General features: G+C 62.4%; 3 protein-coding genes across 4 annotated transcripts in view; 2 read left to right on the top strand and 1 right to left on the bottom strand.

The window, feature by feature from the left end:
- Nucleotides 1-8013, top strand: part of SULT4A1 (sulfotransferase family 4A member 1) — a 10921-nt gene extending 2908 nt beyond the window's left edge. Inside the window, exons 2-8 of one of the 2 annotated variants that reach the window (XR_008630726.1) lie at nt 801-931; nt 1422-1502; nt 1649-1775; nt 4694-4788; nt 5813-5951; nt 6469-6589; nt 7638-8013. Coding sequence is in view for 1 of the 2 variants with exons in the window: in XM_055142583.1 (XP_054998558.1) it covers nt 801-931; nt 1422-1502; nt 1649-1775; nt 4694-4788; nt 5813-5951; nt 7638-7750 (686 nt within the window). In the remaining variant the exon portion in view is untranslated. The remainder of the gene's footprint in view (nt 1-800; nt 932-1421; nt 1503-1648; nt 1776-4693; nt 4789-5812; nt 5952-6468; nt 6590-7637) is intronic. The other variant, XM_055142583.1, reaches the window with a different exon arrangement.
- Nucleotides 8014-16510: 8497 nt separating this feature from the next.
- On the top strand, nt 16511-107599 carry EFCAB6 (EF-hand calcium binding domain 6). Its single transcript, XM_055144017.1, has 32 exons — nt 16511-16617; nt 24153-24247; nt 26726-26868; nt 27224-27435; nt 29841-29929; nt 32341-32407; nt 42339-42475; nt 45781-45893; nt 49657-49778; nt 56013-56161; nt 66179-66289; nt 67811-67901; nt 69209-69376; nt 70049-70111; nt 70192-70352; nt 70536-70640; nt 71665-71821; nt 74144-74246; nt 74389-74519; nt 75444-75676; nt 81337-81433; nt 82205-82323; nt 85467-85664; nt 86458-86616; nt 91214-91400; nt 94321-94512; nt 99580-99807; nt 103430-103645; nt 104596-104758; nt 106349-106533; nt 107066-107215; nt 107287-107599. The coding sequence occupies exons 2-32, from the start codon at nt 24189-24191 to the stop codon at nt 107407-107409; spliced, it is 4431 nt and encodes a 1476-aa protein (XP_054999992.1). The 5' UTR covers nt 16511-16617; nt 24153-24188; the 3' UTR covers nt 107410-107599.
- Nucleotides 107600-108680: 1081 nt separating this feature from the next.
- On the bottom strand, nt 108681-133786 carry MPPED1 (metallophosphoesterase domain containing 1). Its single transcript, XM_004610564.2, has 6 exons — nt 133473-133786; nt 130082-130263; nt 116853-117078; nt 111359-111474; nt 110894-111007; nt 108681-110547 (listed from the first exon to the last, which is right to left on the bottom strand). Exons 1-6 carry the CDS (start codon nt 133694-133696, stop codon nt 110429-110431), a joined length of 981 nt encoding a protein of 326 aa, XP_004610621.1. The 5' UTR covers nt 133697-133786; the 3' UTR covers nt 108681-110428.
- Nucleotides 133787-136339: the final 2553 nt, after the last annotated feature.

Genomic DNA, 136339 nt, shown 5'->3' with positions numbered 1-136339 from the left:
TGTGGGTGCGCAGCTGGGCTGGGGTGTCCTGTGGCAGTGTCCGGGCAGCCTGGAGTTAGGGCCTGGGGTCTCAGTGGGTGGTACTCCCAGGGCAGTGCTCCGAAGCGCGTGGTGAGGGTCCAGGCCTGCGCGTCTCCTGCATGTGTGAACCCCCCAACCCCAGCCCCTGGGCGGGCCAAGCAGGGGGCCTGGAAGGGAGTGGGGGTCAGCCCCGTGTGCCCGCCCAGGGCGTGGGTGTAGCCCAGCTGCAGGGTCCCGCCCCCTCCCACCCCGCTGCTTGCAGCTTCCCCTGGGCCATGGCGTTGGCAGGATTGTTCTAACCCGGTCTCCACCGGGGCATAACCTCAGCCTGCAGGGGAGCTTTCTTATGTGAGTCTACCCTGGCTCGAGTTTTCAGCAGCGTCCATACGGCCAGGTTCCTTCTGGCGTGAGTCTACACTGGCAGCAGTGTTCCAGCAGGGTCTACACGGCCAGGTTCCTTCTGGCATGAGTCTACACTGGCAGCAGTGTTTCAGCAGGGTCTACACGGCCAGGTTCCTCTGGCATGTGTCTGCATGGGGTTCTAGCAGGGTCTACATGGCCAGGTTCCTTCTGGTGCGTCTACACTGGCAGCAGTGTTCTAGCAGGGTCTACACGGCCATGTTCCTTCTGGTGCGTCTACACTGTGTTCCAGCATAGTGTACAGGGCCAGGTGCGTGGGTCTGCTGGTGGCCAGGCGCTGGCGTGTGCCGGGGCGGGCGTGGTCGCTGTGGCCCCTGGCCCCCGGCCCGACCCTGGCACCTGAGCCCGGCCGTCCGCAGGCACGAGCCTGCTGCAGGAGGTGGTGTACCTGGTCAGCCAGGGCGCGGACCCCGACGAGATCGGCCTCATGAACATCGACGAGCAGCTCCCGGTGCTCGAGTACCCGCAGCCCGGCCTGGACATCCTCAAGGTGGGCGGGGGCGGGCGGGGGGCTCGGGGCGGGGACACGGGGGGGGGCTCAGGGTTGGGGAGACTCAGGGTGCAAGGACTCGAGGGGGGGACCCTTGGGGGATGGGGGGCCCGGGTGGGCACTCGGGGTCCGGGGGAGCGGGCAGGGGGGACGGGCCTGCGCCCACGGGGGCAGCCCAGGGCCTCGGGTGGACCGGGGGGTCTGTGCTGTCAGAAGTACAGACTCGCCCCCGGTCCCGTGCTCTCGGGGTGCCCCCACCCCTGCCCCAGCCCCACAGGGCCCAGCGCCGGCCTTGGGGGACGGGGAGGGACGTGTCCAGGGGCTGGTCCACAGCTGGGGGTCGTTCCCGCAGAGGCGGGGGGGCAGAGGTGGTGTGTGCCCACTGCCGTGCCCCCCCCCGCCCTGGCAGGGCCCAGGGGGCCGAGTGGGCTGTAGGAATGGTCAGGCTCCCCAAGGGCCCCTGGCCCTGATGCCCGGCTCTGACCCACAGGAGCTGACGTCCCCGCGGCTCATCAAGAGCCACCTCCCCTACCGCTTCCTGCCCTCCGACCTACACGACGGTGACTCCAAGGTGACCCCCGACCCCCCCCCTGCACACCCCCCCTTGCACCCCTGCCTGCCCGCTGCCGGCTCCCAGCCCTGCCAGGTCCCCCCCACGTGGGCGGGGGCGTGGGGGCAGCCGCGGGCGGGGGCGCACGCTCACGGCCGTGCCCGCAGGTCATCTACATGGCCCGCAACCCCAAGGACCTGGTAGTGTCCTACTACCAGTTCCACCGCTCCCTGCGCACCATGAGCTACCGCGGCACCTTCCAGGAGTTCTGCCGGCGCTTCATGAACGACAAGCGTGAGTGTGACAGCCCTGGGCGCTGGACAGGGGGTGGCCGTTGTCCCGGGAGCTGGACGGCGGGGTCGCCATGGGCCCTGGAGCTGGACAGGGGGTGGCGGGGCAGTGGGGTGGGGGAGGGTCCCCTGTAGCCCGTCGGAGCTGGGGGCACTGGTGGGACCTGAGGTTGGGGCCCGCTGCAGCCCCGAGGGTCCCCCCTGGCTGCAGAGGCTCGAGGGCGGAGGCAGTTTTGCAGCTGGAGGCCCCTCGGGGCCTGGCCAGGTGCAGCCCTGAAACACAGGGGCAGCAGCGTCCTCGTCCCGCCCGGGGGCCACTCGGAGTGCAGGGACAGCAGGCACTTGGCCTGGCCCTGGTGCTGCCCCCGGGGAGAGTGGGCGGGACTCCGGCTGACGGCTGGGCCCCGCCTTGGTGCTCCTCTGTCCGCATCAGAGGAGACGGTTCTGGGAATGGCACCCCCCGCTTTGCCTTGGGGGTGGGCTTGGGGGTCTCCGCCTGCAGAAGGTCATCCCAGTCTAGTGCCCAGGGCAGCCTCGGGCCTCTGTGGGCTTCCTCCCTGCAGGGCTGAGGCCTCCCAGGGGTGGGCTGTGGGGGTTGTGGGGGTGGAGGTGGGGGTGAGGGGGTATGGGTGTGGAGGTGTGAAGAGTGGGGTGTAGGGGTGGGGTGTGGAGGTGGGGGTGAGGGGGTGTGGGTGTGGAGGTGTGGAGGGTGGGGTGTAGGGGTGGGGGCTGGAGGTGGGGGTGTGGGGGTGTGGGGGTGGAGGTGTGGAGGGTGGGGTGTAGGGGTGGGGGTGGAGGTGGGGGTGTGGGGGTGTGGGGGTGGAGGTGTGGAGGGTGGGGTGTAGGGGTGGGGGTGGAGGTGGGGGTGAGGGGGTGTGAGTGTGGAGGTTTGGAGGGTGGGGTGTAAGGGTCGGGGTGGAGGTGGGGGTGAGGGGGTGTGGGTGTGGAGGGTGGGGTGTAGGGGTGGAGGTGGGGGTGAGGGGGTGGAGGTGTGGAGGTGTGGAGGGTGGGGTGTGGGGGTGGAGGTATATAGGGTGGGGTGTAGGGGTGGGGTGTGGAGGTGTGGAGGGTGGGGTGTGGGCTGTAAGGGTGAGATGTGTGTTTGAGGGGGTGTAAGGGCTGAGGGTGTGGAGGTGCGGGGTGTAGGGCGGGTGTGGGGTGTAGGGGTGGGGGGTGGGGGGTGGGGGGTGTAGGCTCTCTGGGCCCTTAGCTCTAAGGCAGGCTGCAGCCGCCTGCTGTCTGTCCAGGCACTGACCGGCACAGCCTCTGGTCCAGCCGCAGTGACTGGACAGGAGTGGTCACCTCCACCCTGGCCTGTGGGAGGTGGAGGGCTGGGGCACGGCCCTGGCGACCCTGCCCGGAATCTCCCCCTCCCAGTCTCTGCCAGTCGGTTGGTGGGAGGGGGCGGGAGAGAACAGCGGCCAGCGGTCAGTGTTGTGTCGCCCCCTGCTGGCCGGCCGTGAGGCTGCCTGGTGCCTGCTTACCGCCTCTTAGACTAGGGGTGGGGGGTGGGGGGCGCAGGCGGGACAGACCCTGCGGGGCCAGTGCTGACCCTGCCCGCCCACACGCCTGCCCTCTCTGTGCCCAGCTGTCCAGCTGGGGCCCCTGCCTCGCGGCCAGGAAGCTCGCCCAGGCAGTGACCCGCCATGCCCCGTCCCTTCCGCCACGCAGGGCAGCCGGCTGGGATCCCAGCTCCCGCTGAGGCTCGGGGAGAGGCATCTGGGTGGGGACAGCGCTGGCCGCGGGCACTGCCCCGTGTCCGCCCAGCACGGTCTCCTGGGAGCCGCGTCACCCTCACCCCGCACCCCTCACCCCGTCTCATGCTCTTCCGGGAAAACACTCGTTTTCAGTGTGATTGGGTCTGCACACATGCACACACGTGCACACACTCATGCATACACATGCACACATATGTGCACACACAAGAATGTCACGGGTCAGAAGAGCGGTGAAGCTGGGAGCGATGCTCTTACACCTTGGTTAGTGCCACAGGGAGAGAACAGGGGCTGGGGCGGGCGACAGCACGGGTGGGACAGCGCTTGTCTAGTGTGTGGCATCCTGGGTTCAATCCCGGGCCCCTGTATGGTTCCCTGAGCACTGCCAGGAGGAAGCCCCGAGCACAGAGCAAGGAGTCAGCCCCAAGCACAGTGCCAGGAGTCAGCCCTGAGCACAGAGTCAGGAGTGAGCCCCGAGCACAGAGCCGGGAGTGAGCCCTGAGCACAGAGCGAGGAGTGAGCTCTGAGCACAGAGCCAGGAGTCAGCCCTGAGCACAGAGTCAGGAGTGAGCCCTAAGCACAGAGCCGGGAGTGAGCCCCGAGCACAGAGCCAGGAGTCAACCCTGAGCACAGAGCTGGGAGTGAGCCCCGAGCACAAAGCCGGGAGTCAACCCTGAGCACAGAGCCGGGAGTGAGCCCTGAGCACAGAGCCACGAGTCAGCCCCAAGCACAGAGCTGGGAGTGTGCCCTGAGCACCGCCAGGTGTGACTCAAACAACAACAAAACAAGGGGCTGAGGTGGGCGGATCCCGGGGTCAGGCTCCGCATGTGGGGGCAGTGGGAAGCATTCTGGAAGCTTCCACGGGAAGTTTTCATTTTCTCCTGGGGGAGGGCTCTCAGCAGTGCGCCGGGCCCAGGGCCCCGGCCAGCGCCTCTCAGCCCGCGGGGCGGGTGGTTCAGAGCGAGGGTCCGAGATCGGGGTGCGGCCTGGGGCCCCCCGGCATCCCGGGAGCTCGGACTCCAGGGCCGACCCTGCGGCGCCCCCGGCCCGTCTCCTGTCCCGGCGGGCGCGGGGCTGCAAGCGTCGCCGCCTGGGCCCGGGTTCGGGGCTGAGCCCAGATGCAGGTCCTGCTCGGGGGGCTGCTGCAGGGAGGAGGCCGGGTGGGCGCCCCCACGCTCACGCCCTGGCCATCCCCGTGTCCCCGCAGTGGGCTACGGGTCCTGGTTTGAGCACGTGCAGGAGTTCTGGGAGCACCGCACCGACTCCAACGTGCTGTTTCTCAAGTACGAAGACATGCACCGGGTGAGAGCCGCCCCGCCCCGCCCCACCCCTGCCCTGCCCTGCCCTGCCCCGCCCCGCCCCTGCCTCGCCCCGCCCCTGCCTCGCCCCTGCCCCGCCCCTGACTCGCCCCTGACTCGCCCCCTGCCCCTGCCCTGCGGTTACCGCCCCACCCTGCCTCGCCCCTGCCCTTCAGCTACCGCCCCACCCCTGCGGCTACCGCCCCGCCCACGCAGCTGTGGCGCTAACTCCAACCCCCGCCACCCCCCACGTGCAGTGCACTCCCAGCGCGGCTCCACCCCTGGGCCCTGGTCTCTCAGAGGCGGGTTTGCCACCTAGACCCTCTTTCCCTGTCACCGGACCCAAACGCCGGGGACCGCTCAGGGCTGTGGGCAGCACCCCCGTGCACACGCGTACACACGCACGTGCATCCAGGTGCACACATGTGCACACACCCATGTGCATCCATGCATACACCCAGAGCACCCACATGCAGATACATTCACGCACTCACACCCATATCCACGTGTGCTCCTACACACTCAGGTATGCACATATGCATCTGTGTGCACACCCACCCAGGCCCACACCCACACGCGCACACGTGTGCATGCGTACACGGGTCCACACCCATACACGCACACGTGTGCATGCTCACACAGGCCCACACCCACACGCGCATACATGTGTATGTTCACACGGGCCCACACCCACAGGTGCATACTCGCGTGCATACGCCCTGTACACAACCCCCTTACACGCGTGCCCCTGCTCACGCGTCTCTGGGCCTGTATGGGAATGGTGCCTGATGTGGCCTCCAGGGGGCGCCGTCGCCCCGAGCCAGAGCAGCTCCTCCTGCTTGTGCCGAGGGCAGGCCAGGGGGCTTCGCGGGGACCCCAGGGGCTTTTACTGGTACCCACCCACTGACCTTGATTTCAGCCCACGGCGCTGCAGGGAGGGCTGCCTGCTCCCTGCCCGCCCCCCGCCCCGCCCCCGTGAGGACAGCCGCACCCTGACGCCCCCGCCCCGCCCCTGCTCTCGCCCCCAGGACCTGGTCACCATGGTGGAGCAGCTGGCGCGGTTCCTGGGGGTGGCGTGTGACAAGGCGCAGCTGGAGTCGCTGATCGAGCACTGCCACCAGCTGGTGGACCAGTGCTGCAACGCCGAGGCCCTGCCCGTGGGCCGGGGTACGCTCTCCAGCCCGCGCGGGCACCCTGGCCCGGGCCGCGCCTCTTAGGGACGTGCAGGGGTGGCCCCACCCCAGACCCCGGGCTGCTCTGGGGTTCCGAGCACCTCGCAGCGGGCCCCGGTGTGCCCTCGTCCTGGTGCTTCCTGGACTGCAGCTGCTCGCTGGGGGGAGGGACGGTGCCCACCCGAGCCAGCACCCCTGGCTGAAGGTTTGGAGCTTTCTCTGGAGGGGAGGGTGGCTCGGAGGGGAGGGCTGGGTCCCCCCCCTTCCCCCCCGCAGGGCCAGGCAGACCAGGATACGGCCCCAGCCCCGCCACCCGCCCCCGACGCCTCATTTAACGTTGATTTGCTCTTTTTCAGTTTTGCTTTGCCGTGTTTTGTTGCCCATGGCCGCGCCTCCTCCCACACCCCTCCGCGCTCGGGGCCGGGGTGCCCGTCGCGCCTCCCGATGTCTCTGCCCGCCATTGTCACCTCGGTTTGGCTTTATTTCCGTTCTCCGGTTTTGTTTTCTTTTAGCACATTGCCTCTTTGCTCGGAAGACCTGCTTGCGTGCGTGGGGCGCGGGTGGCGGCCGTGGGGCCTAGCTCTGCCCCGGCGCAGCCTCAGTGGCACTGCCCTCCCCCCAGCCCGCCCGCAGGTGGGTGACCCTCTGCCAGCGCTCGGCCGCCCCGGCCCAGCCAGATAACCATGAGACCCGACCGAGGCGTCGGATGGCCTGGAGCAGGGGGGGGTGTCTCGGGGTCTCGAGTGGCCAGTGTCTGGTGTCAGGGACATCCACGTGGGCCCCCCATTGTCCCAGCAGCTTCCAGATGGTCCCCTCGTCATGGGGGCGGGGCAGCGACGAGGCTCCCCCTTAGCCCCACCGCGGGGTCCCCACATGGCTTCAGCGAGCTGTCGTCTGGGGTGGGGCTCCCCAGGCAGTGGTGGGACCACGCAGAGGTGCTGGGGAGACGTGCTCCCGGGCAGGAGTTGGGATCCCCACTCCCACCATCTCTTCCTGGCCGCCCTGTCCTCCCCCAGACCCACCGACAGCCGTGTGCATGAGTGGGGGCAGGGATCATGCCTGGTGGGGTGGGCACCAGAGGGCAGGGCCCAGCACTGGGTGCCGAGGGGGACGGGGGTCTCAGGCAGGAGCGCCCCCACTCTCTGACAGGCCTTAAAAATCCCCCCGAGGGGTCCGGGGACCCAGTGCTGCTTGTTAGAAAGAAGGCCGTGGTCTGGTAGAGGCCAGCTCCCGCTTTCAAGTTCCCCAGAAGTAAATGACGCTGCGGGGAGACACTGGGCCGTGAGCGAGTGGGGGGGTGTGCCGCCCCCCCAGGTCTTCATCCTGCAGGTTGGGGTGCCGGGGACCCAGCACGGACACAGGGCAGGACACAGCCCGCAAGCCTCAGCTCCCCACCCCGTATGCTGCTCCCCAGCCCTCACCCCCAGTAGACAGGACAGGGACACCAGGCCAGCCAGACTGGGACTGGCGTCTTGGGGTCCCCTTGGTTCTGGTGCGGGGTTCTTCCTGTGGGCGTGGCCTCACGTTCAGGGGCGGGGCTTGTGTCTCTGGGGGCGGAGTTCTGTCTGTGGGCGTGGCCTCACACTCGGGGCGGGGGTTGTGTTTGGGGTGGGGCTCTACCCATGGGCGGGGTTTGTGCCGAGGGGCGGGGCCTGCTCAGGTCCAGCATCGTCTGTTGCAGGCCGCGTGGGGCTGTGGAAGGACATCTTCACCGTGTCCATGAACGAGAAGTTCGACCTGGTGTACAAGCAGAAGATGGGCAAGTGCGACGTCGCCTTCGACTTCTGCTTGTAGGCGCCGCCTCGCCCCTGCATGCCCGCCCATGCTCCGCTCGCCCCCGTGTCCTGTGCGCACCTGTCACTGTGGACACGCTGGCCACTGCCCCGGGTCGCAGGAGGGCCCGGGAGGCGGCGGCGGCCCCCAGCTCTGCTCCCCAGCGGGTGCGGGTGACCCGTGCGCGTGTCTGTGCCCACCGCGAACGCCCGTCTCAGCCCCTCGGCACTGCTGGGACCTCAGCGCTTTGCACCGGAAACCTGAATAAATGTCCGTCAACCAAACGCAAACTCGCGCTCCTTTCCCAGGCGGGCCCAGGGCGCGCAGGGGGGACCCCGCTAGGCAGGGCGCGCAGGGGGGCTCCTGGGGTGCAGGGCGCGCAGGAGGGACCCCGCTGAGCAGGGTGCGCAGGAGGGACCCCACTGGGCAGGGCGCGCAGGGGGGCTCCTGGGGTGCAGGGTGTGCAGGGGGGACTCCTAGGTTGCAGGGTAAGCAGGGGGACTCCTTGGGTGCAGGGGTCTGCTGGGGTGCAGGGTGCTCATGGGGTACCCGGCGGGGCCTGGGCACGCAGAGGGAACCTAGCGGGCGCAGAGCTGGCAGGGGGACAAAGAGAGAGGCAGGTGGGAGGAGGGTGGGGAACGCGCCACTCAGGTCTGACCCTGCGCTGCGCCCTCGAGGGTAGCTGGGAGGCACCCGACCCCATTCAGCGGCAGCTGGGCAGGCTAGTGACTCGTGCCGAGGGCGGCAGACGAGAGCGGGACGTGGGTGCCCCACAAGGCGCGCGTCTTGGGAAGGCGCCCGTCACGCAGCTGGCCCGCCCTCGCCCGCCTCGGTGCCCACAGCGCCGCGTCCTCCACCAATCTCTGCCTCGCGGCGCCCCCGGGTGCTGTCTGGCACCAGATGTCTGCGCTGCTGTCCCGGAATCTGTCCGTGGCTGATGTAGGGAGTCGGTGCGCTATTAAAAGCCGTCTTGGCGGACGCAAATGTGTTAAAAGAAAAAAGTACCACACCCAAAGATGCACTTTCTTCTCCTTGAGAGTGGGCGCCCCAAGACCCTGTGCCAGGCCGTGCCTCGGGTGGGGTGTGGGGAGGCAGCTGGAGAGGAAACATCTGCAGCACCCCCCCCCCCCATTTTCCTTAGAAAATGTGAGTCGGTTGGCAATTTATAGGGATAAAATTCTGTACAGCGGGGGGTGGGGGGGTGGGGGGTAGGGGCTGGGGGCCTCCCCGCTCTGCCTGGGAACCAGGGCTGTTTGATCGGGTGCCCTAGGAAGAGGGGGAGCGCAGACCACCACCCACCTCCCCGCCTGTGCTCACCAGTGGTCCCCCCACTTAACAGGGTCACAGCCACTGAGTTTTCAGTCCCTGCATTTTGCTCAGAAGACCCCGATATCTCCCGCCCCGGTCTCTCCACTGCTGGTGGGCAGCATGGTGGATTTGGCGCCTTTACACACACACACACACACACACACACACACACACACACACACACACACTTCCCAAGGCCAACTCCTTCCACCTTCCTTGGTGGAGAAGTGAGCTGGGAAAAACTGGACAGAGGTGCTTCCCTGGGACAGTGCACAGAACTCTGCCAGTAACTGTACCACAGTGCTTAAGATTGAACAATTTTAAAAAGATAGGAAAATTAAAAAAATATATGTGTCCGGGCTATACCTGGCTGTGTTTAGGGTTCACTCCTGGCTTTGTGCTCAGGGCTGATTCCTGGCTCTGCTCAGGTCTCCTGGCTCTGTGCTCATGGTCACTCCTGGCTCTGTGCTCAGGGTCCCTCCAGGCTCTGTGCTCAAGGCTGACTCCTGACTCTGTGCTCAGGGCTCACTTTTTATTTTTTTTTTCTTTTTGGGTCACACCCGGCGATGCACAGGGGTTACTCCTGGCTCATGCACTCAGGAATCACTCCTGGCGGTGCTCGGGGGACCATATGGGATGCTGGGAATCGAACCCGGGTCGACCGTGTGCAAGGCAAACGCCCTACCCACTGTGCTATTGCTTCAGCCCCTCAGGGCTCACTTTTGACTGTGCTCAGGGCTGACTCCTAGCTCTGTGCTCAGGGCTTACTCCTGGCTCTGTGCTCAGGGATGACTCCTGGCTCTGTGCTCAGGGATGACTCCTGGCAGGGTTGGGACTATATGGGTTGCTCTGGATCAAACCTGGATTGTCTGCTTGGTTGCATGCAAGGCAAGTGCCGTGCCTGCTAAACTGTCTCACCGGCCCCCAAATTCAAAAAGTTTTAAGGGATGGGCAGTGAAATACTAAGGTGCCTCCCCCCCCCACACACACACTGCCGGCCTCCTGGGCTCTGCCGCCGCCCACTTGGCTGTCTTGTCCCTTCCCCAGCACTGGGGGGCGCTGGGCTCCCGGGAAGCACCATCAGACTATTTCTCTGGCCACCAGCTTCTTGCAAACTTGGGGGCAGAAGGCATAATTCTGTTGGCAGTTCCCCGGCTCTCAGGGGCGCTAGGACGGGATGAGTGATGGGGCGTCCCCATTGCCGGCGGATCTTGAGAGGGAGTTTTTCCGTGAGGAGTGACCCCCCAGGAGAGGGTGCTGACGTCCTTGGCTTAAATGAGAAGCGGCGCTTTCTGAGCTTTCTTTCTGAGGGGTCCGGTCCCCGGTCCCTGGCAGCCTGAGCAGGGCCTGTTTCTCCCCAGGAAAGCGCGCTCCTGTCAGGTAATCAACACATGCTTGTTACCTAACTAAAGGCAAATTAAATGCTAAGCTGCGCTAATTACCAGCTGCTTCCATAGCGGAGGAGAATTGCTCAGGATTGCTGGCTTTGCTGGTGGCCAGGTGGAAGATGAGACTGTCTGATGTAAGTGCTCCTTCCTCCATTGTTCTGAGCGCTGCAATCTGGGCCCACTGAGCGGGTGGGGGGCAGGCTCGATCCTTAAAGTTCCAAACGCCCACCCTGCACTCGGCTGCCCGCACGCGGGTGCACCCCGGCGGGCACTACTGTCTTGTGCGTATGGTTGGCATCCAGGAGACCACGACATCCCCTCCAAAAAATTTAGAAAAAGAAATTATAAACCATTTAGGAGGTCGGAGTGAGAGTTAACAATTTAGGGGCACTTGTCTCGCACGTGGCTGACTTGGGTTTGATCCCCAGCATCCCCTATGGTCCCCTGAGCCCTACCAGGAGTGATCCCTAAGCACCACTGGGTGTGACCTAGGCACCCCATTGTAATAAAATAATAAAATGATGGGGCCGGAGCGATAGCACAGCGGGTAGGGCGTTTGCCTTGCAAGTGGCGGACCCGGGTTCGATCCCCGGCATCCTATATGGTCTCCCAAGCACCGCCAGGAGTAATTCCTGAGTGCAAAGCCAAAAGTAACCCCTGTGCATCGCTGGGTGTGACCCAAAAAGCAAAAAAATAAAAAATAAAAATAAATAAAATGAACAATTTAATTTTACTTTTTTTTTTGCTTTTTGGGTCACACCCGGCGATGCACAGGGGTTACTCCAGGCTCATGCACTCAGGAATTATTCCTGGCGGTGCTGGGGGGACCCTGTGGGATGCTGGGAATCGAACCTGGGTCCGCCGCATGCAAGGCAAACACCCTTCCCGCTCGCTGTGCTATCGCTCTGCCCGGGCACTTCACATCTTGGGGTTAATCGGCGCCTGCTGTGGGGGCTTCCGCGGCGGGTGGGGGGGCCCCCCGCGCTGCGTTTATTATCGCATCGTGGAGGAGCCTGACATCATCGCGCGCGGCTTGCAACGAGGTTCCTCCCAGGAGTGGCCGCTGGGGGGCGCGCGCCGCCCTCCGTCCCTGCAGCCTGCGGGACCACAGCATTAGAGCAGCCGGGACCCTCTTCTCTCGCTGGAAGCGCTTCCGATTTCCACACCCAAAGCAGAGCGCTGCAGCGCGGGGTGGGGGTGCGACGTGAAGTGTGGCACCGGCTGTGGAAAAAAGGCTTGGGGGCCCGCTCCAAGTCTTGTCCTTAGAATGACCACAGCATTGGACAGTTCTGTCCCTCCCACCGGTCCAGCCCCACCTCCAGCAGCTGCGACCCCCATCCTGGGAAAGGTGTCAGTCCGATCGCCCTAGTTCCTGCCCCTCATCCGGCTCTGGAATCTTGGGGGGAGCCTTGCTGATGCGGGGGTGACCGCCCCTCCACATCCCACGGTGGCAATCTGGTTCTAAGGACCGGACTCGCCCTGTCAGCTTTGGCCAGCTGAGCCTTTTTTTCCTTTTTTTTTGCTTTTTGGGTCACACCTGGTGATGCTCAGGGGTTACTCCTGGCTCTGCACTCAGGAATTACTTCTGGCGGTGCTCAGGGAACCACATGGGATGCTGGAATTCGAACCTGGGTCGTCTGCGTGCAAGGCAAACGCCCTCCCCGCTGTGCTATTGCTCCAGCCCCAGCAGCTGGGCCCTTTTGCCGAGTCCAGGGGCAGGTGTGCGGGTGCTTCAGCTCCCTAGGTGGGGCAGAGGGGATGCCACCAGACCCTGGCAGATGGGATCCTGAAGATGAGCTCAGGAAGAGACCTGGGGGCGCTGGGGGCCCTGCGGGGGCTCCTGGGGCTGGTCAGGACCTTGGAGAGCTGATGGCATCAATGGCCCAGGGGAGGGCTGGAAGCTGCTATGAACCCTGATGCCCAAGGGTTGCCCAGAGGGACGCTGGCCCGTGGGTGCTTCCGGGAGCAGACGGAAACCCCATGAGAGTCTTTTAGCTCTGAGGAGTGGTGGTCGGGGCTGCTGGCTCTTCGGGGGGGCCGAGAGGCAGGGTGGGTAGAGCCCCCCCTTCTGCTCCAGATCACCGGGGAGTGGGGAGGCGGCGGGTGGGCACGTGCAGGGGGGAGGTGGGCTGGAGAGGCGCAGAGAGACGGAAACGAGGAGGGAGTTTTTCTTTATAGATGGGAGACGCCAGAGCATGCTGGGAGCGGAAGGGAGGGAGGGGGAGAGAGGGAGAGAGGGGGAGGGGAGGAAGGCGAGAGGGGGGTGGGTGGGGGATCGTTCCCTGGCTGTTCTGAGACGCAATAAACCACCTCAGCCTTTTTTTTTTTTTTTTTTTTTTACCTCAGGATCTATTTACACCTGAAACTTTGAGACTGTCAGTGGCTGGAGAACGAAGTCGGTTGTGGAGCATCTGGAAGTTGGGTTCTCTGGGGGCAGCCACCAACCACCAGCGTTTTCCCTGCCCCACCTGCAGGGAAACGGTGCAAAGGTTTCTAATTAGTAAAGAGCTCAACAAACACCAGCAACAAGGCCTGTGCGCGGGGCGAGTGCGTGGGGCTCTGCCCCGGACACCGGCCGTGCAGAGAGGCCTGGACCCGGGGCAGTGTCTTTACTGGCTTGTGTTGGGGTCTCTGGGGCCCCCTATGTATGGTGTGGCCCCCCGAGGGCCTCCAGCACCAGAGCCCTGGCACTGGAATGAAGTTATCCTGCCTAGGGTGGCCTGACCCCCTACCCCAAGACACAGACACAGATAGAGACACAAACACACAGACACACAGACAAACAGATAGACAGACAGACAGACAGACAGACAGATACACACACACACACAGAGTTTCTGCTCTTTTTCCAAGTCCCACAGCTTGGGGTCTCCGTGCCTTTACTTCCCTCCTGTTGATCTGTGCGGGCAGTATTCTAGTGTTTGTTTTGAGATCACACCAGGTGTGCTGGGGCTTAACTCCTGATTCTGCTGCCAGGAATCACTCCTGGTGGTGGTGGTGGTGGTGGGGGCTGTATGTGGTGCTGTTAAGTCCAGGATTCTGGGTTCCCAAGCGGCGAGACGGACAGAAACACTGACTCGATAATGCAAAAGCAGAAGAGGTTTATTCCAGTAGACTGGGGTCAATTATCTCACCCCCAGAGTGGTCTCTTGATAGACCCTGACTTCAGGCAGCAAGCAGTTTATACAGGGTTTGATTACATAAGCCGTACGTGCCTTATTGTTTCAAAAAAGAATCTTAGGGGCTGGAGCGATAGCACAGCGGGTAGGGCGTTTGCCTTGCACGCGGCCGATCCGGGTTCGAATCCCAGCATCCCAGGAGTAATTCCTGAGTGCAGAGCCAGGAGTAACCCCTGTGCATTGCCATGTGTGACCCAAAAAGGAAAAAAAAAAAAGGATCTTAGTTACCAAACAGAGGTGTGTTGGCAAGTGTCCAGGGTAACAGTGGTTAGGCAACAGTTAAACACTAATTTCCAGTATCAGTACCCATTTTATGATTACATAGACTTCTCTTTCTTCTAGGGTTAACAAAAAGCAATTTCTGGGGCATGTGAGAATTAATGGAGCCACTTGCTGAGCCCGGGAACTTTCCCAGGTGGGCTCAGGTGGGCTGTTTCATTGCTGGGAGACTGAATCTGTTCCAGTTCCAGGAACTGAACCTGAGGCCCGCCTGGTTTTTCTCATTTCTGCCGCCTGTCATGGCGTCAGTTTCGCCCTTACAGCGACAGAGATCGAACCCAGGCCTGCTGCGTGCTGACAGGTCGGTGACCTCGGCCAACACAGAGACAAGTGAAGGAAGTAGAAGTTTATTGGGGGCCGCTCCCGGGGGTACTCTATGAACCTCGGGGGAGGCTGGGGTAGAGCCACGGCCTAGGAGAAACTGGTTTGGATTTGTAAGTTGTTTTGGGCGGGAAAAGGGAAGCAAGACTAGCGGAATCCATGCACTTGGTCCGGCTCCTGTGACCCACAGGGGCCGGATGGTGAGGAGACGGGAAGCAGCCTGGTGGCCTCCTGGCGCCGGGTGGGCCTTAAGTCCTGTCTCCCGTGCTGGGGGCACGGTGATGTTTGGTTCCAGGAACGTTGCTGTCTAGTAAGCCGGTCTTCATCAGTCCCGGTCGCCATTTTGTCCGAGCAAAACTCACACAAGCAAGGCACTGCCTTACACCTGGACTATCTTTCTGTCCCTGAACGTCAAGCAATAATATTCGGGGTGTGTGTGTGCATGAGTGTATGTGCGAGTGTGTGCGTGTGCACACAGTTGTGTGCATGTGCGCGTATGTGACTGTGGATGTATGCATGTGTGCATGTGTTTGCATGTGCATGTGTACAGGTGTGTAAAACACAAAAATAAAAAGAAAGGCGAGCGCGGTGAGGCAGGTGAAGGAACGGAACGGAGCCAAGATGGTTGGTCTCACTTGCAGTTTATTCCAATCTTCCCTCTATACACTCTCCTCTGGAATTCTCCTCCTGCTTCTTTCTCCCCCATCCTACTTCATTCTCTCTCTCTCTCTCTCTCTGCCTCTCTCCTGGCTCTCGGTCTCTCTCTCGATCTGTGGCTCTGGCCCCCGTGGATCTGGCCCCTGTGGATCTGGCCCCCCAACCCACTCTTACAGCCTAGTTAAATCTCCACAGCATGAGGGGGTTGGGGCATACACATAGGTGTGGTCAGCAATAGGGTAAGGTTCTTTTCCCTGAGGGGATGCTTCTCCTAGGACTTAATTCTCTTTCAGCAGGAGGATCCACCCAAGGGCAGAGTCCCATGAATGTGTTTCTCTTCTCCTCAGCCAGCAAACATATAAGAATTCATAATATTAATCATTTTGTATGGACACAATAAGAGATGCATTAAAGCTTATAGAATTGCTCTCCTGGGGCCATCTCAATCTCAGACTACAGTGCTCAGGCCAGAACAGTCTTTCCTATTCCCTAGCAGGGTCCCAGTTTCATAATTACCATTGGATCATGACAGCATTTGTCTATGACCAAGCTCTTAACTTATAGTTAAGAATTAGGCACTTTGGCCAGGCCCATCTCGATGCCAAGGTAGCACATAACTCACCACTTGCCCTGGATCCTTCCTGTCCCACGTCGGGGACCCTACTTTGGGGTGCTAGGAACTGAGGGCAACTGAGGCTTAAGTGGAGAAAGCAGATGCCCGGGAGGGGATAATATTCAAGGCCAATTAAGTCCCAAGTTACAAAAACATAATATTGTCTTTTTGTGTCTATACAAAAAAGACATAGCTTTAAAGTAAATTATTCAAAAGGCATAAAGAGGAGAGAAAGGCAATGTTATAATATTCAGTGTCCTAGGAAGTTCTGACCTTACCAATTAACAGAGTTTGATTAGAGAAAGAGCAGATAAACTGGTAGAAGTGGTTACAGATAAACAAAGGAATGGGAGTGACTCGGGAGCACTTTGATGGGTGTGACTGATAAACCTAAGCTCCTAGTGGCAAGGGGGAAAGGACAAACCAATGATATCCAACATACAGGCGTGTGTGTGCATGCATGCATGTGTCCATATATGTGTGCAGGCGTGTGTATATGCATATGTACGCGCGTGCATGTGTGTGTGTGTGGGGGGGGGGTTCTCCTCTGGAGCATGGCTGTCGTCATCATCGCCACCCAGAGGGCCGGCTCATTAGGTGCCGTCCAGCCGGGAGGTCGGCGGGTCCGTCTCGGGTGGCTGAAACCATCCACCGTGCGGCGCTGGGCCGAGCATGCGGGTGGCCGCGGCACGTGGAGGGGCCCCGGGTCCATTTCTCCTTTCGCGCTGACAACAGGCCCTGAGCGTGTGATGGGAACAGCCAAACTGTTCCTCAAAGCAGAAGCCCGGCGGTCCCGGCCGTGCGTCTGGAGACGGTGTCCAGGCCGCGGGGAACGTGGCCAGCAGCCCTCGCGGTCTTCTCCGCGGTGGTTCCCGCGCTCCGCGGACGGCACTTCCGGTGGGAGCGAGCTGTGCGGGGCGGGGCCGCCAGAAAGGCCACGCCCCGGCCCTCGGCTTCCCCGGAGAGCCAATCACAGCTGGTCTTCTTGCCACGTGCGGAGGCCCGTCCTCCAATCAGCGGGCGCCGCCGTCGCGCGGGCAACAGCGTCCGGGAGATGCGCGGAGGCTGGGCTCCGCGTCGCAGCGGCCGGCGGCCTGCGCGCAGCTGTGGCCACTCGGGGCGGAGCAGCAAGGCGGGGCGCGGGTAAGGGCGGCCGCGTGGCGGCCCCGCGCCTTGGGCCGGGCCGGGCTGGGGCGCCTCGGGCGCCGGGCCGCCCGGTGGACAGGACGGCCCGCGGGGGGCCCGGTCAGTGGGGGTGCCGCGCCCCGCCCCGTGAGGGCCTCCGCAGACGCCCCCGAGGCGCCCCGCGCCTCCCCCCCGACCCTGGTGCCTCGGCGTCGGGGGCGGCCACGCCGCACCTCAGGGCGGTCCCCGGCTCGGCGTCACGCTGATCATGCCCAGAGGGCCGCCCTTCGAGAACATTCCTCGCCTTTCCAGAACATTCCTCGCCCTCCGGAGGCCTGCCCAGTCTGGGTCTGGGGACTTGGAAGCACAGGTCCACGACGCCGCGTGACCTCGGGCGGGTGGGCGCCCGCGGCGGGGTCCAGGGCGCGCCCCCCAGAGTCTCTCCAGCCCTCGCTTTCGCCTGGCTCGGGAAGCGCCTCTGTTCTCTGAGGGTCTGTGGAGGCGGCGCCTGACGCGCCGTGGGAAGCGTTTTTCCTGCTGGGGGGGCGCGTCACGGACTGTGCGACTCCCTCTCTGTAAAACTTCATTCATTTTTGGCTTTTTGGGGTCACACCCGGCCGATGTTCAGGGGTCACTCCTGGCTCTGCACTCGGGAGTCACCCCTGGTGGTGCTCAGGGGACCCTCTGGGATGCTGGGACTCGAACCCGCGTCGACCGCGTGCAAGGCAAACGCCCTCCCCGCTGTCCCCTATTTATGTTTCATTGTCTCGCCGTGAGATACACAGTTGCAAGGCTGCTCAGGACTGGGTTTGAGGCATACCGAGTTCCAACACCCGCCCCTCCAGTGTGCATCACCCCTCCCCCCCGCCAGTGTCCCCAGTTTCCCTCTCGCCAGCCCCCCAACCCTACCCAAGCTGTCTCTATAGCAGGCGCTTCTCTGTCTCTCTGTCTCTGTCTGTCTCTCTCCTTCAGGGCCTCACGGTTTGCAATACATATACACCTCCTCTCTTGAACGTTTTCTCAATCCCACCAACACTGACTAAACCAAATTCTGGAGATTGGAGCAGGAATCCGGCAGGACCCCCGGAGACCTGTGGATCCCCCCACCCCACCCCCTCCCGCAGAGGGCTAAATTCACTACTGGACCCCTTTTCCTTCTCGCACTGATCACGGGCTCGGGGCATGTTTGTAGGCAGACACGAGACCTTTCCCCTCCCTCTGCAGCCGCCCGCCTTTTCCCCATGCCCAGAGACCTCTCCCGCACCCGTGCTGGCCTTCCTGCAGCCGGCTGGCCCGTGGGCATATGACCTGCGGCAGGAGGATGCCCCGTGGTCTGGTGTCCACCCCAAGCAGCTTGTGACTGGGAGGCCACCTGCTGCTGACGAGACAGCAGCTGTAGGAGAGCCCGAGAAGTGTGTGTCCCGGACAGCGGCTGGGATGACGAAGGTTGCTGAGAACTGAGTGGTGTGTGTGTGTGTGTGTGTGTGTGTGTAGGAGAGCCCGACAGGTGTGTGCCTGGGACAGCGGCTGGGATGACGAGGGTTGCTGAGAACTGAGTGGTGTGTGTGTGTGTGTGTGTGTGTGTGTGTGTGTGTGTGTGTGTAGGAGAGCCCGACAGGTGTGTGCCTGGGACAGCGGCTGGGATGACGAGGGTTGCTGAGAACTGGGCGGCGTGTGTGTGTGTGTGTGTGTGTGTGTGTGTGTGTGTGTAGGAGAGCCCAATAGGTGTGTGCCTGGGACAGCGGCTGGGATGATGAGGGTTGCTGAGAACTGGGCGTGTGTGTGTGTTTGGGTGTGTGTATGTGTGTGTGTGTGTGTGAGATTTTCCCGAACTTGCTGAGAATTGGGCGGTGTGTGTGTGTTTGTGTGATTTTCCCGAACCTGCCCGTGGAGGCAAAACAGTAAAATCGATGAGCTGTGAAGGGTCCTGCTCTCTGTAACACGTGGACGCCTGTGTGCACCGCCGGTGGCTCACACTGGCCTGTGGCTTAGTGAGCAAACTGCCGCGCTGCCGATGAGCACCCAGTCGCGTCAGTGATCTGTCGGACCCTCTTGGCATTTAGCGCTGCGTTTCCGCTCCCGCCTTTGGTCCCGGCGTCATGACTTAGAAGCCTGTTGACAGCAGAGTATCTGGTGCGCAGTACGCTAGCTGCACACCTGCCACCAGTGTCCCAGCCCTTCTCCAACCTCAGGGTCCCCTCCCACCACCGACACCTCAGCCAGTGGCATTTTTAGTTCTGGGGACAGCTCTCGGGACTGCCGCCACAGTTGTTTTACTTCCATGATCGACACTGCCTGTCTGAGCTAACGTGCTGTTCCTGCCCTCTGCTCCAGGCGGGCGCGCTCCACCCACCCTGCAGGATCACTGGTGCTTCCCTGGCAACCGAGTGGTGCCCCGCTGTCCGGGGAACAGTCCCCTGCCCCGCTCTCCTCCCTCGGGCTCTCGGGAGCTGCCCAGAGCTTGTCTGTGTCTTGTCTTGGCTCTTGGAGCCACTGACAGGTGATGTCTCAGGAGCTTCCACCAGGAAGTTTGATTCCGTGATGAAGTGACCCTGCATGGCCTTGCTGTGCCGGGTGGGGACGGGGAGCAAGCAGGAGCACTGTGCATGGACGGGGAGTGAGCAGGAGCACTGCGTGTGGATGGGGAGTGTTGTGCATGACGGGGAGCACTGTTTGGATAGGCAGCATTGTGTGTCAATGGGGAGTGAGCAGGAGCACTGTGCGTGGACAAGGAGCAGGCATGAGTGCTGAGTGTGGAGGGGGAGCAGGCAGCCGTCGTGAGGGCACGTGGCCTTGGGGGCACTGTGGCTCCTGGTTGGCTCAGGGCTCTGGGTGCGCCCCGGGCATCCAGGGAGGCCTGACTCCCAGCCAGTCGCCAGGTGCCCCCCTCCTTGTTCTAGGGGTGCTCAGATCATCCGTGATGGAGTAATGTCCCGGGAAGGGAGTTTCTCTGGCACATTGACCAGACGAGACGAGAGGATGCAAATGCAAGGCCCCTTGATGGCTAGCTCGAGCTAGGGTCCAAATCTCATCCAACCCAGTGGGGTCTTGACAAGGACCCCGACTCCGAATTCTGAGCAGCTTATATAGGGTTTGGTTGCATAACAACTGTCACTGTCTGGGGCTGGAGCAATAGTACAGTGGGGAGGGCGTTTGCCTTGCACGCGGCCAACCCGGGTTTGATTCCCAGCATCCCATAGGGTCGGCCGCGTGCAAGGCAAACGCCCTACCCGCTGTGCTATCGCTCCAGCCCCATGGCCTGCTGAGTTTCAGTCTTAAAGTGGAGCCTGTGATGGCTCCACTTCAGCCTCCCAACGTCTAGTGGGGTTGGACCAAAATTTTAGCTTTGAGTTTGACAACTTCAGGAAATTTCAAACAAGATTAAAAAAAACTGGGGCTGGAGTGATAGCACAGTGGGTAGGGCATTTGCCTTGCACGCGGCCAACCCGGATTTGATTCCCAGCATCCCATATGGTCCCCTGAGCACCACCAGGAGTAATTCCTGAGTGCAGAGCCAGGAGTAACCCCTGAGCATTGCCAGGTGTGACCCAAAAACACAAAAAAACACAAATTTTTTTAGAGAAAGTAGGAAAAGAACAGGTGACTGAGGAGTTCCTGTTCTCAGGGAAGCACTGTCCTCCCCCTGAGGGCTGCAGGCGGGTGGGTGGCTCCGTCAGGGAGGGCGTGAGCTTTGGTTCCCTTGCGGCAGGCTGTTTCTTCACTGGACACTCAACCTCTCAGCACCGGCATGGCCCTGTCCTGTCTTGGCCTGTAGGGGGGATGGTCGTGGGCTGGCATCGCCCGTCTGTGGACTTTCTGCACCGATTAAGGCCAACCCCCTCAGTCACTCATGAGACCCCGAGACACACACCAGCCCTCGTCGTCGTCTTCCCACTGGCGGCCTGCCCTAGGCCGGCACCTGCCTGCCTCTGTACTTTCCTGGGACTGGAAGGAGCTGGATACAGCCCCGGGCAGCCAGGCACTCAGACCCATGTCTCTGTCCTTCCATAGCTCTGGCAGGGGGCTGGCACCAAACCTGGTGTGGTCACCTGCCCCAGGAAGCTGTGAGGTCCATCACCCCTGGTCACTGCCCCAGTGAGCTGTGGGGACCATCCTCCCTGGCTCTTGGTCGTCCTCCCTCTCTCTCACATGGCTTTTCTCAGGGAATTTGGAAGGCTGCAGAGGCTCTTGGTGGGCCTTTGTACTGGATCCCGACCCCCAGCAAAGACACTCTTGGGCCGAGTCACGCCTGTAGGGGGGAGCCAGTGGGTTTGAGCATGTGTACTGTTGGGGGCTGTTGCAGGGACTGGGGGGCTCCCAAACTGTCCTCGGGTCTGTGAGCCACTCCCAGTAGGCTGGAGGCCAGGGTCTGAGGACCAGGGAAGCGGGGCTGCTTGGGGCCCTCAGGGCCACACCCCATGGAGTCCAGGGCCTCTAGGGCGGCACCTGGCGGTGGGTGCTCACTGCCCATTCCCCCCGACCCTTGCCGCTCTCCCAGGGCCTGGAGAGATGAGCTTCATCTTGCGGCTGTGCAGATTGGGGCTAGGAGAAGGTTGATGAACTGGTCAGCTGGTGCCTGAGCAGGCGGAGCCAGTCTGACCCTCCGTGCAGGGTGCCAGCCCTCTGCCCACCCAGTGTGCCAGGCCGCGCCCAGGCATGCTGGCAAGTCGACCGAGGCACTCTGTGGCACCCGCTTCCCGGCAGGCGGGAAGTTACCCCATGATACGGGAGGCCCTGACCCGACTGTCCCCGGCGCTGGGACCTTTCATGCCGGCCAGGTGGGGGTTTCCGCCCCAGTGCCCAGCCCAGCAGTCTCGGTGCCATTGCAGTCTGGCTGCACAGAGGGTTTTTCCTGCTTCTCTTTGACTCTTGTGTTGGATTATGTTTTCTGGATGCCAAGGCAGATGGATGGCACTTTTGTTGTGATTCTGATATAAATAGCATCTGTGAAAAACTGGACATCAGTCCCGATCTGGCAAATAAACAAACAGCGGAGGGAATTCTCCTTCTGACTGTGTTCTGGCCCGTGCTCGGCAGTGTTGCGTGTTTGCTGGTCCGGGCCGGGCACTGGTGCTGTGGGTCGCCCCTGCTCGTGTCTCCTGCTGCCACGGGCCATGCTGGGCATCCCACATGCCCGGGCTTTCTCTTCCCTGGGAGAGCCTGCATAGAGGCGGGAGTGAGGCCAGAGTGGCTGGTCACTTGGCCCAGCGCCTGTCCAGGCCCCGAGCTCCATGCGGCTTTCAGCTCGAGGAGAGTTGGCCTGGCCTTCATGTCGCTGCAGGGTCAGACGTTATGACTGAGGGTCTCCAGGGTCCAGGAACAATCGTGGCAGTGCGAAGGCGGTAGGAAGATGAGCCCACCCAGTCCCTCACGGGGCCTCACTAGAGAGCAGGCGGGACTCCAGATGACATCAGTGCCTGCAGAGGCAACTGCACAGTGCACAGGCGTCTCCTCACCCCCCCCCTCCAACTTACTGACAGACCCTTTGGTCTTTTGGTCCAGGATCCAGCCAAGTGACTGGCCGGACAAAGCCACAAGGCCATTCTCTGAAGTTTGGTGTTGCAGTCCTGGAAGCCTCGGGTCAGGGGCTACCCCTCAGCCTTTTTGTTTATTTTGGCCACCCCAGCTGGGCTCGGGGCTAACCCCTGACTCTGTGCTCGGGGATCACTCCTGGTAGGGCTGGGAGCCTCTGTGGGGTGCCGGGTTCGAGCCTGGTTTGCGTGTGTGCAAGGCCAGTGTCCACCTGCTGTCCTGTCACTCTGTGTAAGCTCTTCTGGTTGGGTGTGACGGGATTCCAGCCAGGGCCAAGCCCAGATTTAGGCTCACTGGGAAGGGAGGTGGGGGTGGTGGGGCTCAGGGTTCTGTGGGCAGGGGGACTCTACAGTGAGGAGGTGGACTGCAGACCGCATGCCTGCGGGATGGACGGTGGCTCTCGTTGCACTGGGAGATCTCCCAGGAGACCCAGGGGCAATGCAGTTGGGGTGCAGAGCGCCCCTGTCCCCCATTTCCCCCGTGCACAGGCTCTGGTTCCGGGCTCCGGTGGGCTGGGGGGCTGCCCGGTCCCTGCCCATCCAACTGGGCCGAGCCAGCAGTTCTCACATGCGTCTCCGGCAGAAACGGCTCTGATGCTTGACTTGAGGGGAAACAATCCGGTTACTGGGGCAGGAGGAGCCAAGAGAAGCCTGAGGTGGGGCCTTGGGCGGAGAGGGGCCGGGTGCAGATTCTGGGTGTCCTCCCAGACCCCCGTATGAGAGGGCAGGAGGGCAGCAACTGAGGGCAGGGCTCATACCGCACTGGCCATGTGACACCCCTCCCCGGCTGATGACTCTCTTGCTCAGTAGTTCTGACACTTCTGTACCCATCCTTGGCCTGGGCCCTGTGGCCGGTGAGAGCAGGTGTGAGTGGTGTTCACGCTGTCATGAGGCCTCAAGTCTGGAGGGATGCGGGGGCGTGGCCGGACTTTGGGCCCTGGACAGCATGGCCTGGCCTTGTGTGGGGTGTCTGGATGCTTCCTGATGCTCCTGAGGAAGTGATGAGGAAGCCAAGATGCTTTCTTTTCTTTCTTTCTTTTTTTTTTTTTTTTTGCTTTTTGGGTCACACCTGGCAATGCACAGGGGCTACTCCTGGCTCTGCACTCAGGAATTACTCCTGACGGTGCTCAGGGGACCATATGGAATGCTGGGAATCGAACCCAGGTCGGCTGTGTGCAAGGCAAACGCCCTACCCACTGTGCTATTGCTCCAGCCCCACCACGATGCTTTCTGAATGTCGGCATTGAGGGCGCGCATGGGCCCGTTTGTTCTTGCCTGGGACAGAACAGCTCGGGAAGCCTGAGAGGGCCAGCTTGGGATGTGGCCAAGTGGCTGGTCTGGACACGCTGGTCTGGATTGCATGAGCAGCTGGAAGAAGTTGGATTGATTTTTTTGGGGCGCAACCAGTGGAAATCAGGGCTGCTCTCGGCTCAGTGCTCAAGTGGGTTACTCCCAGTTGTTCTGGGGTGCTGGGGGGCACCCGGGCTACTGTGTGCAGTATCTTCACCCAGCCACTGAGCTTCTCTCCAGCTCAGCCACAGAGTCTCACGGCAGGGAAGTCTCTGGAGATCAGCATGTTGAAAATGATCATTCGAGGACCAGACCCATAGCAGGGCAGGTGATATCACACATGGCTGACACGGTCCATTCCTAGCCCTGCCAGGAGCAATCTCTGAGCACTGAGGGCTGTGGCCCAAAAATAAACAAACAGAAAAAGATCATTCTAGTGGATATATGGGAAATAGAGGGATGCATCAGGAAGTGTGTGTGTGTGTGTGTGTGTGAGTGAGATGAGGTACAGGAAGTAGAACCAGCTGATGGGGAGTTGATGTAAAGTAGCTTCATCCTAGAAACCTGAACTTGAGAGTGAGGTTTATGAGGAGGCAGCGGAGGAGCCTGGGCACTCTATTCTCGGGAGCCCCGCACATCTCTGGCATGGATTGCAGCCCCGGGGCAGGTCTCTGGGCTTGGGGAGTGGACCCCTGGGCATCGCCCCCTAACCCCGGCTCTCTTGTCTTTCAGAATTCCCGTTCCCAGAAAGAGTTGATCTTGAAGACCATGAACCAGGATAGCATGATTGCCAACAGCAACATCAAAGCCGGCACCACCAAGGCCAGGTGAGCGGCCCGGGGTGGACAGGGCCTGGACATCTGCTCTATGGGGGTCACTCCTGCAGCCAGCCAGGCGCATTCAGCTTGGGGGTCGCAGCCTTTGGGAGCCCCAACTGGATGCAGGCAAGGTCAGGCTGCCGGTCTGTCTCCCACCATGCAAGGCACCCACTGGCCTGTAGGGGGCAGCAGTGGGATGCCTGCGTGCCTAGCCGGCAGCTGGGGACCGTGGCAGGTCCACCTCTATAAATAGGACTTGCTCCACACCCCAGTCTGCTCTGCGGTGGCGGGCCGGCTTCCAGCGAGTGCCTGAGAAGCCGGAGAGGCAGCAAGGGGGACTCTGGGCCGTGGGGACAGCTGTCTGGCGACCGACGTGTGTCTGCATCAGCCTCGGGTGGCCTCGAGGTGCTGGTGAAGTTCTGAGCCCCTGGCCCCAGTAGAGTGTTACCCTTGTTTTCTGTTTCGGGGCCACGTGCAGCTACAGGGGTCAGGGGCAGGCAGGGCTAGAACTGGGGCCTCTCAGCCCCCCCACCCAAAGCAGAGCTTTGTGGCCCTATGATGAGCAGCGGGCTTGGCTCGGCAGAGCAGACCCGCTCTCCCTTCTGGATGCTCTGGGGCAGTGTCCCGGGGGCCCCACCCCGAGTCCCCCGTAGCTGGTGCTCAGACATGCGCGTGGCAAGTGGTGCCTCCCTGGTGTTGGCCTGGCAGCCAGGAGAAGGGAGAAGAGGAGGGGTGCCAGGCAGTGGCGAGGGACAGGCCGGTCCCCACTGGGCAGGGCGGGGGGGAGCACGTGGCCCCCGTGGATGAGGCCCAGTCCGCTCCGAGGGGCGGGCAGGGCTCGTCTGTGCAACTGAGTCTTCTTTCTTGCTGTCTTCAGCGAAAGCGTTCCTTGAGTCAGATCACTCTGTACTCCGGTAATAAAGCACACACCAGGCAGCGCATTTCCGGGCGATTATCTGGCGCCTCGGGTGGGTGGCGAGGCAGGAGGCTCCAGCCCTGGCACGCCTCACTGTTAGCAGGGAGTGGATTTATGGATGGAGAGAGGAGGCGGTCATTTGTGGCCTCCGCGTGGCCCCTGCCCATATGCTCGTGGGACGCGTGCCCAGACGTCGGACCTCCGGGCAGCACGTGTGTCTGTGTGTGTCCATGGGTGGGGTGCAGCGCTAGGCTCTGACCTATCTGCACCAGCGTCCACCTCCTGACCCACGGGGCAGCTGTAGGCCCCGGGGATGGCGCCTTTCCTGGCGCCAGCTCAGCCCCTGGTCCATGCCCCTGCCCTTCGCTCGCCTTCCCGCTCAGGCCCACGTCAGCTGAGGCTTGCCTGCGCCCCGCAGCCGACCTGTCTCTCCTGTTCCCCCCACGGCTCCGGCTGAGCACTGTGCTCGCCCATCAGCTGCCCCCCAGGGGCCAGGCTGTCCTCCTGTTGGTAATGTGGGCCCCGACACTAAGCACCGTGCTGATGGGGGGCTGCCCCTCCTCTGGGTGGCCCCCGGGGGCGCTCTGGACTCCCTGCCCCCGAGTCCCTGAAAGCCCTTTCGCTCCTGACTCAGGCTTTTGACACGTGCAGCTCCCTGTCCCTGGGCCGCTGCCCGCTCAGCCTCTGCCCCGTCCCCCTCGCCTCCGTCAGCTTCGGAGCGGGGGGCATGCTAGCTGCAGCTCTGAGAATCGCAGTTTGGTTGGAACGAAGACGGCCTGTGGCTGGAGGGCCTCGGGGGGCGAGGAGGTCACAGGAGGACAGATGCCTGACTGTGGGTGTGAAGGGTCAGCACCTTTGCTGGGGCCTGGGGCGGGGCTCTATGGGGCAGGGGTATGGATGGGACGGGTTGAGGGGGAGGGTGTCAATGGCGAAGTTGGTGTATGGACCCAGATCTATCCCCTTTCATGATGGAAGCACTCTTGGACCCCTTTAGACGATTTCTGGGGTTCTGAGGAAGTCACTTATGACCACTGGCTCTTTGGAGAGGGGTTTTGAGTCCCTTACTGGCCCAGGGATGCTGCGTGTTTGGCTGCGTGTTTGGCACCCCAGACTGGCTGCCACATCTCTGACCCCTGCCCCCACTGAAAAATGAGTTACGGCCAGGGGTGTCCGGAAATTTTCTTTCCAAGAACCGGATGAGGAGCCTGGAGTGACAGGTCTGGGTGTCACGCTTTGTTTGAGATCCGTCTTTGAAGCATGTGCGTGCATGCATGTGTACGTGTGTTCTGGTAGATGTGTGCACATGTGTGTGCGTGCATATGGGTGTGTGTGTGGGGGGGTAGGTGTGCATAGTGTGTGCATGTGCATGTGTGTGGGCATGCATGTGTGTGTGCATACATGTGGGTGTATGTGAGTGTGTGTAGGGGGCATGCATGCGCATGTGGGTGTGTGTGCATGTGTGTGCATGTGGCCGGGCAGGGTCCAGTGGCTGGAGGGTTTGACAGGCTCTGCTGTGCCCGCCCTGGCTGTACACTCTGAAGGTGACAGCATCTGTGCCCTTCTGTGTGCAGTGACTTAATGCAGAGAATAGCCACCATGCCCAACTGGTCCTCCTCGTGCCCTCCTGCGCGGAAACATGCGCCCCTGCGCTCCCAGTCCTCTCCGGGCTGCACGAACCAGGATGGTCTGCAGAGCTCGCTCGGAACTCCTTCCGGTGAGTCTCCAGGGCTGCACTTTGCGCCAGCAGCCCTCGGGAGTTAGCTCAGATTCTGCAGTTGCCCCCACTTTTCTCGGGGCAGTGGTGGGCGATGGGGCGCTGAGACGCGGGTTGCTCCCGCTGCTCGCCCCATAGGGTCGTGTTCTGAGTGGCAGGGGGGACCGTTAGGGGAGGACGCCTGTCTCAGCCAGACCTGCCTTCCTGTGTCTCTTCTGCTGTCCTTTGGCACCAGCTGTTTCCTGGTTCTGTGAGGGACGCTGAGGCAGAGGGTCCCTCCTGGAGGTTGGAGCCAGCCGGCTCCCACCCCCCACCCCCCACCCGGGACTCGCAGCGCTCTTGTGTGCCCTCACAGCCCTGACAGTCGCAGACCCAACACTGACCTTCCTGGAGGTCAGACAGATCCTGCTGCAGAAGATCACCCACCGGCGGGAGGAGCTGACCCAGGCCTTCCAGCTGCTGGACCCGGCGCTCAGTGGGACCGTGACCAGGAACGAGCTGCGGAGGGTCATCAGCACGTTCCTGCTGCCACTGACCCGGGAGCAGTTCCAGGACGTGCTGGACCAGGTGGGTGGCTGGCGCGATGCGTGGGGCCTGGGTGCCCTGATGATACCGGGTGGGGGCTTGGAACGGCTGAGGATCAGACCCAGGGCCTGGCCCCTGCCCCCCAGCCGTCTCCCCGGCCCCCTGTACATTTTCGAGCAACGAGGAGAAGTTTGGGGGCCAAAAATGGTGCTCCAGAAATATCAGATAGGAGTAGGTAGAGTGAGAGGCCCTGTGGCTGTGTGTGGAATGTACTTGGAGTATTTGCATGACGCGTAATAGAATATATTTATGCTGCTTAGACACTAACCAGCTCAAACTTAGCATTTGTTTGAGTTTTAGTTCTGTCGTGCTTTTGTGGCAAAATGATCATTTTCATTACAGTTTTAAATCTGGGAACTGGGGAGGTGATCAGGCAGTTGGGTCCATGCCTGGTGGGGCCGAGGTTCTCAGCTGGCCCCCTGGCATTGCATGGCCCCCTCCCAGGACACGGGGCAGACCCTCCTCTAGGCTTGAGACCCTCCCTATGGGGCACCAGGAAAAGTGGTTAACTTTCCAGTTCGAAGTCATTTCAGATCTTCAGAAGCTCGATAAGATTAAGGCAGGTTGAGGCGACGGCTTGGTGAGCATATGCTCTGCATGTGGGAGGCCTGGGCTTGCTCTCCAGCACCAGATGGCCTGCTGAGCACTGACGGGAGTGGCCAGAAATGAAAAGGGAAAAAGTGTAAGGGGCTGGAGCGATAGCACAGCGGGGAGGGCGTTTGCCTTGCATGCAGTTGACCCGGGTTCGATTCCCAGCATCCCATATGGTCTCCTGAGCACTGCCAGGAGTAATTCCTGAGTGCAAAGTCAGGAGTAATCCCTGAGCATCGCCAGGTATGACTCTCCCACGCCCCCCGCCTAGACAAAAGGGTAAGATTTTTGACTGGAGTGATGGGACAGCGGGGAGGGCACTTGCCTTGCATGTGACTGACTTGGTTCGATCCCCAGCATCCCATATGATCCCTTGAGCCCACGGGAAGTGATCCCTGAATGCAGATCCAGGAGTGAGCCCTGAGCATCTCTAGTGGGTGCCCCACAGCCTAGAAATCGCGGCCCCCATACAGTACATGCAATGGCCATGTCCCCTTCACCCAGATTTGCCTGTGGTCAACACTGAGCTCCTCAGTTTCTTTCATGATCATTATGTCCGTATGAGTTGTGTATGTGAGTGTGTGATTGTGTGTGTGTGAGTGTGCTCGAATGTGTGCATATTTGTGAGTTTATGTGTGAGTATGAGTGCATATGTATATGTATGTATGAGAGTGTGTGATTGTGTGAGTATGTTCGAATATGTGTATGTGAGTGTGTGTGAGCATATGAGTATGCTTGAGTATAAGTGTATTGAGTGTATGAGTATGTGTATTTGTGAGTGAATGTGTGAATATGTGCATATGAGTATATGTGTATAAATGTGTGTGCATGTGTGTAAGGATGTGGGTATATGTGGGTGTGAGTATATGAGTATATATATAAGTGTATGTGTAAGTGTATTTGTGGGTGTTTGTGAGTATGTGTGTATATGTGAGTGTGAGTATGTGTGTAGTGTGAGTATGAATGTGTATTGTATATGTGTGTGAGTGTGTATGGGTGTATGTGTATGTGAGTGTGTGGGTATGTATGAGTATGTGTGTGTGTTGTGAGTGCATGTGAGTGTGGGTGTGAGTGTGCGTGCATGCGTGGACACTGTTGACAGTGCCTGTGACCCTCTTTCTGAGCCTGCAGGGAGGCAGTGGTTCCTTCCCTCTGGCGAGTGCTTCTGTCAATGCAGCTTTCGTGTAAGGACAGTTGATCGGGAGCCAAGTGGCCCAGTGGGGCCCGTTGCAGGCTTTTAGGCTTGAGAGTGACTTTCTTCTTCCTTGCAAACATCCGAATGCTCGGGGTGTTCCTTGACCCTCGGCTCCAGGGGACGTGGACCTTGGCTGTTCCTCTTTCTGTGACGGCCTGTCTCTGCACGACCAGACCCTTCTGCACCTTCAGCTCTGCATGAATCCTGAGTGCAGGGCTCTTGGTTGTCGCCTCGTTGCCTCTTTTGTTTTGGGGCCCACACCCAGCAGTGCTCAGGGCTTACTCCTGACTCTGTGCTCAGGGATCACTCCTGGAAGGGCACCGGGGACCCCTTGGGGTACCAGGGGGTGAACCTGGGTCAGCCACAGGCAGAGCCAGCGCCCTGCCCACACTACTACCTCTCTGGCCTCTGCCTTGTTGGCTTTTAACTGGGCACAGATAGGCCTGCATTCCTGTGACTGGCGTTTGGTCTGCCAAGGACGGGGGTCCATTCCGACTCCCCAGTCTAGCGCTGTGCCCCCTGCAGATGCCCCCGGGAAGGCCTGGTGCTCGGATTTCGAGCACGGCTGTTCCTAATGGCCTGCCGTCTCCTTTGAGCACAGATGCCTCTCACTAGCTCCAGGGCTGTTCGGTACCCTGACTTCCTGTCCAGGTTTGGCGGACTCGACCTCCAGGTGAATGGCCTCAAGAGGTGAGTGTGCGGTGCTGAGAGGAGGCGTCAGCCCCCTGGGTTTGTCCTCTCCAGCAGATTTTCCTGGTCGATGTTCATGGGGGGGTCCTATTCCCAGGCCAGGTGCCCTCATTGGAACCCCCCCTCACCAGAAAATGGGTTTCGAGGATGTTCAGACAGCTCTGTGGGCTACATTTCAGAAGCAGACATGAGGCTGTGTTCAAATGGAAATGTGGCGAATTAAAACCAGACAAATCTGCTCTACACGCAGCACATTTCAGGCAGGAAAGAATGAATTTTCATTTTGAAGTAAAAATATTAAGGCGTCAAATGTGAACTGTCTTCATTTTTGCGCAGTTTAAAAGCCTTTCAGGCGCGGGCGCGCTGGGCGGCAGGGACGGAGAAACCCAAGGAAGGGATCTGGGCGCGTCCCCGCGTCTCCTTGCCTCGGCACGGGCGTGGGCCCGTCTGCTGCTTCGTCTGCAGAACCAGCCTGTTAAAGCGTGAACTTTAATCTGCCGATTAGCTGGAAAGTCTTTGACTCTAGTGTATGATTCAGGAAATATTGTTTTAGTAAAAAATTACTCACTTGATTATCCGGCTCTGGAAGCATAAACACCATTTTCTCAGCAGTCACCCAAAGCTCTGATAAAAATGAAATTGCTTCTGAAATACGGGTGGGTTTTGGCAGCGCAGCGTTCCTGATTGGATCCATCCCAGGGGCTGGAGGGGCCACCTTCGGGGGCCGGGTGGGGGGTGGGAGAAGCCTGGTTGCCCCCTGGGCACTGCGGGACACTGGCCCTTAGCAGTGGCGAGACGGTCCAGCTTGATGTTAATTGCATGTGCCTTGCTTAAATTCGAAACACAAATGCCCAGCGAAGCTCTTGGTCTGTGTCTGAGCGTCTGCCCGCCCTGTTCTCACCCAGCCCCACGAGAAAGGAAGGGGCTGAGATCATTTCCAGGGGCCAGAGGCACCTCGGGGTTCTGGGCGAGCGGCACCCTAAGTTGAATGTTACTTATTGACCAAGCTAAAGCCCTGGAGAAACAAAGCAAGTTCTTTTTTTTTTTTAATGATTGTTTAAGAAAAAGGGAAGCCTCGGTCTAGCAATTAACGGAGAACGCAGAGTGATCAGAGACGGCTACGCTTTTCGGTTCTGTTTTGAGAACCAATGCATACCTGGCCATGCTCAGGTTACTCCTGACTCCTCACTCAGGAGTTACTCCTGGCAGGGTTCAGGGAGCTGTGTGTGGTGCTGGGGACTGAACTCAGGTCAGCCGCGTGCAGCGTTCTCCCTCTGTACTCCGGCCCTGAAGGCTGCATTTTGAGTCCGACTTTGAAAGATTTCTGCCGGTCCTGCCAAGCTGAATCCTCCCTTGAAAAGCGCCTTCTCGCTCTGGCAATGTGGGCGGCTGTGGCACGAACAACGGGCCCGTTCCCAGAGAGAGAGGAAGGTGCTGCCGAAGGACAGACGGCCCACCGGTATCTTAGTACACTACCGAGCTGGCAGAAAGATTCTCAGAGACCAGATGTGGACGTTGGGGACCAGGGCACGGGTATTCCAGGAACCCAGATGAACCTATGTGCCGTGTCAGCTTTCTGGCATGAAGGGAGACGAGATCTCGGGGGTCTCCTACGGTGGGGAACCGTGCCAAGGAGCAGCCACCCGGAGTCAGTCGGGATGCTGCTGGCCAGCGAGGAACCTGCCCGGAAGGATGGCCCAGCAGGCGGCCAGCTGCTCGTTTCCATGCAGGTCTGTGCTGGTCAGAAATGTGAGGCACTGACTAACGCTGACCCTGGGGTGCCCGTTTGCATCAGGCTGGCCCGTACAGGATTCCCACCAGAACAGCCTGGAAAGCATGCGAAGAGACTGAAGCGCAAGGACGGTGTCCAGCAGGACCTCTCCGGCCCCTCCGATGCACGGGCCCCTGAGCACTCGACAGAGCACGAGTCCCGCATGCTGAGGGCAGGTGAAGGCCCGGTGTCCAACACAGCCGAGAAGCGTGTCAGGGGAGTGCAGGCACGTCGGAGGGCGTGACAGCGAGTGGCGCAGAGAAGGACGCGCCTGCGGGGACGCAGCCAGGAGACCGGGGATCAGGGCCGTGAGCAGCCCTGGGTGTGACACGCCCCCACTCTGAGACCCTGGGCCTGAGGCTCGCCCCACCCGGCTCCCCCTGCTCTGTGGCCGGACTGGTGCCCCTTGAAGAAACGCCGGGTCAGCTGAATGGCACTCACACGCTCACCCTCACGTTCCACCTTCCCTAGCAGGGCTGAGTGTGGATCCAGTTCATTCCACGGCCAGGACCACTGCCCACCACTGGCCAAGCCCCACCTGGTGGGCAGGCCCTGACTTAGACACCCTGACGGGCCCAGGGCAGAGGTCACCAGCCTCCTCAGAGCTCGCTAACACCAGGCTTTTGTTTTCCTTTTGAAGGGGTGAAGGAGGCGACAGGAACTACAGTCGGACTTTGAAAGAACTGGAAAGCCAAGCAGGGGAGAAGGTAAGAGAGGACCCCCCCTCCTCCCCGCGCCCCGGCAGGCTGCGGCTGTTAGCAGAGGCAGCAGCACCGAGCGAGGCCACTTCCCGGCCACGTTGTCTCCAAGCTCCTGAGCCAGCAGCTGTCATGGGCCTGGGACAGGGGTGCAGACTCGGTGCCACTCTCCTGATGAACACACCCGCAGCCTGGCACAGGCGTCATGTTGATGGCTCTGCCGTACTCCCTCGTCAGTGGGGGACTACCCTCTACGGCTCTGTCTGAGACCGGGGGCTCGCTCGCCTTGGAAGGAGGCGGAGAGGGTCTCCCTCGGGGTGCCGCTCTCTGGGAGCGCGGGAATCAGGTGGACGGCCCCGCTCCAAGGCGTGTGTGTGTGGGGTCTGGTGTTCTGTCCTGTTGCTGCTCATGGCGCGGGCAGCGACCGGGCGCCTGCATCCCTGCATCCCTGCAGCGGAAGCCCAGCCCAGGCGCCCTGCTCTGTGCCTGGCAGGGGGAGAGTGCTGAGGAGGGCGCTGTGTCCAGGCACTCGCCGTTTACCAGCTGGGACTTGGGCACACCCTTACCCCCAGTTTCTTGGTCTGTGAGGGGGGCTGCCACCCACCTGGGGGTGGTGGTGTGCCCAGAGTCCATGGGCCTGCCTGTTCTGCCCCTGCCCTCCCCACACCTGGCAAGAAGTGGCCGCTACCTCGTCAGGGGCGGTGGGGGGAATCTCCCTGCTGCTGGCCTGGGCTTTCTCCAGCGCTGTGCCCCTTGCCTGCCCTCTTACACACACACACAGACACACATGCATGCACACACGTACACTTGAAGGCACACACGTATACATGTACGCACACATGCACACACATACACAGGCACATGTGTATGCATGCACACATGTATACATGTATATGGGCACACATGTATGCATGCACACACATGCAGACACATGCAGACACATAGGCACACATGTAAACACAAACACATATGCACACACGGGCAGTCCCGCATGTACGCACACACATGCATGCAGGTGCACATGCAGACATGCACACACACATGCAGCGCACACGCAGCCCTGCTTCCTGTGGGTCCCAGCTCTGTGGTACTTCTTAGGGTGTCTGCTGTGTCCTGGTGACGCATATCGTCCCACAAGGGGTGTGATGTGTGGGGTCAGGCCCAGCCAGCCTGAAGCCTAGCAGGCCATGCAAAGCTGCTTTGTTCTGGGGGGGTGCCTGCAGGAGGTGGGGGACAGGCCTGCACAGGCTTCTCTGTTCTGGGGGTGCCCGTGTGTGTGTAGGGTGCGCGGGCTAGCAGATCTGCCAGTGAGGTGGTGACGGGAGAAGCCCCTGCAGGCAGGTTCTCTCAGTGGAGGTGCCCTGCTTCCCTGCGGGGGAGAAATCTTATCCTTCACCACTCTGTCCCCAGACACCCCCAGAATCCATGGTGGCACCCGCAGGCCACTTCCTCCTTCGCCCTGCTGGCCCCATGCACCCAGGCCCTCCTCTGGTCTCAGGGCCGGTGTGGGGCATGGGGCCGGTTCCTGATCCCACTGCTCGGCTCTGCCTTGGGGCCTCCTGTCCACAGCACCGAGCTCGCGGCTGCCCGCGCCCTGTCTTCTCTTCCGGAGCCCGGCTGCGCAGGCTCAGAGGCACCGCCTGCTATGGGCCTGCCTGTCCTGGCAGCTGGACGTGGGCCTGGAACTGCTGCAGCTTCACAGCTGACCCAGAAGTGTCAGCCTGCCACCAGGTCGGCAGAGCTGTGGCCCTTTGTCATGGCCTTCCAGGAGGGCGCTGGGGATGAGGAGCAGAGGCGGACGTAGGAAGACACAGTGGGCGCCTGTCCAGAGTGGGAGCCCAGTGCCCCGGAGAAGCCCAGGGACGCTTCCCCTCTGCACCTGAGATCGAGAATCTGTGAACCTTGTTCTGGTAAAGACATAAAACGAGAAAAGAAATGGTTTGGAGCCGTGAGGTGCCACGTTCTCACCCCAGGGCCCATTGTAAGCCTGTCGCTGAAATTGGGCATCTGGGCTACCCTGCCTCTGACCAGCAGCAGGACAGTAGACCACGGGGGTTGGAGCTGGCTTTTAATGGGCTCACCCTGGTGGCTTTGGGTCTGTGTGGGGACGAGGGGCAGCGAGGACCGTCGCAGAAGCAACGCTGGCTGCCAAGGGGCGCAGGCCACCCCCTGGTCTGGAAGAGCCTCAGAGCAGGACAAAAGCCTCTTCTTCAGGGCGGCTTTCCCGAAGGGAAGACATTCAGGGAGGGGCACAGAAACAGTCGCGGGCGGCCCAGCCACCTCAGAAGCACCTCCTCCTGGCAGCCCCCCGGGCCTTGGACACTCACACAGCTCTGGCCCATACTCCCCTGCACGTCCAGGGTCACGGCAGCCACTGCCAACTGAAGCGCGGATGGGAACGCGGCTCCTCTCTCCCCGGAAGGAAATATCAGCATATCGCTGAGCTGTTGGGACAGATTGTCTCGAGGCCCCTTTTCCGCCCGCAGAAAAGCCTGTCACTCAGAAGTGAGGGGAGTGATTAATCATGTCACACTCAGCGTCTGTGCCCGTCGCTCATGTCGCCACTTCTAGGCAGAGTGTGCTGCTGGCCCCTGCCTGGGCCCCTGGCCTGCCCTGCCCAGTGTCTGTCCTGGCCACGCTCATTTTCGCCCAGAAAGCCTGTCCGTCAGGCTCCTGCAGCCTGGACTGGCCGTGACTGCTGGCAGGGCTCGGGGCTGGGGAGCAGGTCGGAGACGGTGCACCCGTGTCCCTCCAGATCACAGTTTTCCTGGCGCTGGGGGTGGCTCTGAGAACCACGTGTCTGAGGGTGGCCCTCAGAAGCTGGCATGTCTCTAGCCGGCCGTCCTGCATGAGGCGAGCGTGTGACTATGGGGGCAGGATGTGGGGGTGGCAAGCTGGTGGCACCTGTTTCTAGGTCCCTGCTCACCCCTGTCCCCACCAGGCATGACTGGGGAGGCCCACCACTCCCACCCCAAGAAGCTTGCCCCTCCTCTGAGGAAGTGTCATCCCCCCATTTCACAGTCACGAGGGCAGAAACCAGGTCTGCTTGCCCCTGTTCCTGTCCCCCTGTGCCCCGCACACCAGCAAGTCCTGAGACCTATGCAGACCCCCCCTCCCCGGGTCCCCCCCATCTGCCCTGAGCCACATTTTCTGCTCGCTGTGGTACCTCCCAACTCCACTCACACGCTGCCCTCACATGGCCCAAACATGCGAGTTCCCTCTGACTCCTCCGGGGAGACCCCTGAGCTCTGGCCCTCCCCTCTCACTGCGACTCCTGCTGGCTCAGGGCTGCCCGGCTTCGTGTCAGCATCAGTGTCTGTGTGTGTCAAAGTCAACATCAGTCAGTGTCAGCCTCTGTGTCATGTCAGACCAGCCATGGCTCAGGGCTGCCCCTGCAACAGTGTCCGTATCAGTCTGTCAGCACCAATGTCAGTGTCAACTTCTGTGTCTGTGTCTGTGTCAGCACCTATGTCACTGTCAACGTCTGTGTCAGTGTCAGCGTCTGTGTCAGTGTCAGTGTCAGCTTTGGTGTCAGCCTGTGTCAGTGTCAGCCTCAGTGTCAGTGTCTGTGAGTGTCAATAATATCAGTGTCTGTGTCAATGTCAGTGTTGGTGTCAGCATCTGTGTCAGCGTCAGACCAGCCATGGCTCAGGGCTGCCCCTGCAACAGTGTCCATTTCAGAGTGTGTCAGTACCTCTATCAGTGTCAGCGTCTGTGTCAGCCTCTGTATCAGTGTCTGTCAGTGTCAGCCTCTGTGTCAGTGTCTGTCAGTGTCAATGTCTGTCAGTGTCAGCCTCTGTGTCAGCGTCTGTCAGTGTCAGTGTCTGTCAGTGTCAATGTCTGTCAGTGTCAGCATCTGTGTCAGTGTCAGTCTCTGTGTCAGCGTCAGTGTCAGCGTCTGTGTCAGTGTCAGCCTCTGTGTCTGTGTCAGCTTCTGTGTCAGCGTCTGTCAGTGACAGCGTCTGTGTTAGCTTCTGTGTTGGCGTCTGTGTCAGCGTCACTGTCAGAGTCAGACCAGCCTTGGGCCTTGGCTGCTCCTTCCTCAGTGTCTGTGGCGAGACAGCTCTGGGGCTCCCTTATCCCAGAGGGACGTTTGCCTGTTGGTGGCACCTGCTCTTCCTTGTCCGCGGTTGTCCCTTTGTGCCTTGTGGTCCTGTAGTCCATGTCTCTGAGGAGAGAGTGCGGGGTGAGGAGAGCGATGCTGGGGCGGGGGTGATGGGGGTGGGTGGGCTCTGCGGAACCGTGGCTCAGTGTCCCTTTGTGCCGGGGATGGAGAGGAGCCCAGGGTGGGTATCGGGGCGCGCTGAAGTGGGCCTTTGGGGTGGGGTGCAATTCCAGTGGGCAGTGGCGCCGTCCATCCGTCAGTCCTCGGAACCAGCCACTCCTGGCCGTCCCCAGGCTTTGCCAAGCCCCTGCCCCCGGAGAGCCGGGCCACATTTCCAGCACTGCCCTCTGGGGTCCCTTCCAGAGGCGGGGCCAGAGCCCAGCGCATCCCAAGAGTCTCTTGAAGTGTTAAGCTTTGTGCCGCCCGCCCGGTGAGTGGTTGAGGATGGGGAGTGACCAGGGTGGGGGTGGGGGGCGGGGGGCACGTCTCCCTCGGCCAGAGGCCACAGACGAGCCCCAGAGCCGCCTGGGCAGTTCTGTGTCCTGGTGCCAACCGAGTCCTCGACACCAGCTCCCCTTCCCGGTGCTCGGGCTCCTTTGGATTTCTTTGTGTGTTGACGCGCTCCATCTGTGGTCGGGGCAGGCTTGGCTTACTGGGGGGCAGGCGAGGGGGGCCCCGGCGCCCCCGCCCGGGCTCAGAGGCCGAGCCTTTGTTAACCGTGAGCTATGGCGGCGAGGCCCTCCCGCATGTCCCCAAATTGAAAGTTTGTGTTTACGAGGTGCTGAGCGTCGACTAATTTTTTCCTATCTGGTTGGCTCGTCTCTCCCAGCTGGTAAATAGGAAATGTTCGCGGTGGGGAGCCGGCCCTCCGCAGAGGGTAAACAGATGGAATCCATATAAAGTGACAAGTTAGATGGAGCCAAAACCAAGAACATAACAGCCAGGCTACTTCGTTCCAGTTCATTTAGCCCTGAATAGCGCCTCATCGCCGCACAGCTGCGTGGCGCTCCCGCCGCACCCTCCCCCCCTTTCTTTCTTCTGGGTGGATAATGACAATTTCAAAGAAAAAACTTTAATTAAAGATTTTATACGAAATAGCCAAAAGTAGAATAATAAGGCAAATGAGTGCTGATGTGCTGATTGTGGAGCCTTGTGCAGGCCGCGCCTTGCAAACGCTCTCGTGCTCCGAGCTGTGAGCTGCTGTGGCAGGAGGCGCCAGACAGAGAGCGGAGGCACTGGCCTGTCCCCACCCCGCAGGCTCACTCCCGTCCTTGGTCCCCTCCTGCCTGCGGGAGGTGAGGAGAGGTAGCCTGGGAGGGAGCCAACCGGAGCCCATCGGGTGGACTTGTTAAAGGGCTCTGAGAATCTGGGGGTCCCCCGCCCCCCTCCGGTCTGGCAAGAAGCAGCTTCTCCTTCAGGAAGGGCCCCCCAGAGCCGGGGCTGGACTAGTGTGCAGTTTTGATGCGGGTTTGGGGCATAGGGGAGGAGAGGTCAGGCCTTTTCTTGCCTTCTGGAAGTTTCTGGGTGGCCCTGTGTATTGGGGTTTGGCGCTCACTTTCCTGGAGCTTCAAGTGTGTGACAGGGCACCCACACGCCCTGACCTGCTCCTCACACCGTCCCCGCTGCCTTTGCTGGGCCAGCACGTTGGCCTTGGGGGTCCCGGGAGCCCCACTCAGGAGCTCCTCCGTGTCCAGGTCTTGCCCCTGGGTGTGACAGCCGTCGACTAGCACAGGCCCGCCTGTAACGGGACCCTCGTGCTGGCCTTCAGCTCCCGCACCTCCAGCTAGGGACGGAGTCGGGGTGTCCCCTCTGCTCTCCCTCCACCCCGTTGCTGTGGGGCCTGGGGTTATCCAAGGGAAGGGGATGGGTCTCTGTCCCTCACCTGCGTCCCCTGGCCTCTCCCGTCCTCCTTTCAGCTCCTCCTCCCATCCCTGGGCTGTGTATGTTCCCTTACTTGTTACACACCTCGAGCCGGAAAGCTGACCCCCGGGGTCTCCCCTGAACTCATGGGATAGCCTGTATGTCCATGCCCACGACAGCACACACTCCGGGTCCCTGCCCCAGCCCCGCGCCTGTCCAGTGTCCGGGTGGTGCCGGCAGCCAGACCATCAGAACAGTCCACCTGTGGCCTCACTGTACTGCCTTCACTTTCTCTGCCAGGATTCCCTGGATGCCCAAAGCTGTGGTCTTCCCATCTGTCCATCCATCCATCCATTCATCCATCATCATCCATCCACCCATCCTTCCACCCACCCATCTATCCACTCATTCATCGACCCATCCATCATCTACCATCCATCCACCCATCTACCATCCGTCCATCCACCATCCATCCATGAAACAGTGGTCCATCTATCCATCCATCCGTCCATCCATCTGCGTATCCTTCCATCCATCCAACTTTGGCCCATCCACCCATCCATCCATGGAACGTTGGTCCATCCATTCTCTGTCTTTCCTTCCATCTCTCCATCCAGCACTGGTCCATCCATCTATCCGCCCATCCATCTGTCCATCCTTCCATCCACCCAACATTCGTCCATTCAACTGTCCGTTCTTTATCCATCCACCCAATCCTCTTTCCATCATCTCTGTCCCCCTGTCACCCCTTGTTTCTTCATTCACTGTAGGTCCCCTTCTCTGCCAGCTGGCTTGGCCACAGCCTGTCCCATGATGAAGTGTGTGGCGTGGCTGCTGTGGGCTGTGTTTGTCCCGGGGAAGATGTCTGCTGCTCGCCCTGTCCTGTGTACGTGGCACGCCCTTATTCACCTCTCCCTTGCGGGTGGAGTGCAGGTTTGGGAGTGCGGTCACTGCGGCACGCTGCCTGGCTCCTCGCTCTCGTCTCATAGCCGGTGCGGGTCCACCTTCCCTGGGGCAGCTGAGGAGGGACGGCAGAGTGTGGCCTGGCCAGTGGGCAGCATTTCTCCTTTGCTCTGCTCCCCGCTTTCCTTCTGTGGCGCCCCTGGAAGGCCGCAGACCCGTGACAGAAGTGTCCCGTGCCGCTCCTCAGTCTTCTCCTTCCCGCCGTCGCCGCCTCAGTCTCTGCCCTGGCATGAAGTGGGGAACCCCAGGGCTGTGGCCACTCATTCCTGGGCCCTTCTGTCCTGCTGCTGGACTGCAGGTCCTGCCTTTCCAACCCTGCAGGGCATGACTGGGCCTGTTCAGCTCCCTGGGGGGTGGCACTGCCCCCTGGTCCGGGGTCTGTGGGGGACCTGGGTCCTGGGAAGTGCACGGGGGCAGGGGAATGGTGGGCAATGGCCGGAGAGTGGCCCTGGCCAGATCCTTGCCTGCCCCTGATGCGGTTCTGTGGGCCGGGTCAGCTCCTGTGCTCCCATTTTCTTGTCGTATCCCTGAGTACACTGGGCTCCCCGGCTCCTGTGCCCACATCACTCGTCACCTACGTAGGGGTGTGTGCAGGAGCTGGGGGCCTTTGGCGCGGGAGGGCAGGCACCAGGACAGGCCTGCGGCACAGGGAAACAGCCGAGACACTGACTCATCATGTATGCGTCATGAGATGTCTCATGGTTTCTTTCTGACCCTTTGAGCCAGTCTAAGTCACTCGTGGCTGGTGGGAGCAGCTGATGGGATTGGGCACGTACCTCCCCAGCCCGGCACCGAGCTTGGTGGGGCAGGGGACGTGGCCTGCCTTCCCCTGGAGCGGGGGTGGGGCATGAAAGCATGGCCTGAGGTGCTGGGAGCCCCCCCCCAGTGTTGGGATGGCAAGGGAGGGGTCACAGGGCTGGGCCAGGAGGGCCCCGGGAACGCAGGGGGAAGGCCAGGGGGGCCCGTGGGGCTGGACATGTGGCATGTCTGTTCCCCACCCCCGCAAACACTGCGGGGGTACTCCCGGGTCACAGCAGTGAAAGCGCCTCCCTCCGTGGGGTCTGTGGGTCGGATGACAACGGGACCAGGCGGGCCTCAGGAAGCTTCGGTCCCAGTCCCAGGAGGCTGGAGCTGCCCGTCGGGGAGATGCACCCGGCCTGAGTGTGAGGGTGCTGGGACCGTCGGGGACAGGAGGGCCTGGGCTGGAGCAGAGGGAGGAAGTGGAGCTCAGTTCATCCAGGGCCTCACAGGCCCCCCTCCACATGCTGGGGTGTAACTCATTAGTGCTACAATAGCTGGGGGCTCTGTGTGTGCACATGTGTGTCCATGAACATGTGCACATGTGTATATGAACATTGCATACATGTAAACATGTATGCATGAAACAAGTATGTACATACTGTGTAGGAAATGTGTGTCCATGGATATGTATGAACATATGTGTGTGCATGAACATGTACACATATGAATACATGCATGCATGTGTGTATGGACATGTATGCACACATGTATGGACATATTTGTGCATACAAACATGTGCATGCCTATGAATACATGTATATGTGTGTCTGAACATGCAGTGCATGCATGTGTGTGAGTTTGTGCATGTATGAACATGCATGTGTGCACACGTTTGCTTATCTGTGCGCATGTGTGTGTGTGACAGAGCCTGCACGTGCACAGCCGTGTCAGGGCTGGGGTGAGGTAAGCGTGAGGCCCAGAGACGCTTGGCTCCAGGCAGTTGGGAATCGATGCCAGTTTGTGCCCGTCCCCACAGTGGCAGATGCAGCCGCCGCCTCCCGGCTTCTTTCCTCTCAGCCTCTTGGCCCCTCTGTGGGAGCAGGCGCTCGGGGTGGGGCAGGGCTGAGCTCGTGGTCCCTCGCTGTTCTTTCACGCTCTCTCCCCCTCTCCCCTTGCCGTGGGGGACCAGCCGCGCACCCCGCCGCCCGCCCGTGTTGCCTCTGATAAGCGGCGCCATCTGCAGCTCCCCTCGCCTCCTGCCAAACTCCAGTCTGACGGATGATAAGAAACTTGGAGACATACCTCCGGTGGGTGTGGGTTCCCTGCCAGCCCCGCTGCTGGCCGGCGCCGCGCGCGGGGGCCATCTGCGTCGTTCGGGGTTTTAAAAAGCGCATCGAGGCTTCTCCTTGTTCTGGGCCTCTTTGGGGGGTGGGTGCGGGCTTTGGCGGCAGGCGGGGCTGAGGCTCGGGTAGGCCATGGGAGCCAGCGACCTCCAGCCAGTGGCTTTGGCGCTTCTTGGTTTGGGGACGCTGGGTTCAGCTGTGTGTCGAGCGCAGCGTGGAGTACACAGGACAGACACGGGGGGCTGTGGGTGGCACTCGCCCTGCTAAGTCGGCAGCTGGGGCCGCGCCCACCAGGGGGTGTCTGGGCGTCCCCGCAGGGAACAGAGCTGGGAGGGTGGGAGTGGGGCACGCAGTCCTGCAGGCGGGGGTGGGGGGTGTGGGAGGACCAGGGTGCTGACCCGGAGCATCTTGGGAGTTGGGGGTGGGGGTGGCCACATGTATGTGGGTGGATCAGCCAGTGGTAGTCTACAGATGGGCATCAGCCCAGAGGGCTTTCGAAAGGGACAGCCAGGATGGACCCTGGTCCTGGGGCGGGCAGTCTGGGCTCTGGGCCACACTGTGGGCTGGGGACAGACCTGTCTGCTTGGGGGACGGGGAGATGGACAGACACGTGCACGCATACACATACGCAAACACACAGACATATACACACATGTAGGTACACATACACATGTGCATACATGCACACCCACCCACATAGTGTATACATGTGTACACATGGGGTGCAGAGCGGGCTTCCCTCTCACGGAGTCCACGGGCAGGGGAATGGCCGCCACATCTCTCCTGCAGGGCCCGCGGCCCCGAGTGTCGGGAGCGGCTCACTGGATGAGAAGAAGCACGGCGGGAGTGAGCCCGGTGGTCCTCACTGTCCCCGCCGTCCGCTCGGGCCCTCGGTGACTTTGTCCTAACTCACGTTTTGTTTCCGCAGATTCTGAGAAACATCAAAACCATCTCCAAAGCCTTCAGGCTCCTCGACGTGAACAGGACGGGGCTGGTGCGCCCGGAGGAGATGAGGCGGGTCGTGCAGACCTTCTGTCTGCAGATGGGGGAGGACGAGTACAGGAAGTGAGTGGGCCGGGAGGGGCTCTCCACAGACTCCTTTCCCCGGCTCCTAGACACTCTCTGGGAATCCTCCCTGGGAGACCCAAGGATCCCGGTCCCCTCAGTGCCAGCCGCCTGGGGCCCCTGGGGGTGGCTGAAGCTGTCAGTCCCCCGGGCGCCCTCGGGCCGGCTGCTCTTGTCCTGGATGGGAAGGCTGGGCACAGGAGCTGGGCCACTCCTGGGATTTCTTCACTAGGGAACTGTCCTGGCATCACCATAGACATATAATTTTCTTGAGCCGCTTCATGGCATCAGAGACCAGCCCCTGGGCAGCAGGGAGCAGGCCTGCCCCGGCCGGGCCACTGCCTCAGCATTTCCGGGAAGCCAGAGCTTTGGGCACCGTGGCTGCTCGCTTGGGAGGGAGCTGCTGACGGCACGCCTGGGTTTCCTTCACGTCTCACCCAGAGGGCCCTTCCCCGTCACGCCCCAGACCCACCACGCCCAGGCTTCCCCCTGGGCCGGGACACGGCAGTGGCTGTCAGCCCCTGCTCTCTCGTGGCCACTGTTTGAGGGTGGCCCCTGCCCAGAGCAGGAGGGGAGCCCAGAGCGCGGCCGTGGGCCTGGCCGGTGCGTGAGCCTGGATGACCCGACACATGTCCCCGTCTGGAACATTGCTGCCTTCCCCACTTCCTAGCCCACCTCAGCATATCAAAGATATAATAGATGTTTTAATTTTGACATCTTTCTGCCTGGGAAAATGTCCAGAATAGGAGCCAAACAAAACAAATTAAATAATTTTCTGCACGCGATTATGGAACAGAAGCCACCCTCTTTTAAAACAGGCAATCAAAAAACAAAAGTGTTTTATTTGACAATAAACCGTGTGCTTGGCACTGCAGTCTCCAGCCCAGTAAATCTATAAAAAAAAATATGTTACTGTTTCCCCAGCTCATAAGTATTGAATAATAAAGAACTCCAGTTTTTGTTTTTGTTTTTTTTAATTTAAGAGCCTCAAAGGAAAAAAAAAACAACAACCAAAAACGGTAGCTTGTCGTCGTCTGCCGGAGGTTCCGGAAGCTCGGCATGGCGGGTCCCTTCCTTGGCGAGGGCCGCGGCCATGTCCCACCTCCAGTCGCCGTGCCGGCAGGACTCGCTCGGCCTTGACAAACTGCTCCTGTTTCCGCTTTGCCGTTGGAGCCGGGCGCACCACGTGTTCCGTAGCCCTCCTCTCCCGCAGCCTCGTTCCCTCCCTGCCTTTGTGGGGGAGGGTGGGGGGGGCTTCGGGTCACCTGGGCCACGGGGCGGGGGTAGGGACTTGATTTTATTTTTCAGATTTTGGGGGGCGACACCCAGTGGTGCTTGGGGCTGACTCCTGGCCCTGCTCTGTGGGCTCACTCCTGGCAGTGCTCGGGGGCCCTGTGGGGTGCCAGGGATGGAGCCCAGGAGCTGTATGTGAGGCCGGACTGTCCCCCTGGAACTGTCTCTCCGACCCCAGGGTTTCTGTCCTGGACGCCTCTTGCTCGCTCAGTATGGGTTTGTTTTTTTTTTGTTTTGAATTTTGTCTGTGGGGACTATCACCACGGGGTCTTTCTGTCCTCACGGGTGGGCCGCAGGGGTGATGAAATGCGGGGAGTGGCTGGATTCTCACAGCAAACAGACAAGCTGGTGACAACTGTCACCACGCGGAGCCCCCTCCCCCAGCACAGGGCCCCGCTTAGCTGGCTTGGCTCCCGATAGCGAAGGTGATTTTCACGGGCGAGATCAAGGCTCGTCACAGCGGCCGAAGGTGTCCGTGTCCTGAGTGTGACCGCGCCGTGTTCGATTTGGAAAATAAAAATAACAACAGCTTCATGTGACAATCACTAAATTTTTAGAAAGTCGTGCAAAAGGAGATAATTATGGAAACCAACACATATGGAGACCATATAACCAAACATTTAAAAACTGTCATTTTTTTTATAAATGTAATAATGCAGAAATTATCTAGAAAGCCATTTGTCAAGTGGACGATTTGAGTAACAGAAGATCCATTTAAAAAAGGAAAAAAATCTAACTCCTATTTATTGTAAGAAGAGAGGGAGAGGGAAAGAGAGACACAGACAGAAGGAGAGAGGGAGAGAGACAGAGGGAGAGAGAGGCAGGGAGAGAGGGAGAGAGAGGAAGGGGGAAGGGAGAGAGACAGGGAGAGGGAGAGACAGAGGAGATGGAGAGAGAGTGGGAGGGAGAGAGGGGGAGAGACAGAGAGAGGTGATGTGTGTGGGGGGCAACGGTGGCATATGTGAGGCGGGAGGAGAGAGACTGTCCCTTTCTCCAGATCTGTCTCTGCCACCCGGGACCCGGGGTTTCTGGGCTCTTATTTCGCCTCCCAGAAAAGAGCTTCAGGAGTAGACCAGCAGTGCAGTGAAGCAGAGTTTATCTGGAGGTTTCAAGGGAAGGAGGGAGACAAAGTGGGCGAGAGTGGAGACTCAGGTGCTCAGGGAGAACCCGGGCTTCCCCGAGGGCACAGAGAGCCCCCACGCCCCCCAGACAGCATGAAGGGCCCCTCTCAAGGGGGGCGATGTGGGCCACTCGTGTGCCGGTGCTCGCGTGCCCCTTGACAAAGGGGGTTTTAATAGGGTTTTTCCAACATGCCCCACGTGGGGCTTCTACCTGGGAAAAGTCCGCCCCGAAGGGGGCTGGAAGGGAAAGCCGGGCCAGGAGTGGTGATGGTCCTTGAGATTCCCTTCCTGGCTTGTGTTCCCGCTGGGCCTTCCCTGGGTCTGCTGCTGGCGCGGGTGCGGGTCTGCTCAGGCCTTAGTTCCTGTGTTCTGCCAGCTTGGCAGCTCAGGCCGGTTACTTCCCAGGAATTTAGTGCCGTTGCCTTGGGCGGGGCCTTCTCTCCCTGCCTGCAGAGGGAGAGGCAGAAGGACACAAGGAGAGGGAGAGGAGGAGGGAGTGGGGGGAGAGAGGAGGAAGGAGAGGGAGAAGGCGCACATCTCGACTTAGTTCAGGGGAGGTCACTGTGTGGTGGTTTCCGGCTGTGTTCCCTGGAGAGAAATGGTCAGAGCGCTCCGGGGAGACTGAGGCTCCCGTGACTGCCTGGGCTGGCGGGAGCCCCCTGTCCTGGCTCAGACGGCCCGGCCCGCGCGCAGGGATCACGCCTGGCAGTGCTGGGGGACCCGGTGGGGAGCCGTGGATCGAACCTGGCCGCCATGTGCAAGGCGCGTGCCGTCTCTCCCGCGGCAGCCGCGCCAGGTTTGCCTTGTGACTCCCGTTCCCTGTAGAGTCTCCCAGCTGCCCGCCTGTCGGGGCAGGGTGACTCCTCAGCCCAGCCGCGGCGTCTGTTTCAGGTTTGCCCGGTACTACCACCTGGACAAGGAGCCCGCGGTGGATTACAGCGCGTTTCTGAAGAACCTGAGCATCAATAATGGCCTGAACCTCAGATATAATTTTGAAGACTCAGGTGAGCCGCGGGGCTGCTCGGCCGTGCTCATCTGTCCTGCGGAAGCCGCGGCCCGCAGCCCATCCGGGGGTTTTCCCGTGTGCTTTCTTTTTCTTGGCAAAGCAGACTTTATCAAGGTCCTTCCGCCTGGGTCCTGCTGAATCTAGAGTGCTGGGAGGAGGGATGGGGGGGTTCCTGGGGTGCCCCCACATCTCCACGAGTCGGACTCAGTGGGAGTACTCTGGAGGCTAGCCCACGGCCTGCGATGGTCTCGGAGACATCTGCATCTCTCGGGCACGGGGCTGAGTCACCCCGCCTTGTCAGCAGAGCTTTGGTCTTTCTTTCTTTTTTTTTTCTTTTTGGGTCACACCCAGTGATGCTCAGGGGTTACTCCTGGCTTTGCACTCAGGAATTACTCCTGGCAGTACTTGGGGAACCATATGGGATGCCGGGGATCGAACCCGGGTTGGCCGCGTGCAAGGCAAACACCCTACCCACTGTGCTATCGCTCCGGCCCAGCTTTGGTCTTTCTCACAGGGCTCTCCCCTCGGGTCTCGCCGCCTCCTCGTCACTGTCCACCCTTTTCTTCTTAGCCACACTAACCTGCTCCCGGGGCGCTGACCTCTTGGTGTGTTGACGGGGGAGTCCCTGGGACGCAGGGCCGGGACCGGCGTCTGCGGCTGCGTCTAGCCCGAGTCTCTGCAGCCGCCCGCCTGCAGGCTGACGCTGGGCACTCGTCACCTTCCACCTCCCGCACCACCTGCGGTAGGGCCGCCTGCCCTTTGCCGCGGGCCGTTCCCGCTCCTGGTCTCACTCTTTTTGTCTTTGTGTTTCCTTGCCCCTGTGAGGCCAGCCGCTCGCCCCTGGAGTTTGCTCTGTGTCAAGTTCTCGTCTGTTCCCGCGCTTCCTTCCCAACCGCCTCCTTGGCCGTGCTGCACAACTTCCCATCTGCTTCTGTTGTCTCGCTATCTGGCCATCCTGAATTCAAGCCCCACTGAGCTGTCTGGAGAGTCGGGGATGCTACTGAGCGCCAGAGCCTCGAGCCTCGTGTGTGTGAGGCCGCAGGGTTGATCCCTGGCGCAGGGAAATGTCTCCTACCTGCACCCCCTGCGCCCCGACCCCCAAAGCAGGTGTGTACAGCGACCCTGGACCTTGAATTACTTTTTGTCCAAGGTGGATCTGGGCGGCCCCCTGAGGTTTCCTTGTGTGGCGTTTTCATCATCTCAAGAGGTCTTGGTGGCGGGTCATTTATGTCGCAGGATACATCTTGACTCCGTCAGAATTTGCCTCCGGAGCGCAGGGCCAAGGGAAAGGCATCCCCAGACGACCTCTCCATCCTTGGCCGTGCCGGGGTCGCCCTGCCTTGGTCCACATGCGGCCACACCCGGGTTGCCGGGAGCCTCCCGTCTGCTCCGTCATTCCTGCCGTGTTTCCCCCTCATGCTGTTTTTCTAGAATTAAAAAAAAAAAAATCAAACTTCATGAAATGTTCGTCTGCTGCTCCCAGCGTTTTGGTCACTTCAGGGCTTGGTCTTTCCCGAGGACCCTTTTTTTCCTGGTCCCGGGTCATGGCTCTCTGGGGTTTTCCTCCCGGTGCCCAGGAACCCTGATGCCCACCTGGAGGAGGTGTGTTTTGCATTGCGGAGCCTCTCCGTTCCTCCCAGGGGACCCCTTCATTGTGGCCTTCCCCATCTCTGTGGGGGTCAGCCAGGGCTGGGCAGGGCACGTGCGCTGAGACCCTCCCGCTCCCCCTCCCCGTGGGCGTCCTTCTGTTGGCCTGCGGCAGGGGTCCCAACTGTGGTCTCGGATTCTCGGTTCCGTCTGCTCGAGGGGCTCCCGGGGAGCCCTGCCCTCAGGCACGAGTCAGGAGTTCAAGGACTCTTACTCCGTTTTCCACGTGTGGCGTCCAGCGCATGCCTCTGTCGCCCGCGGTGGGCTCTAATATTGGGGCAGAGTCTGTGGAGACTGTAGCGGCGTCTCCTGGGAGGATGGGAGCAGCATAAAGTCGTCCCCCCGCGGGCCCGGACAGTGATTCTGGGGCCCCACGACCAGGGTCACACTTTCATCCCGGGCAGAGCTTGACTGTCCTGCTCCCGGCTCCCGTGGCCCCAAACATTGCCAGCGGGTTGGGCCTCCCGTGGGCCCTGCAGAGCCAGCGTGCCCCAGGCCCGGGTCAGGGCATCCGTTAGGGCAGGGCATCAGGAGGCCCCTGCGCCCCGCCCCGACTAGCTCCCTCGCCCGGGCTCCGAGACCCCAAGTCTCAGTGCTCGCTGCAGAGGTTGCCGGATGGGAACCCCTTCCTGTTGGACCGCCCGAGGGGCGCTCGCGAGGAGCACTCCTTCCCTTTTCTTCTTCTTCCTCATTTTTTGTTTTAAGTTTGAGGGACGTGGTGGCATTGCCGCCGCCTGGCAGTTTGTTCACTTCAGTTGAGTAGTCATAAGCATGCTTAATTTGAGTCAAGCTTATTTGCAGACATTTTAGGAAATAAATCTGGGGAACCATTTGTGATTCTTTGCCGTCGACTTTGAGAGAGAAAATGGTTCTAGTGCAGATTTATTTAATTCTCTTTTGTGATCAAAGTAATAGAGGCTGGTTGGAAAGGGGGAAGAAAATAAACCAAACCCAGCCAGAGAACAGGAAACCATGAACTCACCCTCCCTCCCTCCCTGCCCGTGATCCAGCCCCTGGACACTGCTCACTCCGCCTGCAATGTCTGAGCCCCAGCTTCTGTCCCCCGCGCCCCCTCCCCGCCTACACACACACACACAGACGGGTAGATGCCCAGGGATCAGTGGGTGGCTGGGCACAGCGCCCAAAGTCCGTGTGACACGGAGAGTCAGATCAGGCCTCCACCTTCTTTTCCAGAACAGGGGAGGGCAAAAGGAAGTGTCCTCGCCCGTGAACTCAGATTTGCCCTTTGGTTGGGATGGTGTGTGCGGGGTTTAACACACCTGGCCCCTGCTGACGGGCATCTGGGGCGGCGCCCTTTACCCCTCCCCTCCACCTTTGTGAAGCTCCTGTTCTGCTGTTTGAGGATTCCAGAAGCTTCCATTGCCAGGCCTCTATCTACAGGCTAGAACGGATTTCTTTATTCCTTCCCATCTCTGCCTGTTTGACAAGTGGAAACAATGTTAATTGGCCTTAATTACACTTTAAAAATTGCCAATGAGCAATGAATATGGACTTTTTTTCACCCATGTGTTGGATTTTATTTTAGTTCTTTTTGTGTGTGTGAATTGCCTGTTTATAACCTTGGTCCATTGTTCTACGAGGCATTTATATTTATCTTATTGTTTTGTGAGTTACCGTATATTATGGAAATTAACTTGCATTTCTCATGTATATTAGCAATGGTTTTTTTTTCATTATTTTTCCCCCCTTTCATTGTTACTTGTGTATTTTTCAAACGAAACAAAAATTAAATATTTATGTTGTCAGACCTGTCCATTCTTTAAGTGATTTCTGGTGCTAATGTGTTTCTTTGAAAAGGCTTCTCTCACAGAGATTACATATCACGCGGCATTTATTTTAATTTTCTCCCACTACTTTTATGGCTTTATGATTCGACTTAGTGCACTTTTCACTCTCAGATTTATCCTGGAATAAGCGGGCAAGTGGATTAATTTCATTCCCCCTCCCCCCCACTAAAATGTGCAGCCACTTAGTTCAAAAACATATGTTTTGGGTTTGTTCAAGTCTCCTTTTCTATAGAGTGAAAAGGAAACACTTACTATTTCAGTGTACTTTGGCAACTTCAGTGAATGTCTGCAGTCCTGCCTTCACAGATCACGCGCAGGAGAGCCCAGTCAGAGGCCCCTCGAGGACTCATACCCCTGCTTCGCCCGCCTCAGAGGATGTCTGGAAGACCTTCTCCTTAGACCGCATTGAGAAGATCTTTTGCCAAGAGGTAGGCGTGTGTGTACGCTCGTGTGTGTGAGGGACACAGCAGAGCCAGCTGAGTGGGACCGGGGCGGGGCGGGGGGAAGATCTACAGAACATCATTTATTTAGACTTTTTTTTTTTTTTTTTTTTTTGCCTTTTGGCTCACACCCGGCGATGCTAAAGGGTTACTCCTGGCTCTGCACCCAGGAATTACTCCTGGCGGTGCTCAGGGGACCCTGTGGGATGCTGGGAATTGAACCCGGGTCGGCTGCATGCAAGGCAAACGCCCTCCCCGCTGTGCTATCGCTCCAGCCCCTAGACTTTAATTTTTTGAAGTTCTTTAAATGTGGTTTTTATCCTGGGGGGCTACACACAGCTTTGCTCAGGGATCAGGCAGACGCCTTCCCCGCTGCACTATTGCTCCAGCCCTGCCGTCGGTTCTGGTACTTTGTTTTGCTGGGGGCCACCCCTGGCGATGCTTCGGGCTCACTCCTGGCAGTGCCGGGGGACCTTATGGGAAGCCGGGATCGAGCCCGAGTCAGCCACGTCAAGGCAAGTGTCTTCTCGGCTCCACTGTCTCTCCAGCCCCACTTCTGATACTTCTCGCCTTTTCCCAGACTCTGAAGCCTCCTCTGCCTCCTGTGGAGACGGGTCCCTTGCGACAGCGGTGGCGCTGCGCCTCACACCCTCGGTGTAAGCGGGACTGTCTCCCGTGAGAACAGAGGGGGCTGGAAGGAGTGAAGGAAGGAGTGAGGGCTCCTCCTCCGTCTCGGGCCGGGAGACTTGGTTTTCTAGATTTGCTTCTGTTTTCTTTTGAGAAATTTTTGTAAATTTAAAATTTTTTTAAAAATTTATTCAGTTTTTAAAAATTGAATCACAATGAGATGCAGTTACAAAGCTGTTCACGATTGGGTTTCAGTCATATCCTGTTCCAACGTCCGTCCCTCCATCAGTGAGTGGACACTTCTCAGCCCCAGATTCCCCTCCCGCCTCTCCACACCACCCCCCCCCCCGCCTGCCTCCGTGGCAGGTACTTTTCTCTCTCCCTCTCTCTGTCTCCCTCTCTCCCCTCCCCCCACTCTCTCCTTCTCACCACCCTCTCCATCTCCCTTTCTCTCCCTCTCTCTCCCTCTCTCCCTCCTTTTTTCTCTCCCTCCCTCTCCCTCTCTCCCTCTCCTGGACTCTCCCCCTCTCCCCCTCCTTCCCCCTCTCTCCCTTTCCCTCTCTCTCTCTACCCCCTCTCCCTTCTCTCCCCATCTCTCCCTTTATCCCTTTCCCTCCCCCTCTCTCCCCTTTCTCCCTCCCTCTCCCTCTCCCCCCTCTCCCTTTCTCTCTCCCTTTCTCTCTCTCTCCCTCTTTCTCCTTCTCTCTGTCCCACTCCCTCCCTCTCTCTTGTCCCCCCTTTCCTCCCCCTCTCCCTCTCCCTCACTCTCTCTCTCTCTCTCTCTCTCTCTCTCTCTCTCTCTCTCTCTCTCTCTCTCTTTCCTTTGTGAAGCCCTGGTGGGCCACCCTGGGGAACCCTCTCCAGGATGCTGCAGTGAGGCCGTGTGGCCTGGCTGGGCAGTGGCTGTCCCGCCTGGTCTACAGCGTCAGGCCATGGGGCAGACTTGTTCTGGGCCTGCAGCCTACGGCACTGCGGCAGGGCCCCCGGGGGGGGCGGGTAGGTCAGCCCTGCTCTGGGGACAGGCTCCTGGGGCATCGGGGAGGAGGGCCGCTCTGCTCTGCCTCGCTTCACACCGTGATGTGCTGGTCCTACGTGTGCCGGCACTCAGCGTGCGGAAATGATGTGGGGACGAACCCCCAGCTCGAGATTCAGCCTGCTCTCAAGCGTCACAGAGGATGGGAGAAACCGGACTTGCGTGCAACAAGCACCTCTCCAGACTCGGGAGCACCCGGATGACAGGCCCAAGGCCGCAGCTCTCACGGCCTCGTCGTCGGGTTCCAGCAGGAAACATCAGCGTGGAGGAAGCGCACGAGTCGGGGCTGGTGGGAGGGGTCACACTTGCTTCCCCCGGGGGGAGAATTGATCATTTTCATTCCAACCTGGCCATCGCGGGTTCCGTGGCCCCGTCTCGGGTGAGATCAAGTCCGAGACATGCCACAAGGAAAGTAAGACACGATTCCAAGCTCTGAAGGAGCGCTTGGTGAGCCTGGTTCTAACCCTCTCGAGACAGAAGGACGGGGGCTGCGCTGGCGGCAGAATAGGGGTCCCGTAGCTGGGACTCATGAGAAGGCAGAGGAGCAAGAAGAGGCAGCTCCTTTATGTCCGGGAGCCCACCAGAAGCAGAGGAGACACCCCCCGCTCCCTGTGTCAGCCGTCTGTGTGAGGGCAAGGGCCGAGCACCGTGAGGGTTTTCCCCTGCGAAGGCATCACAGTGCTCGTGGGCTTAGCGTCCCTCGGCCTCCTGGGCTCCAGGGTGGGGGGCGGGGGGTCTTCGTGACCAGCCCAAGGTCCGTGGCTGTGAAGCTGGGAGCCACGTGTGAGCGCCACGGGGTGCAGCCCCATGTCCCGGCAAACAGCCCTCGCACCAGAGCTTCTCTCCTGTGGGACAGACGGGGTCCCCCAAAGGGGTGCAGATGGGAAGGGAGACACGGTGGGGCCTGGGAAGGGGGCTCCGTGCCAAGGCGGCCCCTCTCTCCGGCTCACAGTTCCTGCCTGGTTGGTCACCAGGCCGTTGAGAATGTTTCCATCCTGTTGTGCTGCCGGGTCCTGGTGTTCGCACAGGCGTGGCGTACACCCGCTACTCGGGGGCTTCCCAGGGCGTGCTCTTGACTTGGGTTTCCTCCTTGGTTGACTGTTTCATTGTCAATCACTTTCCTTAAAGTCCCATGGGTACCTTGTTCCTTCGCTTTTTCCTACTGGGTACTGTCTGCCTCTTGCCTTTGTACTGGGAGAGCTTCTTGACAGGCTCTCTTCTACCAGAACACTTCCTCTCACACTGTTCACTATCAGGTGTCCCATCCACCCACCCATCCACCCATCCATCCATCCACCCATCCACCCATCCACCAATCCATCCACCCACCCACCCATCCACCGATCCATCCATCCATCCATCCATCCATCCATCCATCCGTCCATCCATCCATCCATCTATCCATTGGTCTATTCATCCACCCACCCATCCTTCCATCCACCATCCATCCATTCATTCACTCATTCACCCATCCATCCATCTATCCATTGGTCTATTCATCCACCCACCCATCCTTCCATCCATCCATCCATCCATCCATCCATCCATCCATCCATCCATCCATCCATCCATCCATCCATCCATCCATCTGCCCATCCAGATAACCAATCCATCTGTTCGAATACCCAGGCTACAAAATTCATCTAAACACCCTCCCCTATCTATGAATCCGCCCTTTCTCCAATGCCTTTGGTACCTCTGTTCTTGAGAAGAAGCCGGAAGTCCACTGATTCCCCCCTCTTTCTGGCTGATCCATTTTTCTCTTTGGATGCCTAAAGTATTTTTCTTGAAACTGAAAAAGCGAAACTGAGCCATGTTGGCACGGAACGCTTTGTCGAAGTTTCCCGGAGCACAGAATGTTGATGTGCGTCGTCCTTCATTTCAGAGTCTCCTTCTGCCTCCCTCCTCCCCGCTTCCCACTCCATTCCTCCCGTCATTGATTTCCCACCTTGCCTTGTTTCCCACCGTCTTTGTCTCTTCTCAGGGACAAAATCTCCTTCCGGTGGCTTAGCTTTCTGTGGCCACTGGAGGGGCTCCCGGGCTACTTATTGACTGTCAGTTTTATTTCGTCCTCATGTCTAGCGTTTGCGGCTTCTGAGTTGTTACTGTGTGTGATGGCGTTACTTTTGCTTCTTAGCTCTGAAACACCATTTCTCATTTCTTTTATGGTTTCATCATCTTCAAGTTTTGTTGTTGCTGTTGTTGTTTGGTTTTGGGGGCCACGCCCAGTGGCACTCAGGGCTTACTCCTGTCTCTGTGCTCAGGGATCACTCCTGGCGGGGCTGGGGGACTCTGTGTGTTACCGGGGCTCAAACCCAGGCTGGCCAGACAAGCGTCCTCCCCGCTGGGCTGCCTCTTCGGCCCTTTGTCCTCACGGTCTTCCTTTCCCTTTTATATAAGTGTGTTTGGTGGTGGAGGGTCACGCCGCCTGAGTGACCTGGAGCTTCACGTCCTTGTTAATCCCTCATGACGGCTTGAGGGCTCTGCGGGCAGTGCTCACTGGTCAGCTGTGTCCTCGCAGCCCGGCTCCTCTGGCCTTTGGTTGGGCTCTGCGTGGCCGGGCGCCCTTCCTTTGCCTCCAGCGTGGCTCGAGAGTCCAGCCCCGGTGCCTGGTCCTCCAGGAGGGCACTCGGCTGCTTCTGCGTGGGGCTGGCCGGCAGGACGCCCGTCGGTGGCCTCCCTCCTGGGCCCAGGGGCGCGGCTCTGGCCGGCAAGGGCGCAAGGCATGTTCCTCGGGCGGGCCTGTCTCGAGGCTGTCCCACTCAGTGTCCCCGTTCCCCGGGTGAGGAAACGGCCTCTTTCCAGGAGCTGAGTTTTCACCTCCTGTTTCAGCACTTTGGACGGCCTTGCAGGCGTGTTGAACAGTTTGAATGAGCGCTGGCGGGGTCAGGCCTCGTCCAGTTGTGCCTCTTTCCAGGCATGGCCAGCGGGGGCCTCACTCTGGCCCGGCGGGGCCCCCGAGTGTCCAGTCCTCAGAACAGTCCTCAGGCTGTTCCTTCGTCCACTCCTCTGGGGCTGGGTGGCGCCAGGACAGGGGCCAGCAAGGGCCCTCGATTGCTCGGGGACGGGGAGCACCGGGAGAAGCGGCCTCGTGCACTGGCCCAGCAGCTGCCCGATGGTGTGTCAGGGGCCGCCTGCACGTGGACGTGGGTCTGCGTCCCTGCCCCTTAGGTGGTGAAACGAGAACTCGCGTCCAGCCCAAAAGTGGACGAGCCCACTTCTGCGGGACTCTGTAGTGGACGAGCCCACTTCTGCGGGACTCTGTGCATTTCTCTGGTCAGGCGGGAGCTGCGGGTGGCGAGTCAGCCCCGGGCGCGTGATCTTCCCGACCCTCTGCCGCTTCCTTGGTGTGTTCTGCAATGTCGTCTCTGCGGACTGTGCCCGTGAGGGCCCGAGGGCTGCCTTTGCTCCCTGCTCCACCCTTTAGCAGGGCCTGGTTGAGGGAGAAACGCCTCCCGGAAACAAAGGCCCGCGTGCTCCTGGGCACGGAGGGTCACCCAGACATCCCAGGCTTCCTGGGGCCCATTCACGCGCCCCCCTGCTCCCCAGGCCAAGGTGGAGCTGCGTGTCCTGAACCGGCCGTGTTCAGTTGGTGAAATCAAAGGCGGAGTTTCTTGCTTCAAGACACTCAGCCCTCCGAGTGCCTGTTTCCCTACCGGCCCCGACCACTCTCGGGGACTGCAGTGGCACCTTCCCCCCTTGGTGGCAAATATGTCCATGTTCCAGCAGCTTTTTAAAGAAGCCCCCCGCTCCCCCACCCCCACACTAAAAGTGGGGTTTTTGTTGTTGTTGTTGTTTGTTTATCTTATTCCCGTTAGCAGGAAAAACTGGAATCAGGCAACATGGCGAGGGTCGGAAATGCTGCGAAATATTGTTATTCCTCAATAACAAACAGCAGGAGAATCTTTGGAAACAAAGCTCGTCTTCATAGTGCTTTTTAATGAATCCCAATAAAAAACAGTGGTTAACCTCCTTTACGTCATTTTGCAAGTCCCCTAAGCAAAACTCATTCACTCTCTTCCTTCGTATAGTCCCCATTGAAAAAAAAAAAAGGGAAAGAGAAAGAACATAAGAAATGTCCATTGGGTATCAAGTTTACATAGTCTGGGTGTTAATCATTTTCCTTCCTGTACGAGCCCCTTCTATTTTTAATAAAATGTTGCCGACTCTTTTTTTGTTTGTTTGATTGACCCGACTTAATCATGAGAAGCGACGCGTGGGCTCACAGTAGGCATGGCTTGGAAGCATATTAAGAGAGATGCATCAAACTGGCAGGTCCACCGAGTATTTTTAGCTCCAGAATTTGAGGGAGAGCTATTATCTGCGCTGTGTTTTTTTTTTTTTTCCCCCCGGGAAGCTTGTCTGCCTCGTCAGTTGCATGGCTGGGACGGGGGAACGCGGCTCGGTAGCGAGTTCATCAATTAAACATGGCCCGTGCACACCCGCCACGCTCCCCCTTTTGATCCGAAATGTGCAGAGGTTCTGGGGGAAATGAGCCGGCAGAGCGGCTCCGGGGAGCGTGTGGCTCTGAAGGTAACACGCTCATTTTCAATTCCTTGTAGTTGGCGAAGTCCCGCGAGAGGGTTGAGAAAGCCCTGAGCGCGGGGGACCCCACCGGCGCTGGCCACGTGTCTCTCGACTACCTCAAGATTGTCCTCGACGCCTTTGTGTACCGGATGCCCAGAAGGGTTTTCATCAAGTTAATGAGAAGGTAGGAGACCCGGGCAGCCCCCCGCAGCCCCCCGCCCCCCAGACGCCAGCCACCGAGGAAGAGCCTCATTTATTTTTCATTCGTGCTCGAGCCCGTGGGGCCCCTGCAGATGGCAAACACGTGTGAAAAGTGAAGGGGCTGCTGCCGCACGGGACAGAGCCACACGCACGCACTCGTGTCCCACCCACCTTGCTGCGCCCCGGAGAGCTTGGGGACCCCACCCCCGGTCGCCTGCGTCACGGGCCCCGAGTGGCACAGAGGCGCTGAGAGCAGCCGCACACCTGAGGGCGGAGAGAATCGGGGGCTGCAGCTGCCGTCCCACCCGCCACAGTCTCTTCTTGGTGTCATCACTGCTGGGGGCTTGAGCCTCGGCCTCCCCTGCCCCCCCTGCAGGGCGTGTCTCCCACCCACCAGCCATTTGCTCATTCTGTGTCTGCTGTGTCCCGCCCGCAGACGCCTGTAGAGGCCTGTAGGTGCTGTGGACTCCTGTAGGCTCCTGTAGGCGCCTGTAGATCTGTAGGCAGCTGTAGGTGACTATATGCTTGTAGGCTCCTGTAGGCGCCTGTAGATCTGTAGGCAGCTGTAGGTGACTATATGCCTGTAGGCTCCTGTAGGCGCCTGTAGATCTGTCGGCAGCTGTAGGTGACTATATGCCTGTAGGCTCCTGTAGGCGCCTGTAGATCTGTCGGCAGCCGTAGGTGACTGTATATGCCCATAGGTTCCTGTAAATGGGTAAAGACACCAGTAGATGCCTGTACATGCGTGTACATGCCTGTAAACGGCTGTAGACGCCTGTGTGCAGCTGCAGATGCTTGTAGATGTCTGTGGACGACTGTATATGCCTGTAGGTGCCTGTGAATAGCTGTAAATGCCTGTACACAACTGTAGACTCCTTCTGACAGCTGTAGATACCTGTGGGTGCCTGTAGACAGCTGTAGATGACTGTACATGCCTGTGAACAGCTGTGATGCCTGTAGATGTCTGTAGACACCTGTAAATGCCTGTAGCCGGCTGCAGATGCCTGTAGGTGCCAATAGACAGCTGTAGAAGCCTATAGATGACTGTAGGTGCCTGTCAGTGACTGTAGACACCTGTATATGTCTGTAAATGGCTGTAGGTGCCTGTAGATGTCTGTGAACAGCTGTAATGTCTGTGAATAGCTGTAATGCCTGTGGGTGTCTGTGGACAACTGTTTTTGCCTGTAGACAGCTACAGATGCCTGCAGGTGCCTGGAGAGAGCTGTAGAAGCCTATAGATGACTGTAGGTGCCTCTCAGTGGCTGTAGAAACCTATAGATGCCTCTAGATGCCTGTAGTGCCTGTCAGCGGCTGCAGACACCTGTATATGCCTGTAGCCAGCTGCAGATGCCTGTATGTACGCCTGTAGGAGGTTGAGATGGCTGCAGACGGCTGTAGATGCCTGTAGCGGCTGTAGTGGCTGTAGGCAGCTGTAAGTGTCTCTGGGCCTTGGGCCCCTGGGTGTCAGCTCCAGCTATTGGGGAAACGTCTCGTGGAGATGGTTATTCGGAGGTTGCTGATAGATTTGGTTCCGGGCGATTAGGCTGGGGGCTCGGGGAGCGGCCAGCGGTGTCTGAGGGTGCAGGGGATTCCTGGGCCTTGTGGAGGCCAGGAGCAGGGCCCGTGGACATGGGGCAGCTGGACCTGGCCCTGACCAGTGGTCCGGTTCCTCACACTGGCTGCCAGCACCGCGTCCCCTCCTGTCTCCGTCCGGGCTCCTTTTGCCTTGCTGGGGTTTCATCTGTCTGTCCGTCCGTCTCTTCACCCCCGTGGCCTCCCCTTCCTCCGGCAGGCTATGTTCTGGGTCTGTGGGAGCTAGCGTTGGTGGCCAGACGACAGGGAGGGAGAGGAGCACGGACCCGCCCTGTCCCGGGACTGCCCCCCCAGGCGAAGGGCTGAAAGTCACGCTCAGGGCAGGCCCGAGTCTCCGGGGGTCCTTATAGGCACCCTACCCCTCTTACTCTGTCCAGCACTTTCCACACCGGCGGCCTCATTCTCCCGCCCTGCCCCGAGCTCTGACCCGGGGGACCGGAGGACGCAGAGCGGGCTGGGGCCCCCGGCCCGTGGCTCGTGGCGGGCTGCCTCCCGGCCGCGTCCCTCTCCTCCCGCCGGCGGCCCACCACGTCCATTTTATCCCCTTTTGTTCGGAATCCTGTCGCGATTCAGGCGCCGCCTCGGGCGGAGGGGCTGTTTCCCCAGCTGCCTGCTCCCTCCGCGTCTGTGCCGCCTCACTGTTCCAAGTTTATGTTTTAATGTAATCAGATACATTCATCTTCTTCCTGCGGAATTGTCTTTGTGCTCCGAGAGCGGCCCATTCATCACCCGAGGCGCGATGAGACTCCCGCCACGCCGCCCGCTCCCCTTCCGCTGAGGACACGGGAACCTGGTCCTGTCCCCCTGACCACGCCCCGCTCTCCCCTTTCTCGGTGCTCCCCCCTCGCCCCTGGGGCTTCGCCTGGCCTCTGCCCAAGGGTCCCTGTCCCTCTCCTGGGTCGCAGAGCCTGAGTGAGAAGCACCGGCAGCTTGGCAATGGGGCAGGGTGTCCTGACCCTGATATTTTCGTGACCTTTCCCGCCCCCCGGGTTTCCCCACAGAGCCAGAGTTCACGCCCACGGCAAGAGGTTTAGGGAGAGTTGGGGGAGGGGATGCAGGGGAGCCCTGAATTGGACACAGCTGGGGGCACCCCTGGCCTGGTGTGGGACCCTGAACAGACGTCTGCACCCACCTTCCGTGCCCGCGTGCGATGGCGCCTTGGAACCCGTACCTGGGGGCTCACCTGCAAGAGGCCGAACAGTGGGCTGGGGCACGGGCGGCATGGGGGGGCTTCTGGGGTGAGAGGATGGTGGGTGCCCCGGGCGGCCTCGGAGGTGCTTGCCCGCAGGGAGGGCAGGGTCAGGGGGTTCCGCGCTCCCAGAGCTGCCCGGAGTGGGGGGTGGCAGGAGGGAAGTGGCGGGGCTCGGCGGGGGTGGCTTCCTCCAGGGGGCACAGCAGAGACCCCGAAATGGTCTTTGGGCTCTGACGGGTCCCCATGTCTGGGCTCGTGGGCTCGGGAGGGCCACTACCGCCAAGCCCCCCATGGCCCACGTGAGTCGCCGCGGCTGAGAGGGCGCAGGATAACCAGACAAGTCTTCGTGTCCGCACGGCTTTCAGCAGCAAAGGGATTTTTTAAAAAGAATCATTTTTGTTTCTGGGGGGCCACTCCTGGCGATGCCCACGTCCTCCTGGCTCTGTGCTCAGGGATCGCTCCTGGGAGTGCTCAGGGGACCATGTGGGATGCCGAGGGTTGAACCCGGGTCAGCCATGTGCCAGGCAAGCGCCCTCCCCGCTGTGCTATCTCTTCACCCCCTTAAAAAACTAGCTTTCCCCATATTTGGGGGGAGGGGGCTCCCCAGCGGTGCGCAGGGGCCTGGAGGTCACCCCTAGAGGTACTTGCCGGGAGCACGTGGGTCCAGTGGTGTCGAGGTGGCCAGGCCTGGACCTGGGGCGTCACTGGCCGGACAGACTCCCCCCCCCATGTGCCCCAGCAGCGGTGGCTCTCCGGCCCTTTCCGGGGCCGTCTGCAGCGCTGAACGTTCCTCTTGGAGTCCCCTTTTGTGACTCCCACCGCAGCTGCCCTTTCAGAGGTGTCGCTTTCCAGCATGTTCTCTCAGAATCAGTTTGTGGGGGCTGGAGCAATAGCACAGTGGGGAGGACTTGGCCCGGGGTTGATCCCGGCATCCCGTGTGATTCCTGAGTGCAGAGCCGGGAGGAACCCCTGAGCACTGCTAGGGGTGACCCAAAAGTGAAAAAAAAAAAGGAGAGAGAGAATTATATCTCTTTTGTAAATATATCTATATATATATATTAAATATATAAATATATCAACTCGCTTTCCCCACCCCAAAACCAAACCAAACCCCAGAACTACAGACCAGACTCCCCGCTGGGTTTCAGGGTGAGCACCTGGAAAGGAGCCACCCCGGGGCCCTTCTCTTCTCCGACATGGTGGGCCTCCCCCGTGTCCAGCCCGTCCGTTTCCCAAGTGCGGTTGTGTTACTTACTAGGTCGTATTCATTCCCGAGTATTTCAGCTGTTGTCGCATTTGTTCAAAAGGAGTATTTAGGGGACCAGAGCAATATCACAGCGGGGAGGGCGTTGGCCTTGCACGTGGCTGGCCCAGGTTCGATTCCCGCCATCCTATAGGGTCCCCGAGCACCCCCAGGAGAGATCCCTGAGCACAGAGCCAGGAGGAACCCCCTGAGCATTGCCGGGTGTGACCCCCAAACCCAAATTAAAACAAACACAGCAACTCAAACAAACACGTTTGAAGTGTCCTTTCCTGCTGGCGGTGGACAGTCGGGAGGACAGTGAGTGGCCGTGTCCTGCCGCCGGCACTGCCGTCCCTCTGCGCTGGAGCCCAGCTCGTCCCAGCCTGCAGCCTCGGCTGCCTCTCCGGCCTTACTCCACACCTCTCAGGGGCTTGACGCTGGGTCTGGAATCCGCCTCCGTCCTGCCCCGGGGAGGGTCTGTGCCCTGTCGTGTGTGTGTGTGTGTGTGTGTGTGTGTGTGTGTGTGTTGGGGGGGGGGGTCTGGGATGATTCATTATTAGGGATGTTTCCCATTTTACTGAAAGGTTTTTTTTTGTGTGTCAAATACGCTGGATTTTGTCAAGCGGCTGTTTCTCAGCTTCTATTTTGATGAACACGCGCTGTTTCTTATTCTATTAATACAGAATGCTGGTTCCTGTCTATTGGCCGTTTTCTGATTTGATTTTTTTTCCTCTCTTACCCCAGTGACTGAGCTAGACTGATTCTCCCCCGCTGAAGCCGGCCTTGCCTGCGGGGTCAGCCCTGCCCGGTCACGCTGCGCCATCCTTCCTCTGGGTCACCCAGGTTAAGTTCCTAAACGTTTGTTAAGGATCATGTTCGGGGTTTCATTTGAGGGATCCTTGTGGTCCTTGGTGGGCTGGGGGCTCCTCTCGCTCAGCTGTCGGCTGCTGGCACTGCTCCCCGGCCCCCTCGGGGGACACGCCGTGTCCACCAGCCTCTCCCCGGCCCTGAGGTTTGGTGAGTGACCGGTAGCTGTCGGGAGTAAGATCTTCCCCTGAGGTGGGACTAGCGCTGACCCTGGGGACCGTGTGTGGGTGTTTCCTTCCCTCTGCCGGCATCTGTGGGGAGGGGACCCTCCCAGACACCCTCAGCGCCCCCCGGAGCCGTTCCTGAGGACCCAGGCACCACTGGCTGGCAGGCGTGAGGGGCAGTGCCCGCGCTTAGGTGCCCATGTGGGGGGGCCAGTCCTGTGCTCAGCTATTTGTCTACACTTCCCCTCATCATTTTTACTGATTTATACAGATTTGAGGGTGTGCTGCAGCTGTGCTCAGGGACCCAGGGGCCACCCCGGCCTTCCTTGGCTCATCTGTATCGTCTGAAGGGTCAGTGACACTGGGGCTGGCGGTGCTCAGGGGCCGTTTGGTGCCGGGGATGGAACTTGGTGCTCAGGGGCCGTTTGGTGCCGGGGATGGAACTTGGGGCCTTGGATACGTGAGGTATGAGCTCCAGCCCACAGGGTGTCTCTGCACACGCCCCCTTAGCGCTTAAGATGACCCGACACCTCTTGGGAGACAGACTGACAGTTCAGTGGGTGGGGCCTGCCTGCACAAGTCCGACCTGGGTTCGATCCCCGGCACCCCATAAGAGCACTGCCAGGAGTGATCCCTGAGCACAAAGCCAGGAGTACACCCTGAGCATCGAGGGGGTGTGGCCCCCAAACAAAAACCTAAATAAATAAAAAACAACTCTTAGTTTTAGAGTAGTTTTGAGTACAACCACACCCGTGTCCCTCTACAGTTAATATTGCCACCATCTAGTGTTTTTATTTATTTTTATTGTAATGAGCGGCCCGGTCAGCATCAGTGCTGTGTTGTTGAGTGACGTCCCTACTTGATTCGGGTGCTGGGTTTTCCTGACGCTCCCTTTGTACCCCCGGCCCTCAGCTGTGCCCTGCTCTGCTGCATGTCGTAATTGCATGTTGTAATTATCTGTCATAGCCCGGACATTTGGAGTGGTGTGTTGTGGGGACTTCAAAAAATATTTCCCTTTCAGTTATGGTTTTAATTTCAGCATTTTAAATCTAAATCATTCGTAAAACTCAGTAATTTTTTTATGTGACTTTTAATTTTAGAGATTCTACCAGTGCTTTCAGTGTCTTCACGGTGCTGTTCCGCCATCACTGCCGCCCTCCCAGAAATCCCCGTCGTCCCAGCACAAGCCCCGGGCAGTCTCGTTAGCCCGAGTTCAGTGTCCGATTCCCCCCCCCCCACCGCAACCCACCCAACTCTTGCTGTAGCCTGAGGCGACGGCCCCTCCCAGTCGTCCTGTGGACCCCTCAGGAGCCCGCTGGGAGCAATGTGTCGTTCCCTGGCCCCCACCCCGTGGCCCAGCCCTCCTTCCAGGAGCACCCGGGCTGTTTCCAGAATGTTCTTGGCAGTCACTCTCACTTCCCTCCATGTGATCTAAAGCACCGTGTTTTAGGGCATTATCGGTGATCGGGCTTTGTGGGTCCCACGTGGACTCCCTGTGCTGGAGCCAGGGACCATGGCCACCCTGGCACGTGTGGCTGGGGCCAAGAAGTGTGGCCAGGGGCTGACAGGTGGGGGGCAGGGGGGTGAGGGGGGCTCAGGGGGTGGCTGGGCTGAGGGTGTGGCAGGTGTGACCAGGGGCTGAGGGTGTGACTGGGGCTGACAGGTGTGACTGGGCTGACAGGTGTGACTGGGGGCTGACAGGTGTGACTGGGGGCTGACAGGTATAACTGGGGCTGACAGGTGTGACTGGGGGCTGACAGGTATGACTGGGGCTGACAGGTGTGGTTGGCGGCTGACAGGTGTGACTGGGGTTGACAGGTGAGACTGGGGCTGAGAGGTGTGGTTGGGGGCTGACAGGTGTGACTGGGCTGACAGGTGTGGTTGGCAGCTGACAGGTGTGACTGGGGGCTGACAGGTGTGACTGGGGCTGACAGGTGTGGTTGGCGGCTGATAGGTGTGACTGGGCTGAGAGGTGTGGTTGGGGGCTGACAGGTGTGACTGGGGCTGACAGGTGTGACTGGGCTGACAGGTGTGGTTGGCAGCTGACAGGTGTGACTGGGGGCTGACAGGTGTGACTGGGGCTGACAGGTGTGGTTGGCGGCTGATAGGTGTGACTGGGCTGAGAGGTGTGGTTGGGGGCTGACAGGTGTGACTGGGGCTGACAGGTGTGACTGGGCTGACAGGTGTGGTTGGCAGCTGACAGGTGTGACTGGGAGCTGACAGGTGTGACTGGGGCTGACAGGTGTGGTTGGCGGCTGATAGGTGTGACTGGGCTGAGAGGTGTGGTTGGGGGCTGACAGGTGTGACTGGGGCTGACAGGTGTGACTGGGCTGACAGGTGTGGTTGGCAGCTGACAGGTGTGACTGGGGTTGACAGGTGTGACTGGGGCTGATAGGTGTGTTTGGGGGCTGACAGGTGTGACTGGGCTGACAGGTGTGGTTGGGGGCTGACAGGTGTGACTGGGGCTGACAGGTGTGACTGGGCTGACAGGTGTGGTTGGCAGCTGACAGGTGTGACTGGGGGCTGACAGGTGTGACTGGGGCTGACAGGTGTGGTTGGCGGCTGATAGGTGTGACTGGGCTGAGAGGTGTGGTTGGGGGCTGACAGGTGTGACTGGGGCTGACAGGTGTGACTGGGCTGACAGGTGTGGTTGGCAGCTGACAGGTGTGACTGGGGTTGACAGATGTGACTGGGGGCTGACAGGTGTGGTTGGCAGCTGAGAGGTGTGACTGGGGGCTGACAGGTGTGACTGGGGGCTGACCGGTGTGACTGGGGGCTGACAGGTGTGACTGGGGCTGACAGGTGTGACTGGGCTGACAGGTGTGACTGGGGGCTGACAGGTGTGACAGGGGCCGACAGGTGTGACTGGGGCCGACAGGTATGACTGGGCTGACAGGTGTGACTGGGGCTGACAGGTGTGACTGGGGGCTGATAGGTGTGACTGGAGCTGACAGGTGTGACTGGGGCTGACAGGTGTGACTGGACTGACAGGTGTGACTGGGCTGACAGTTGTGGTTGGGGGCTGACAGGTGTAACTGAGGGCTGACAGGTGTGACTGGGCTGACAGGTGTGACTGGGGGCTGACAGGTGTGACTGGGGCCGACAGGTATGACTGGGCTGACAGGTGTGACTGGGGCTGACAGGTGTGACCGGGGCCGACAGGTGTGGTTGGCGGCTGATAGGTGTGACTGGGCTGAGAGGTGTGGTTGGGGGCTGACAGGTGTGACTGGGCTGACAGGTGTGGTTGGCAGCTGACAGGTGTGACTGGGGGCTGACAGGTGTGACTGGGGCTGACAGGTGTGGTTGGCGGCTGACAGGTGTGACTGGGCTGACAGGTGTGGTTGGCGGCTGACAGGTGTGACTGGGGCTGACAGGTGTGACTGTGGCCGACAGGTGTGACTGGGGCCGACAGGTGTGACTGGGCTGACAGGTGTGACTGGGGGCTGACAGGTGTGACAGGGGCCGACAGGTGTGACCGGGGCCGACAGGTGTGGTTGGCGGCTGATAGGTGTGACTGGGCTGAGAGGTGTGGTTGGGGGCTGACAGGTGTGACTGGGCTGACAGGTGTGGTTGGCAGCTGACAGGTGTGACTGGGGGCTGACAGGTGTGACTGGGGCTGACAGGTGTGGTTGGCGGCTGACAGGTGTGACTGGGCTGACAGGTGTGGTTGGCGGCTGACAGGTGTGACTGGGGCTGACAGGTGTGACTGTGGCCGACAGGTGTGACTGGGGCCGACAGGTGTGACTGGGCTGACAGGTGTGACTGGGGCTGACAGGTGTGACTGGGCTGACAAGTGAGACTGGAGCTGACAGGTGTGACTGGGCTGACAGGTGTGACTGGGGCTGACATGTGTGGTTGGGGGCTGACAGGTGTGACTGGGCTGACAGCTGTGACTGGGGCTGACAGGTGTGACTGGGCTGACAGGTGTGACTTGGCTGACAGGTGTGACTGGGGGCTGACAGGTGTGGTTGGGGGCTGACAGGTGTAACTGGGGGCTGACAGGTGTGGTTGGGGGCTGACAGGTGTGACTGGGGGCTGACAGATGTGACTGGGGGCTGACAGGTGTGACTGAGCTGACAGGTGTGACTGGGCTGACAGGTGTGACTGGGGACTGACAGGTGTGGTTGGGGGCTGACAGGTGTGACTGGGCTGACAGGTGTGACTGGGGCTGACAGGTGTGACTGGGGACTGACAGGTGTGGTTGGGGGCTGACAGGTGTAACTGGGGGCTGACAGGTGTGACTGGGGCTGACAGGTGTGACTGGAGCTGACAGGTGTAACTGGGCTGACAGGTGTGGCCAGGGCTGCAAGTGGTCCCTGGCCACCTGCTCTCACCCAGACTGCGTCTGTGCTGCCTTTATTCTGTTGCCGCCCTTGGGAGCTGCCCCAGCTTCGGGCTTAAAGCCAGACAGCAGCAAAGACGCGCAGGCCCGGAGTGCGGGTCCCACCGTGTCCAGGCCCATGTTCCCTCTTCCCACTCCTGGGGCAGATCTGAGTTGACGCCTCCACTTCCGGGGCCTCCCCAACGCTGTGGTCACGGCCACTTCCTCCCCCAGAGCTGCCGGCACCCGCCCCTGCCCCCCTCTGCCCGCCTGTCCTTCCCCGGGGCCCGGGGACCCCTCTGGCCTGCAGCCAGCCGCCCCCCACTATTATCCAGCCCCATCACCCATCTCGCGGTCACACCTGCTTCCCTCCTGCGGATCCCGGGCCACACGAGGCCGCATGTGCGGACGCAGCTCTGCAGGCCAGGGCTGGAGCACTGCGCTGCGGGGACGGCGGGCTGCGGGGTGTGTGGGGGAGGGGGCAGGGTCTGCGCCGCTGCCTCGTTTCCCCCCATCTGGCCGTTTGTCCCACTTTACTCAGCAGCGATTCCCACATATCCTGTGCAGCGTTCTAGAAAAACCAAATGTCTGTGATGTTCCTTCTCTCCTTTCCTACCCAGGTTAGGACTGAAAACCACCACGAAGATCGACTGGAGGCATTTCATGTCGTTGTTCAGCGACCCCCACAGCCTCAAGTGCCACAGCGCGACCCCCCTGACCCCCAGCAGCAGGTGCGTGAAAGGCCCAGGGCGGGAGTCTCGGGAAGGCGGCGTCGCTCTGCCTCACTCCGGGTCAGCAGACTGGGGTCTGTTGGGAGCGGCCAGCACTGACCCGGACGCCCCGAGAGTTCTCGAGCAGTCGATCGCCCAGATAGTTCGGTTGTTCGGCCCGCCGGAGCTCTGGGGCTGTTCCCTCCTCGGGGGGTCGTGGGTGTTGGGCCGCAGAGGGTGCCCCCTCATCTCAGGCCTGACGGCCCTCACTGCTGGCGTGACTGTGGGGAGTGGGCCTCAGAGCCCGCCTTTGGAGCCGCTGCGCTTTCTCTGGTCGCTGTGTGGACGCATGCGTGGTCCTGTGCTGACCGCACTCACTGACAGCTTCCAGATCACGGGACCCACGTGGTCCTGACCCACCGGGGGACCAGCCTTCCGGGGAAGCGTCCCCACACGTGCCCTGTTCCCGGATGGAGGGCTGCACGCGTTTTGGGTGGGGGGCACTTCTGTCCCTGTACAGTTTTGTCTGACGGCCGGGAGGAGCCAAGAATGAAGTGTGACTCACATTTGCTCTCAGGGTGCGATTCTGGTCCCAGCTCAGGGTCCAGGAGAGACGGAGCCTTCCGGGGAGCCAGGGGGAAGGACAGCACGGGGGGTTCAGTCCCCTGAGCACCACTGATGTGGCCCCGGAACCAAAACGAATGTTGTCACTACCGGGGGAGGGGCTGGGCGCTGCTCACGTCCATGGGCACTGGATGGGGGCCTGTCCCTGCTGGGCGCCTGCAGTCCCACGAAGCCTATTCAGGGTTCGACCCCTCCCTGCCCCCCCCCAGCTTGCCTGGGGGTGGTGGGGGTTTGCGCACAGCCAGGAAAAGCTGAGCACTGTCTCGGCTCCCCACTCAGTGGGGCACTCGGGGCCAGGGCGGGCCTCTCTGCAGCTGCTGCCTCCCGAGCACTGACTGTGGGCCCACCCCAGCCCTCCCAGCACGGGTGATGAGACCCTCACAACCCCCAGCTCTGACAGTGGGACCCTCACACCTCACAGTCCCCTAGTCCTCTCCGAGCACTGACAGCGGGACCCTCACAGCTCCCCTGAGCACTGGTCACCGTCAGTGGGAGTGGACGGGGCGAAAGTGGACGCCCTCCTCCTTGGATGCAAGTGCCCAGCTTTGCAGGCGGGCGAGTGCATGGCAGGTGGGGCAGCGGGACGGGCAGTGGGGGTGGGCAGCGGGGACGGGCAGCAGGGCTGGGCAGTGTGGATGGGCAGTGGGATGGGCAGCGGGATGGGCAGTGGGATGGGCAGCAGGGCTGGGCAGCTGGATGGGCAGCTGGATGGGCAGTGGGGCCCGGCCCTGCCGTCTGCTGCCCTCACAGCTCAGAGGCACAGCTGGGCTGTGGAACTGGGTCTGGCACAGCAGAGGGGTCTGTGGAGGGCCTGAGCCCCCTGGGGGTCCCCGGCCGCCTCTAAGGGCATCACACCACACAGGCAGGGACCCAGCCTGAGGGAAGAGCCGCTGGCGTCTGTCTCTCCCTCTCCCACAGCGGCTCCAGCTTCAGTGCTCCGGTCCCTCGGCTGCTGAGACAGGCGGGACTCTGCCCAAGGCTGAGGAAGGCCCTGATCAGCCTGCACACCGTGAGCGACCGTCGCCCCCACCCATCACCCGCACCCATCACCCTCATCCCATCACCCCCTCACCCATCATCCCCACCTGTCACCCCCAACCCATGACCCCATCACCCCCACACACCCGTCACTCCCTGTCACCCTCTGTCGCCACCATCCCAGCCCCAGTCCCCTCTCACTCGAGCTGCTGGGCTGGCTGGTGACCGCAGGGCCAGAGCAGCCCAGCAGGTAGCAGGCCGCACGTGTGAGGGCCGTCCACTGTGTTCTCAGCGGCCTCTGGAGCCGCCCTGCTCCCAGCCCGTCTCGGGGCTGGTCCCAGCTCCGTTAGCTGCCTACCCGAGGGACGTGGACACCCGGCAGATGCCCGCTGGCCGGCGAGCTCGGCCCCACGTGTCCCGTGGACGGCAGCCGTGGATGATGCCCCCCTTACTGTCCACCGAGCGCCTTCACTCACGGATCTCAGGAAATCACGGGGCCACCCAGGGAGCTGCCGGCGTGGAGGGTCCCGGACCGGAGGGACGGGACAGCGGGTGGGGCGCTGGCCGCGCACACAGCCAGCCCCACTGGGAGTGATCCCTGAGCACTCCCGGGTGTGACCCAGGAGCCAGAGAGGGCAGGTTCACTCAGCACGGGCCCTGCCAGCGCGTGGGGGCCCCGGGGCAGTCCCGGGCTCCTGGTGCCCGCGGTGACCGCTTCTCCTTCTCCTCCGGCACCTGTTCTGGGCTCTGAGCACTGGGAGGCTGGAGCCCTGTTCTGGCCCCCCGGCCCCAGCACGTCTGGAACCCCGGGCTGTGTGGCCTGAGCGAAGGGGCCGTGCCGCAGTGCGCTGGGGGCACAGACCACCGCGATGGAGGGTCGGGCAAAGGTGCCCAGGTCCGAGACATCCGTGAAAGGAAGACGGTCTGTTGGACTGGTCGCAGCGAGACCTCTGTCCTTCAGAGGACCACGGGATGTGAATGCCCAGCGAAGGCCATGGGTCCCCTGGCGTGGGGAGCGGACCACAGCAGCGCCTGGCACTGGGCATCTGTGCCACACACACCCGGCGCTTCCAGAGAAGGGGCTGAGCTGGGCCCCCCAGAGCGGCTCCTTCCTCCCTGGGGCCCCTCCCGCCAAGCCCCGGCTGGCAGCACCGGGGGCACCTTTCTGGGCCTTTCTAGCCCCCGAGCCCCCTGTGCCCGCCCCGGTGCCACCCCAGTCACCATGGAGACTCCCCTGTGTCCACTGCACTAGCCACGCTCGCCCTTAAGTGGTGCCCCCCGCCCCCCTCTACGCCGTGTGCGCCCCTCCCTCTGAGCCTTCTCTGGCTCTCCCCGCAGACACCCAGCGGGCGGATAACGGGGGAAGAACTGCGGCGCGTTCTGGAGGGCGCCATGGGCACGGTGAGGGAGCCCGAGTTCCAGGAGCTGACACAGGCCCTGGACCCTGGCGGCACCGGGGCCCTGCACGTGGCCAAGATCCTGGAGCTGCTGGAAGACAGTGCCCGGGTGAGGGTCTGCCCGCGGGGTGGGGGCCACTCCCAGCAGCGCCCAGGCTTCCCCCGTTTCTGTGCTGGGGGGACCCCGCGTGGGGCCGGGGGTGTGTAAGGTGACCCCGACTTCCCCCAGCTCTCGGCTGTCGCGGGTAGGGCTCCGTGCGTCCAGCTCTTTGGTGTTAGCTCTGCCTCTCCCCGCCCCAGGGAGGGGCAGGTTGGCACAGCTGCTCCTCATGCTGGAGTCTTGTCCCCTCCCTCCCGGCCCCAGTGTGCTCGGGACGCCGCCCCCCCCCCGTGAGTGCTCCTCGGTGGTTTTGGGGTCCTGGTGTTTGTCCACTGTCCAAACACAAGCCACGTGTGGCCTCTGGCCCCTAGCGCTTGCTTCATTCACTGCGGGGCGTGGTTATGACCTGCTCTGCCGACCGGACCCCTGAACCCTGTCTGCCCGTTTGCTCGCTTGAGTGGCCGGATGCCGTGCAGTGGCCCCGCCTCTCCCTCTCCACTCGCTCTGAGAGCCACACGGGCCTTTCCCTGTGTACGGCTCCCAGTAGGCGTGTGCCGCCCCTCGCCCTGCCCCCGTGTCCATATGGGGTCTGGGCTCTGGCTCCCAGGCTGACCGGAGCCGAGCGGCCAGTCAGTCCAGTGGGCCTCTCTGCAGCGACCCGCGGTTTGTGTCTCCGGCCAGGTGGGGAAAGCGCCATCGCCTAGCTCAGATGCCAGGGCCGAGTCCGTGCTGGACTGGGCAGCCGTGAGTAGAGCCCCGCCCTCCGCACGCTGGGTGCTGCCCCTCGGCGCCGTGCAGCCGGAAAGCGCGTCCCCTTGTCGCAGGTGGAGGGGCAGCTCCGCAGCGAGGTCACCGAGAAGTTCCAGGAGTGCTACGACCGGCTGCGGTCCCACGACCCGGGGGACACGGGGCTCATCAGCCGACCCGACTTCAAGGCCGTCCTGAGCATCCTCTGCCCGTCCCTGACGGCCGACCACTTCCTCAGGTGAGCGCCGGGGTGCGGCTGTCGTCCTGCCAGCCGGGGGTCCACCCGCTTCGCCACCTTCAGGGGTGACTCTGCCGTCCCTGTTTCCTCTGAGTGAAGGCGGGGTGCGGGGGGGCAGCACATCTGGCGAGCGTCCCCTCACTCCCGCCCTTCTCCGGGCCCTTGGCTCTGCCCGATGTGCAGGCTCAGCCGCAGGTTCCTGGACAGCTCGGGGAGAGTCCTCTACAAGAAGTTCCTGGTGTGCACGGGCCAGGCCCTGTCCCCGGCGCCCGCCGACCGGCCCGGGAGGTGAGTCCCGTCCACTGCAGCCCGGAGCGGCCGAGTGCCCCGCCCTTGTGCACGCCCAGGGAAGCGGAGCCTGTCCTGCGAGGGGGGTTTCGGGGGCTCCCCGCTGCCCGGCCGTCTGCATGCTCGCACGCCCCAGCACCTCACGCCTCCGCCGCAGCTGGAGCTGGACCCGATAGCGTTTCCTACCGTGAGCAGCCGCTACTGAAAACCGTCCCCGAGCCGATTGTCCCCATGGAGCCTGCGCCATGCAACCCCCACGGACAGTCCGGCCCTTCCGCAGCCGGGAAAAGCTCGAGTTTAGGCCAATGACGAGATGGGTCTGCCCTTGCCCGTTCATAGCCGTACCAGATGCTCCAGGCACGGGACACCGGCCCGGCCGCCTCCGCTCATGGGTCCTCCCGAGAGCAGTGGGCGTCTCCTCGGCAACCCTCATGGACCCCGAGTCTCTGGGGGTCTCCGTAGCCGCTGCTGCACCAGCGGGCTCAGAAAGACGGTGTTTTAGCAGGACTGGAGCACCCGGTGCCAGGACGGGCCACGGGAGTCGTGGAAATATGGTTTCCAACTGCCTGCGCGCTCGGGGAGGCCCCAGACGTTGGCCCGGGCCAGGAAGGAGAATTATTTCCCTTGAGCAGCTCCATGGCTGCTTCTCCCTCAGCCCCAGAGGGCGCCGGGGACGGCCCAGCCCCGAAGCACACTGCCCGCCCCTTGCCCCTGAGGCCCCTCCACTGCTGGGCGTGGCTGGTCACGTGGAGGCGGGGGCCAGGGGGCTTCCTTCTGTTCCCTGGATCCAGTTACACAGACGGGTCTGTTAGTTTCCCGTTTCTAAGAGCCCTGGTCCAGCCTTCTGCACCCCCAGAGCACAGACACCCCCCACTCCGCCCGCCACCCGGCTCCATGCAGGGGTGCAGTGCAGGGGGAGCCTGCCCCAGGTGGCCGTGCAGGCTGGGCTTGGCTGGGGTGGACAAACCGGGTCTGGTGGGGGGGGGGGGACAGGCTCCCCCTGAGAACCTGCTTGTGGTTTCAGAGCTCCGCCTCCCCGGGAGAGCCCCCCAGCCACAGGCAGGGACGAGGTTAAGCAGCTGGACGCCTGCAACCAGCAGCAGGGCCCGGCCCTCCGAGAGCGGATCCTGGACCCCGATGGAGACCCCAGCAGCGGGGTGGGCACACCCAGCCCCAGGAAGGTGCGTGGACCCTCAGTCTCGCGGGCCTGAGCATTCCAGGGGGCCTGAGGGGATTCTGTGGGCCGGAGACGCCTCTGGCTCTCTCCGAGGCTTGGGTGCTGTAGGAGTGAGGAGTGAGAGTGAGTGTCTGGGTGGGGGTGCCCTCCTGGGGGCCCCTGAGCCGTGGCTTGCCCCCCGCCCCAGTCCCCGGAAGGAAAGCGCTGGCAGCTGAGACGCACCCGGGATGGGCCCCCCTCTCCTGTGTCACGGCAGGGGCCCGAGCACAGCCAGGTGTGGCCCCCAAAGGGCACAGCCACGGGCCAGAGGGGAGCGGTCCGGCAGGGGGTGTCTGGGAAGCGCCGTGGCCATTCCCGCGCCTCAGCCTGGCGGTGTCTCGCTGCTCCGACCCTCGCCCTCCCTTTGAAAGCTCGTCAGCCGACAGGGGTGTTCTCCATGCAGACACAGGCTGCCAGGAGCGCGGGCTTGATCCCAGGGAGGGAGAAGTGATACCAGCGGCTGCCTTGGCCCGCTGTCCACTGCACGGGGCACCTCTGTCTCTGGCAGAGCGGGAGGGGCCCCGAGGGGTCGCAGACACGGGCTCCCGGCCACCCCACGTGCCCCAACCCGCAGACCTGACACAGGGGCCGGAGAGGGAGGGAGAAGGCAGTGGGGGTCAGGAGGGGCCCGTGTTTCCCGCTGGGGACCACGTGGCTGGATTGTCACCAGTGATGCAGATGAAGGCAGTTTCAGAGAGGGGTGTGAGAACCGAGAGTCCTCCCCTGGTGGTCATCGGGGGAGTCCTCCCATGTGTGGGGGGTGTCAGGGTGAGTCCTCCTGTGTGTGGGGAAGTGTCGGGGTGAGTCCTGTGAGTGGGTGTCAGAGTGAGTCTTCCGGTGCTCACTCCGGGAAGTTAGGAAGTAGGGAAGTGTTGGGGTGAGCCCTCTCGTGTGGGGGGTGTCAGGGTGAGTCCTCTTGTGGGGGGGTGTCGGGGGGAGTCCTCCCGTGTGTGGGCAGGTGTCAGGGTGAGTCCTCTCACCCCCACGCCCAATTCATCACCTAAGCCTGCAAGCTCCCTGAACCAGACGGGGGGGCCTGTACCCTGGACCCCCAACCAGGCAGCCAGTGCAGGCTGCGAGCATGTCCTGGGGTCTGCCCACCCGCATGCCCGCGTCCTTCCCATCCCGGGGCTGTTTGTCTTGGCCCAGACATCCTCCTCCTCCTCCCCTCCTCCTCCCCCTCTCCTTCTCCTCCTCCTCCTCCTCCCCCTCTCCTCCTCCCCCTCCTCTCCTCCTCTTCCGTTCCTCCTCCTCCTCCTCCCTTCCTCCTCCTCCTCCCCCTCTCCTCCTCCTCCTCCTCCTTTTCCCCTTCCTCCTCCTCCTCTTCCCTTCTCCTCCTCCTCCTCCTCCTCCTGCCTGCCAGTCGGTTCTCATCTCCTGGCTGCTCTTCGCCATTATTGTTTTGACCTTTCTTCCCCCCTAAATTCATATGAAATGACAAAGTAAGCCCTCTTATATTAATCTGCACGAATTCATCTTTATATTCGGTCTAAAGGGGCCCTTCCCCGTCTTCCCCGAATCAGACGGTCGCCTTTGTCTCCGGAACCGCCGGGGTTGCAGGGCCGTGGCCGCAGCTGGACACAGTGGGGTTTCTTTTTTACTTAGCAAAACCGATATTTTTCTCATTTTTCTTTTATCTTTTTTTAGTGTTTACATAGCTCTCCTCAGCCAGTTTATATTTTTCCATATGAACTCTATCCAGTTATCCCCCCGGTGCCTGATTAGAGCCGTAATCGGACTCACGCTCCATTTATGTATTAAAATGTTTCTGCATCTGCGACTCCACGTGCTGCTGCGGGCCTTCCCCCGATGGAGGGACACGGCCCGCGGCCTTCCTCCAGCCGGGCACCCCCGCCCACGTCTGCTCTGCCTGTGTGCCCCGCACGCGCCAAACACAGCTCCGCCTGTCAGCTGGGTGCCCGCCCCGACTTTCCTCCTCTTGGCGGAGGCCCCTTCCGGAAGCTCTGTACCTTCCGGGGACACCCAGACCCAACGACACGGGTGGGAAATGCAGCCCCCAGGCGGCCTGGCTGTGTTTCCCAGAACACACGTGCGTTCTCCGGTCTGACTTCCTCCTGTACGGGCGCGCGGGGGGGGATCTGGTGTGGGAAAGCGGGGGGGGGGGGTGGGTGGTGGGTGCTGCTGCCCCTTCTGCCCACCGTGAGCTCAACAGACCAGCCAGGGCCTGGGGGGCGGCAAGGCCCCGCCCCTGGGGGTAACAATCAGGGGAGCCCCCAGAAGGCGGGGGCGGGGCCAGCGGCCGCTCAGCTGACCTGTCCCCGGGTAGGCTGCAGACGACAGCGGCGCGCCCCCGGGCCATGCCGTGCGGCCCTCGCCGCCCCCCGGCCCCGACAGGATGAGCTTCCTGCAGCTTGCGCCCGGATCGGAAGGTAAAGCGCCGCTGCCCGTCCTCACGGGAACGCCTTTCTGCTGTGGGAAAGTGGGGGGAGGGCCGGAGGGGCCCCGCTCCCTGGGACTGGGAAAGGAAACCGAAGCGCGACAGCCTGCTCACCGCTCTCGGACTCCCCGCAGATGACCGGCCATGCGGGCTGTACCGGCCGCCCCCAGCCGGCGTCCACTGGGCCGGCGACCCGGACCAGTTCTATATCAGCGCCGAGGAGTGTCTGGAGGCCTTCCCGCAGCGGGTCCGGGAGCACTATGGGGTGAGCCAGGACCCCCGGGCCGGGCGGCTCTGCCTTGTGCCCCTGGTGAGGCCCCAGGGCCCGCCGTCCCTTCTGCCCTTCCGGCGGCCACCAGTCACCGTGCCCTGACATCTCTGCCTGCCTTGCTGGGGGTGCTGGGCCCTGCGGGGACCCCTGCAAGGAGGGCTTCCTTGAAGAGATGTCCCTTGGCGGGACTTTGAGGGAGGGTGGAGAGAGGGGACTTGCAGAAGGGGCAGATAGTGCGGCCCCCAGAGGAGCCTGCGGGGTCCTGGGGGCAGGAGGAGGGACAGTGCGTCCACCAGGAGAAGGGAAGGGCGGCCGGAGAGCAGAGCAGGACGCGGCAGAGTCCCCGGGGTGGGGAGGGCGGGGAGAGGGGTGCGGCCCGGCCCAGCTTCTGGGGCTCCAAGATGTTGGCCTTTGCCACGGCCCCCCCGGCCCCCGGCAGCGCCTGTGCTGGGGTTGGAGCTGCAGGATGAGAGGCCGGGCGGGGCAGGGTGGGGGCCGGGGACCCCTCGGAGGTGCCTGCAGGGGACAGGGCCTGGGGTCGGAGAGTCGGGGTTCAGGGAAGCCATGTGACCATGGTGCACCCTGAGGTGGGGGACCCAGGACGCGTGCGAACGCTCGGGACAAGCCGTTTGGGGTGAGTGAGGGTGTCCCGAGCACTGCAGCAGGAGTCACGAGACAAGCGCGTCCCGCCCAGCCTCACTGTGGGCCCCCCTGCTTGGCAGCTGGTCAGCAGATGGGTGGGGGGGCCACACCCCAGCCTGGCTCTGCCCTGGGGGCTCGCTTGGGGGCCACACCCGGCTCCACACCCAGGATCCCTCCTGGGGGGGTCGGGGGGAGCCAGGATCAGCCCTGTCGGCCTCGGGCCAGGCACACGCCGCCCCAGGCGCTGACCCCGCCCACCCGCCCGCCTGCCCGCAGGACCCCTACGCGGCCTTCTTCAGGATGGACGCGGACAGGGACGGCGTGGTCAACATGCACGACCTGCACAAGCTGCTGATGTGCCTGACGCTGCACCTGACGCAGGCTGAGTTCCTGCGCTTTCTGCAGCTGCTGGGCCTCGGGCCCAGCCTCACGCTCAACTTCCGCGAGTTCCGCAGCCTGTGCGAGCCGCGGCCCCCCAGCCGGGACGCCCCGCCCCAGCGCACGCTGCGGTGAGCCGCCCTGGCCCCCGGCAGAACCTTCTGGAAGGCCTGAGGCTGGGCCTGCCCCCCCCCCCCCGCCGCCTGGTGGTGCCCCGTGCCCACCAGACTCTGCCCGGGGGACGCTGGACAAAGGTCCTGAAGAGAGGGAGGGAAAGTGGGACACCAGAGCCAGAGCACTGGGGAGCAGGACTGTTGGGACGGGCACCCAGCAGACGGGCACTCAGCGGGATGGGCACCCAGCAGACGGGCACCCAGCGGGATGGGCACCCAGCAGGCGGGCACCCAGCAGGTGGGCCCGGGGCGGGAGCACAGCGCCAGGTCAGAGCTGGGTTTGGCGCGGGCAGGGCACACCAGCAGAGCCGACGTGGGCAGGGGTGCCTGGCAGGAGGGAGGGGGCTGGGGGCCCGGGCATGGAGTGTTCTAGAAGGAGCCTCCGCTGCTCCCCTGGAGGGGGCTCAGACCTGGCCCCGCCCCCGCGGGCACCCCAGCCGTGCCTCTGAAGACCCCGTTGGGCGCTGCCAGCTGATGGCCCCCAGGAGCGACGGGGCTAACAACAGTCCAGAGTCGTTCTGGGGGATGCAGGCAGCGTGGGGAGATCTTTCCCTTTCCCCAGGGCCTGTTCTGGCGCCCCCTCCCCTCCCCTCCCCGGTGGCTCACTCCCACCTCCATCGCCAGACGTGTGTATCCCCGGAGGAAAGCTGAGGGCCCGGAGAGGACCGTCTCTTAAGCTTCGGCACCGTGGTGCCTGTCCACTTATTTATTAATGCATGTGCTCCCTCACCAGTGCTCAGCCGGTGACCCCTCTCCCCTGTGCCAGCACACCCCACCTTGCCCATGGACCCCACCCCCCACCCAGAGGTCCCATGACGCGGTGCCCGCATGGTGCGTGTTCACCAGGGGACATGGGAGAGGGACCCGGTGTAGGCGTGACCCTTGGCAGAGCCAGAGGCCCAGCTGTGTCCTGGACGCTGTGCCACCAAGCCGGTCCCAAGGAAGGTCTGGCTCTGTGAAGACCCATTTCCTTCTGTCCCGAGGAATATCCTTCATTTCTCAAATGGTTGTTGGCATCTGTAGCTGTGCTGGTTGAACCCGGAGTGGATCTCTCTGTCTCTGTCTCTGTCTTTGTCTCTCTCTCTCTCTCTGTCTCCCCCTCTGTCTTTGTGTGTGTCTGCTGCTTTAGCTCTCTGTCTCTGTCTCTCTCTCTCCTTGTCTCTGTCTCCCTGCCTCTCTGTCACTGTCTCTGTCTTTCTGTCTCTCTATGTGTCTCTGTGTCTCTCTGTCTCTCCGTCTCTGTCTCTCTATGTGTCTCTGTGTCTCTCTGACTCTGTCTCTCCCTCCCCTCCCTCCTCCCCTCTGCACACGGGCTGAAATGTGGGACGGGGCCGTGGCGGCCCCACAGGCAGTGAGAGTGGCAGTGGATCCTCAGCCCTGATTCCTGGGATCGGTGCAGGGAGAGCCGCCATTTGTTTACCATTTTAGTCACAGTTTTTAAAAGTACAATTGAGAATGATGAGAAATAATCGACTATCTTAGGGTGGCGCATTTATCTAGTAAAACTAAAATCAAGATCACGAGAGGCCCCTTAATCCTGGTGCACGTGCGAAAGGTTTCGGGCACCCCCTGGTAACTGCACGCACGGTGGAAGGAGCTGTAGTTCACACAGGAAATGCCTCAGGTCCTTTTGTTGCTCGAGGAGGCCCTCAGTCAGAGCTTGGGGGGAGGATTTTGACCGCACACCCGCCCGCTGGGCTGGCTGGCCAGTCACTCGCCGCCTATTTCTGCTCCGGTGGGTTCTGGTCCTCTGTGCCTTCGAAGATAGCCCATTTCACCCAGGTCGCTGACCACTGCCTGTGGCCTTTCCTTATTGTCCGGGCGACGTCTGTGTGTCTCGGTGACGGCTCAGCCTCCCGTCCCGATCCTGGGACTGGCGTCTTCCTCCCTCGCTGCCTGTTTCTGGATCGTTCAGTGAGGGACTGACCCATTTGATTGGCGTTTCAAGAACTAGCCTTTCGTGTCGCTGCTGTAACTCTTCATAACATATTTCCTTATCCCCCCGCACTTGTGGTAGAGTTTGCTCTTTATTTCCTTCAACTAGCAGCCCACTTGTAACTCCCTTTCTTTTCTACTACAAGCCCTTGATGCTCAATTTTTTATGTTTGTTTAGTTGCACCCTACAAATTTGGATGTACAATTATAGTATATTTTATTTTCATTTATTTTTAAATGTCTTCTCATTTTCCCTGAGACTTTCTCTGAATTCAAAGATTATTTAGAAGGATTACTTTTTAACTTAAAAATATCTGCATAGTTTCTACGTATCCTTCTGTTGGTGCTATATAGTTGATGCTATGGTTCGCAGTATTCTTGTGTGATTTTAATTCTTGTATTTGCAAGCCCTGAAAATGTTCTATTTTGGTGAATATTACATATATCCTCGGAAGGCACTTGTATTTAGATGCCGTTGAGTGGGACAATCTATAAACAAGGCCAAGTAAACAGACTCCATGCCAGTCTCTGCGTGGCTTATCTCACCTCTCCCTGCCCACCAGGCGGGCAGAGAGGAGTGTCCAGTCCCCTGGCAGGAGCTTGCAGCTGGCCCGAGAGTGTCCCGTGCGTCTGGAGCTGGGGGCCCGGCAGGGAATGCTGTGTCCGTGGCCCTGCACGTTGCTCTTGCTTCCGCCCTGCCTTGATTCCGGTCATTTGCGTCGTGTCCTTCATGCCAGTTTGATATTTCTGTGGGGTAGGAACTCTGGGTGAGTGGTGCTTGTGTTCAGGATGACGGAGGCCTGGCCCCACCATCCCCGGCCCCACCGTCCCCGCCCAGGCACTCAGGCCCTGCAGCTCTGCCCTGCATGTGGCTTCCTTTGAGTCTGTCTTGTTGGCAGTTTTCTGATCCTCTGGGACCTAAACCGGGTTTTTCATAGCTTAAAGCTGTAATAGCTTAAAATGCCTTTTTGTTTGGGGGCCACACCTGGTGGTGCTCAGAGTCACTCCTGGCTCTGTGCTCAGGGATGACTCCTGACTCTGTGCTCAGGGCTGACTCCTGGCTCTGTGCTCAGGGCTGACTCCTGGCTCTGTGCTCAGGGCTGACTCCTGGCTCTGTGCTCAGGGCTGACTCCTGGCTCTGTGTTGAGGATCACTCCTGGCTCTGTGCTCAGGACTCACTCCTGGCTCTGTGCTCACTCCTGGTGGGGCTCCAGAGACTGTTTGGGGTGCCAGTGATGGAAGCTGTGTTGGCTCCGTGCAAGGCCAGCACCTCCCATCCCACTGCCCGTTCCCATGTTGCCGTTTCCTGCCCCCACCACTTCTCCCCCTCCCCGGGGCCCCTGAGGGACGTCTCAGACCTCCGGATTTTGCCTCTCGGGCCTCCGGGCTCCGTCCTGCTCTCGCCCTCGTTCCCCTGTGCTTGGGACGGCCTCCCCTCCGCTCTCCCACTTGTGCGTTCCCGGGCTCCGCTGTTGGCGTCGCACTGTCCTTTCAGTGTTGATTCTCGGGGGCCTTCGCCCTTTGCCCTTTGCCCTTTCCTGGGTTGTGCACGGAGCCCCGTCTCCACCCGCTTGGGTGTGCCCTGTCCCTCCAGGCCACCAGCAGCCGCCTCCAAGCAGGACCGTCGCCGCCACCTGGGCCTTCCCCCACTACAGCGCGTCCTGGCTCAGCCCCAGGGACCCGCTGCCCTGCAGGTCTCCCCCTGCAGATCTCTGTGGCTCAGCTTCCGGCTCCCATCCGCCCTGAGCGTCGCAGCCTCGCTCTCAGAGCTTCCCTGGGCCACGTCGGGTTCATGACACATGTGTGCCGGTCAGAGGTGACCCGGGACGGCCCGCCCAGTGCTCCACGTGCCAGGCCAGGGTCAGAGCCAAGGTGCCCGTGATGGACAGGGCTGGCCGCAGAGGGGGCCCGGTGACTCTGCTCTGAGGGGCCCCGGGCGAGGGCCAGTGGGTGCGTGGAGTGTGGGTGACGTGTCCAGGCCGACTCTACACGGGCGTGGGTGAGCGAGTGAGACCCCAGGGTGCTGCGGGTGGGCGAGAGTGCGAGCCCGGGGGTGCCAGCGGGCCGGGGCACCCACCCTCTACCTTCCAGACTCTGCCCTGGGCCACGGGGCCTTTGTCCAGCCCAGGGGCCCCAGGGTTCCGTGGGGGTCTAGTGGCAGTTGGAAGATGGCGCAGAAATCCAGGTGTGGGTGGGGGCGGTGTGGCTCCTGGCGGGGCTGGCTACACGCTCGGGGGTGCAGAGAGAAGGGGTGCGGGCGGGCGGCGGCCGAGTGCTCGCCCAGCCCGGGGCGGGGACGCATTTCTGGCCCCCAGGGCCATTTGAAGAGCAGCGAGGGGTGAGCCCACGGCACCCCGAAAGAGCAGGGGGATCTGAAGCTGGGCGGGGGCGGGCGGCCCTGTGGGGAGCGTGCCAGGCTCCGCATGCCCACCCAGGAAATTGCCGCCGCCGCCTCTCCTTCCCAGGGGTCTGCGGCCGCTCCCTCAGAGGAGACCCAGACGCGGCCCTGGGCAGGCCTCTCCCTTGGTCCTAAGACCACTGTGACTCAGTGACCGTCACCCGGGACAGCGAGGGTCCGGGGCTGCTGTGTGAGGGCACGGAGGAAGGGCCGTGGCGTGGCGGGCACTGGAGGCCCCGCTCTGACCTGCATTTGTGATTGGAGCCAGAGGTCGAGGGCCACGGGGCCCAAGGCCAGAGGTGGGCTCGGCCGTGCAGTGCTCAGTGGCTCTCCCGCTGCGGAAGGACACGTGGCTGGCGCTGGGCTTCCCCATGGGGGCCCAGAGAGGCCCCGGCCCGGCCACGCTTTCCCTGGTGGTTTCACCTCAGCCGCCCCGTCCCTGTGCAGACGGCAGGCGACTGGCGGTCGAGGCCACCTTTGCTCCGGGAGCCGTGCAGACCCCCTCCCCCACTGCGCCCCGGGGCCAGGCTCGGAGCCCTTCCTCTGCCCACCCAGCCCCCTGGGCCGGCCTCGGCTTCCCTAGTGTCTTGTTGGCCGGCAGAGACAGAAGTCACAGGTCCCAGGGCCCAGTGACCCCACAGCGGGGAGGACCCTTCCTGCGTGCAGCCGGCCCGGGTTCACCCCTCAGCACCCCAGGGGGTCCCCCGAGCACCTCCAGGAGTGATCCTGAGTGCAGAGCCTGGAGTCAGCCCTGAGCCCCACCCCCACCAAGAAGACGTTACGGTTTCCTGGGAGGGCTCGGCGGGGTCTGCCTGCCGTCTCCCCGCGCTGGCTGGCTTTCCAGGGTCCCTGGAGGAGCAGTTCCTAACGAGCCCTGCGCTAACCCCACGGGCCCACGGGTGGACTTCGCAGGCCAGTGTCTGCGCTCACAGCGGGGTCACCTCAGGTTCCAGAAACACTTGGGTCCCCTGGAGCAAGGCAGCCAGGTACCCAGAAGGGGCTCGGTAGTGGGGAGACCCAGGACGCCCCAAACTCCTTCAGGGTCCATCTGCACTGCAGCCGCCGTGGCCGGCCCTGGCAGCGTCCATGGCACGCCCGGCCCCACGGCCTTCGTGAATGGGTCTCGTGAGCTTCACGGGCAAGCCAGTGGTGGTGGAGAGTGAACAGGGACTTGGGGGGCAGGGGGGTCCTAGGAGAGACGCCAGCCACAGAGCCAGGGGGCAGGGGAGGGTGTCGGCGAGCTCGTGACATTGAAACCGGACATTTGCCGTTCTGCCCCTTTAAGACAAAAGCAGAAGGTCGTGGACACAGAACTAGCCTGTGGACAGGCTCATGAGTATCTCGTGACCAAAGCGAGGACCCGATGGTCAGACTTGTCCAAGGTAAGAGTGGCCACGCCCCCAAGGGACAGCAAGAGAGCCCCTGCCGTATTTCAGGACTGCAGGGCCCTGCCTTCGAGGGGGTCGGTGTTGGGGCCCCAAGCTGACGCCCCACCCGTGAAACGGTTTACACTCGAGGGAGCTGTGGGTCAGAGAAGGCGTGGTTGCTGGGGCTGCAGGGGCCCGGCCCGGCTGGAGGAGGCAGTGGGCAGGCGGGGGGTGGGTGCTGAGGGCCTGCTGAAACCCTCCATCCCTGCATGGCCCCGGGTTCTGGCGTGGAGGGGCCTGGGGTCTCGGCCACGGGCGCTGCACGGGGATTCCTGCACCGGCCCCAGCGAGTGGCCGCACTGCCCCTCCTTGCCTTGTCAGGGGCTCCCGGCCTCTCCCCAGGCCTCTGTCCGCACTGCGCCGGCCCCCTGCGCGGCAGGAGTCTTCACCCCTGCACGGTATCAGCTTTGCCTGTGAATCTAAACTCGGCCTCCCAACCTTCGGGGCCTTGCTAGTTCCCGCCCTGCGCACACCAGCAGGCCTGGTCCGGCAGGGGCAGTTCCCGTGTCCCTCTCCGTCAGTCCCGTGGCCTGTGTCCAGCCAGTCTGATGTCCAGGGCCTGCCAGGTGCCGCCTGCCACCCCAGGCTGGGTCCCCCAACATCGTCTCCGCCAGCCCGTGGGTTTTCCCAAGCTGGGGCCCCTCACCCGCGTCTCTCGGGCCCCCTCTGCTGGGGGGTGGGGCTGGCCGGGGCTCGCCCCTCTCAGTGCCCCGCACGCTCCCGCAGAACTTCCTGGAGACAGACGCGGCGGGCAACGGCATCCTGCGGCGCCGGGACATCAGGAACGCGCTCTACGGCTTCGCTGTCCCGCTCACGCCCCGGGAATTCGAGAAGCTGTGGTCGAGGTGAGCAGAGCCTGCGTGCTGCCCGCCGGGGGCCACCGCGGTGCTGTGCCCGGCCCTGCCTCCTGGCTCGGGCGCCCCCAGGTCTGTGTGGGTAGTGGCTTCGAGGGGGCCCCAGGGGGACAGCAGACCCAGCTCCGGGGACTACAGGAGGCATATGCGGCGGCACCAGGGACGGAACTCACGGCCTCGCGCTGGCCAGGCAGACGCAAGGCACCTTCGACTGCTTCCCAGAAGCGGGCCCTGGGCAAGGGCCCAGCCCCGCCCCGGGCAGCCGGGACCAGGCCCAGCCCGCTCCAGGGCCTGCCCACGGGAGCCAAGAGGAGAAGATCCAAACTTCCAGCAACCACAAGTGTCTCCCGAAGGCCTCGTGCCGCTGAAAATAGCCTCCCAGGCGGGTTCCGTGTCTCGGTGTGTTTCAGACCGAGCTGCCCTGAAATCAGGCCCAGCCCCCACCCCACCCCCAGTGGCCCCGTGTGGAACTCTGTGTGCTGGCCACTGAATGGCACGTCTTCTTGCTTCTACGTGTCAGCAGCCACTGGTGGTCGCTCCCCCCTACACACACACACACACACACACACACACACACACACACACACACGTGTACACTAGATGGGTGGGGTGGGGGGCCAGCATCAGTGTCTCCAGGGCGGGCAGGGGTACATCCTGTTTTCCGCTTTCCGCGTGTTCAGAGCGGAAGGCAGGAGCACTGGCCGAGTTTAGAACTAGGTGGGCTGTTTTCGTGTTAAATTTAGGAATGCAACTTGAAGTTCCTACAAAATCCTGATCTGATTTTTTATTTTAGCTCAGTTCAGTTCTAGCATCACGGCCAGTTTCCCTTCCCAGCAGTCACCAGGAGGCTCTGGCTGAGTTCTCAGAGGGTCGCCGGTGAGCGGCCGCTTCCCTTGTAAGACTAAGCACGACTGCCCGGTGGGGCGGGAGCTGCCCGGGGCTGGTGGGGACAGGCGGTGGCCGTCCCTGGCACTGGTGCAGCATGGACCATCTTCAGCAGCTTCAGAGGAGAGGGCATGGGAGATGCTGCCGGGGTCGGGGGCAAGGGGCCTGGGCAGCTCCTCAGGCAGCCAGTGGCCTCTCTGAGCCAGGGGCACTCTCTGGGCTGTACTGGGCCGTGCAGTGTGAGGAGTCCCGCTGAGTCCCACCCGCCAGCCCCGGCTCCCGCCCACCCTGTGGCTCTCCCACTGGGCCTTTGAAGAGAGTCCAATGTGGAGTTTGTCCGTGAGGCCTGCGCTGGGCAGAGGGGACCCTCAGGTCTCAGGACTTGACCCATCATGGCATCCGGCCCCCGAACTTGTTTGGGGAAGAAGCCGCCCAGCTCCTCCCCGAGAACTCTGCCCTCCTGAGGCCAGCAGGCAGACACCGAGGGGCTGCCGCCCTAGTGCGGGCAGCGGGAGTGACCGAAGCTGGAAAGGTGCCCCCAGGAAGCCTTGTGCCCGCCGTGGGGGTCCGTAATGAATGTACCCCGCTCCGGGGTGGCACCTGCCCCGATTTGGCTGCCCGTGTGGTCAGCCTCTCCAGGAGAGCCTCAGAGGGTGGCTTCACCCACAGCCTGGACACATCTCCTGGTCCTGCTCAGCCGCCATTTCCCCGGGGAGGACACCTGGGGACATCTGGGGGCCGAGCTGGGGAAATGGGGAGACAGGGAGCTGGAGATGGCCAGGGCCAGACACAGCCAGACACAGCCAGACACAGCCAGACACACAGGTCAGACAAAGTCAGACACAGCTAGACACACAGCCCAGACACAGCCAGACACAGTCAGACACACAGCCCAGACACAGCCAGACACACAGCCTAGACACAGGCCAGACAGCCAGACACAGCCAGACACACAGCCCAGACACAGGCCAGACAGCCAGACACAGCCAGACACACAGCCCAGACACAGCCAGACATACAGACCAGAGTCATACACAGCCAGACACAACCAGACACACAGGTCAGACACAGCCAGACACAGACACACAGCCCAGACACAGCCAGACACACAGGTCAGACAGTCAGACACAGCCAGACACACAGCCCAGACACAGCCAGACACAGCCCAAACACAACCAGACACACAGGTCAGACAGTCAGACACAGCCAGACACAGCCAGACACAGGTCAGACAGCCAGACACATAACCCAGACACACAGCCCAGACAGCCAGACACAGCCCAGACACACAGCCTAGACATAGCCAGACACAGCCAGACACACAGCCCAGACACAGACACAGCCAGACACACAGCCAGACATAGCCCAGACACAAGCAGACACACAGGTCAGACACAGCCAGACACACAGCCCAGACACAACCATAAACACAAGTCAGACACAGCTGGACACAGCCAGACACACAGCCCAGACACAGCCAGACACAGCCAGACATAGCCAGACACAGCCAGACACACAGCCAGATACTGTCAAACATATAAGTCAGACACAGCCAGACACACAGGTCAGACACAGCCAGACAACCAGTTACACAGCCTAGACACTGCCAGGCACAGCTGGGCACAGCCAGACACAGCTGGCCAGGAGTATTTGCCCGCAACACTGCTTAGAGCCAGCCCAGGGCCTTGCACCGAGCTCGTCTTGAAACTCTGTCCATAACTGTGAATTTTATTGATTAGATGGAGACCAAGATCTTCCCATAAAAAATAAATGCCTTTTTTTTCAGCAGAATTGGCAATTTGCCTTTCTTTTTATTAATTGAAATAAGGCTATTCTCTTTGAATAGTGTGGAGAGATAAAACCCCCCATTATGCCTTTCCCGTGCATTGTATTTCGGGAAAATCTCAATAATAGAGCCGACGCAGAGGCGCAGCGCGTCTCCTTATCTAGTCTCCCTCACTGGTCCCTGCTCTGGCGGTGTTTCTCTCCTCTTCAAGGAGAAAACGTCTGCGCAGGCGGCCGGCGTTACTGGGGTTAAGGCTGGGTGTGATCTCAAACAGCCCCACCCCGTGGGCTCCGTGGGTCCCCGTAGGATGGGTGAAGGGTGGGTCTGGGCATCCTTCGGGTGGATGAGGGGGCCGGGCAGAGGTGGCAGCAGGTGCCCCAGGGACCCTGGCCCGAGGCAGACGATGCCCTGGGCGCGTGCAGGGCGCAGAGCAGCCATCGAGGCCGCTATGCCCCCTCTCCAGCTACGACACGCAGGGAAGAGGGCACATCACGTACCAGGAGTTCCTGCAGAAGCTGGGCGTGCCCTACAACGCGGACGTCCACCGGCCCTACGCCACCGACTTCTTCAACTTCATGGGACACTTCACCAAGCCCCAGCAGATCCAGGAGGAGACCAAGGAACTGCAGCAGCGCATGGCCAGCAAGGCGGAGCCTCTCGGGTGAGGGGCGGGGCTCTGGGGAGGCCAGGGGAGGAGCCAATGGGGTCGCGCCATGGGAGGGGCGGGGCTCTGGGGAGCCCAGGGGAGGAGCCAATGAGGGGCAGCGCCATGGGAGGGGCGGGGCTCCGGAGAAGAAATTCTGGAGGTGGCTGGCTAGAGGGGGAGCCAATGGAAGGACAGGGCGAAATGAGGGGCGGGGTCAAGGGAGGGCGGGGCTTGGGGCTCCAGAGGCACCCAGTCCGGAGGGGAGGAGTCACGGGAGGGGCGGGGCCCTGAAGACTTTCGTTCAGAAGCGTTCAACCCCGCCCCCGCTCTGGCCTTGCTCCCACCAGCCCCAGCGCCTTGGCACTGGCTGTCCTGGGCCCTGCAGGGACTTTCGGGATCCAGCCCCGAGGCCTCACCTCTGGCACTCTGGGCATTCTTGATCCTGTCCACGTGCTTCTACAGGCCCACTGGACGGAGGCCCTCCGAGGCTTCCCCGCAGGGGTGCCCCTGGCGTCTGTCTGCCGTGCCCAGCTGGGAGCCGAGGCTCGGCGGGCCTTGCGAGGGACAGGTAGTGCACCCCCCCCCCCCCCCCCCCGTCTCCGTTCTCTCGTGTCCTTCTTTCCGGCGTGAAAGGAGCAACCGCAGGAAGAGGAAGGCAAAAGCAGGCGGCCACTTCTTCACTGTGCTCTCGCTCACGCCAAGATCTCGGCGCATGACCTCCCTCCCAGGCCGCCTTCCCCGGGCCTTGGCGCCAGGGTCTGTTGGCGCGACGGGGCCCCGCGCGTCTCTGAAACCCGTTTCCTTCCAGGCACCGGCTGCAGGAGCATCGCCAGGACATCTGCAAGGCCTTGGGCAAGCTGGACCGGTCCAAGACGGGCGGCCTCGTGTCCCTGGTCCAGCTGCAGGAGCTCCTGCAGGAGGGCGGCTGCACACCGCGGGAGGAGGAGCTCACCCAGCTCCTGACCAGGTCTCCCTGCCCCGGGCTCGCGGGCACAGTGCTCCCGGCCGCTGCTCCGTCTCTGCGCCTCTCTCTGCCACGTGGCTTGGCCTCTGCCCCTTCAAGTTAGGGCCCGGTCACCCCGTGATTGCCCCCGCAGCGCCTCCTCCCCCTGCTTTGCCCACGAGGCTTCTAATGCCAGCCCCACCCTGCTCCCCGAGCCCGCAGCCCCCTCGCCCCCGTTTCCAAGACGGGCACAGGCAGGCTCTGAGGAAGAAGTCCCGGACATTCTCCCTGCATGCAGCACACCTTGTCCCCTCGCCGGTGCCTCCTGGACACCCGCAAGCCCACGCGGAGATGGTGACGGGGCCCCGCGGGGTGGCTCCCTTTCCCTGCCCCACGCAGCGATCTGCCTTCCCCTGGTGGGTGACGGTCGCGGCTGGTGGCCCGTGCTGAGGCCTCAGTGTGCGTTTCTCACTGCGGCTGTGCTGGCCTCCCTCCCCATGGGCCCGGACGTCCGGCTCGGCCCTCCCGTCTCAGAGTGCCTGCGACTGTGCCCGACCTTGCTGGGCGCTACAAACAGCCGTCCAGGGCGGCAGGGGTGTTGTTGCCGCGCTGTGACAGTGCCACTCTTTCCTGCGTCTCCCGGCACCCCCTGACTCTCTGGCTCCACCCCTGCTCAGGCCCACCCACGCCTGCCTTCTCGGAGTCCCCCTGCGGCCCTCTGCAGAGTCCGGCACCTCGAGGCTTAGGTGGGAGAGGTGGGAACTGGTGTCCGCAGTCATCAGGGAAGATCGCCACCCACTGTTGCTATGAGCATGTCCTCCCCCACTCTCCTCCCGGCACCCCCGGCCCGGGGATATTGTGCTTCTCAGAACCGCGCCCTCAGAGCTGGGGGCGCCCGTGGTCCTTCTGTTCTCCCTTCCCTCCCTGCATCCCGCCTTGCCACCTCCCTCCACGGGGTACTGTCTGCCCAGCTGTCTCGGGAAGCCTTCGTTTCCCTTTCGCTGTGTTGCGGGTTTGATCCTGGGGTCGATTCCTTCTTTCAAAGCTCCCCTCTCGGGCTGAGGGCTGGTACAGCAGGTAGGGCGTTGGCCTTGCACACAGCGAATTCAGGGTCCATCCTGGGCACCCCACATCGACCCCTGAGCACTGCCAGGAGTGAGCCCTGAGCACAGAGCCAGGAGTCAGCCCTGAGAACTTCCAGATGTGTCCACTAAAGCAGAGAGTTCTCTCTGTGCTTCTATTTCTCTCTCCTTTTTTAAAGCACTTTAAGTTAAAAAGAAAAGTAATAACTTTACATTCATTATGTTATATACACACATCACAAATAAGCATGTTTTATTTTTATTCTGTGAGGACTTTCATATATAATACTAATCCAGGGAAGATAGAAGTTCAATTTAATATTAATAAAATACCACATAATAACTAAACTACACTTTCAGTTTAGTTGTTAGTATTTCTTACTTTTCTTTTTCAAATTGAATCACCATGAGACACAGTTACAAAACTGTTCATGGTCGTGTTTCAGTCATATACTGTTCCAACACCCGTCCCTCCGTCAGTGGACATTTCCCACTACCAGTGCTCCCGGCTCCCACCCCACCCCACCCCTCCCTGGGTGTACAGCAGCTTTCCTCTCTCTCCCTCTCTCTCCCTCCTCTCTGTCACTCTTTCTGTCCCTATCTGTCCCTCCCTCTCTCCCTCTCCCCCTCTCTCTCCGTCTCCCCCTCTCTCTCTTCATCCCTCCCCCTTCTTCCCTCTCTCTCTCCCTCCCCCCTCCCTCTCTCTTCATCCCTCCCTTCCCCTTCCTCTCTCTCCCTCTCCCCCTCTCCCCCCTCCGTCTCTCCTCCTCTCTCTCCGTCTCCCCCTCTCCCTCTCCATCCCTCCCTTCCCCTTCCTCTCTCTCTCCCTCTCTCCCTTTCCCCTTTTTCTCCTCTCCTCTCTCCTCCCTTTCTCCCTCTCTCCCAGTCTCTCTCCCTCTCTCCCTCTCCCCCCCTCCCTCTCCCTCGTCTCTCTCTCTCCCTCTCCCTCTCCCCCCTCTCTCTCACCCTCCCTTTTCGGGCATTGCGGTTTTCTGCATTTATTTCTCATCTGTTCTCATGTGTCGTCTACATTAATTTAAATTCCCAGTCTGATCAGTTAAAATAGACATTTCCTGTCTGGGCCTTTCCTGCTCTCCCTTTCAGATGGTGCTTTTCCTGCTGCTTGATATGCGGCCTCTTTTGTGTTGTTCGTGAGGCACATTGTGTCCATCCACTGGGCCAATCCTGTGTCCATCCAGCTGGGCCACTCTGGGGTCTTGTTTGTTTCTCACCACCTTAACGGGGGGTGCCGGGGCTCCCTCCTGCTGTCCCCGGGGGTCACTCCTGGCAGTGCTTGGGGAATGCCCCCCCCGCACCCCCTCCCCGGCTGGGCTGGACCTGGCCAGGCGTGTGCCGGGCCAACACTGACGCCTGGTGCCCGCCTCCCGGGCACCGCAGGGCCCCGATGGCCTCGGCGTCCTGCTTCCGTCTCTTGCGCGGCGGGCTGCGAGCTGCCCGATCCAGGTGACACGCTGAGCAGATGCCAGGGGTGCCCAGCCTGACCGCTGACTGTGGCCTTCGCAGAGGGACTTCCTCTCCCGGTTCCCTCCCTCGGGCGCGGCGGGAAGCTGGACGGCTCGGCTCCCTCTGGCCCTGGGGAGGGCCCCGCCTCCCTGCAGGCGTCACTCCTCAGGCCTTCTGGGGGGGCCTCAGAGTCCCGGGGGCGCCCGGGCGGGACCCGAGTGTCCGATGCTCACCTGCCCCCACCGTGGTGGGGGGCAGGCGTGGTCCACGGGGCCCCAGGCTGGAGAAGCTGTTGTCTGTCCTAGCGGCCCCTGGGGCTCTGCACAGGCCGGACCCTCTGCTCCCCGCCTCTCCCTGCCGGCCACTAGCCGCCGTCCTTGGGCCGGTCCCCTGCTCCCCTGGCGGGGGTGGAAGCTGTGCCTGAGGTCGCACCGGGCCAGTGGCCTCTGTCCTCTCAGCAGCCACCGTTAACCTGTTGGGGGCTGGTGCCTGGCCAGGGCCATGCCCAGGGGCACGAGCGGGCATGGACAAGCCCCCCTGCTGAGCCGGGCACAGCCCAGGGTGGGCCCTCCTCGGCATCTCTCCCCTTCACCCCTGTCCACGTCCCCCGAAGCCTCCTTCTCTGTCACATCCCCGCCACACACTGGCCCTGGGCTGGCAGGTGGCTCCGCCCCCCCCCCCCCCCACGTCTCTGCTGCTTTCCCGGGTTCTCTGGGCGACCGCGAGGCCAGGAGGGATGTTCCCCGGCCCTCAGTGCGGGCGTCTCTTCTCCCCGCGAGATTGTCGCGGGTTTGAACATCACCCGGGGAGAATTCCTCTGAGCAGTGCCGGGAGACGGTGGGCGAAGCCCAGGGCAGCCCACGCGGGTGTGGCCTGGGTGTGTGTGTGTTTGTGCACATGCATGTACCCACATGGGTGTATATCTGCACACACGTCTGGGTCTGTGCTCACGTGGCGTATCTATGGGCGTCTGCATGGGAGTCCGTGTGTGCGTGTTTGTGTACCTGGATGTGCACAGATAGGTGTGTCTGGAGACGCGTGTGCATGTGTGTCTGTGTGGGGCACGTGTGGGTGTGTGCACGTGTGGGGAGGGAGGGGGCACTTTCTTCCTCACGTCCTGTGTGTTCTTCCCTTCCGGAGGCAGCGCTGCCCCACCCCCCGCCATGTCTGTTCCCAGCAGAGCAAGAGTTTATGTGCAGAAAAAGAGAAAATGAAAAAAAAAAAATACCCGGAGAAAAATAGCAGCAGCTCCATAATTAGGGAACCGGCCGGGAGGGAGGCGGTCGGAGCAGACGCGTGTAAACACCCGAGTGGTCCCCAGGGCTCTCGGCCCCTCTCAGCGGGACCAGCCCAGCCTGCCCTGGCTCCGCGGGGAGCATCGCTGTCACCGGCAGTTACGGGAGGCAGTTCTTTGCCCGGCCCAAGCAGGCTTTGCTGAGTAACACCCAGACGGGCACACGCACTGGCTCGTGCTCCGGCCTTCGTGGGAAGCTGGCGTGTCGCATGCGGGTGGAGTGCGGCTGGCCCAAGGCGCCTTCCCGCTCCCCGCACAGCCTCGGAGCCTCTAGAAACTTCTCTCGCCAGTGTTCCCACCCTTCTACTCTCCCGCCTGCCAGAAGGAAGCGGGGAAGGGGGGAGATGGGGCCAGGGGCCAGGAGTTGCTGGAGGCCGGGAACCCCCAATGCCTCCTCAGGTTCTTCCCCGCCTCCGGCGGTTGGGCTGTCCCCAAGGGGCTCTGGGGACTGGGTTAGGCGGGGTGGGGGCGTCTGACGCTCTCTCCTCCTATTCTGCCGGTTCCCGCCCTCCCCCTACACCGGCTGCCCTGGCGTCTCCTGGTCAGGGTCACTGCTGTCCCCTGCCCGCTGCCCTCTCTCCTGCAGGGCTGGCTGCCCCCTGCCGACCTCGAATCCCAGGGCCGCAGGGCGGAGCCCGGGCACCTGGCGGGGGGCTGGTGCCACAGCAGCACAGCTGGGCTGGGCGGGGGCTGCAGTTTCACCGAGCAGAGCGAGCGCGGCCTCTCGGGGTGAGTGACCACGTCGGCGCCATTTTAACGGAGAGTTTCTTTCTTTCCCCAGCTGGGGCGTCAGCTGGAGCCGGAACGCCGTCAACTACCTTGACTTCCTGAAGGCGCTGGAGAACAGCCGGCCGGCCACGCCAGAGCCGAGGGACGGCCAGCAGCTGGACTTCACGGGGCTGGACCCGGAGGACATCGTGAAGAACGTCCAGCAGGTGGTGGCCGCCGCTGAGCTGGCCATGGCGACGGTAGGTGCCTCCCACCCTGCCTGTGCCCGCTTCCGGGGAACAGGAGCTGGGCTTGTTGGGGAACCCCACCCCTCTCCGGGGGGCGGGTGTTGGGCAGGCCGAGCCCACTGTGTCCTTGGCAAGTGCGTGTTCATTTCTGGTGGGTCGAAAGCTCCCGGGATGCCCCCCGGGGGAGCGCTAAGGCGGAGGGGCCGGTGCCCAGTGGAGAGTGGGGGCCCCGGAAGGGACCGAGGATGGACACTCGTTCTGGGGCTCAGGCCCATGGCCGTGAGCGATAGGAAGTGGCCTTGGTGAGGCGGGCAAGGCCCGGCCATAGCCAGGCATGGGGGGAAGGAGCCGGGGGGGCGGCGGGGACGGTCAGAGGGTCTCCCGGAGCCCACTGACATTTGCCGGCAGCCCGGACTCTACTGGACCCTCGTTTCTGCGGGTGACGCCGTGCGAGGGGCTGTCCCGTGGCCACTGACCAGAAGGAGCTGGTCTCAGGGTGGAGGTCTGCAGCCGGGCCAAGGCCCGCGGGCCCCCAGCCTCCCGCGCTGCGGGGCTGCCCGTCCAGACCCCCAGTGCAGGGTCTGGGATGCCACACGCCCCGGGGTAGGGACGTTAGGGACAGACCCAGGGGACCCACCAGCAGCAACGCTGCACCCCAGCGGCGTTCTGGGGGGCAGGCTTAGCGGATGCTCGTACTTGGGTGCTCACGGGGTGCCATGGGGAGCCAGGAGAGCCCCTCGGAGCAGGGCCCTCGCCCCTCAGGGTGACCCGCCCAGGTGCCCTGCGTGCTGAGCAGCGGCCTCACAGACACTGGGGAGCTGCTGTGTGAGGAGGGGAGAGGTCGCTGGGGACCACAGCACTTGGGCTGAGCCCCCCGGACCCCGTGCCGGTGCCCCCACCCACCAGTATGTCCGAGGTCTCCAGCCGCGCGTGCTGGGCTGACGAGGGGGCCCAGCAGGGCCTGACTTGGGGTCTGCACACGCAGTGCTTCTCCCTGGAAACCGGCCCCCCGCCGTGGATGGCGCTCCCGGCAGATGGGCCCGCGCCGGCTTTTTATAGCTCTTGCACTTTTCCAGTTGGGAGCTGCAGGTGGGCGTGGTGCCGTCTGGCCCGGCGGGTGGGGAGCGGGGGGCTTCCCGGACCCTGCCAGCCAGTCCCACCCGCTCCCCGGGCCACCTGAGGGAGGACCCAGGTCTGGGGCTCCCGACCCTGGAGCCTTCCTCCTCCAGAGACGGGGCTGTTTCCTCTCTTCCTCTTCCTCTTCCTGCGGGCATTTCCCATGACACGGAGCATTTGCTTTTACCGTTTTTTGAATGGAAATATCAGAATTTATAATATCGTGAGTTATCCTTTTGTTTCATTTTTGGACCGCATTCCCCTGGACTCCGGGCTCACTCCAGACCGGCCCTCCCCACTGGGTCATCTCTCTGGCCCCCTCACTGTGCTGCTCTGTGTGCATACGTGACCCCAGCCCAAACCCGTGGCCACGGTGCCGCCTCCCACCCAGGGTCCCAAGGACCGTCCACATAAGCCCAGTTCTCTAGACAGTGTCCTGTCCCCAGGCCTCTACTCAGGCTGCTTCCTTACAGATGATTCTTTTTAGCCCGCACATGAGAAAGGTTTAAAAAATATATATTTTGAAGGTGCTGATACTTACACATGGTATCTGCATGGTAAACGCGAGATACCTGGAATTCCACCAAATTGTAAATCAGTGATTGATAAAGTTGTTTAAAAAAATTATTTGTCAGGAACTATTTACCTTTTCCTCTTTGTACTGGAGCGATAGCACAGTGGGTAGGTAGGGCGTTTGCCTTGCACGCGGCCGACCCGGGTTCAATTCCTCTGTCTCTCTCGGAGAGCCCGGCAAGCTACCGAGAGTATCCCGCCCATACGGCAGAGCCTGGCAAGCTACCCTTGGTGTATTCGAGCGATATGCCAAGAACAGTAATAACAAGTCTCACGATGGAGACGTTACTGATGTCCACTGGAGCAAATCAATGAACAACGGGATGACAGTGCTACAGTGCAGATGTTAAAAATTAGTAGTATAATTATAGTTCTATGCTAATACTTTTTTTTTTCTCTTTGGGTCACATCCGGCGATGCTCAGGGGTTCCTCCTGACTCTACACCCAGGAATTACTCCTGGTGGTGCTCAGGGGACCCTATGGGATGCTGGGGATCGAACCCGGGTCGGTCACGTGCAAGGCAAACGCCCTACCCGCTGTGCTATCGCTCCAGCCCCTGCTAATACATTTTAAAATGAGCATAAAATAAAAGCCAACCAAGGTTCAATTCTCAGCATCCCATAGGGTCCCCTGAGCACCACCAGGAGGAATTCCTGAGTGCAGAGCCAGGAGTGACCCCTGAGCATCACCGGGTGTGACCCAAGAACCAAAACTAAATAAATAAAATTGGCAAGAAATACAAATGCACAATTTAGAGTATCTGTCACTGTCACTGTCACTCTGTTGTTCATAGATTTGCTCAAGCGGGCACCAGTAACGTCTCCATTGTGAGACTTGTTGTTACTGTTTTTGGCAAATCGAATATACCATGGGTAGCTTGCCAGGCTCTTCTGTGCAGGTGGGATACTCTCAGTAGCTTGCCGGGCTCTCTGAGAGAGGCGGAGGAATCGAACCCGGGTCAGCCTTGTGCAAGGCAAACGCCCTACCCACTGCGCTATCGCTCCAGCCCCAAGAAAGAGTAAAAGGAGAATTAAAACATGTAAGGGACTTTCCTTGTGTTCACATGCCTTCCAGGTGCAGATCTGACCATGCAGTGTGCGTGGACAGCCCCCCAGAGCACCCCCCCCCCCGGGCTCCCCACCACGGCCCCGTGTGTGCTCAGTGCCGGAAGCTGGACAATCAGGCATTCGCCTGACAACAGCATCCGCCTTGTGTTGTTTTTGTGCTTTTTTTCCTTTCCAGGCGTTTCTGGCGCTGGACAGCGAGGACTCCGGCTTTGTGAAGGACTCGGATTTCGGGCAAGTTCTCAAGGATTTCTGTCCCAACCTCTCTGAGAACCAGTACCACTATTTCCTGAGGAAACTGAGGCTTCATCTCACCCCGTCCATAAACTGGAAGTATTTCCTCCAGAACTTCAGCAATTTCCTTGAAGAGGTGAGGACATCGGACGCGCCTGTTTGGGGGAGGGGCTGACGCCTGTACGAACTGGCGTTCGCCTCCTTTCTGTGTCTCCGCTTTGGGGGCCACACGGCGGTGCCCAGGGCTCTGCGCTCAGGTCACTCCTGGCAGGCTTGAGGGACAAAGTGGGTGGCGGGGCTCAGGGGTCGAACCCGGGTCAGCTGTGCGCCAGGCGAGTTTCCCACGTGCCGTGCAGCTCAGCCCTGGTGCTCCGAGGGGCCTCACTGGACATGGAAAATGGGTATTAATGTGGACAGTCTGTGTCTCTCACCCCGCTGAAGAGCTCTGGGGGTGTCTGTCCGTCTGTCTGTCTGGGGGCTAATCCCAGCTCAGGAGAGAGTTGAGGGCGTCTGCTTGTCTGCTGATGTCCATTCCTGAGACTCAGGTCCCAGACGAGGGTGGGGGCCCGGGGAAGTGGGCAGCCATGCCCGCGGGAGAGGTGACCATGGAGCTGGCCCTGAGGGTGCAGCCGCCCAGCCCCTGGGCAGCGCCTCTGTTTGCTCTTGGGGTGTCTCTCAGCCTCTCGGTGTCAGCAGACCAACCCTGTTGGCAACGGGGTCACTGCATTCCAACCAACGCAGATTCCTGGGGGGGGAGGGGGGCCGAGCCAGTGCCTCGGGGCCGCCTTTGGGGGCCTAAGGTGCCGAAACCCCGAGGGTCGGGACAGAGACGCGGCCTCGGCCCCTCACACGCAGCACAGCACGGACGCCCCGGTGCCGGGCACTCAGGAGTCAGCCCAGAGCAGAGTGAGAGCCGGGCGGTGCTGGGGACAGAGGGGCTGCCTGGACCCCCCTCCCTTCAGAGGGGTCCTTGACCCCACGGGGCCCTGCGGCTCCTCCTTCCTTTCTTCCTCTCTCCCTCCTTCCTTCCTTCCCCCTTCCTTTCTTCCTCCCTCCCTCCTTCCTTCCTTCTTTCCTTCCTTCCTTCCCTTCTTTCCTTCCTTCCTTCCTCCTCTCCTTTCTTCCTCCCTCCCTCCTTCCTTCCTTCTTTCCTTCCTTCCTTCCCCTTCTTTCCTTCCTTCCTTCCTCCTCTCCTTCCTTCCCTCCTCCTTCCTTCCTTCCTCATTCCTTCCTTCCTTCCTTCCTTCCTTCCCTCCTGCCATTCTTCCTTCCTGCCATTCTTCCTTCCACCCTTCCTCTCTCCTTTCCTCCCTCCTTCCCTTCCTTCCTTCTCCCTCCCTCCCTTCCTTCCATCACTCTGCGGGTGGGGGAGGGAACTTTCCGTAGTGTCGCCTTGTTTTCAGAAAATCCTTCCAGTTTCGCGTGTCTTTTAAGCCCTGAAAGTGCCGTGGCTTGCCGTCTGTGAATATAAAAATAACGCTCCGAGCAGAAATAGAGGTGTGTGTGTGTGTGTGTGTGTGTGTGTGTGTGTGTGTGTGTGTGTTTTATTTTTTTTAAAGACGCAGCAGCAGCCCGTGCCGCCGCCCTGCCTTATTGCCATGGAAATAACGGAGTTTCCTCACAAGACACCTCTGAGCTCCGTGCTGAGATCGTTCAGTCATGCTCCAGCCCGCAGGAGCCGGGAGCCGCCTGCCTTTGTCGGCGAAGGGTGCCCGTCGAGGCCCAGGGTACCACCCCGTGCCCTGCGGCTGTGGGCTGCTCCCCCATCTTAGTTTCACTTGGTGTCGGGCCGTCGGGATCCACGAGGCCGTCGTGAGCGGGGACGTAGCAGGGACCCCCGCTCAGGACGGCAGGCAAAGGCGGAGTCACCCCCGCCCCCACATCGCGCCCACGTGGCAGTGAAGCCACAGCCGCCCCCAGCACAGGGCAGGCTGCGAGGGGACCGCGGGCACCACCAGCAGGAAGCACTGGGGCGGCTCCTCCGAGAGCCTTGGGGACCCCCAAAGCCCAGCGGGCGGGCGGGCGGGCGGGCAGGCGGGCATCCCAGGAGCAGGTGCCCGGTAGACGCGCCCTCCCCTGGGCACCCTTCCCGCTCATTCCAGACCCACTCAGCTGCCCTGGGAGGCGGCCGGGCGTGGGCCCCACAGGCGGACCCCCACGTTTGCATCCCTGAAACGGCCCCTGAACGGGGTCCGAGGGTGACCTCACTGCTCCCCTTCGAAGCCCTGAGTATTACGGCACCTTCAGGGGAGCATGGGGTGTGCCAAGGCCGGGGCCTGGTGGGTGGGGAGCTGGGGAGGAGCGGGGAGGGGGAGGGAAGGAGGGGAGGAGGGGCAGCCGGGCCTGCTGGGGGCAGAGCCTGCCCCGTCTGGAAGGACCTGCTGAGAGCCGGCTCCGGGGGCCATGAGAAGGGGCTTCTAGGTGTCAGGACCGTGTGTGTGTGTGTGTGTGCGCGCGCGCGTGCGCATGGATATGTGTGCATGTAATGTGTATGGGCATGTGTGCGTGTCTGTGTATATGTGTGCATGTGTGTGTGCATATGCATGTGTGTGTGTGTGTATGTGCACACGCAGACGTCGTGTGGAGAGATGCTTGTGCGGGGAGGGGCGGAAGGCAAGGTGGTCACTCCCGTCTGCCCTGGCCGTCGCAGGCCTGGCTGGTCGGTGTCTCTGCGGGCGGGGGAGGGGCGTGCCGGCCACTCCAGGAGACAGATTCTGACCTGCTCAGCCCCACCTGCTGGCATCCACTCTGGAAAGTCCCAGAAAGTTCTATCCAGCCAGGGCTGGGGTGCAGGAAGCACAGTGAGGAATGGCCACCCATACTGGTGCTCAGTGCCATAGTACTGGCTCTCAGTGCCACAGTACTGGTGCTCAGTGCCCCAGCAGTGGGTCTTCGTGAGCCTTGATTCTGTTACGTCGGTGCCTTTCAGAAGGAAGTTCTGGAATGTTCAGGGTTGCCGTCAGCCCTTGCCCAGAGGGAAGCCTGTGTGCCAGGGATTAGGAAGACGGGGTTCGGGGGTCACTGCCTTCCTTCCGCAAACAGCCTGGGGCTCCTGTCTGAGGGAGGCCGTGCCGGTGGGCGTCTCGGGGCCGGGGTCACCCCGCACGGTCTCCGGCGCACTTTCCCTCCCATTTCTCCCTGTTTTAGCCTTTTTTATTTTTTATTTTTTGACAGGCAGTTTTTGCCGCTGTTGTTATTTTTAGCATTCATTTATTCACTGTAAATACAAATGAAGATACAGTACAATTAATTTCTTTGCTAATCAAAATATTTGATCAAATGAAGCAATTTTTCAATTCCTGGAAGTAATTATACTGTTCTTGAAAAGGAAGCGGAGGGCTTCTGCACCGCGCCTTCCTAATTAGGCGCCTGCTACCTGCTGGGCGCCTGCTTGGAGGCTTCGGACGGTTCCGGGGGCCTTGGCAGAACCCAGCGTGGGGAGGGAACCGTCCCGCGTCCTTCCCGCTCGCCAGGCCCCCTCACTCCGGCTGGTCGGCAGCCGCCCCCTGGGCCACCCCAGAGCACTGTGCCATGAGCCGGGGAAATGGGTGACCAGCCAGCTGCGGGTGCTGGCCTGAGACCTTCGGTCCCCGCTTCCTTCCTGCCCAGCGCCCTGAGCCGGGAAGTGACCCTTCGCCCCCCTCAGAGGCTGTGACTGCAGCTTCACGCCAGTGGGGTCCCCCCAGCCCCCAGTTCCGCTGTGACCCATAATCACCGTGGCCACATGGCCTGGGGCTGGGTTTTGTTGGTTTTGTTGGGGTGTGGGAGGGTTATTTTTGGTCATGTTTACTCGGACCCGGCCGCTGTCCTGGTTGTCTTTGCGATTTCCCCCAGTTTGTAATCACCTCGAAGGCAGTGCGCCTCCGTGTGCACCCCGAGGTGCTGGCGTCCTTTGCTTCCTCCGACCAGAGCCCTGGCAAGTGCCCGCAGAGGGTCCGACTCTCAGAGGCTTCCTGCCCCTGCGCCAGCCTGGCCCCCGCAGGCCGAGGTAGAGCAAATAAAAGAAACAGGACGGGTCTTGGGGACTCAGTGGCCCTCAGGCCGGTGGCACTGCTGCTGTGTGGCCTTTGCCGGCAGGCGGATGCGGGTGCCCTCTGTCTCCGCCTTCCCACTCTCGCTGTTTCACGGATGTGCCACCGGCCTGCAGGAGGGGGGGGCTCCAGGGGTGCTCAGCCCATACCCTGTGGCAGTGCTCAGGGCTTGCTCCTGGCTCTGTGCTCAGGAGTGACTCCTGGCGGTGCTCGGGGGGCCCTATGGGATGCCAAGGAGCGAGCACAGGTCGAGCCAGGCCAGCGCCCTCCCCGCAGTGCTCTCGCCCCGCCCCCAAGCCTGTTCTCTCTCTCAAGGCGTCTTCACTGCGTCAGGGGGGCGGGCGCTGGCCATGGATTTCCGGTTCGCTGGTATCTCGGGGCCCGGAGGGGCTCGGGGTTAACCTGGCCGGTGTGAGAAGCCAGTTCTGGGGGGGTGAGGACAGCTCGCCCTGGAGCCCCGTAGGACACGGGTCCTGTCACCCTCGGGGGTCCAGATTTTAACGGCCTTTCCGTTTCCCTTGGGCTTTCCTGGGGAGGTTGGGTTCCGGCATCTCCGTCTGGCTAGGAAGCGGTGCCCGGTCCTGGCACGTGTTTGCACGGGCTCCCCGCTGGGGGCTCAGACGGGGCCTGCCCGGACACAGCAGCGGGGCGGAGGCCAGCGCCGGCCAGCCCGGCCTTCAGGCCCCTCCTGCACTGGGCGTCTCACCCTGCCCCGGCCAGTTCCGCTCCCTGGGGAGGGGGGTCCCACTTGGGCCCCAGGGGTGAAGGGGAGGGCTCAGAGCTTCATCCCAGAGAGCGTCCACTTGGGTCGGCTTCCCGCCCCCTGGCCGTGGGGACGGAATAGAAGGCGTTTGGCTGCGGGGTCTTTGGGTGGCGGGGGTGCCATGGGCCGGGCTGCCCCATGGGCCTGTGGGTCCAGCACTGTCTCTGCCCGTGTCCACTGGGGACTCACTGGACACAGCCATGCCCAGGCCTCTCCAGTCCCCACTTGGTTTGAGTCCACGCCCCGCCCCTGGGCCTCAGCTAGCCGGGGTGTGGGGTGCTGCAGGTGCGAGTCTCTGCCCGGCGCGGGGCGGGGGAGGGGGGGACACCAGGTGGGCGGGCGGGGCTCCTGGCGGGGAGCCGCTGCCGAGTGACCATGACCGGGCCGTCCTCCCTTGGGTCCTGCCCAGAGCGCGGCCGAGTGGGCCGAGAAGATGCCGAGAGACCCACGGCCCGCCTCGCCCAGGGGCCAGGCCCACGCGGAGCTACTGGGCCGGCTGCGCCGGGCCGTGGCCGCCCACGCCCACGCCATCGCCCAGGAGCTGGAGAACTTCGACACAGCTGGGAGCGGCACAGTGTCCAGGGACGAGTTCCGGGCCGTGTGCAGCCGCCACGTGCAGGCGCTGACGGATGAGCAGGTGAGGCTCGGGCCGAGGGCTGGGCTCGGCAGGGGGGGTGTGTCTCAGGCTGCGGGCACGTGTGGCAAAGCTGGCCAAGGGGCCGGAGCGATAGCCCAGCGGGGAGGGCGTTTGCCTTGCACGCGGCCAACCCGGGTTCAATTCCCAGCATCCCATCGGGTCCCCCGAGCACCGCCAGGGGTGATTCCTGAGAGCAGAGCCAGGAGGAACCCCTGAGCATCGCCGGGTTCACCCAAAAAGCATTAAAAAAAAAAATTAAAAAGCAGGCAAACTCCCCCCACCCCGGAGGCGCCAGCAGGGGTGGGCCAGGAGGAGCCCCCCGCCCCTCTTCCCCCCCTGGTTCCACTGCTGCCTTCTCCTGGGCACCACAGCCGGCAGGTCCTGAGGGGCTCCAGCTGGACACAGCCCCTTCCACTGAGGCCTCTGCCCTGGACATCCCTGACCTGGGCCCCCAGGCAGCTGCTGGTGTCCAGGGACACCTCCCATCTGCCCCTCCATCTGAGCACTGACCGCCTGCCCACTGACCTCACGACCCCATGAGCAGCCCCCGCCCTGGGTCACCTGTTGCAAGCGGGCGTTCAGCAAGAGGGACCCCCCCGCCCCCAGCCCCAGACGCCCAGGGCTGAGCGGCTGAGGCACATCAGGGCTCCTATGGCGGGTCACTGTGCCCAGGAGGAGTAGCCAGAATCCCCCCCCCCACTCCCAGGGCAGGGTGGGGGCGTTGCTCTTCCCCACGCCCCCGCCCGAGTCCTCTCTGTCGTGTCGTGACGCCCGTGAGTGGGAGGGCTGAGTGACGGCCCCAGGTCACTGCCCAAGCTGGCCTCTGCCAGCACCTTGGTCGCGTCGCTCTCCCGCACCCCCCCACCCGCAGCGTCCGCAGCCCCTGGAGAGACAGCGTTCCCGGCCTGTGGGTGGGTGGGAGCCCCTGAAATTAATACAGTCACAGTTATTACTCCGCGGGGCCGACTAATAAAGGCTTCACTAATACAGATTTTTCATTTCATCTAAATGAGTAAAATGTGACTCTAATTATAGGTACCCGGCGCACGGCGTGCAGGCTGAGCGGGCATTCATAAACGGGAATCGGATTTTAATTGTCCACGCAGAAGGCGTCCCCCGCCCCCCGCCCAAGAAGCGCTTATTTTTAAACGCCGCCTTCTGGAGAAGTGCAGCTCGCCCGGTGCCTCGGCCGGGCCGCCTCGGGCAGGAGCAGGGCCGTGGCGGGCAGGGCCAGCACGGAGCCTGGGGCTCCACGTGCTCTGTGTGGCCCAGCAGGGCCCAGGCCCGTGAGCAGCCCGGCCCCGCACGGGCCCCTGCGCCAGGGAGGGGCCTGCAGCCGTGCTCCGGCCTCCCGTCCCCCTCCGTCCCTGTACGTCCCCCTCCGTCCCCCTATGTCCCCCTACATCCCCCTACGTCGCTGGCTGTCCCCGTGATAACGTGTGTCTCGGGCTGAGAAAGCACAAGCCCCTCCCCACAGCCCCGAGCCAGCCCCCCGCCCGAGTGGGTGGAAGTAAACCCACACTCAGAGGAGGGACGGAGGGACAGGCCCCAGGGGACAGTCCTCCCTCTGGAACGGGATGTGTCATACCCAGCGACGACCCCCCCCACCCCAGCTCCTCCTACCCTCGTCCCCTCACTCCAGGTCAGCTGTGGCCGCCCCCTTTGCCCTCGCCCTGCCCCCCAGGCCATCCAGCTTCTTGGGAGGTTCCAGCATGTTCTTCGGCACAAAGCTGTCTGTTGTCTGTCTGTCTGTCTGTCTGGACCTCCCCGTGAGCACCCACAGACTGAAGGGCGGGGGCCGTGTGCAGAGGTGACCCTGCCAGCCTCCTGAGGAGCAGAGGGGGGGTCCAGGGCCGAGGCCCCCTGCGTGGACCTTAGAATCTTGATTTCCTTCCTTCTCCTGGTCCAGACCTCTCCAGAATTTCTTTTGTGTCGGTGTTAGTGGCATGTGCCTGTGCGTGTGTGTGTGTGTGTGTGTGTGTGTGTGTGTGTGTGTGTGTGTTTAGACAGCAAATTGTCTTACCTTTCTCTGAATCTTCAAATGCATTAGCATGAAATTGTGGGTAATCGCCTTCCCCGCCCGCTCCCTTCCTCCCTCCTTCCCGGTCCCCCCCTGCTCGTCTCTCCAGAGCCCGGCCTGGGGCTCGGCTGGGTCTGGTTCTCGTGCCGGCTCTCCTCGAGCTTGGCCCCGTGTTTCACTGTTGCCGGCTTTGCCTTCTCTCTGGGGGTGCCCCCCCCCGCGAGGTGCCAGGGCAGTGGAGGTCCAGCTGGCTCTCGTCGTCATCTGTGGCCCCTCTCGGAGCCACACAGCGTTCAGAGAGGCTCTTACACGAAAAACTCGATTCCCAGACAAGTGGTTTGTTTCAAAGTCGTTGAGTCCCACTTCAGCTCAGAAGCAGACGCTGCAGCCGTCCGGCCCCCCAGGGTGGCGGGCGCTCGGGGCCCCTTTCCCGAACATGTCGGGGGTCCCGGCTTCTGCCCAGGGCCGCCTCCCTTTGGCCTGCGCAGCCGTCCTCCCCCTCTGTTGGAATCGTGCCTCAGTTTCCCCTAAAGGCCCCTTTTACTTTGTGTATCTCTAGGTCAGCGTTGTGTCGGGTCCACCCCCCTCATTGAGAGAGGTGGGCTTAGCGCCCCGAGACCCCGCGAAGGCCTTTCCTGTCACAGAACCATCCGGGGCCAGGGTCAGCAGGGTCCGGCTGTCCTGGTGCCCACCAGCCTTTCCCTCAGCGTGGCCCTCTGGTGGCCTGCTCGGCAGGGGAGCATCAGGTCGGGGACGGGCCTTCTGCAGGCTGCCCCCGTCCTGCTGGGGGCCCGGCTCTGTCCCCCGGCAGGTGGTCATGGCAGTGCCCCATCCCACAGTGCTCCTGCTGGGCTCCTGGGTCCGGTCACTGTCTGTGTCACACCCGGCTGCTTGGCGCAGGGTCCTCCCCCCAGACCCCCTGACAGAGACCCCGGCCTTCTCTCCCCTCCCTGCCCGGCCTGCCAAGGCTGCCAGCCCCGTTGAGGCCACCCCTGCTGCGCGTTCTTTGTTAGAGATGGTTTTCTGGGGGGTTTCCAGTGTGACCCCTGACCCTAGCACATCTCTGTCACCCTCCCATTAGCCTCTGTGTCCGCGGGGGCCTGACGCGTGTCCACACGGCGCTGCCTCGGGAGCCTCACGCTCGGGTGACCATGTCGCCGTGACACCCGGTGCTGGGGGCACCTGGACAGCGGCCTGCTGCCCCCTGCTGCCCACCACTCTCCCTGAGAGAAAGCTTAGCGCCGGCCCTGCAGGGCCCTCCTCGGCCTCGCTGCCCGACTCTGGGCCTGCCCAGGGGCGGGTGGCGTCCTGGGGACAAAGGGGCTCCCGCAGGCCCCAGGCTGCCCAGGTCCACGCTGATGCGAGTCACAGCCTGTCTGACTGGCTCGGAGAGTGCTGGGCCACAGGTGGACACAGCCCTGGGCCCCTCGCCGGCTCTCACTGGGCACCGGTGTTCCCCCGGCCCCAACCCCGGCTGCTGGGACCCGCCTGTCGCCCACTCACCAGGCCCCCCGTCGGGAATGTCCGGCGCCGACCTTGGTCAGCTCGGGGCGGGCGGGGGGCTGTGTCCGTGGCCTGCGCCCTGACTGTGTCCCCGGCCAGTTCGACAGGCTCTGGGCCGACCTGCCGCTCAGCAGCAAGGGCCGACTGAAGTACCAAGACTTCCTGCGCCGCTTCGGCTCCGACACGCCCCTGCATGTGGGCGACTCCACGCGGGCCCAGCGGGGCAGCAGCGGCACCCACAGCCTCGGCAGGTCAGTCTCGGCGTCGCCCGAGCAGGACCCGAGAGCCGGGCTCAGGATGCACAGTGACCCCGGCGTGAGTGTCCGGGGCAGGGGGGCGGGAGGGCAGGAGGGCGGGCTGGGGGGGTGGGGCCAGCGCACACCCCCTGCCCCGTCTCCCCCCGCTCCCGGCACGCGGGCCAGGAGTGATCCCTGAGCACCGCTGGGCAGGGGGTCAAATGGGGAAGAACGGGGGTCAGTGATGTCACCCCGACCCCCAGAGCCCGGGGCTATTAGAGCCCAGCCGGGCCCCACGCGGGGCTGGTAAGTGGTGGGAACCTGGTTCCGGGGGCTTGGGCGGGGCGGGGTTGGGGGCGCAGGTCACGAATGCAGCCAGGGCACACGCAGCCACTGCACAGGGCCCGGAAAGCCCGAGGGGCCGCCTGGGGGAGGTGGGCTGGGTCAGATGAAATGCATTCAGGGGGCGCCCCCAGGGTCCAGGAGCCGGGGACACCCCCATGGCAGCCTCACAGCTCACACTCGCGCCAGGCATTGGGGGCCCCCACGGGGCCCGTCTGACCCCCAGTTCCCCCCCCACCCCCACCCCCGGCCCAGTTTCAAAGAGAAAATAACAGAAAACCAGAACCGTGTCCTGCCTTAGGAAGGGCGGCTGCGCTGAGAGTCTATGACTGTGCACACAACACGCACACACGAGCATACATGTGCCCCCACCGGTGTATGCATATCACATGCATGCACACATGGACACATGTACACACGAGCACGTGCACTTGGATCTATAAACACGCATGCTCGTGCATGTCACATGTCTGAAGACACACGAACACACATATTCGTACATATGAACACACGTTCTCTCATACGTGTGAACATAAGCCCTCGTACACATGAGCACACCTGCCCTCGCACATGTGCTTTGGGAATGGCCCTTCCTGTACTTTGTCCCCGAACCATTTCGGTCCCGCCGGCCTGGCCCGGCCTCGCCCCGGGAAGGGGTCCCCGTGACCGCGCCCCGTGTCCCCGCAGAGCGCCCTGAGCGCCGCCTCCCTGGCCGGGAGCCTGCAGAACTGCGAGCCCCTGGAGAGCAGGCTCCGGCGGAAGATGCGGGGCTGCTGGCGGGAGTTCCTGAAGGACTGCAAGGACAGGGACGCCGACCGGCGGGGCCACGTCAGCACGGCCGACTTCCTGGGTCCGTCCCCCTGCCTGGTAACTCAGGGCCGGCACCGCGCGCCAGCCCAGCACAGGCCTGCCTGAGTGTGCTGTGAGGCGGCGGGTGGGAGCGGGCTGCCTCCACACAGGACAAGGGTTCGGGCCCGCGAGTCTCGTCTGCTGCACGGCCCCGCCTGGCCCATTCTGGTCATGCTCAGGGCTTCCTCCTGGCCCTGCAGTCAGGAGTCACTCCTGGCGGTGCTCAGGGGGCCGTATGGGATGCCGGGGATCGAACCCGGGTTGGCCGTGTGCAAGGCAAACACCCTCCCCGCTGGACTGTCACTCAGGCCCCCGGCCCCTTCTTAGTGCTTCAGGGCTCGATGTGTTTGTTTTGTTTCTTTCTGGACAACCTCTGATTGATACAAGTCAGCTCATGACGGCAACAGTGTAATAGCTGAACTACGGCCGGAGAAGCCGGTCCGGGTGTGCATGGAGAATCTTGAGGCCGATCAGCAACTTCAGACCCTTAGGACAGACCCCAAAGCACAGGGGGCGTCCTCCATGCAGGGAGGCCGGAGGGGAGGGGGGCATGGAGGCCCCCGCTGGGCTGCACCAGGGAATCCTGCAGATCCCAGACGCCAGACACGCCCCAGCCCCGGGTGGGCAGAGCCGAGAGTGCCCAGAGCCCCGGCCTGGGGGCTTCCCCGGCCCGGCCGGAGCTCAGCGCGGCACCCGAGGCGTGGCTGTTGGGTCCCACCCCGTGCCGGGCAACCCCTCCCCACCCCCCCGCAGTGCTTGGGGGCCTCTGGCACTATGCCCAGCAGCGCCCGGCAGGCCAGGTGATACCGAGGACTGATTTCAGGTCAGGTCCACGTATCACGCGTGGCCTCTGCTGTCGGGTGCCAGACAGCTACCTCCACTGCGACACGGAAACAGCCAAGCAAGCCACAGGGTGCCTGGGTAAAGTGTGTGTGTGTGTGTGTGTGTGTGTGTGCACGCGCATGGGTGTGTACGTGTGCATATGTGTGTGTGCGTGCACTGTGGAAGTCTACACCACAGCTTCAAAAAAAAATTTGAAATGAGAATTTGCAGCAAACTGAAAAGGATCTTGAGGGGATTTTGGTAAAGAACGTAAGTCGGCAGGAGACAGATGCCGGGAACCTCCCCTCCGTGTGCAACGAGGCCGGCTGTACCAACGGGGAAGAGATGGAAGGAAGGGTCGGAGGGGGCCCCGGACCCGGCCTGTGGGTGCTGGCCCAGCCGCTCGCAGCCCAGCTGCCCTCTGCACACGTGGGACTCGGCGCCTGCGCTGACGGCCAGGTCCCTCGTGCTGGCTCCACGGCCCCCACTCCCTCGAACCCGCTGCCCAACCTCGGCCTTCCAGGCCGTGCTGGGGGACGGGAACCCTGACATACAATGCGCGTGTCCCCGCCCCGGCAACGTGGCACAGTGACCTCACTGAGATCACACTGGCCCCATCTGTCCGTCTGTCCGGTTCCCGCTGGTCTCCTGGGCCCCTGACCCTGGGGAGCAGGGCCCCGGCTCGGGCCGGAAACAGGAAGGCCCTCCCCGGGGACGCGGGAGACAAGGCGAGGGCAGGCACCCGGCTCACCCGGCGCCTCTGTCCCAGCTCTCGTGGAGAAATACGGCCTGGACCTCAGCACGGAGGAGGCCCAGCAGCTGGCCGCCAAGTATGACTTCACGGACAGCGGCCGCTTCTCCTACTGCGACTTCATCCAGAGCTGCGTGCTGCTGCTGCGGGCCCGGGAGACGTCCCTCATGCAGCGCATGAAGATCCAGAACGCGCACAAGATGGTACGTGGGCTGGCCCGCCGGAGCCCCGTGTGCCCGCGCGGCACACACGCAGGCCCCAGCCTCACAGGCAGCACGACCCGTGGAGACCAGTCTTTGTGGCACCTCAGGACCACCCCTGAGCCAGGCCCACTACAGACATGCATGTTGCATGTCCGCGCACAGGGTGGTCCGTGTTGGTGCGTGTGACATGCTGGGGGCTGGTCTGATGGCAAGGGCTGTGTCCTGATCTGATGGTGGAGGCTTGTGTGCCGGTCTGATGGTGAGGGCTTGTAGACTGGCCTAATGGTGAGGGCTGTGCTGTTGGTCTGATGGTGGAGGCTTGCGTGCTGGTCTGATGGTGAGGGCTATGTCGTTGGTCTGATGGTGGAGGCTTGCATGCCAGTCTGATGATGAGGGCTTGCAGACTGGACTGATGGTGAGGGCTGTCCACAGGCCCCCCTCACAGGCCAGGAGCCTCCAGCCTCCCCCGCCCTCTCTCAACACCTCCCTCATGCCCTGCCCGGTGTGTGTCCGGGGTCTGGTTTGGCTCTAGAAAGAAGCCGGCGCCGAGAACTCGTCCCTCTACTGCGCTCTGCTGCGGATCCAGCCCAAGGTGCTGCACTGCTGGCGGCCCATGCGGAGAACCTTCAAGAGCTATGACCAGAACGGCAGCGGGTTCCTGAGCGTGGGGGACTTCCGTAAGGTAGGCCGGGCCGCCCCCCAACCTCCCCCCGCCTCCCCCCGCCGGGCCCTGACCGCGGCGCCCCCCTGCAGGTGCTGCGCCAGTACAGCATCAACCTGTCGGAGGAGGAGTTCTTCCACGTGCTGGAGTACTACGACCGGGCACTGTCCTCGCTGGTCCCCTACAACGACTTCCTGCGGGCTTTCCTCCAGTAGCTCCCCGGCCGGCAGAGCATGCCGGGGCCTTCCGGAACCTTCCCGGCGTCGGCGGCTCCCGGTGCACCCCGCCCTGCTGGGCCCTGAGCCGGGCGCCGGAGGCCAGGCCTGGTGCCCTGCGCCCCCGCGGCCCCGGGTGCCCCCGAGCCTCAGGCTCCCCTCCCGCATCACTTGCGCAAGTAAAAGTATCGGTCTTTGCAGGAATGTCTGTGGGACCCGCCTAAGAACTGGGGCGTCCGGAGGTGTGACCTGGCCCCCTGTGACGTGCTGGCCATGCCCCAATGCCGTGAGCCCCAGCCCCTCCCCGCCACCCCTCGGGTAGCAGCCAGGAGGGAGAGAGTCCACTGCCTTCTGGAAGGTTCTGAGGGCCGGGAGGGACAGGCTGGTGAGCTGCTGGGGTGTGTGGCCAGAGGCTTCTAGGGAGAGTTGGGGGTCAGTAGCCCCCGGCCCCGAGTCAGGACTGCTACAGCCCCTCCCCCTCAAGCCCCGGGAGGCCCCCCGCCCTTGTGGCCCCTTCCCATAACAAAGGCTTCGAGGTCACACTCGTCCCCATGAGTCCTGGAATTTTGCATGCAGGGAGAGCAGGACTCCCGGGGGCTGGGCATGTGCGACGTCACAGGAACTCCTGTGCCCAGTTGGCGGGGGAGGGTCAGTGGAGGGTGGATGGATGGACAGATGGACGGATGGATGGATGGACGGATGGATGGACAGAGGGGCAGATGGGTGGGTGCATGGATGGATGGATGGATGGATGGATGGATGGATGGATGGATGAACAGATGGATGAATGGATCGACAGACGGACGGATGGATGGATAGATGGATGGATGGTGGACAGATGGACGGACAGATGGGTCAGTGGGTGGATAGGTGGGTGGGTACTTGATTGGAGTATGGAAGGGTGACTGGGTGGATGGGTGGGTGCATCATTGTGTGTTTTGGGCAGAGCTTTGGGTGACGGGCCTGTGGGCGAGTGAGAGGCCCGTGCGGGGAGGCTGAGCGGGTCAGCGGACGAGTGTGGGGAAGTGTCAGTACTCTGTCCACGCGGAGCTCACGACTGGGGTCTCAGCCTGCCACACTCGCAGAGTTTGGCACGGGCTGGTCCAGCCAGGCCCCCACCGGGAAGTGCCGAAGCCAAGGCCATCCGGGACTGTGGGAAACTCGGGCAGGTGGGTTCTTGGAACCAGCGGGGCCTAGCCCGCCCCGGCACCCCTGGGGTCCTCCCCGGCTCCACCTGGGGGACACTCCCCCCCACACCACGCATGCCTAGATCTTCTTACAAAGACTTTATTGTCTGACATGCTTGACAAAAAAACTGACAGCCACGATCAAGTTATGCCAGAATGATGGAGGAGCCGCTCGCTCGTCTTCACGGCCGCGAGGACTCGGAATGAATTCCCCTTAAAGGGACAGCTGCGTCATAACTTCTTTGCCACATAAAAATACACCGTATTCTGCAGATACCTTAGGAAAATGCAGCTCTCTGGGTCCTGGTCCGCATAGAAATTCAGAGGATGCCCCCGCCCCCCACCCCGCCCTCTGTGCACGTGTGTCCAAAACGCCCCCCAGAGAGTGGGGCCGGAAGACCTGCAGCCACCCCCAGGCCCAGGAAGGGGGGAGGGTTGGAACAGACCCCCCCCCAAGCACTGAGGGCGGGACAGGCGAGACAGGCTCCCGTCCTGCCTCTGCCCCCTGCTCCCCACCCCACTCACTCCCGCTGGTCTCCGTCTCTGGAGCCGGGAGGCAGCTGGGGAGGACGAAGGTGCCCACACAGCACTGCCCGGGGGGCTGCCCTGGGGGACGCACCCCAAAACCCGGCCATTGAGGCAATGGTGCTACAGGAACATAATGTTTTAAACCAAAAACAGATGCGGGTGGGGGGCGGGGAACCCACAAGGCAGAAAATCTCGGCGTTTTCAGTAAAGGCAGAGTCGGCCACGGCAGCCTTGGCACGGGCCCGTCAGATGCAGCCCCCAGCCCCCTGGCCATCGGGGACGGACAGGGAACCCCGGGGTCGGGGACCAGTGCTGGCGTGTCCCCCCCCCAGGGGGCCGTTGGGGTCGGGGATGCTGAGGGCTGAGGGCACAGCAGGCAAAGTGGGACTGTGCCAGGGAACCCACAGGGACCCACTCAGTACAGCAGGAGGGGCTGCGGGGGGCTGAGCGTGTGCACGCAAGTATGTGGGTGTGAGTCTGAGCATATTTGTATGTGTGGTGCTGGGTATGAAGGGCTCTGTGTGTCCCAGTGTGTGTGTGTGAGTGTGTGAGTGTAGATGGGCGTGTGAGCCTGCGTAGGTGTGCGTGTGTGTGCTTGAGAGCACGAGGGTCTGTGTGTGTCTCAGAGTGTGTACAAGTGTGTGTGAGTGTATGTGGGTGTGTGAGCCTGAGAGTGTGTGCATGTGTGATTGTGAGCGTAAGGGTCTATGTGTGTATGAGTGTGAACGTGTGTATGTGGGTGTGTGCATCTGAGCATGTGTGTACACGTGACTGTATGAGTCTGTGCGACTGTGGGCGATGTGTGTATGTGTCTGTGTGTGTGCAGTGTGTTGTGTGTGGAGGGGTGATTTCGTACCCACTCAGGTACACATAAAGGGGTCCCCGCTGCCTCAGCCCCCTGTTCTGCAGAGCACCCAGCTTCCACCAAACGAGACGGGGTCCAGGAACCCCCGCTGGTCCCGCCTCCCCCTGGCACCTGTCATCTCCCCCCCCCAGGCTCGGTGTGAGCATCGGGTGCTGGGCCCACCCAGGCCATAGTCCCCGTCCGTCCAAATGCCCCGCAGAGGCCCCCATGACGCAGGCGGGGGCCCGGCCAGCTGCAGCCCGAATTCCTGAGATGTCCCTGAACGCCCCGTCAGAGGGTCTCCGCTGAGCGGGCCCCGGGGTGCCCCTGCTGCACCCACAGCCGGCCCTCAGCTGGAGTGAGAGTCCGTGTCCTCGGCAAGGTGGGTCCGGCAAGGGCCGCGGGTGGGCAGTGGGCGGCACCGGCTCTGCAGCGGGGACAGGCGGGGGCGGGCGGGCAGTCAGGAGTTCCGGGGAGTGGGCAGGTCGATGACAATGGGGGGGTTCACGGGCTGGTAGTTGACGGTGCACACGGAGGCGTTCACGTAGGTGGTGGTTCCGTCAGCCATGACCCCGTACCCTGGGGAGCCAGCACACACCGGTCAGGGGGGCTGCGGCCGCTGTCCAGCCCCATGAGGCGAGAGCTGTGACGGCCACTCGGCCATGCCTGCGGGCACCACCCGGGCTGTGGCCCACCAGGCCGGGCCTGGAAAGCCCAGGGCGGGCGCGGCTGAGGGAGCCGTGAGCGGCACCCCCATCCTGCCACGCCGCGACCCCCTCATCCCGCCACGCCTTGACCCCCCATCCCGCCACGCCGCGACCCCCCCATCCCGCCACGCCGCGACCCCCCCAGCACCAGGACCCGAGCCTCAGAGGGCAGCAGGGGAGGGGCGCAGGACACCCCCCAGCCGAGTCCCGCCTCTGACCTTCGTGGATGTGGCCAAAGACGTGCAGCCGCGGCTGGACACGCCTCTGCACGGTGTTGAGCAGCTCCACGCAGCCCACCCGCTGCATCTTCTTGGGGACCCAGTCCAGGAAGCCTGCGGGGACGCAGCAGGCGTCAGCCTGGGCGGCCCCCGAGCCCCACCACCGGTCAGCTGACCCAGAAGAGCGAAACACCCCAAGGCCCCCCAAAAGCACACCAAGAGGACCAGGCGTCCGCCCCCGCCCTGACCTCACTGACGGGCCGGGCAACCCCCGGGCACCCACCTGGGCATCCAGGCCCCGCTCCGGGCACCCACCTGGGCAGTTCAGGCCCCGCCTCTGCACTGGTTCGCCCTGGCAGTGGCGCGAGGGCTCCCGTGCTCGGGTGGGGCTGGCAGGCCAGACTGCGCCCCGCGCCCCGCCCCTGCCCCCCTCGCCCTGCACCCCTCGCCCCGCGCCCCGCGTACCCAGCGGTGGCCCGTGCGTGATGAGCACGTCCACGCCCTCGGGAATCAGGTTCCACTTCTCCAGCAGCGCTTGGCCCCGCGGGAGGTTGAAGCCCCAGCCGTAGAACCAGGGCTGCCTGCGGGGGAGACGGGGGAGACGGGCTCAGGGGGCGCCAGGGCAGGGACGCAGGGGGCGGGGTCTCCTCGGGACACGGGGGCGGCCAGGGTCTGAGGCAGACTGCCCTGGTCCCGGCCCCTCAGTCTGTGGTCCCTGTTAGCCCCATGGCCCCCAGCTGCCCCCCCCATCGGGACCCCAACCTTCCCTGCAGAATGGGGCTGGGGGGCGGTGACCCTCGAGGGTTAAATCCTGGGTGCCTGGCCTGGCTCCCCCCCACTCAAACCGGGCAGTGCCCCGGGCCCTGGTCACTGGGGGCCAGACGGTGGTCGCCCTGGGGTGCAGGGGGAGCCAGGGGGACACCCAGGGGTGGGGGGACAGCCCCCGAGAGGCCCCGCTCTCCCCGGCACAGCCTCCCCACCGGGACCACCCACCCCAGCAGGCCAGAGGGTCCTCGCTGTGGGCCCTGAGCAGGAGGGGGGGACCCCGCTGGAGGGAGACAGAGTTCGAGCCTTCACCAGGCCTGGGGACCCCCCCGCATCGCTGGGAACAGCCCCTATGACTGGGAATGTGGGTGTCCTGGAGACACTGGTCAGGCTGGTCGACTGCCCGGAGACCCCCTAGGGTGGGGGGGGGTCATGGAGGGAGTGGGCGGAGCCCAGACTGAGGGGCAGGAGTGAGCCTGGGACTCCGGCTGGGCACGCTGACCCGGCCCACGGGGACAGTGAGACCAAGGCGTGTGCAGGACGCTGGGGACAGCCCTCGAGTGTCCACGCCCCCAGTGTGGGCCTGTCCCCACCCGCAGGGGGGCGAGGGGGACGAGGGGGGCGGCTGCCCGTCCCGGGCTTCTGTCTTCCCGCTCGAGAGGAACCATCGGAATAATTTTCTTACAGAACGGCAGTTGCTATGGCAACCAGAGCAAATTTTCCTTTTCTGAAACAGATGTCTCATTTAGTTGAAAATTAGAATGTGAACAAACCCATGGGAAAAATTAATTCAAACTTTAACAGAGCACTGAGTACAATGTGAGCGCGCCCAGGTTAACCCCTTAGCAGCCTCTCGGCGCCGCTGCTGACCTCGGGCCCGTCTAATTAGACCGCTTAGCCGAGACTCACGACCTCCGGCCGCGTTACACAAGCCCTGGCGGCGGGGGAGAGGGGCTCGGGCACCCCATCCTCTGGGGACTCAGGCCTAGGGCTGGGCCATGCCCCGTCTGAGGCGAGGAGGCGCTGGCACAGAGAGGGCACACGGGTGTCTGGGCACACACAGCAGGAGCCTGACTGGACAGGAAGGACACGGCCCGCAGCCCCTCAGCCTTCTGTGGGTCCCCAAGGCCTCTGGGCCTGTACCCCGACACCCGTGGGCTCCCGCCAGCTCTGGGAGCACCCACCAAGGATTCCACACTGGCCCCCCCACCCCAAGCTGGCCCAGGGCCTGTGCTCAGGTCCAGCCTGTGTCCTGCCCATGGCCCGGGCCCTCTGCCTCTCGCTCATGCTATTCCAGCCATCGAAACAGCCCCTTCCTAGCCTCTCCCCCAGACCCAGCCTGGCTGCCAAATCCGTCTCCTCCAGGAAGCCTTCCCCCTGCCCTCCAGCCACCAGGAGCAAGGCCGAGCCTCCTCCGGCCAATGGGGGTCCGGCCTACAGGGACTGGGGCAGAGCCAGAGGCGAGCGGCAGGCAGAGAGCGGAGCCCGCCCCCTCCTCCCTGCCCTCCCAGCTGCCTCCCGGGACCCCAGGACTCTGCTGCCCTCAGACCCCCACCAGTTCCGTGGGAAAGAGGGTGGGGGCTTGCCTCAGTCTTCCCAGCACCTGAGGGGACAAGCACCCACCAGACACCCGCCTTTCCTTGGCCTCTCCTGCCGGCCCCCCACCCCCGCCAGCACCCCAGAGCGGCCACGGGCCCACCCCTTCTTGGGGAAACTGAGGCTGAAGGCGCCATGTCCTTAAGTGCAGACTTGAGCTGCAGACCTCTCCCCTGTCCCCCTCACCTTTCACCTCAGCACTCACCCCTGACCCCTCAACTCTTCCCCTCCTCCCCCCTCAACCTTCATCCTTGACTCCTCACCTCTCACCTCTCAACAGTCACCTGTCACCCCTGGCCCTTCACCTCTCACCCCTGACCCTGTCTCCTGACAGCTGAGCCCGCACCCGCCTGCCCGTCCTGTGGAGCCCGGGCTGAGGCTGCAGGGGGCGGGGGAAGCAGCTCCCACCCCGGTGACATGGGCCACCCACCCTGAAGCAGACGGTCTCAGACACTCGCCCCTGTGGGAGTGACAGCGAGAACAGGAGGGTGCAGGAGAGGGACGGGCAGGGCACTCGTGTGTGCACATGTGTGTATGCACCATGCCTGTGTACACACACATGTATGACTGCATGTGCAGCTTGCACAATGTGCCTTGTACATGTGTATACATGGGTACGAGCGTGTGCACACATGCACATGTGTACTGTGCATGTGTGTCTGTGTCTGTGTCCACGTGTTCGTGCATGCACTGTGCATGTGTGCATGGGTCTGTGCCTCGGTGCTTGTACACAAGCAGGTGTGTACATGCACCTGCCTGTGTGTTTGTATGTGTGTGTTCTCTGTGTGTGTCTGTGTCTCTCTGCGTGTGTACAGGTGTCTGTATGTGTGTGCTGGGGAGGATGTGCCGGGGTGTGCACGGGGAATGCATGCTGTTGTGCACTGCATGTGTGGTATGTGCAAATGTGTGGGTGGACCTGTTTCCGTGTGCACGTGTGTGCAATGCACGTGTGCTATGTGCGAGTGTGTGGGCCTGTTTTCGTGTGCACACGTGTGCACTGCATGTGGGGCTGCGTGCAGGTGCGTGTTTCTGTGTGCATGCAGACCGCATGCAGCTGCGTGTTGTCCTGCACCTCTTGGGACAGGCCACTGCCCCCGGCCCCGTCTCAGCATCCCAGCCCGGCTCCCAAGGCCAGTCGTGGCTGTCGTGGCCACCAGGCGGCTCAGAGCAGGTGTGGCGGGGAGGGACCCCTGGGCCGTGGCTCCCACTCCCCTCAGCCCTGCCCGCCTGGGATGGAGGGTGGACGCCTGGGCAGGCGGGCACCGGGCGCTGAGACAGCTCAGGTGTGGGCGAGGGCCCCCCCGACAGGCGTGTCTCCCTGTTCCCGAGGGGCTGGTGACGGGGGCTGCTGGGTCCCCACCCAGGCCGGGCCTGTCTCTGCCCGGGGAGGAACCCGACCGGCACCGGGGGCCATGCGGGGCGGCCTCCTGAGATGGGGGGACGCGCCGGAGCAGGGGGCCGCCCCCAGCCTGCAGGGGGCACGGTGAGGACACGCTGCCCTCGGGGGCAGGAGAGGGCGGGGTACGGGGCGCGGGGGCTGGGCTGAGAGCCAGCAAACGGGGGTCCCGGCAGTAGCACCCCATGCTGGGCTGCAGCCCCACAGAACTGGGGGGGTCCCAGGCCGAGTGAAGCCAAGCCAGGCTTGAGCAGAGGGGAGGCTCCCAGCACCGAGCACTGGACTGTGGGGCCAGGGAGGAGACTCAGCCTCGAGCACTGCTTGGGAGTCACCCGTCAAAATCTCTCCAGGGCTGGGGCAATAGTGCAGCAGGGAGGGTGTTTGCCTTGAGCGAGCCCAGACATCCCGTCAGGCCCCCGAGCCCCTCCAGGGGTGAGTCCTGAGTGCAGAGCCGGGGGTCAGCCCTGAGCATCACTGGGTGTGGCCCCCAAAGAAAACAAAAAATTTTTTTCCTTTTGCTTCAGAGAAAATGCAAAGGGTCTGGGACAGGTGCTTGGAGGTTGAGCCCCAGATGTGCCCGGCCTCACCCGCCGGGAGCCAGGTCGGGGGTGGGGGGGCAGAGCCGGCCTCGCCCCCATCTCCCCTGCTCTGTCTGCACCGCAGGGCCAGCAGGGGCATCTCTGGGGAGAAGCAGGTGAGGGCCCCGGATGGCCTGAAGGACTCTGAGGCCTCCGGGGCAGGGAGGCGGGAGGCCGGCCCAGGCAAGGGGCCAGCCCCAGGGGCCACGTCCCACACACCTCCCGGTGACCCCGAACCCAACCCAACGCCAAACGCCGTTTCTTTCCTATCAGCAGCCTCACAGGCTAGTGGGGGGCTGGAGCCCTCCTTGGCGGGTACTTGGGCCCCCCCGCCCCCGAGGCGCCGGTGCCCCCCCCAGGCGCCCACTGGGCAAAGCGCCTTCTCGAGCGTCTCTGGAAGGAGGCGGAACCAAGTGCCAGCAAGAGGAAGTCTCAGCTGTCACCAACCTGCATGTAAAAAAAACCCTCAACATGCCGCATTCATTTATGGGTTTGGATGCAGTTTTTGTTCTCGTTTAACTGAAAACGGCCTTGATTTTTAGAAAAGGAGGCGGCGGGGGGAGGGAGCGAGCTGGCAGCCGCCGGGCCCATCTGCCGCGTCGGTTCTGGTATTTCAAAGGAGGAGCCGAGACCTGCTGAGAAGGAAACTCGGGCGGCCGGGTGGGGCCTGGCTGGGGCTCGCGGGGCCGGGGGCCGGGCCCCACTCTGGGGGTCTCGCACCCCAGCTGGGCCAGAACGTGGGGCTTGGGAGGTGCCAGGAAGGTGCCTGGTGGGGCTTTTGGGGGCTCGGCCGCCCTGAGGGGCACCCCAGGGCCTGCAGGGCTGCAGCTCGCAGTCGGGGACACGGGGACTGAGGGCAGGGGACGGGCCAGCCTACACGCCTCACGCGCACACACGTCATACATGCACACATGCCACAGGCACCCACGTCACATGCACACATGTCACATGTGCACACATCACGTGCACACACTGCACACACCACATTCACACCCATCACACGTGCACACACGTCACATGCAAACATCACATGCACACATATCACACATGCACACACATCACAGGCACACATGTCACACACGCACACATGTCACATGTGTACATACATCATACACAGCTGCACTCATGCACATACACCACACCACACACAGGTGTGTCCTACACAGGCACACATCACACGCGTGTTCTGTGCATACACACACACACACTGTGCAGAGGGCAGGGGACCCCTCCCTACCCGGCCTGGCACCTCTGGGGCACCCCAGCCTGCAGGAGTCACCAGCTATTTCCGCTTCATCCAAAGTCCGATCACACACACACACACACACACACACACACACCAGCCATGAGCACGCAACACGCGTCAGACACATGCATCCCACACGCATCCCACAGACACACATGGCCAGTGCCTTCACCACCATCGTCCCCTCCCGGCCAGTGAGGCCGCCCAGAGGCGAGGCCTGACCCCCTCCCCCCGCCCGGTGCCTCACGACTGAGACTGGCCCAGGCCCAGCACCAAGGCCCGGCGGCTCCTGTGTGATGGCTGCTAGGCCGTGCTGTGCGACTCTGCGGGGCCGCGCCCTCTCTGTGCGGGGTCCGCGTGGGGGGCGGGGCGACTCACCAGGGCGAGCCATAGAGGCGGAAGCCGCGCACGGTGACCTCGGAGTCCTGCAGGTACACGCAGTTGGTGAGCAGGCTCTGCACGTTCTCGTAGCTCTCGGGCTTGAGCTTGGACACGGACGGGAAGTAGTAGAAGTCCTGCTTGATGAGGTCGGCCATGAACTCCTGGTCGAAGGTCAGCTCGTGGTTGCCGGCGATCACCACCTTGTACTCGTAGGGCAGGGTGCCTGCGGGCAGGGGGCACGGGGGCGTGTCTCCGCCTGCTGACCCTCTCGCACTCGGGCCGCGGGGCCACGCGCGCTCCCCCAGGGGCCGAGGGAACCCCGCTCCGTCCTCAGCCCCCAGCCAGAGACCGAGGACAGACCCCCAGAGCCTGCGAGAGCCAGCACCGCCCCCTTCCCGCCCAGCCCAGGGCACGGCCCCACCCTGCCCGGCTCGAACCCAGGTCAGCCAGGCAGGGGCAGCCTGCGGGGACCTCAAGGACTCTGCCCCACCTGGGCCCCGGGCCAGAGGACACTGAGAATGGGACAGCGACAGGGCTCCCTCTCCCCCACCCCCGTCCCTCCCTCTCTCTCTCCTCTCCTCTCCTCCCTCTTTCTCTCTCTCCCTCCCTCTCCCTCCCTCTCTCTCTCCCCCCCTCACTCTCTCCCTCTCCTGCTCTCTTCATCTCTCTCCCCCTCCCCCCTGTCCAGCTCTAGGCCACAGGCTGTAGGTGCTGCACAGGCATCCCAGGCACAGACCCACCTCTAACAGGACCAGATATGTGACCCCGTGGCCCTGGCCTCAGTTTCCCCACCTGCAGAATGGGAACAATAAGGCCCACCCACACAGGCTCCTCTGGGATGACAGGAAATAACTCAAATTCCCAGAGACATTTGATGCTCAAAACAGTAAAACAGCGGCCGGTTGGGGAGCCCGGGGCTCACACGTGCTGGACACGTGCTCTGCCACATGCCTGGGGGCCCGGGACGACGGGCATGGACACGGAGATGCTGTCCGTCTGTCTGTCTGTCTGTCTGTGGCATGTGTGCTCGGGCCCCAGAGCCAGAGCTGGGCGGGCCCCGGGGGTGCCCAAGGTTGGCAGGGGGTGGGGGGCAGAGGGGAGCACTGGAGGAGAGCCTGAGGGCTCAGTCTCTTACAGCCGCTGGGGCTCTCAGCCCTGGGGGCCCCTGTAGGGGTGGCAAAGCCCCAGCCCACCCCACATGGTTCTTCTCCCACCACAGCTATTGGGTGTCGACAAGGGGCTGAGATTGGGGGAGCGGCAGGACAGGGGAGAGGGTGGGGTCAGGGGCACAGAATCGGCTGGGGATCTGGGCCGGGGGTGCTCCCGGCTGGGCGAGAGAGTGCTCCCAGTCAGGTGAGAGGGTACTCCCAACTGGGCGAGAGAGTGCTCTCGGCTGGGCAAGGGGGTGCTCCCAGCTGGGTGAGGTTGTGCTCCCAGCTGGGGGAGAGGGTGCTCCCAGCTGGGAGAGGGGGTGCTCCCAGCTGGGAGAGGGGGTGCTCCCAGCTGGGGGAGAGGGTGCTCCCAGCTGGGGGAGATGTGCTCCCAGCTGGGGGAGAGGGTGCTCCCGGCTGGGCGAGGGGGTGCTCCCTTCCCGTGCCAGCGAGGCTGCTGGCCGTGTCCAAAAGGCAAATGCAGTCTTGCTTCTGTTCCATCCTAATAGCCCAAATGTTTAACTCCCAGCAGTTGTTTTTCCGGGAAATGTTTTTAAAACAGGCACAGTCCGTCCTGATCCGCCACAAGGCTGCTTGCAAGTGCCACGCGAGCACACGTGACGGCAGATGGCGAAGACGGCCACACAGCTCAGCCCTCAGCCTCTGCCCACCCCCACCCACCTGCTGGGTCAGCTCCACCCCAGTGCCCCCCTGGAGGGCCACCTCCTCCAGGAAGTCTCCCATGAATTCTACCTCTACACCCAGCCCAAGCAACAGGTCCGCAGTTCCCCTGTGGCCTGTAGGGCTCCCCCCACCCCCAGCTCTCACTGCCTGGGAGACTTGTCTGTCCCCCACAGATGGGGGCCATGAGGACCGGACAAAGGTGGGTGCACCGGACAGGAGCTCTGGGGGTCTATAGAAGCCCGGGAGAGGAAGAGGAGCCAGATTCACTAGAGTCTTCTGAGCAGTCAGTGGTGGCGGAAGGTTCTGGAAGTTTCCAGAAGGTTCAGGAAGGTTCCAGAAGCTTTCAGAAGGTGGGTCTGCGCTCAGGGCTCACACATACAGTGTGTCCTCTCAGGACAGACACGGGCGCCCAGGCCTGAAGCAGAGCCGCCCTCCCTGGGCCTCAGGGTGTCTCCTCTGCTCTGAGGATCCAAGGGGCCGAGCCAAGGGCAGCGTCTCGAACCCCGATCCATCTGCCTGTTGCTGAGACTCCAGGAAGCCTCGGGGAGAAGACTGTATCCCCCGGATAGAGACTCGGACCCCAACATCCTGACGGGGGCTACAGCCCCACCCGCCACCCCGTCTCCGCGGGTCGGGCAGCAGCAGCCCCCAGGAGCCAGCACAGCTGGGATGGGTGTAGGGAGTCACACATGCACACATACACACGCACACACATATACACACATACACATACACACATGTACACGCACACACATATACACATACAAATACACACATACACACATGCACACAAATACACATGCACACATACATATACACATGCACACATACATATACACATGCACATGCACACAAATACACACAAATGCACACTCACATATACACATATATATACATGCAAACAAATACACATCACACAATCACAAATACGCACATACACGTGCTCACACAAATACAAACATACACATGCACACACATACACATGCACACACTCACAAACACACACATATACACTCACAAACACACATATACATACGCATACACATATGCAATATTTCACACACACACAGAATCATGACAGAAAATCTTCACGCTGGAAACAAGCGTCCGCAGACGTGCTCACAGAGGAGAAACCAGCAGCTTCCAAAGCGTGTTGAAGGAGTAAGAGATAAGGCGGGAGGCAGGGGTGCGGCTCCCCCGAAACCCCACCCAGAGCCACTGTCTGGCCCGGCTGGCCCTGCTTCAGAGCAGCTCCGAGAAATGGGGGCCCAGACCCTCACAGACGCGAGGACAGGGCCGGGCTCCCTCAGGGGTGGGGCTGCTGGCGGAAGGCCAAGCCCACCCCCCTGCTGGAGGACACTTGACCCCATGCAGCCACCCGACAGGAGTCAGCCCCGAGTGCAGCAGGCATGGCCCGAAGTCAGAGAGAGGGGCAGAGGGAGAGATGGAGAGAGAGAGAAGGAGAGAGGGAGAGAGAGAGAGGGAGAGAGAGAGGGAAGGAGAGAGAGGGAGGGAGAGGGAGAGAAGGAGGGAGGGGGAGAGGGAGAGAGAGGGAGAGAAGGAGGGAGGGGGAGAGGGAGAGAGAGGGAGAGAGAGAGAAGAGGGGAGAGAGGGAGAGAGAGGGAGAGAGAGGGAGGGAGAGAGAGGGAGAGAGAGGGAAGAGGGGAGAGAGGGGGGGAGAGGGAGTGAGGGGGAGGGGCGGAGCATTCAGGAGTGAGCTGACCGGGTCACAGTCTTGCAGCCCAGTGTGTGAGGAGGCTGAGGAGGGGGAGAATATCCCCAAGCCCCCCCCCACGACAGACAGGCCCAGGGCAGCCCTGCAGACCCCTGCCCGGCCCCGCACCCCGAGCGCCTGAGCAGAGCCTCACGCCCGCCCGTTGTCTGTCCGTCTGCGTCTGCTGAACCAGCCCCATGTCTAGCCACCCAGCAGGCCCAGTGGGGCATCTCCACGGCCAGGGCGGCCGGGGGGGACAGGCCAGGGGGGCAGACCCCGCCGTGTCTGTGCCGGGACAGGGGGCGCGGCCGGCCGGGGGAGGCAGCAACATTTCTGCGTTGCCAGGCTTGCTTTGCTGGCCATGCAGGGGTCTGTGGTGCCGGGGCAGAGTCCTGGGCTCTGGTCGTGCCAGCACACGACCGCCAGCCACACCCCTCCCCGGGCTCCCAGTCGAGATTTTAAAAGAAGAAGAAGAGGGGCTGGAGTGATAGCACAGCGGGGAGGGCGTTTGCCTGGCAAATGTGACCCAAAAAGCAAAAAAAAAAAAAAAAAGAAGAAGCAGCTTGTGGGCTGTCGGGGCGCCGGGGTCTGCCTAGACTGACCATCCGTGGGGCAGAGCGCGTGGCACCGGCCAGTCTCCGGGCTCGGGCGCCGAGGCAGGAGCGTAAGCGGGGGCCGCACGGCCCCTGCCAACCCCAATGTACCCCCCCTTCCACAGCTCGGCTGCCGCTGGCCTCAGACCACCCCGTCATGGGGGTCGGGGCCGAGTCCCCAAGCTCTTTGCAGCCGCAAAGGAAATAAGCCCATGAGTGTTGATAGAGACTTGGGGGTGGGGGGCCGGGGGGGGGGAGATTTCTTGGTAAATTCAAACACTTTGCAGTGAAGTCCAGACACCGGGAGGTGCAGGCGTGAGAGGGTCTCTCCAGCCCTGCCGCTCTTTCATTCATTTCTTTCTTTGTTCTGCCCAGTCCCCCTGGCTGGGACTGGTGAGCACCAGCCCCCGTGCCAGGCAGGAACCCAGGAACGAGGTGCCCAAGAAATGCCAACCGGTTGGGCGTGGCCAGAGCCAGATGGCGGGAACCTGCCCGAGGGCTCCAGGGCTCAGAGGTCTGTGGCTCTTCCTCGAGCAGGAGGCGAGGCCCCTGGCAGGCGGGTGTGGGATGCCCCAGAGGAAGAGTCACAAGTCAGTGACCAGCCGGGAGTGCCCACACTCCCCTGAGCACTCTCGGGAGTAACCCCTGAGCACTGGAAGCAGGAGGAGCCCCTGGCATGGGCAAGTGCTGCCCGAAAACCAAAGTAAGAAAAAAAGAGCCAGGCTGGAACGAGAGCACAGCGGGGAGGGCGTTTGCCTGGCACGTGGCCGACCCGGGTTCGATTCCCAGCATCCCATAGGGTCCCCCGAGCACTGCCAGGAGTGACTCCTGAGTACAGAGCCAGGAGTAACCCCTGAGCATCGCCAGGTGTGACCCAAGAAGCAAAAAGTGAAAAAAAGGAAAGAAAAAAAAAAAACGAGCCACTGGGGAAACTGAGCCCCCAAGAGGAGGCTGCGGGTGGGGGACGGGAGAATTCCTCGCCAGGAAGCAACGATTTAGGGGCTCCCAGCGCAGGGGCCGAAAGCTGGCCCTGGAGTGGGGCCGTGGTGGGGAAGGCAGGCGGGGGTGGGGGGCGAGGGGCCGCTGGATCAGGGAACCAGAACCCGGCCTGGCCCGACCAGCGCGCAGCCTGCAGAGCGCCTGTCTCCAGCCCCTGGGACGGGCCGCCAGCTCTGTCAGGGCCGGGCCTGTCACAGCCGCCAGAATTAGCTCCAGCGCCTCCCGCGAGCTCGCAAGCCTTCAGCGCGGTGCACGCAGGAAGGTGTGAAAGCCCCCCTCCTCGGAGAAACCAAGAAACAAACCTCAGAGCCCCCCCCCCGCCCAAGCTCGCCCTCCTTCCGACAAACGGCAAGGAACGAGACGGGAACTTCCAGCTGCCCGACAACAGGGATTCTAATGCTTCTGTTTTGTCCTGTGTGGGGGCCCCACCCGACCATGCCTGGGGGCGTCCTCCAGGCTCTGTTCTCAGGGGTCACGCCTGGCGGGACTCGGGGACCCAGCCTGGGGCAGCTGTACTGTCGCTCGGCCCCCAGGAATTTGAATTCACCAAGAAATAACCTCCATGAGTTCTCACTGCCTGCGTAAAAAGTCACAAGACACATTAAGGATACAGAAGCGGACAAAGCTGAAAAAGATACAAATACATTTCAAAATATATAATATGTATCTATCCGCTCTCCTTTCCAACAAACGCCAAAGAATGAAAAACGATTTTTTTTCTTTTTGGGTCACACCCAGCGATGCACAGGGGTTCCTCCTGGCTCTGCACTCAGGAATCACTCCTGGCAGTGCTCGGGGGACCCTATGGGATGCTGGGACTCGAACCCGGGTCGGCCGCATGCCAGGCAAACGCCCTACCCGCTGTGCTATCGCTCCAGCCCCGAAAAACAAATTTTTAATGATGAGAAAGAGGGGCCAGGGGTGGCCGGTCAGCTGAGTCCTCCGGGCAGCTGCCCGTGCCCAGGGTGTGTCCACCTGTGGCCCTGCACTGGGCGGACACTCGGCCCTTCCTTCACGGAAGCTAAGAAGGCCGCAGGATCAGGGCTGGAGCGACAGCACAGCGGGGAGGGCGTTTGCCTCGCACACGGCCGACCTGGGTTCGATTCCCAGCATCCCATAGGGTCCCCCAAGCACTGCCAGGAGTAATTCCTGAGCACAGAGCCAGGAGGAAGCCCTGAGCATTGCCAGGTGTGACCCCCCCCAATAAAGGGGAGGCAGCCAGGAACCATGGGGGGGCCTCCAGTCCCCCGCGTTCACTCACAGGGGGTCCCCACAGGAATCTTCCTTCCCTACAGGGAACCGCCTGTGGGCCCCCCTCCCAAGACCCTCAGAGGCCCTTTGGACCACCCAGCGGGCTGGATGGGGCGTCCAGAGGCGGCTCCTGGCCCCGCCTTCACGTCCAGGCTCACGTCAGGGCCAGAGCAGCGTGTTGGCAGGGAGGCAGGATCTGCCTGGGCCACCAGCGGCTGGACAAGTGACCACGGGGGGCTGCGAAGGGGCCCCTCGGGGGGCGTCTCAGACAGGGCTGGACCCCGGAGCCGGCATGGCCACACCCACCGCTCAGGCTCAGGCTGTTTGGGGGGGGCAGGCCCCAGGTGTGCGGTGGGGGGAACGGTCTGGCTGCTCGGACGGTCCCTCGGACGGGGACGGTCTGCCATATGTGGGACACGGGACACTGCACGTTCTCAGGTTCTGGGCGACTTCTGTTTTCTGGGGCTTGGTTCTCTGGTTTGGGGCCACCCCCTGCAGTGCTCAGGCTGACTCCTGGCTCAGTGCTCAGGGATCAGTACTGGCAGGGTTCAGGGGGCCGTAGGCTGTGCTGGGGACTGAACTCAGGGTAGGCCGTGTGCAAGGCAAGAGCCCTCCCCACCCCCAGACCTCTCTCCTGGCTCTCCGACATTTTAGTACATTTTTTTAATCTCTTGAAGTCAAAACATTAAAACCGGGGGCTGGAGCAATAGCACAGCGGGGAGGGCATTTGCCTTGCACGCGGCTGACCCAAGTTCGATTCCCAGTGTCCCATATGGTCCCCTGAGCACTGCCAGGAGTAACTCCTGAGTGCAGAGCCAGGAGTAACCCCTGTGCAACGCCGGGTGTGACCCAAAAAGCAAAAAAAAAAAAAAAAAAACATTAAAACCTGGAAAAGAGCAGAGCTAAGGGTTAGAGCTGTGACCCCCTTTACTTGCCGTACAACACTGAACAAGCTTCTCACCTCCCAGATGCCTCAGAGTTTGGCATCCCACATCCTGGCATCCTGGCTGCCTCCCTCAGATGCCCCACCCCAGGGCGGGCTGGGTGGGTCCAGCTACACTGGCCCAGGTTCGAGGCCATCCGGCCTCCGGCTATTTAAATCCGAATGGATTGCAATGACGGAGACTACCCAGGACAGGAAGAACAGAGCTCCCAGTGACCAGCTGGACCACTTTCTGACATCTGACCCCAAATGCAAAATCAAAATTTTAAAAAAATAAAAATTTTTAAACAAATAAAATATTCGAAATATTTTTTTGTTACTGACTGGATTTCACGAAACGTCAAAAGACCATGTGGCTGCCCACCTACGAGATGGTCAGACTTTTTTTTTTTTTGCTTTTTTTGGTCACACTCGGTGATGCCCAGGGGTTCCTCCTGGCTCTGCACTCAGAGGAATTACTCCTGACGGAGCTCAGGGGACCATATGGGATGCTGGGAATCAAACCCGGGTTGGCAGCGTACAAGGCAAACGCCCTCCCCACTGTGCTATCGCTCCAGCCTCGAGATGGTCAGACTTCTTCGTCCTGAACAAAACCCTGAACAAATGGTTTGAGGCTCTTCGTGTTCCTGGAGTGAGCAGATACCACTGGGCTACGCTAGCATGTGACAGGGACAAATGGAGACGTTACTGGCGCCCGCTCAAGCAAATCAAAGATCAACGGGATGACGAGTGATACAAGTGAAAATTTTTAATCCTAAATTCAAAAGGAGAAATATAATCTGCGTTGACTGTGGCCCAGAGTACGATAGCCACGATACAGAAACCACCCAAATGCCCAACCTCAGATAGATGGGTCAGCGCCATGGTGAGGGACTGGGGAGACAGCACCGTGAGTAAGGTGTTTGCCTTACACAGGGCCAACCCAGTTCTATCCCCAGAACACCATAAGGGCCCCCAACATGTGGCCCCCCAAGCCCTGAGTGCAGAGTCCGAGACTGCCGAGGTGTGGCCCCCCAAATGAAACCAAACACAGTGGAATACTATGCAGCTGTAATAAAGGATGAATTCTCTGCAGCTGTAATAAAGGATGCATTGATGCAATTTGCTGCTATACAGCCGGGTCCGGAGATTCATGTGCTGAGAGAAACGAGTCATAGGGAGGGAGTGGCCCCCACCCCGGGCTCTTGTCGTGGGATATGAAGCCCCAGAGGAAAGGAGAAACAGATGGGAAAGGTACCGGAGGACCAGACACACAGACTGCGTTTCCAGGGGCTCTGAGCAGGCGGGGCTGCGGGCCCGGGGAGGGAAGCGGGTCCTGGGCAGCAGGTGCTCGCGAGAGACCCTCACCAACAGCCCCGCAGCCCCACAACAGGAACCAAAGACCGAATTCACAGAAACCACGAGCCGGGCAGGTCTGCACACCGCCCCCCGGCCCCCCCACTCTGAGCAGGAAACCGGGAGGGAGTGGGTAGGGCTGCAGTCTCCTCAGAGATGGGGGGGGGACGTCAGCATGTGGCCAGGAGCGCTGGCCGTGTTGGCTACTCCTGTCTTGGAATGAAGTCCAGCATGGGAATGACATTTAGAGAAACGCGCACAGGAGGGACGGAGCCAAACAGCTCTGAGTCTGCAGGGGAGGGAGGGGAGGGGGAGGGGGGAAAGGGAGAGGGGCAGGGAGAGGCGGGGGGAGAGAGGGAGTGGAAGGAGAGAGAGAGTGGAAGGAGAGATGGAGGGGAGGGAGAAAGGGAGGGGAGAGAGGGGGCGCTGGCACACAGCGGGAGGGCATTTGCTCACCATGATTCGACCCCAGTACCCACAGGGCGCCCCAGGGCCCTGCAGGGGTTCCTAAGCATAGAGCCAGGAGTAAGCCAAGGAAAGGAGGGAGGGAGGGAGGGAGGAAGGAAGGAAGGAAGGAAGGAAGGAAGGAAGGAAGGAAGGAAGGAAGGAAGGAAGGAAGGAAGGAAGATAAGGAAGGAAGGAAGGAAGGAAGGAAGGAAGGAAGGAAGGAAGGAAGGAAGGAAGATAAGGAAGGAAGGAAGGAAGGAAGGAAGGAAGGAAGGAAGGAAGGAAGGAAGGAGGGAGGGAGGGAGGGAAGGAAGGAAGGAAGGAAGGAAGGAAGGAAGGAAGGAAGGAAGGAAGGAAGGAAGGAGGGAGGGGAGAAAGGAAGGAAGGAAGGAAGGAAGGAAGGAAGGAAGGAAGGAAGGAAGGAAGGAAGGAAGGAAGGAAGGAGGGAAGAAAGGAGGGAGAGAAGGAAGAAGGGAAGGGAGGAAGAAGAAAGAAAGGAAGGAGAAAGAAAGAAAGAAAGAAAGAAAGAAAGAAAGAAAGAAAGAAAGAAAGAAAGAAAGGAAGGAAGGAAGGAAGGAAGGAAGAAAGAAAGAAAGAAAGAAAGAAAGAAAGAAAGAAAGAAAGAAAGAAAGAAAGAAAGAAAGAAAGAAAGAAAGAAAGAAGGGAGGGAGAGAGAGAGAAAGAAAAAGAGAGGGATGGAGAGAGGGAGGGAGGAGGGAAGGGGAGGAAGGGAGGGAAGAGACCAGGAGGGAGCAGGGGTGTCTGGAGAGGAGAAGCTGGTCCGGCTGTGGGGCTCCGAGGGGGGAGACAGGGCCTTGGGTCATCCCCGCACCCCCCCTCCCCCCTGCAATGAGCCTGGAGCAGCCCCTGAAGGCCGCGGGGTCCCTCGGCCGCGCCCCGCACAGAGGAGAGGGCGCTGCCCGCAGGACAACTGAGTGACGGTCACTGCGCTCAGGACTCGCGCCCCGCCTGCCCCACGAGCCGGAGGGCCCTGCTCATGTCTCGGGGTCCCAGCACTGCTCCACGCCCCTTCCCCCGGGCAGCCCGCCGCGAGGCTCCAGCTACGGGGTCCTGGCCGGTCTCCACGCCAGCCACGCGCCCCCCGGCCAGCAGCCGCCCCGCCAGGCGGGCCCAGCTCCAAGAGTGCCGGCCAGAGGCCCACACCGGCCCCTCCCCCCCCCGCCCCGCAGGCGGGTGCCCACGGGCTGGGCAGCCCCGGGCCGGGCCAAGCAGCAAACACCGCCCCAGGGGCCACGGCAAACCGATGAGAAGGGTGGGGGGACACCGGCTCCGCCAGGAGGGCAGAGGTGGGGTGGAGAGCACTGAGATGCGAGTCCCCCCGACAGCAAAGAGGGAAGCGCGGGGGCGGGGCGGGCTGGGGTGGAGGGGAGAGGCGTGGTGGGCGTGGCCGGGCACGGGGCTCCGAGTGGCGCCAACCGAGCCAAGAGAATGTTCAGGCCCGGCCAGCAGGGGGGTGGGGGGTTGCGAGGAGATTCATCCTGCTGGGGGGGCGAGCTCAGAGACGGGCTGACCCGTCCAGGCGCCCAGCGCGTCCCCACCCCCGCTGACCCCGAGCTCCGCGGCCGCAGACCTGACAGCCCCCCCCACACCGCCCCCGCCAGCCGCCCCCACCCTCGCAGAGACGCGAAGCTGCAGCCAAGGGGGAAAAGAGGAGAAAGAACCAGACGGAACCCGCCAGGGGAAACTGAGGCCGCGCAGGGCAGAGTCCAGGGGGCCGGAGAAGGGCCCAGGACACGCTCACACAAGCCGGTTACACACGCCCCAGTACACACTCACACATAACCCGTTACACACACGCCTGCCACACACACATCCCATTACACACACACACATGTCCTGCTACACACTCACACACGTCCTGTTACACTCACATACCTGTCACACGCCCCATTACATGCTCACAAACACCTGTCACACACATGTCAGCCACACGTTACACACATGTCAGCTCACACATACACTCACACATGCTCACACACATACACCCCATCACTCACACCCATTACACTCACACATTATACACATGCTCACACATACACACACACACTCACGCACACCCCAACCCACCCACCACACTCATCGCACACACCCCCATCACCCTCACACACGTGTCCATCACACACACACGCACGCGCCCGTTCCGCACCCGCAACGACCCCCCCCCCCCCGCCGTGCCCACCCCGGCTCTCGCGCCAACCTGAGTCAGTCACCCCGTGTGCCCGGCCCTGGCCCTGGAAGTCCGTGTCCCCCGAGGCCCTGCACAGCCTGCCCGGGGAGCACTGTCCATGGAGCCAGCACATCCTCCCTCCACACAGCCTGGCCCAGGGTCCACGCGCGCCTGTGGCCAGCTCTGCGGGGCGGGGCCCGGGCACACGGGCCAGCTGGACGCCTCCCCCGCCCCTCCCCTCCCCTGCCCCTCCCCTCTCCCGCCCCTCCCCCCCGCCAGCAGCCCCCCACCCCCACCCCCGCACGTGCATCAGGCTGGCCGGCTCGGGGACAGGACGGGGTCTCGCCGCGCCCCCTCTCAGCCCCAGCCCCGCGGCCGCCCCGGAGGGGACAGGCCGCTGCCCCTCAGACCCGAGCCCGGGGCCCTGTCCGGGCGCCGCCCTCCCCGCCCCGGCCCTGCGCGTGCCCCGCCCGGCTCCCGCACACCCCGCCCGCCGCAGACTGTAATGGGGGGTTTGCTTGCAGCCGGCTCTGTTGAGCCGAACCCGGGACCCTCCGCTTTGTCTGGGCGTCACGCGGAGGCGCCCGCACGGGGCTAATTATTACTCTGCGTCCCGCGTCCCGGCCCCTCCCCGCCACCCTCAGCTCCCTCCCACCGGGGTCCCCGCCGGGGGAGGGGTAAGAGCAGGAGGTCAGAGGGAGCAGGCAGGGGCGCTCAGGACCGTGCAGGGTCTCCAAGGACGCCCTGGGGGCCACACTGAAGCAGGGACCACCCCTAATTTGGGCGCTCAGCTTGGTACTGGAGGAGCCTGAAATCCTGGGGGCCAGCCAGCCAGAGGTGTCTCTGAGCACTTCTCCTGTGGGAGAGAGATGAGCTCGGGTCGGAGGGAGGGGGCTGCAGGGCTGGGGGAGGGGGCCTGAGAGAGAAGGTTCCAGGAGGCCAGGCACTGGAGAGTGAAGGGAAAGGGGGGAAGGGGGAGCCCCGAGGGGGTCAGGCCAGGAACAACCCCCACATCATGGACTGAGGGTCCTCCTTGCGCCCCCCCAGGCCGGCGTGGGGCAGGGCCGGGCGAGGACCCCAGAGTGTGCCAGGGGGCGGGCCTGCCACCTGCCACTCACAGCGCCAGCTTCCCACCCCTCCGCCCCTGCCCAGCCCCCAGGGCCACTCGGAGCCCCGTCCTGCCTGGCGGGGCCCAGCCCAGGGGCCATCACTGTCCCCCCCAGGCCCCTGGAGCCACGAGCGCGTCCAAGCGGCCGCTGCCCCGCCCTCGCGCAGCCCCCGGCCACGGTGACCGTCCACGCGGCAGCCCTGGCACAGGCCCATCTCGGGGTGCACGGGGCCCAGTGCTCGCCCGGCCTCCAGGGCGGTGGGCCCGAGGGGGGCGGCCTGACCCTGCAGGGTGGGGGCCCCGCCTGGGTGAGCCCCCTTCAAGGGGTGGCAAGAGCCCAGCGGCAAGGGGGTGTCTCTAGGCTGCTCCCCGGGACCCCGCCAGGCCCCTGGCGAGGGTCACGGCCCCCAGCAGGCCGGACACCTCAGGGACCCGGGCAGAGGCTGGGCGGGGCGGGGCCGGGGCCGTCCCCACGGCCTCACGGGCGCGGCCCGGGGGTGCCCTGACCTGAGCGCTGGTGTCCGGCCCGGCTGGACACACCCGCAGAGCTGCCCCCGGCCTGAGCAGCGCTGGGACCCCCGACACCCAGAAACCAGACGGAGGAAGATGACAGGCAGGTCGCCCCCCTCCCCCGCCCTCCCCGCCCTTCCCCTCCCACACGCCCCTCCCCCTCCCGCACGCCCCCTCGCAGGCCCTCCCCGCCCTCCCCCTCCCGCAGGCCCTCCCCCGCCCTCCCCACCCTCCCCCTCTCACACGCCCCTCCCCTCCCGCACGCCCTCCCCCCCAGCCCCCGGGAGACGCCCCCGCACCTACCCAGCCACTCGTTGAACTTCTTGACCTCGCTGGGCAGCCCCAGCTCGGTGAAGTCGCCGGCGTGGATGAGCACGTCCCCGTAGGGCATCTGGATGGGGTCCGTCCGCGAGTGCGTGTCCGACACGCACACGAAGCGCGTGTAGCCGGGCGGCTTGGGGGCGTCGTGAGGCACCGGGTCCACCCTGCGGGAGGGCACAGGGTCCAGGCGCCGCCCGCCCAGCAGGCGCCCCACCCCCACCACGGCGCCCCCAGGGAGCACCCCCAGGAGAAAGCCTGAGCACTGAGCCCGCTGATCCTGAGCCCCACGGTGGGGACCAAAAACACTCACACACACACACACACACACACACTCATACACACACACAAACTCATACACTCACACACACATACTCATACACATACACACATACTCATACACAGACTCAGATACACACATACTCACACACACACACTCAAACACACACATATATACTCAGACACACACATTCACACACATACTTACACTCTCGCACCTTCACACACTTACACACATTCACACACACTCACACACACTCACATACACACTCAGACATGCTCACACACATTCACATACACTCACACACGACACTCATACACACTCACACTCACAGGAGCAGAAGCGGAAACGCCTCTGCCCGCCACAGGAGCGCGTCCGGCTCTGACGGGCCCAGCGGGCAGCGCGGCCTCCAGCCGCCGGGAGCAGCTGCCCGCCCGGAGCTGAGCCGCCGGGGCCACAGCCGGGGACAGACAGGCTCCCGCGGCCTCGGAAAACTCCGGAGGGGAAACTCGTCAGCACCTGACAAGAGACTCCGGGGAGAAGCCAGTCAGGGCCTGGGCCTGGGCCGTGCCCGGGGGGCAAGCACAGGGGCCTAGGCTGAGGGCGGAGGCTGGGCCTGACCCTAGACTGAGGGCGGAGGCCGGGCCTGACCCTGGGCTGAGGGTGGAGGCCGGGCCTGACCCTGGGCTGAGGGTGGACACCCATTACAGGACAGTGACTTGGAAAGGCTCAAGAGCCAGGGGCCAGAGCTGACCCTCCCAGGCCTGAGCCAGTCGGAAGCTGACTCCACAGTCTCACTCCCAGTGCTCCCCCTTTCTGCTGGCCCTGGGTGCCCCCCATGACGGGTGACCCCCATATCTCCTGCACGGAGCTGGGCCAGAATATTGGCCCAGAAGCAGGGCCTGAGAGAGACCCTGAGTTCATTCCTCAGTGCATTCACATCATTCATTCATTCATTCATTCCCTCATCCATCCATTCATTCACTCCTCCCTCCACGCCCACTCAGATGTGACGCTGCCCCCAGAGCCCCTCCTCTGAGGGTCCCTCTGCGGAAGAACCAGCCCAGAGCCACATGACCCCCGCGCGCTCGCGAGCACTTTGAGGGAGTCCACACTCTTTCATTAACTCTGTTCTACCTTCCTCCAGCCTGAGGCTCCTGGGGGTGCAGCCTCGCCATCAGGGTGGGGGGGTCTGTTCCCCGAGCCTTCCACATGCCTCTTTCCCGGGACAAAGGGCCATGCCGAGACCCTGTGCCCACAGGGAGCCGTCTCTGCCCCCCGGGACCCCCCAGGGACAAGGGGCAGCGCCCACCCTCCCCCTGGCCTGGCTGGGGAAGCTCCCTCTGTGGGGGCCCCCGGGGAATGTCCCCGTTTCCCGAGGGCCCCCACCATGCCCGGGACCCCAGGCTGGGCCAGGAGCAGCGTCAGTACTGGGGGTCCCACTCAGTGGGATCTGTGTCCCCATCACAGCCTTGGACCCGTCCCCAGGGCCGAGAGAAGGGTCTGTCACCCCCAGAATCCCAGGCAGGGGGGCGGGGGCTGGGGGGCGGCACCTCACTGCCCACAGCAGGGAAGAGGCGCCAGGCACTGCCCGGCCCCAGGCCTGGGAAAGGGGACCGGGGGTCAGCCCCAGGCGGGGGTCATCCGCATGCCAGGGTCTCGGCCCAGAGGCTCACGCCCTGGCCAGCCTGCGGAGGGTATTTGCGTCTGGGTCACACCCCATGGGAGACACCTCCAGCCCGGGACTCTCTCTGGCCCTGACTGTCTTTGGCTTCCTGAAGCAAACCCAAGACCCAGAAAATTTTTTTAATGTGGACTCTCCCCAACAATGCTCAAAGTGGTCGTGTGGGGCCGAAGAACAAACCCTGGCCCAACGCACCAAAGCCAGGTTTTCGGGGCCAGTGTGACAGGGCAGCGGGGAGGGCATGTGCCTGGCACGCGGCTGACCCGGGTTCGATCCCCGGCATCCCATAGGGTCCCCTGAGCACCACCAGGAATGAGTCCTGAGCGCAGAGCCAGGAGAAAACTCTGAGCATCGCTGGGTGGGACCCAAAAAAAAAAAAAAAAAAAGCCAGGTTTGTGTTCCAGCCCCGCACGCTTCCTCCCTCCCGGCAGAAAGGGGTATGACAGGGCAGGCCCCAGACCCCTCCTCTCTAAAGGGACGAGGCTGGGCAGGAGAGCGAGCAGAGCAGGAGGCACGCGGCGAGCCCGGCCACAGGGACCCACCAGCGCAGAGCCAGGAGTCAGCCCTGAGCACTGCTACGTGGGGCCCGACGGACAAAAAGCCAAATAAGAATCAGACAACGGAAGATCATCGAGTGTCCACTCGGCAGCACACGTCTCGCTGGGGTCCCGGCACAGGGACGCCCCTCATGGCCCAGTGACGGCACCGGCTGAGCCGGCCTGCACACAAGGAAGGCCTGTGAGACAAGACTGGGGGATGGGGGTGCAGAGAGAGCACGGCGGGGAGGGCGTTTGCCTTGCACACGGCCGACCCGGGTTCGATTCCCAGCATCCCATAGAGTCCCCTGAGCACCGCCAGGGGTGATTCCTGAGTGCAGAGCCAGGAGGAACCCCTGTGCATCGCCAGGTGTGACCCAAAAAGCAAAAAAAGGAAAAAAAAAAAAAAGAGAGCACAGCGGGGAGGGCGTTGGGTCTTGCACGTGGCCCACCGGGATTCGATCCCGGCATCCCATAAAGTTCCCTGAGCACTGCCAGAAGTGACTCCTGAGCACAGAGCCAGGAGGAACACCCGAGCACAGAGCCAGGAGTGACCCCTGAGCACCACCGAAAGTGGCCCCAAATTTAAAGCCAACCCATCAATCAAGCTCTGGGCGGCCGGGGTGGGCCCCCCTGCAGGCCCGGGTGAGTGAGCAGGCATGAGACCTGGAGGCCAAGGCCAGAGCCCCGCCCACCCCTGCCCCCGCCCCGCCCCACCCGGGCCCCGCCCCGCATCCCGCCCATTCCCGCCCCGCCCACTCGGCGCCCCGCCCCTCGCCCCGCCCCGCCCCTCGCCCCGCCCCGCCCACTCGGCGCCCCGCGCCGCGCCCCGCCCATCCCTGCCCCGCCCACCCCCACCCCGCCCCGCCCACTCACATCTGCACGTGCGGCGGCTGGAAGCGGCCCTGGTTGATGTTGTAGAAGGTGAAGGCCTGCGTGGGGTTGGCGCTGTACTCGTCCACCTCCACCAGCAGCCGGCCGGGCGGGTGGCGCCGCGCGCCCAGGACGTGCGCCTGCGAGAAGGCCATGGCCAGGCCGCAGGGCAGCGGGGCCAGCGTCTCCGCCTTGAGCTCGCCGGGCCCCCACCTAGCGCGCCACATGAGCTTCCGGGGGCCGCCCGGGCATCTCCCGCGGCCCCCGCGCCAGGTCCGGGAGCAGCCTGGGGAGACGGAGCAGAACGCGCGACAGTTAATCTGCCTGGGATTTGCTTTATTTAATGTCAGAGGAAGATCTGGGGAGCGGGAGGGGGAGGCACAAACAGGCGCAGAAACTCATTACACATCTTTCCAACTCAGCAGTTTGATGAATCTACTTTGGGAAAAAAGAGCAGGAGGGGGCGGGGCCCCAGCCCCCCAACCCCCCACCCCGGGCCCGTGTTCAGACAGGGACATCCGGCCCCTTCAGTCCAGGCACATCCTCGGGCCTCCGGGTACCAGGACCCGGCCCCACCCCACCCCGCCCCCCCAACGGCCTCGGCAGTGGAAGGGACAGGAAGTTTGCGTTTGCGGGAGAGTCGCCCCCCACCCCCCGGCTACCCCCCCCAACACGCCGGCCCCCGGCCAGACACGCGCCTGCAGGCCCGGACAGGTGCCGACGGCTGCATTCCTGCCCGCATCAGCCCCCCCAGCCGCCTCCCAGGGCCCTGCGGAAGGGGGTTTCCCGCTGCTCAGCCCCCCGGGTGGCCGGGCAGGCAGGGAGGGGGCCCGCAGACAATGGGCTTTAGACAGACCCTTTCCGGGGGCCGGGAGGGGGGGTCTCAGATGAGGGGGTCCGGGCAGACGCCAGCGCCTCACAGGCCCCGTGCAGAGCTCGGCCAGGCTGGCGCTGTGGGCCACTGGGTATCTGCTGGCTGGAGCGGCCGGGCACCTGGGGCAGCCCCGGCCGGGCCCCCACATGCTGGACACGACGCTGCATCCTCACCAGACAAGCCCTTGGCCTCCTCCCCCTCCTCCACTGCCTCCTCATCCTCCTCCTCCTCCCCCTCCTCCTCTTCCTCCTCTTCCTCCTCTTCCTCCTCCTCCTCTTCCTCCTTCTCTCCTCCTCTTCATCCTCTTCCTCCTCCTCCTTCTCTTCCTCCTCTTCCTCCTCTGTCCTCCTCCTCCTCCTTCTCTCCTCCTCTTCCTCCTCTTCTTCCTCCTCCTTCTCTTCCTCCTCTTCCTTCTCTTCCTCCTCTTCCTCCTCTTCTTCCTCCTCCTCCTCCTTCTCTCCTCCTCTTCCTCACTCTCTCTCCTGCGGCTGTCTGTTCACCAGGGTGAACAGGAACAGCCTGGGAGATTTGTTTTGTTTTGTTTCCGTTTCTGACCGTCAAGCCCCCCCACCCCCCCAACAATCCCGTTTGCTCAGCATTTAACCAGGGAGAAAATAGTGTAATTCCGCCTGTTCCTGGACAGTCACGGCCCAGCCACGTCCAACAGAGAAAAACCCCCTTCTCTTTGCACCCGAAACAAGGATCGACCGAGTCGGAAAACAAATTAGATTAGGAAAACGGGAAGGAAAGAAAAAAATCAGAGACGGGAGAACATTTTAATTACGTGCACAGGAGAAATGGATTATTAATTTGTTTAAAATCTTAATGATCAAGCCTATACCCGGCGCCATAAATAGCAAAGTCCCCTCCCCCGCCCTCGCTCCCCTGTGGCCCCCTTGCGGCCTGCCCAGGGCTCGGGGCCCGCCGACTCCGGTCTCTGAGCAGTTTCTGCAAGCAGGTCCCAGGCTGGGTGACTTGGGTGCCCTGGCTGGGGCGTCCTGCGCCCACTTCCTGCCCTGGGAGGCGCGGGGGGGGGGGTGTGCAAATCTGGACGGGGATGGGGATTGTGGTTCCACCGACTTGCTGTGTGGCCCGAGGTTGCTGTCCTGACCTCTCTGGCCCCCAACTTCCTCCTGCGGGAGCCGGGCTTGCCCACCAGGCCAGGACAAACGGGCTCCCGGCCGCCAAGGCCCCGTCCTGCCCCGCGGGGGTCAGAGACGCTGCCCGCCCCGAGCTGACGCTCTGTCCCTTGCCCGCGGCCTGCCTAGAGGCCAGGGCCGTCTCCCGGGGACCCCATCCTCCCAGGGCTGCCTGCTCGAGCCCCAGCGGCTCCGGGACCCCCGAGAGATTTGCTCAGACACAGACGAGGGGAACGAGCCGCAGCTCTGACGGGACCCCCGGGCCACGGGAACGGGCTCGGAGCCCAGGCCTCACGGCGGGCGCTGGACAGGGCAGCAGAATCCCGGAGGGATGGAAGCAGATGAGGGAGGGAGGGACGGACGGCTGAGTGGAAGGATGGACGATGGGCGGATGGAATGATGGACAGATGGATGGATGGAGGCAAAGATGGACGGTGGGGGGAGAGGATGGACGGGGGTGGATGGGGGACAGAGGGGAGGGGAGGGAGGGCTGTGGGTGGGGGATGGACAGGTGGATTGAGAGGGGAGGAGAGAGGAGAGAGATGTGGACAGACAGGCGGACAGAGGGTGAAGTGATGTCCCCCTCGTCCCCCCTGCCCCTCGTCCCCCTCCACCCCTGGCGGGCTGGGCCAGCCACGCAGACGCCCCCGAACAATCCCCCTGCGGCTCTGTGCTGGGCACAGTTGAGGGGGGCTCGGCAGCACCCCTGGAGTCTGCGTGTCACATTACGGGGGTCCACGACGCCTCCCTCTGCCGTGCATTTAATATTTATGGGGGCGCTGCGGCACGTCGGCCAGAGCGGGCAGCCCCTGCAACAGACACGCGGCTCTCTGTGGGAGCACATGCCCCCCCCAGCC

This window comes from Sorex araneus, chromosome 6 (genome assembly GCF_027595985.1).
Source record: "Sorex araneus isolate mSorAra2 chromosome 6, mSorAra2.pri, whole genome shotgun sequence".
In the NCBI taxonomy this organism is placed as follows: domain Eukaryota; kingdom Metazoa; phylum Chordata; class Mammalia; order Eulipotyphla; family Soricidae; genus Sorex; species Sorex araneus.
The sequence above is the reverse complement of the archived record's forward strand: the minus strand, read 5'-3'. Positions and strand labels throughout refer to the sequence as shown.

What these genes read in the sequence shown, in the direction of transcription:
- MPPED1 (XM_004610564.2), bottom strand. Translation starts at nt 133,696, where the DNA reads ATGTGGCGCGCTAGGTGGGGGCCCGGCGAGCTCAAGGCGGAGACGCTG. An exon ending in CGCCTCTATGGCTCGCCCTG is followed by an intron (nt 111,475 to 116,852) that starts GTGAGTCGCCCC and finishes TCTCCCCCGCAG; the next exon opens with GCAGCCCTGGTTCTACGGCT. An exon ending in CTTTGGCCACATCCACGAAG is followed by an intron (nt 110,548 to 110,893) that starts GTCAGAGGCGGG and finishes CTGGCTCCCCAG; the next exon opens with GGTACGGGGTCATGGCTGAC.
- EFCAB6 (XM_055144017.1), top strand. Translation starts at nt 24,189, where the DNA reads ATGAACCAGGATAGCATGATTGCCAACAGCAACATCAAAGCCGGCACC. An exon ending in CCCGCCGACCGGCCCGGGAG is followed by an intron (nt 70,641 to 71,664) that starts GTGAGTCCCGTC and finishes TTGTGGTTTCAG; the next exon opens with AGCTCCGCCTCCCCGGGAGA. An exon ending in GGGTCCGGGAGCACTATGGG is followed by an intron (nt 74,520 to 75,443) that starts GTGAGCCAGGAC and finishes GCCTGCCCGCAG; the next exon opens with GACCCCTACGCGGCCTTCTT.